The sequence below is a fragment of the Pinus tabuliformis genome, chromosome 7, assembly GCF_031772625.1.
Source record: "Pinus tabuliformis cultivar Carrire ecotype Pingquan chromosome 7, CPIR1, whole genome shotgun sequence".
NCBI classification, from domain to species: Eukaryota; Viridiplantae; Streptophyta; class Pinopsida; order Pinales; family Pinaceae; genus Pinus; species Pinus tabuliformis.
Genome location: NC_142293.1, coordinates 825772971 through 825917149, shown reverse-complemented (window position 1 = coordinate 825917149; position 144179 = coordinate 825772971). Strand labels below are relative to the sequence as shown.

At 40.1% G+C, this 144179-nt stretch overlaps 1 protein-coding gene across 4 annotated transcripts; it reads right to left on the bottom strand.

The window, feature by feature from the left end:
- Positions 1 to 47994: 47994 nt before the first annotated feature.
- On the bottom strand, positions 47995 to 142370 carry LOC149250163 (protein THYLAKOID ASSEMBLY 8-like, chloroplastic). 4 transcript variants are annotated; one of them, XM_089458926.1, is made up of 5 exons: positions 142093 to 142370; positions 141683 to 141744; positions 49535 to 49584; positions 48995 to 49351; positions 47995 to 48505 (listed from the first exon to the last, which is right to left on the bottom strand). In XM_089458926.1, the coding sequence occupies exons 4-5, from the start codon at positions 49337 to 49339 to the stop codon at positions 48104 to 48106; spliced, it is 747 nt and encodes a 248-aa protein (XP_089315052.1). In that variant the 5' UTR covers positions 49340 to 49351; positions 49535 to 49584; positions 141683 to 141744; positions 142093 to 142370; the 3' UTR covers positions 47995 to 48103. The 4 variants fall into 4 exon arrangements, with proteins under 4 accessions (XP_089315052.1, XP_089315050.1, XP_089315051.1 ...); XM_089458924.1 differs by having other exon boundaries at positions 49452 to 49584; positions 142093 to 142369; XM_089458925.1 differs by having other exon boundaries at positions 48995 to 49387; positions 142093 to 142369.
- Between the last annotated feature and the right edge of the window lie 1809 nt (positions 142371 to 144179).

Here is a 144179-nt window from a genome sequence, read left to right as displayed (position 1 = left end):
TAAGTGTAAAAGAGAGTATAGTGAAGAAGTAGACAAGAGAAAGAGTCTAAGTGACTAAGTGTGTCTTTGGGTCATAGAGTAGGAGAAGGCTCTGCAGCTGAGTGCGTAGAGGCCAAGTAGTTTGTAGATGAGTGCGTGGACCCCTACATCTAAGTGCGCAGGTGGATTCGAGTCTGTAACCGAGAAAGGAATTAATAAAGAGAAGTTTGATATCATATTTGTGTATCTGTTCTTGGGTTAATGCATGTTTTACAAATATACTGGTTATTCATTTTTCGCACCTATATGAATGGTTTATATTGTTAAGTGTAACTTAAAGCATGCAAGTAGGCTAAGTTAATCAACTAACATTGGAATACTAGTGAAGACTTGGGTAATAATAGTGTTCGGCCCCCGCGTAGGGCTGGATGAAGGCAGCATCTCAAGCTGTGAGGTACAAGGAAGTGTGTGTAGAGGCGTGCACGCAGGGTCGAACCGCGGACCACTTGAACTCATCAGACATCTCCAGGGTGCGGAAACCTAGTTCTACCACCCTCCCATACTACTTCGGGTGAGACCTCAGTCCGCGCTCCACAGACTATTGCCGAAAGGGTCGGTAGTACCAGGATTTGTTTTGCTAAATCAACTCTGAACTTAGGTCAGGCCCCAACAAGCCAACAAGAACCTCAAAAGTACTCCAAGTCTTCCTTCTCCGAACCCTCCAGCAGAATTGCATAGCTATCGACATCTAGAGGGAATTTATCTCCCATCTTCTTGCAAAACTCCAAGGCCTTAGTTGCCTTCTTGTAACTACATGATGCAGTAGCATGAGGCTTGAAGACAAAAGGATTCATTTTTATTCCAAAAATCCAAAAAAAGCTTACAAGCAAAGGAGTGGGATCCTTTAGCTGTCAATTTACAAAGTTTTCTAGATAAGATTTGAGTTAGAATATAGGTATTTGAATGATTTTGTAATTACTCCAAGTAGTTCAGACTTAGTTGAGATTCTCGAGGATAATATCAAGCAGTTTAGGTATTTATCCAGGATTAGATAGATTCGATCCATTCATTGAGGATCGGATTGTTGGATGTAAAGTATTTATGTAAGTTTTGAACTATTGTAAGAGGATTTGGCTCGATTTGGCTATGGAGAGTTATATTGTAAAAGAATTGAAATACCTCTACATCTATGTGTATTCTATACATGAAAGGTTAAATCCCGGAGGTTGAATTCCTTCGAAATATCTTTGTGTATTGTTGAATTCCAATTTGGCCTGTAAAATTAGAGTTCTATATGATCTGGTGTTATCGCATTTAATTCCTCATTCACTGTGTATTAAGTTAAATCGAATGTGTTTCAAACCACAGAGCTTTAGTTAGCTAAGCTTCAAATTCCATAGAGAAGAGCTAAACCTGGTGGAAGCGCTAAAATCATAGCGGAAGGAGAAAAGTCTGATAAATTCGCGAGGGAACTCGAAGAAGCCTAGAACCATCTGATCGACAGAACCGTTAGATCTACGATAGTCACGTGCAAACAAGCGTTGAAGTTAAACAGAGGAGTAAAGCGGTCTTCATAGGTGAAATTTGTTTTCGCGCGGGCTCAAGGAGGTAAGTAGTATTTTGGGATAGTCACGCGATTCCATTTAGCAGCCGACACGTAGCACGAAGAAACTACTTTTCTTGTGTGCTCTCGGCTTGATAAAAATCGGCAAGAATTCCACATGATATTAAGCGTTGGCCGTTGGATCAAGCAGCTTGATCAACGGCGGAGGATCACCCATCTAGTTTGCGAGTGGAGAAAGCACCAACCGTCGGATTGAAGAAAGAGGATCGATGGTGGAGAATTAACACGATAAATGTTGGGACAAAAGCGGATGCGAGAAGTTTATGAACAGAGGTTTTGTTTTCCTTTCGGTTCCGAGGTAAGTGAAGTTCTGCTAATTTTCGGGTAATCTTAGCAATTTTTCTATTTTAGTAGAATATCTAAGTTTGGAGGCAGATGACTGAAACTAAAAAGGAAATTGAAGAAGAACTTCCTTGTTTCAGGATTTGAACGATTATCCCTTACACCTACAACCAAACCACCACTACACAGAGCACAAATAATGAAATTTAAAATGCCAACATCCTCAAAATTCATCATCTCCTTGTTCATCTTATATGTCATCGCATAACAAGTAAAAATAGTAGCAAAGGTCTGGCGAGAGAGAATCCCATCAGCCATCATGGACTTGGCTACATCCCACATCGCATCAAACATCTTATTGTTTCCAAGAACATCAAAAAACAAATTCTAGGCATAAGGGTTGTGCTTTACCCCAAGCAACTTAATAGAACAATGGAAGCACTTGAGGGCCTCTTCACTCACCTTGTACGAGTTCTTCAGCAATTCCTCCACCAGTTCAATTGTAACCTTAATGTCGAACTTATTGAGCTTAGGTCTGAGTTTCTCCACATCATAAATATACGAGAGCAATCAACAACGTACTTCCACTTTTCCCTCTAACATCTTGGACTTTTGGGGTCCTTGGGATTTGGGAGGTTGTTGAGACTTTTTATGAGTTACAAGTTTAGGCCCCGACCCTAATAGATATGTAGAATTTGAAGGAGCATAAGATGTTTCCCCTAGTCCTTCTCCACCTCCTTCTATTTTCTCGGACGATGAGGGCTTCGGGTTTTCATAAGGCGTACTATCCTTTTTTTCTTAGGGTTCTTCTCCTGGGTGGAAATCGACCCCTTTTGTTCTTTGTCACTTTTTTTACAGTTCTCCTCCTCACCTGGAATCATACCCTTATCCTACATTTTGTTTGGATGAAGACACATGCACACTTGCTTCTACCTCCCTCCTGTGGTGTGCTTATGTGTCTTGAACTATGTACCTCTGTGAATCTCCATTGAATAGATCATTTAAACTCTTTGTTGTAGAAGCATAATCCTTTCTTGCATTTTGGGAGCTTTCCAACTCCAGAGAGGGGGGCTTATTTTTCCTATTGGAAATAGAAATGGAGGTGGAACATAGCAACAAAAATCTTCTATGGAGCACATTTCAATTCTAGTGGACGACATATCCTATGAAACCCTTGGAAAAGTTCCTGGTTTTATCCAGATTGGAAGTGAAAGCACGCAGAGGAAATTGTGTCAGTTTGAAGCACAGATGATGGCATTCAATCGAGCACTCGTTAATTTTAACTGAAGACCTCTGCCGTAGTCATAGCCTCCTTCCACTTTGAATTGCACATAGTCTCACCAATGCAGTGAATCTCAATTCTTGAACTCTAGGCGAACTCGTGCACCTTCGAAATCCATTTCATTAATCCAATGTTGAAAATCTTCTTAACCTTCTAGAAAAACTGAAATGATGTGGATGAATTCTTAGTGATCAGCTTTTCCACCATGTCGAAGGCCAACACTAGCTATGGCATTGGAAGGGATGCCTCCGGGCACACATGATTGACCCTTAATGTAAGACAACAAATAGTATTGAGTGAAATTGCGGCATACTTCCCTACAAATGCAATGCACTACCATTCTCATTGGCATCATGCAAAATCATAAGAAGTATATTTTTGGCATCTTCAATGACTTTCACAATAAAATTATGTAGGGAGTTGGAATTGAAGTGGTGACTAGAAACCTTTCCTAGTAGATCTTGGATAATTGCATTGAAAGGTCCGCCCTTTGGGAAAAAAGTTGGGGAATCCTGAATCAAACCCTAGATTCCTGAGAAACAGGCCACATCCTTTGGATCTGCATGAAAAAAATCCTTCCAGTAACACCAAATAAAAAAAAAAAGAGAAAGAATCATAGAACCCCCTTGTTGTTCACCATCGCAGGATTCGAACTTGAGACATGGAAATGGTGTTGAATTTCCTTGGCATCAAGAATCTTCTTTGATTTTTAGCATTAGACCACAATCATGAGGAGGAGAGTGAAGGACATAATAAAACCCCATTTGTCGTAGAGTCGTAACTTGGCTCTGATACCACTGATCCAAATCTTAGTGACTAAGATCCAAAACCAAGAGAGAGAAGCATAGAACTCAGCGCGAGAACATTGATAAAGAATGCGTGAACTGAATACATCCCAAAAAAATAAAAAAGAGAAAAAAATACACCATAAAACTCAATTCTTTATTAAGAGCGAAAATGTTGTTACACCTACATTATGTGGATCAATCTGTCCTATTACAAAATAGGTATCCTTATTTCTAGCTTTCTTGAGTTTCGAAACCATGGGTAAATACCATGGGTGGATGCCATTTTATTTCATTTTCTTTTATTTTCTTTTTTTTAATTAATTAATTTATTTTTTCAGATCAAGGGGGGTGAATCAATATTTCATTCCCAATTAAACTTAACTTAACTTATGTTTTCATTTTACAGTTAACATGAACCAGTACTTCATGAGAAGGTTATTGTGTTATAAATGTGAGCTTATTCAATAAAACATGAACAACATCAAGAATAGAACATGTAAACCATAAAGCACATCAACACATATGGACACCAGGATTTTAGGTGGAAACCCAATATGGGAGAAAACCACCTACTGTCATATTTTTCTTTTTTCTTATTATATAAATAAATGTTTCATTACATCTTGGTCTTGTATTGGCACAAACTATTGCCATCACCTAGGATCCTACCTGCATAAGGCTACCACCTCCACACGTTCTCCAACACCCACTGGAAGGGAGCTACAACCCCCTCATCAAGTTTACTAGCTCCTACCAAAAGGAAGCTCTGACTCCCTTACTGAAGGCTACAACCCTCAGCTCCTCATGGACCGTGTTTCACAATATTTCATACTGGATCCATGTACCTCGAAAAAGCATCAAAACCTGTAGGCCACCTTTCATCATATTTTCAATTTGGACCCCTACCTTGTAATAAGCTCAAACCAATATGCCAAAACCAAACATTGATCAAATTGAATCACTGAATACCATGTTTCTAAATATTGAATCATTGAGTCACTGAAGAACCAATTGAATTACTGAAGAAATACCGAAGATAAAAACCAATATTGAATATTAATGTACCAACCGCTGAATGCCAATACTAATCACTAAAGCAAAATGAATACCAAGCCAATCATAAACCACTAGATATCAACAATATGCCAGTTAGATCAAACCAATATCAATGTGCCAATCACTGCAACCAAATCAAATAAATATGCCAATACCAAACACTAAATACATTGAATCAAACCATTCACTGAACACCAAGATGCCAAGTAGACCCTCTCAATAATATTGTCAATATTGTCTAAGCCAAATCACCATAACCATGTCTAATGAGATCATATATTTGTTAATAGCAGCAAATAGTGTCATAGATGAGTAGTGCCAATCAATAACAAATCAAATCAATACTACTGTCTTGCCAATTTGTTATATGCAAATACCAATGTTCATCCATGGATTCCCATATCGTTAAGTGTCATGCAAAAAACCAAACCATCTATACTGTCAAAATTCTGCACAAGCCATCATCATGTATCATGGAGACCAAATGCAATCTTAAAATAGATCATATCACCATAATGAATAAGAGAAAAAGAAAAAACATATGTAACATTTCTTTCACTATGGCTCATCAAGTAACAAAAACTCTTCTACTTGGTCACACAGTCTTAAGCAATATAGATATCTATCACAACAGATTACTGAAGCAAGACCTTTTTCTCAACAATATTGACTTTCAAATACCAAATCATCAACTTCATTCATCAACATTCTTAACAAGTCATTATTCTGCTCAGAATCCTACATGACAACCAAATTCAAATAGTAAACATGCAACAGTATGTGTAAATTGTTTTCAACCTTGTCATACTCACCAAACCAAACATATATCTAGGAAGACAAACTTTACTAGTTTCAACAAGAGATGACATGCAACAATTCAACTAGTATCCCATTAAAATAATTTATGTCGAAACCCTTTTTGTTCAATTCCAAGAACACATTATAGATCTCTGCATAATGATAGCCACAAAAGCACAAAACTTCTATTTTAGAGCAATAAAAGGTAGATCTACAAGTTATTACATCAGTCCATAAGCCAAAACATATTATCATGCTATTCTCTGCATAAGAATAGAACGGATCACTAAATAATATCATCTTTCAACCAATCCATCATCCCTGCGTATAAATTGATCTTTGCATAACAATATTCTTTAGAATATCAAAGTAGCATAGTCACAAGGATCTCAATCAAGGTCTGATCAAAGTAGTGTGTTCTCCATGGTATCAATTCATAGACAAACATTATTTCTCAGATCATATGTACACACAATTAATGTTAGCAAGGATAATTATATCAAGGATTGATCTTTGCCTCTCTACATAATTTCTGCATTATGTTCTTCTCAAATGAATGATTCTCTAGATCTCTGCCAATATCCAATCACTGGATAAGGCCTTGCTAGAATTCTTCTTTGCATATACACATGAAATCTTTGCAATCAAAATCAATACAAAACATTTCCATAAATATTCTAACTTCATATAGAAAACTATTCATGGACATCACACTAATATTTGTCATTTTCCATTTAAGACTATACACAATCATAGATCATACAAATATATTCATTATCTCAGCAAACCATTTCATATCTATGAGATCTGAATCCTTTCATGTGCCCTCCTTATGTTCTAGTGCAACCCTATTCAAAGACAATTCATGAAAGACTTCATTGAAACATACAAATTCTCTTCTTCACTCCTTTTATAGTATTGTGATTCTTCAATACCACAAACAATTACTAATGTGTTTTATATACCAAGGGCACAAAAACTATGGTGATTTTTTGACCAAATCAATAGAATCCTGCGTGTAAACTGTAATGAGAAAATACCCTAGTTTCATGTGCAAGTATTTGGTTTTTGCATCTACATTCCTAGCCACACCCACATGTTCTCTTCCATGCAGTTGGGAAGCTTCTAGGTGCACCCACAACCCTCATTCCATGCAACTAGAGCTAGCTGCCTACACTCATAAGCCTTCCTCTGTGCGATTGGAGAAGAGCATAAGAGAACACCTTCTTTTACCAGGACAAAACTTACCCGACTTCTTCCTGATGATATTTGACACATGTACAATGACTTCTAACCTTTGCATACCTCTGTAATATTTATAACTCAAGTATTCAATCACTTCTCCAATCCTGCACTAATTTTGCAATGACACTTCATTCCTGCACCAATCATCAATCTTGTACTAGATTCTCCAAACTCATTCAAGTCTCTGCAACTCAACCATTCATCCTGCACTTGACATTTTTTTAACCATCATTAAGTTATGATAGTTCATACATTTATTCATATCATCATGAACAACCAATCCATATGTAACTGGTAGCCACATATAACAATAAATGAACAAATAATTCTTCATGTAGACATACTAGTAGGTTATCCTCCATCAACCATACTATCCTGCTATGATCAAGCACATCAATCTATATAATCCATGAAAGCATAATCATCAAGATGGGGTAAACATCAATGTGGGTTGGCATCAAGGACAACGCTAAAGCCATAATGCCAACAATATACCTTGAAATGATAGCAAAGCGGCACTTTTTTTTAGTGCGACAGTTAAAATGTAAGATTGCAACACTTGAAATACAAGTGACGACACAAGTGTCGACTAAATTATAAAGATGTGTTATGCCATAGGAAAGCGTCCAAAACATATTCTAATGATAAGTAGCATCAATTAATGAAAGAGATTGTATTGGAGCTACCTCTAGGAGTTTTTCCATGGTGCTCTTAAGATGTGTGAAAACAAGTGAAAGCAACACATGCAAGAGTGAAAATGATACTTGCAAACACAAAGAAAACCCAAGAAACACATGCAAGAATGAAAGTTGTAGGTTTTAACCCTGTACAAAAATTACCTGCAAACGAATTCTTAAAAAAATAAAAAATATATACAATGGCGAGAAACACAAAACAAATACACAAAGATTTTCCCCTAGATCCAAAACCGGGACTACCAGATTGATTTTTCATTATGTTCCTTTCAATGTTACAATACATATATATGCATGTCAAAGCATTCATAAACCTAAATCCATTAACCCTGGATTAGAACATAACCGTAGTTCCCTTGATGCCATCTACAAAGTACCATGGGAAGAAAACCATCATGCCAAAAACCGTGTGTGAAACCCATGCAAAAAACCATAGGTAGGTCCACCCACCTAATATAGGGTACAAAAAAAAATCTCGTGGCGCTACCCCTATCCCCGTATATGGGGGGGGGGGGAGAATACCACCCCCCCCGCGCGTGCGACTAGTCGTAGAAAGAATATAACACACACCCAACATGTCGATTACTTGGGTAGATGTGGAAGGAGGGTGTTACAGAGTGGCATCAGAGCATGGTTCACCCCTCGGACTGGATGGGTGGTGTGTTGGCCATGCATTCATGTTGGTTGCATATGTGTTACTCATACGTGTGGTCTATGTGCTTATTGCATATCCATGGTGTTGATCATGGTTGTAGTGATGTCACCATGTGAAGGTTGGTGGTGTTGTTATGGAATGTGTCGTCATGATTGTATGTCGGTTATGCATTGGTTATGCATGTCAGTGCTTATATATTGTTATGCATACGTTGATATGGTTGTTGTTGTCATACATGAGGTCATTATGTGTAGTTGATATGGTCATGCATTGATGACTAGACTATGGTTAGAATGATGTCTATATGTTGTTATATCTATATGCTATATGTCTATATGTTGTTATGATTATGTTTATACAAGTATCACGCTAAATCGGGTGATTTTTCAAATGATATATCCTCTCTTAATTATGTTAAGGTACGTTGGTTTGTTTATGATTTGGTTTAGCTAACATAAGATGCCTTGCAGGAAAGAGACCAAGATGACTAGCAAGATGGTAGACTACAATTCACAGGATTCTCCCTATGAATCAGATGAGTAGTATGGTGTTGGGAATTATTCTCACTTAGTAGACACACTAAGAAGCTTGAAGGCGGAAATAAGGAGTTGTAAAGAAAACAATGACAGAATCATGCAGGCACGGGAGAAACAAGCAAAAGTCAATGCAGTAATCCTTCATAGTTTGTCACAATTGCAGAGACAGGGACCACTTCGGATCAGCCATGGGCAGGAGGACAAAATTAATGGTAGTAGGTATCCTGGTTGGTATAGGTTGGATAGAGATGACACAATCAGAGATAGCAAGTTCTTGGATACTTCGAATAGTGATGGACACAAGTACTATTCTAGTTTTGGTTACGACAGGCACTATGATCGTCATCGTTATCATCCTTACAGGAGGAGTGACAAGGGATATTTGTCAAACCAGTTTAAGAAAGAAAAGCCACCTACATTTCATGGAGAGATGAAGAAGTCATAGGATGCAGAAGCATGGTTGCTTGGAATGAATATGTTCTTCAGATTGCATGATTATTCAGAGAACATGAAGGCCAGAATAGCTACATTCGATCTCAAAGGTAAAACTGAAAATTAGAGATATTTATGAGGAGGATTTGACATGGAGTGAATTCGAGAGACTATTTAGGAAGAAGTATCTATCAGAGAGGTACTATGATGACAGGGAAAAAGAGTTTTACGAGATAAAGATGGGATCTATGACCGATGAGGAGTACACTAGCAGATTTCTAGAGTTGTTGAGGTATGTGCCTTACCTCAAGGAGGAGAAGGCCAAGATTCAGATATTCATCAGTGGGTTGCTGATAGCATTCAAAGACATGATTGAGTTTGATGAACCTAAATCATTGGAGGAGGCCATCCGGAAGCTAAAGCATTGTTATGAGACATCAAACTGCAAATCTGAGACTAAGCCGAACTAGAAAGGTAATGAAAAGAACAAAGGAAAATGGGGCAAGAAGTGAGCAAGACCTCAGGGTACAAGTAATAAAGAGAATGCAACATCATCTATGAAGTTCAATGCATTTGACAGAGGACAAGGACTTCGATCTGAGGCGCAGAATAAGTATGAAGTTTGGAAGCCTTTGCAGTGTTGGACTTGTGAAGGAGAGCATCGCAGGAGAGATTGTTCACAAAATTAGGATGGTAGACCACATATCCAATGTCCTTTGGAGGCACAAACAGTGGGAGATGTTGGACAAAATATTCCTAGGATCTATACAGTGCTGGATAACAGCAAGACGGATCACCAAGCATCTATTATCAAGATGGACGGTAAAATATGTGATCAAGTTGATTCTATTTTGATTGACCCTGGATCTAATTATATTTATGTTAATCTTGACCTAGTGTATAAGTGTGGTTTGAATAAAAAAAGTACATGCAAAATCTTGGTTACTGTAGTTGGCTACATTTACAAAGAAGAGAGTTCATTGTTGGCTAAGAGCTTGTGCATTTGACTTGAATGGTATGCCTACCTCAACACATTTGAATGTATTTCCATTGGGATCATATAGTATGTTTTTTGGTATGCACTGGTTGTATCTTCATGGGACCAAGGTGGATTGTTATGACAAGGCTATTGAGTGTTTGGATGATAATGGAGAACAAAGAGTCCTACAAGGTAAAAAAAAGAAAACAACAGTTAGGATGGTGACATTTATGCAGGAAAAGCGTAGTCGCAAAAAATGATGTATTATTTGTGATGCATATTTCTAGTGACAAAAGTAAGGAATTTGAGGATGCAAATGTTTTGAGCAGGTACCCAGTTCTACAGCAATTTCAAGATGTATTTCTTGCAGAGATTTCAAATTTTCCACCTCACAAGGAAGTGGATTTTTCTATTGAGTTGGTACTAGGGGAATCACCAGCATCTAAGGCACCTTACAGGATGAGCACACCGGAGTTGGTAGAGTTGAAGTTACAGTTGAAGGAAATGTTTGACAAGGGATACATTAGTCCAAGTGTATCACATTAGGGTGCATCAGTATTGTCTATAAAGAAGAAGGATGATACTCTCAGGTTATGCATTGATTACAGGTAGTTGAAGAAAGTGACCATCAAGAACAAGTACCCGTTGTCGATGATTTATGACTTGTTTGATCAGTTGAAGGGAGCAACAATTTTCTCAAAGATTGATCTGAGATATAGATATCATCAAGTACGCATTAAAGAGGAGGACATCTACAATACTGCTTTTCGGACCAGTTATGGGCATTATGATTTTGTTGTAGTTCCATTTGGTTTGACTAATTCTCCAACAACTTTTATGTGCTTGATGAATAGTGTGGTGCGTCCTTATTTGGACAAGTTTGTTATTATGTTCATTGATGATATATTGATATGTTCTAAAAATGAAGAAGAGAATGCCAAACACTTAGCAGCAGTATTGAAATTGTTGAGAGAGCATTAGTTGTATGCTAAGCTCAGCAAGTGCAGTTTCTTTCAAACAGGGGTACATTACTTGGGACATGTGGTTTCCAAGGAAGGCATAGCAGTAGATCCAGAGAAGATAAGGGATATCATGGAGTGGGAAACTCCTAGAAATGTGGATGAGGTAAGATCATTTATGGGTTTAGCAGGTTATTTGATGTGGGGCTAACACTTTAACCAAACAATCAAGTAAGGTTAATACTAAACCCCGATGTATAACCCAAGATAATGCTCTTTCTTGGTGATTAATCATTTAGATATTAGTGGGTTAAAAAAACCCCTCTTCAACTTAACACCCAACTCTTTCCTCTCAATTCTATAAACGAAGACTTTTCGGTCAATTTTATTTTATTAATGAAAATAACCTACAACCACAATATATCATTATCAAGCACTGTCGGCCACACTTTGAACGCATACAGCTGGAACTCAATTAAAATTAACTTGCATTAATAACATATCGGGTCTGCTCGAAAAGTTAAACCATGTGCATGTTCAAGTGCGATTATCATCCGATCCGTCAACCAACGGACTGTCCTGATGGCAGATCTCAGCGAGGTTTTAAGCTCACTGAATAAACCCTCATCGCGTCTGATTTTGGCATTAAACTCTGTTCACTTTCCGACGCGATATCTGTCTGATCATCCATTCAACGGATGACTGTGATCTAGCCAGACTTGAACTAGATTAGATAACAGTCTATAACTTTCTTGGGTCCATTTTTCAAATACTGCTTACTGTTTTTAGGCCGCACGAGAAACCATTTACCATCCACGAATATATCCTTCTCTTCTGATTAACACCCGCACTTGTTGTCACGCGATCACCGTAGGATCTCCTCCGATCGACGATCACCACACTCTCGCGATTATTGACTTGTGAAGTGTTAAATGATATAACACGCGATCTGCTTTAATCTAAGTTGTCCATCCTCCATTATCAATGATGCGACTTAATCTCCACCTTTCTTTCGCCTTTCACTATTTCTTTATAATCTTTTAGGAATTTGAGAAAAAATATGCGTTCTCCACTATATAAGATAGTTCTCAATCTTCCTCTGTCTACTGTGAAAACCAATTGCGCTTGCTTCCAACTAATCCCTCTATCCATTCAGAAGGAATCCCATTTCTACATGCCTATACACAAGGTTTATTAAAAAATTAAATATTAATCCCATAAAGGAAATTCCATCAGACATTCATGCTATTCAACGCAAAATTCCACAGTGTTTCTCCGATTCACAATCAATGCATCTTAAAAATGGCAACTAGGGCCAAACTCCATGTGGGTCATCATCTTAATGACAGCTTATATTTTTCTTGGGTCCCTCTCATCGAGAGGTGTAGGATTGATCTAAATATCATCCGATTCCGATTAGTATTCATGGAGATATGAATTTATTTGTGTTATGGGACAATTTGTCAAGGTTGGCCAGCAACCAAATAAACCCCTCTTGCGCTCAATGTTTTAGTATAAATAAAGAGGACTTCAAGTCATTTACACAATAATCTTCTTTGTGATCTCTTCCTCTCCACTTGTCTTTGGGTTTTGGTGGGAGGAGAGACCTAAAGACGATACGCTACCCTAGAGGATGCCCTATCCTATATGCTGTCATGAAGGTGCCTTCTACACAGCCCTAAAGGAGGAATCTTGGAGCTGCCCTAGCCGCAACAAGGAAGATAGGCCAGCGAGGGCTTGAAGGACATTGGAGGTTAGCTCCAAGTGCTACTAGGAGAAGCCTTCTATAGGTTGTCTAAGGGAAACCTATACGCTATCTAGAGGAGGTCTCCACTAGCCCTAGCCATAGTCCAACAAGTGCCATAAGCAATTCCCTAGATGCAGTCAAGGAGGAGTCCAAATACAAGCCCTAACCGCTAACAGAAAGATTCAAGGAATAGCTTGGAAGAGGGCTGCTACAGGAGGCCGAGTTTGGGAGTATTAAGGCTAAAACTACGGCCGAAAGGATAGGCTGCTAGGTTGAGTAGAAGATGAGTAAAACACTGCTTGTTTGGGCACATTTAGAGGAGGCCATATGCTACAGCAAGGTTGTGTGGTAGGCCACAGGCCATACCACCACAACAAAGAAATAGAATAGGTTTTTTCTGTCATATGCCCTAAGGCAGCAACCTAGTAAGGGAGAAATTCACCTTCAGCAAGTCGCAGTCTTCCAAGGTTTGTTTGGGGCAGCTTGGAGAATATTAAGGCCACAGGTATGTGCCCTAACCAGTCTGACACTAACAGTCAACAACATGCAAGGTTGGACAAGCATGCATGTTGCTGCCTATGTATGAGGGATGTTAGATCTGTCTTGATGAAGGTTGTCCCATCTTCCATCCTACATAGAAAACAGAGATCCTTAACTATGAACCAATATAGTCCATGATAAGATGTGACAACTAGGTGACCCATCAAGTTTGAATGCATACTAAGACATAGTGATAGTGCACCAAGATGCATGGGCAGCATGATAGCAGCAATGGTACTTGGTGTAGCAACTACATGGTGCTGCAAACACATTGGGACAGCAGCAAACACAATGGGACAACATGGCAAGCATGGTGCAGTAAACACATTGGGACAACAGCTAGCACGGTGTTGCAAACACAATGGGACAACATGGAAAGCATGGTGCAGTAAGCACATTGGGACAGCAGTATGTTAAGCAAGGTGCAGCAGGCACATGGTGGCAAGCATGGTGCAGCAAGCACATTGGGACAGCAAAGGTACATGATGCAGTACAGTGATGGGTACAGTCATGATTGGTAAAGCATGATGAGATGCAGCATAGTAATGATGGGTGCAGCATGGTGCAGCATGGTGAGGTGCAGCACATGGACAAGATGCAGCATGATGATAGGTGAAGGAGTCACATTGGAGAATCAGTTGAAGCAGCATGTCTTCAACTGATATCATGTAGAGATGATCTATTCTCTTATCTAGAAAGTCAAATTGTTGACTTCTGTTGTAAATGTACTATCTCTCTCTCTCTCTCTCTCTCTCTCTCTCTCTCTCTCTCTCTCTCTCTCTATTGAACTATTGAAGAACATAGAAGAAGAATTGATCAAGGGTTTCCCCACATTGGGGTTTCTCCCTGGCTAGCGCCACATCTTGTGTCCTCTTGTCTTGGCTCGTCTTCTGCGATTTATGTTTATGTTCTATATGCAGTTTACTTTAATGCTGATGTGATTTATAATCTGGAAAGGATATTGAGCTAACTGTGAAAATTGAAATAAATTTCTCTAAGCATAGAACATACCTAAAATTAGCATGGTATTAGAGATGAAGTGAAGACAATGCCCAAGCTAGAGTGAAAGAGCAATCACCGAAGACAGTTAGAATATGAGTAAAAGGATCAATTGGTTCCTCATCCTTGTTCAAATTCACCGAGGGTGAAATCGAAGCAGAGAATATTATCATAATGGTGCAGCAAAATATGGCCTACCTAAAGATCACTTCATTGGAAAGACCGAATCTCAGGGTGGAAGGAAAGGAAGATAACTAGTTCGACCATTATGCAAAGGAGTGTTTGAGTGGCAGGGACACATCACTTGATGATGGTAACAATCATTCTAGGTACATCTTCAATGATCAGAGGAATGATAGTGCAGGTCATCAAGGTAATGGTTGACCCTTCAAGAAAGCAAGGAACCCTAGGTATGAAGAATCAAATGTTGTTTCTGATAATATTTAGAAGTGTTATCGTGTATTAGCCCTCTCCTTCAGATTCTTTGGGAATCTGGCTTATTGATTGTAGTGCTTCAAGGCACTCCATCAAATAGAAGGGTGCTCTCTCTCTAATTTGGTAGAGATGGAAACATTTGTGGGATTATACTTGGAGCCGATGCCACATATCCTGGAAAGGGTGTTACGCCTCAATTGAATGAGGGTAACTCAATTCATTACAAGAATCTCTTCTATGTACCTGATTGCAAGAAGAACCTAGTGTCCATTTCGACAATGGAAGTCAAAAGGTTTCAGGGTGGCATTCATCGATGGAAAGGTACGTGTTTGAAAATAGAATTTTCTAAGATGCTTTTACTCGTGGGTTCAGGGTTGGAAATTTGTGTCAAGATGCAGGATGGTCCATTGGGGACCATATCAGTTGACACATCTGATCTATAGCACCAAAGGTCTCCTTATGGGGCCCTACCCGATATGAGTCATATGGTGACTCAGATGCCTGAATTCAAGAAGATAATGAAGGTACGTGTCTGAGATGTACCGAAGGAAAATATTACAAGGAGACCATTCCCCTCATGTAGCAGATCCATAGGTTTGGAACAACTCGAGGAGTTTGAGATTCATGATCGGGAATCTCATGTATACAGGTGGAAGAAAGCCCTCTATGGCTTGAAGTATAACACCCTGGGCATAGTATGAGAGGATTAACAGTTGTCTGATGAAGTTGAGATTCACTAATATTGAAACCAATCCAAACCATTGCTCGAAGGTTGTGGATGATAGACCTCTCATACTGGAACCTTCTGAGGATGACCTATTTCTGACAGGTGCAGACCCTCTCACTTGCAGAAGTAAGAGGGATTTGGATTCCAAATATGGAATGGTAAACTGCAAGCCCGTGACTACCTCGAGGATCCTAACTTTCAGAAGTTATATGGTGATGATGTCGGACCAGATTTGGGAAATGCCTCTGAGTTTCATAAACTCATTTGCATTGATGTTCTTGGTGAACTTTCGTCCAGACATGTGTTTTGCAGTTAGCATGGTGAGCTAATATTTGGTTGAACCTCACTGGATTGGTGCCAAGAATCCTCTAAGATATCTTCGGGCAATCTCTCATGGATTGAGATACATTATCGGAAATATGAATTTGCATGATTATTCGAATGCTGACTAGGCAGGCAGTGTGGAGGATCACTAGAGCACTTCTCAGTGTTGGTTCTCTTTGGTTTCTGCTTCGATATCATGATGAACAGGAAGCAGAAGTCAGTTGCTATAAGCAACGCTGAGACCAAATACATAGCTACGAGTATGATCTTGTATGAAGTTGTCTATTTGTGGAAGCTCTTCAGTGAGTTGTTTGTACATACGATGAATACCACCGTGATCCTTTGTGACAACCAGGGGGGATTCGATTATTAAGGAATCCTGTATTCGATGACATCAGATACTACCTTATCTGGGATATGGTAATTCGATGAGCAAGGAGGTTCCATCGCATTGAGACTGATGTACAGGTCGCAGACACTTTTTCAAAGCCCCGGGGAAAGATCAAATCTGTGATTTTCTGGAACGACTTGGAGTCGTTGAGATACCTTTGTAAAAGGATCCTGCATGTTGCATGCATTGAGCTCTGGGAGCTCCGAGGGGCTTAAGTTACTTACTGGAGCAACATACAACCACAGGGCGACTCACCCTCCCATGGTGATGTGCTATGTACAGGGTGATAGATTCAACCTTTCCCTGTGACACCTCGTGGCGACTATGGAACAGGATGATTAGTTCTCCTGTGGGCCGGGACGATTAGTTCTCCCGTTGTTGTGGGGAAAAATGCCTATGCAGGACGATCCTATCCACCTAAGGTGTGACAGTGCCTTAGCAACAAACAGATACAGCTATTCTGGTTCTTTCCTTTATGAAATATGAAAGAGGGGAGATCGATAGACTTACCGTTGTCTTATGTTTGTCCCTCGATCTAGATCCTCTCCTCTTTGGGTGTTCACAACTACTTGCCTCCTCGCTTGGTCAAGAGAACATCTACTTGATTTCCACGAGATCACAAGAGAACAGTTACCTATGACAAGAGAACAGCCACTTGCGACAAGAGAAGAACACAACACAAAGGCAAATATACATATTCATAAATGATTCAGGATTAGAAGTAAATCAAATACACTAATGCAATCATACAAATACACCAGCATATAGGAGAAAACCAAGATAGCTGTATTGATTGATAACAAGGTTCAGGAAGAGATACAACCCAGAGGGCTCCAATCCAGCATCTCCTTCCCAGTAGAATGGAATTCCTTCTTCAGCTCCCTTCAAAGCATTAAGCACCCAATGTTTCCAGTCTCAAACCAATAGCAATTCTTTACATTCACCAAATTCCAGCCTTTAGATCTCATGGAGGTGAGATCCATATATAGATGTTTGGAGAGAGGATGAGTCAGCTTGAGATCATACTAGTGTCCTCTCCCTCTGTCAGTTCTTGAGTCCACTTGGAGGTTCTTGCTTCCACTTGGAGATTTGGAACCTCTTACTCATCACCAGTCGAATTCCCTGAGGCAAGTGTCATTTTCGAAGCTTCCTGGCTTCTGACACCTTGAGGAATGAGACTGCCACATGTCCAAACTCGCTCAACGCAGGTAGCTAGTGTTGGAGTTGACATTCAACGCAGGTAGCCAGTGTAGCAGTTGACATTCAGCGCAGATGCTCAGTGGAGCAGTTGACATGATCCTGAATTGACTTGTTTTTGAGTGGTTTCAGGTGGAGAACTTCTGTGAATTGCTGTGGTTAGTTAGCCTTGTTCCTCTAGGGGTAGGAACAACATGTTTAGGGACTTTGGATCCCTTAGATTATGGACATTTCATGCCCAATGCTGTAAGGCACAAAAATGTCTATAACAGTTGCCCCCTAAAGTATGAGGCCGTTTATCGGGTGAAATGCTTTATCCAGGAGGGTCCGAAGTTCATCCATTTGCTGGGAGGAGACCTGTAATAAGATACAATACAATACATTATGATTCATACTGCTTTCATGATCTAGCTGAGTCGGGCATTCCCATGCTCAGCTTTATAAATTCATTTTTGTACATAGAACAGACGATCGTCTGATGGTAGACTGATAATTTTGGTGAAACTATCATCCTTTGAATAGGATGATCATCTGCTGCAATGATGTACATCTCAAATGTCTTTATTTTTCCTGAATATATATCGCAGCCTGGATGGATGAAACTAGATCCGGGGTCTTCAAACTCGTTCGATCTTCACTCTAAGTACAAGTCGATCCATGTGAGAATTGCGTTGAAGTCGAACATGGAAAGACATCGCTTGATTACCGGTCAATGATGTAAACCGTTAACAAGCGCGAGAGGAATCACCGATAATGATAATGACCCTCAAGGTACTGCAGTACAATTCACGTGGTGTAAATAAAGGACTTGGCGTCGAACACCACGCAAAATATTCTGGTCGAAGGTCATTGATGTATACCTGTCGCCGGAAGTGAGAAACTTGCCATTGAGGCATGCAAGCTTCAAAGTACTGAAGGGGTGGTTCCTAGATCAACTTCTTGGATAATGAGCTGATGTCGACAAGAAGCGATCCGTCAAAGGAGGGCCTTGATGAATCCCACATCAGTGACACGGAACGGAGCTAATGATTTTAATGGAGGTGAAAACGATCTGTGACATATGATTCAGGGTGGCGGTCATGAATGGATGAAGGATAATGTATGGCAGTGGATGGGACCCGGTTGACTCTTTCTGAACGACTTCTCTTGAACATATGGCGACACTGATGCGATGGATTGGTAGCATTACCCCAAATATGGATGGTATGGCGAGACCATGGTGATGTGACCGGTGAATGAGACAACCCAACCCGATTGTGGTACTGAGGAAAAGTGTCATGTTCAAGAGCGACCTGCTACCATCAAAGTTCTCTTTAGTTTTCTCCCAATTTTTCCCCAGTCATTGCTGACCAGTACCTCTTTATTTTTGTCAAGCTTGAGGAGGATAACATATGCTTGTTCTATAACCTGCCCTTCGGGCAAGCCCATCGCTATGTTTTAACGAGCCTAGCGATAGGGAAACTCGTTCTCGTCTAAAGACAAGTTTGTCGCTATTTAATGATTTTAACGAGTCTAACGACAAGGATAACTCGGTTTTTTTTATTTTTAGAGAGTCTGAAAAGATACATAAAGTCAACTCCAAAATTCCTTTTTCGTCATCTAATCCCTTAAGTCCGAAAAAGTATAAAACAATACAGAAGGGATGAGTTTTCGATAGTTTTAACGAGCCGAACAAAGCAAGCGCTCGATCTTTTTGTGCAATAATCCCTCAGGTCCAAAAAGATTAAAATCTAGAGGAGGGATAGCACTTCCGGTCCTTTAACGAGCTGGAAGGCCAAGACTCGGCAATCTTTTCATATTTTACGAGTCAGTTGAAAAGAGCTTAAAGAAGACTCGTCTTTTGAGGAACGAGTGATAAACAGGGATAGCAGCAGATTCCAGGTACAGGTTGGAATTTTCCAATCACGGCAGTGTCACAAGGATGGCTAGGTGAAATCACTCTTCGCAGCTGTTCCTCAAAATGGGTAAACAATCATATGGAGGTGAACGATCGGCCGAATGAAAAGTGGAGGTTGCAGGTGTAAACACGACCAAGGCTTTTATGGCTGATAAATTTACGATCACAGTGGTTATTTACCGGGATAGGTTCATTTTTTATTTTAAAATGAGCTTAAACACTGGAGGAAACTCTTGCTCACTGCTTATATTTATTTTTTAACGAGCATGAAGACCGCGTTAAAAACTGCTCGGATCTTGCGTTTATTTTTTAACGAGCATGAACTTTATGCTAAAATTGCTCGATGATAAGTTTGCATGCCCCCAGCATAATAACGCAAATCGAGGTGCATGCCCCCCAAGCTTCATTGCATTCAACTCGGTGGTTGGAATGAAGGTTTACCTTTGAGATTTGAAATGGGGATTTGTTTCATTTTTTAATGAGGTTGACATAGTAAAAGAACTATCCTCATGACTCCTTGTTTCATTTTTTAACGAGGTTGACACGAGATAAGAACCGTCCTCGGAGCCCACTGTATTTACAGTATTTCTATTAGGGCGATGATCCACGCTGACAAAATGTTTAGGAATCTTCCAAATCCATTAGATATAGAAGATTTCATATTGTAGGTTTCCACTGTGGCCATTTCTGCCAGATTACTTGCAGGCGGTAGGGCAAAAGTACCCATTAAGGTAGGGTCTTTTAGGAGACCTACTCCAATATTTTGAAGCGAATGATTGCTTCCATGGATCATTGGAATGCTTCCCATAACTTGTGAACTGTCGGGGAGGAAAGTTTGTTGGTCAACGACTATAATTCCTCCTTGAAAGGGAAATGCAATCTTCCTGAAGTAGGTCGACACAACTGCGGCCATGGCATATATCCAAGGCCTTCCCAGTAGGATGTTGTAATCGAGGTTTCCATCGATTACTTCAACATCAACTTCTACTGTTTTTCCCCCCAGTTCAACTTGCAAGTTACTTAAAATCCCGTATGGAGTGTATGATCGTCCATAAAATGCTTTTAACATCGTTGACGATTTCGACAAGGGTGGTGAGCCTAAATTTTTCCAGCAACTCATCGACATAAGACATGTAGATGCCCCCTCATCAATAATTGTTCAATGAACAATTTTGTTGAGGGCTTTCACTTGAATAAGGAAAGCTAGTTGAGCTGGTAACTGAGGGTCATATCCTTTATGATCAAAGGCCACAAGATTGGAATCCATCGGGCCAATCCCACCTATTACTGATAATAAAGCTTGCTCTTGGGAGGGGCAATTTTACGGTACCTCAAGTGTCGACATAGCGGACGGCGATTGGGCCAGGTCCTTTACTATATCATAATTTTGTGCTACTTTGGCACGAGGATTAAATGTCGATTTGTGTACTACTCCCTTTGGCGACTTTATCATTGGTTCAGGAATGATGGGTGGCACAACTTCGGTCAAAGTTGTCGTCGAACTACTAGGTTGTTCATTAGCCTTGTTATTCGACAGCTGTGGATTCCCGTAATATTTATTCCTTGTCAAAGCATTATTCTGCTGCTTTGAGGTAGACAACATAAGCACTTGGGATCAGGAAGCATTTTGATTAGCAACCAGTTTGGTTCCCGGGCTTGGAAACGGATCAGTCAATACTGCTGGGGTTTTTGAACCCTTAAAGAGTTTCTTAACTTCAGCTATATGTGGACAATCTCTCGTCCAATGATCCTCATCGCATATATGACACCCTGCAGGGGGTTTCCTTTTTCTCCCTTTCTTTTTCTTCTTGCCCCCTGGTTGCTTCAGTTGTTTGCCCTTGTCGGTCGATATGGCATTTATTTCCGAGGCAAGAAGTTCCTCATTTGCATTTTGACTAGAAATCTTACAGGCGTTTTTAGATGTAGCCTTTGTCGATTTCGTATATGTTTTGCCAATCACGCCATCACCGACGTGAGAGTCATTGTTTGATTTAGGAGGAGGAGGAATTGAGAATTCCGGTCTAGGGGCGTCAGGTATTTTGTCGTAGAGCGTGCCAGACTGAGTATAGACCAAGTCTAGATATTGCGCACGAGCGATAACTTGCTCTTCCGTTACGACTCCTCCCTTTGCCACATCTTCCGTTATGGCAGGAAGTAATGACTTGATAAACCATTCAGCTAATAGCTGATCGGGAACGTACGTTTTTACCATCCTATGACGACGTCGCCACTCATGTATATGATCAGATATGTGAGTGGCCGTTGTCTGTTTGAAGTTGGTTAGGAGTTCCGTTCCCGTTTCATACCTTATCGGTAATTGAAAATGGGTTAAGAAAGTCGTGGCTAAGGTACTGAAATTGTCGAACGAAGCTCTAGGCAATTCAATATACCATTTTTCCACTAGACCCGTTAACGTCCTCTGAAAAAGGCGAAGTCTTATCGAATCATCATTCAGGGTGTTTGATGAACACCACAGATGAAATGTCATCACATGATTCGACGGATCTTCACCCGGATTTCCATTAAATTTAGGAATATCTGACGGAAGTTTATGCGGAATCACTGGCCACCAAGGGGCATAAGCAATTGGATCATTCGTCAGCCGGTTTAGATCTGGTAATTCTAGAGTTGCTACAAAGGGCAACTGCTGATTCAGGTTAGGTGAAGCATATCCAGGATAAGATGGAATCGCCTGAGCAGTGGGTCTTTGCATACCAGCATAATGTATTTGATGTTGGCAACTTTGACAAGGTTGATGGGCACAACCATTATAATATGGTTGTTGATAACCGCTTTGGAAATGCGATTGCCCATTACTTACAAAGACTTGTTGCTCAGGTCCTTGATATGATTGCTGGAATGGGGGTTGTTGAGTTTGAACCAGCTCTGGTTGTTGAACCATTTGCTGTTGACCAATACTGGATGATTGACCAAGGTGAGAAGTCACAGTACTTGTTTGATCCTGAGTCGCTCCAGATAAGGAGGCACTAACCTGAGGTTGTGATTGAGTCGTTGAGACAAGAGGCTGTTGTATTGCAACCTGAGAAATTTGGGGTTGACATACAACAGGTAGCGCTTGTATTTGCGACACAGTCACCATACCAGGTATAGTGGGAATATTCGACACAGGGTGGACTGGTTGCATTGAATATGCAACCCTTGGTTGCTGAGGCAGTATTGGTACCCAACCGTCGGATGTAATTCCAATTTGACCTGAACTTTGTTGTAAACTCCCATATGGTTGTTCTCTGTTAGAGAACAATGAAAAGGCATACTGCCCTCCATATGGTGGCAATCCAGTACTTAAAGGGCAGATTGGCCTTTGAAGACACATTGGATCAATTTGTTGAGTTTCAACATAAGAAATACCAAATGATAATCCGGATGAAGAAATAGGAACTAACCATGTCGTCGAAGTAGTCTCTGATTGGACTCCAGCTTGTTGTTGACAATTTGCGGGGACAGATGGTATACTAGCGAACATCGTTGGAGTAGCGGCAGGAGGCTCTGCCGCTGCTGTGTCGGATGACACAGTCCTGGATGTCGACGGTTGTTCAGACATATTTAGTCTATCCAAAAGATTTTCTAGCGATTCTACAAGAACTTGCGATGAAAAGAGACTAACTTCGAAGACCAACGAGGGAATGGTGATGATTATTCCGTTTAAAATAAATTTTAACGACACTTAGACACAACTTGCTTTTTCAATTTTAAAGAGTCGAGAAAAAGCTAAAGATGACTCTAGTCTCCTTCGATGTTTTAACGAGCCCGAAGTGACAAATGCTCGGATGGACTTTTTCTGTTATAGAGTCTAAAAAAGGCCAAAAGAAACTGCTCTGGAGTTCTAGGCAGAGGGTGTGCCAAACTTTTCGCAAAACCGCAGAATACTTTTTAGGGTACGGGCGGTCAATCTTCGTGAATGCTGTGTTCACTGCATTGCGATCAGTAGGGCGACCGACACGGCTTCCTAAGGATAAAAGATATATGCCTATAGGGGTCTCCCAATATATACGCGACGGTACGTGGGAGCACAATCCGTACTAGCGCTATCGTCCCTCAGGAGGAATCACCCACCTTCCACGAGATCGACAGTCACTAGGCTTAACGACACCGGAACACGTCTCTAGCCTAGACCTCTATGTTGTGCGTTATGTTACAAAGCGTTGTTAGGTTCATTCAGTTTATTTTAGGTTGATCTTTTTAAAGTTTGCCTTTCAAGGTTCACCACGAGATGTATGATACAAATTCCTAAATGCAGTCTAAAGATGATAAGCAAGCTTTATAATCTTTTCAACTTTGAAAATCCTAGCTACTAAGGGAAAAGAAAGACACTATCTTTTCTCAAAGAGCAATCAGCACACTCTAATGCACTTTTCCTAAATCCAACATGCAAACTTATCAAATGCAAATGCACAATGCAGGTGTTTGTTTTCCACTTTCTTAGTATATATGCCTACAAAGAAATCTTTTTGTACAACTTTGAATTTGCTTTTAAATGATCAATACAAACAAGTTCACTTTTTCGAAATCAACAAGGGTAGAAGAGATTACAATCACTTTGCTACTTTCGAAATAAAGACTTGTTTTCACACTTAAAAGAGACAAATTCAAACCAATAAGCAAAAGTAAATCTATAATCAATCTGCAAACAGCCAATGAACTCTCTTCTAAGATCACAGTCAATCAGATCTGAATCAAAGGCTACAGGATGACTACTTTACTCATGCAAAGGAAAACTGTAAATGACGCCACAAACACATAAAAACACTTACAGTCTTTTTGTACAAAAGGAGGCAGAATCTAAGCAAAGAAAAGGAGTTATCAGACTGGTACCTATGCTGGTTAAAGGCTGCAAAAAACAGAGATCAAAACAGGGCAACAGAGGACAGAGAACCCCAGCTGCACAAGGCTAAACTAGTTCAGCACAAGTCCAACACTGTGGAGTTGACATTCAGCGCAGGTAGCCCTCACGGGACCTGCGTTGAAATGCAGACTGCCTTCACAGTATCTGCGCTGAAGGAGAAACTCTCGTTTCCCCTGGGTTCTGGGTCACAAAATGCTCAAACATCAACTCTTTCAGGCCAAATCAGAAACACAAGCAAGGTATAAACAGAGGGATGCTTTGAGAGGGTACTAAAGACTATCACAAAGGATCATCACATCATTTGTGAGTCCATTGTTAGATCATAGCCAAAATCCAGTGAAGGATTGAGGCAGCAACAGTCTACTTTGCAGAAGCAGTTCGATGTTGTTGACTCTATGAAGCAAACAATGATTCAAACACAAATGAAATGAATAAACAAGTTCTCCCCAGTGGAGTCGCCAATTTGTTGTGGGGAAAAATGCCTATGCAGGACGATCCTATCCACCTAAGGTGTGACAGTGCCTTAGCAACAAACAGATATAGCTATTCTGGTTCTTTCCTTTATGAAATATGAAAGAGGGGAGATCGATAGACTTACCGTTGTCTTCCGTTTGTCCCTCGATCTAGATCCTCTCCTCTTTGGGTGTTCACAGCTACTTGCCTCCTCGCTTGGTCAAGAGAATAGCTACTTGATTTCCACGAGATCACAAGAGAACAGCTACCTGTGACAAGAGAACAGCTACTTGCGACAAGAGAAGAACACAACACAAAGGCAAATATACATATTCATAAATGATTCAGGATTAGAAGTAAATCAAATACACTAACGCAATCATACAAATACACCAGCATATAGGAGAAAACCAAGATAGATTTATTGATTGATAACAAGGTTCAGGAAGAGATACAACCCAGAGGGCTCCAATCCAGCATCTCCTTCCCAGCAGAATGGAATTCCTTCTTCAGCTCCCTTCAAAGCATTAAGCACCCAATGTTTCCAGTCTCAAACCAACAGCAATTCTTTACATTCACCAAATTCCAGCCTTTAGATCTCATGGAGGTGAGATCCATATATAGATGTTTGGAGAGAGGATGAGTCAGCTTGAGATCTGACTAGTGTCCTCTCCCTCTGTCAGTTCTTGAGTCCACTTGGAGGTTCTTGCTTCCACTTGGAGATTTGGAACCTCTTACTCATCACCAGTCGAATTCCCTGAGGCAAGTGTCATTTTGGAAGCTTCCTGGCTTCTGACACCTTGAGGAATGAGACTGCCACATGTCCAAACTCGCTCAGCGCAGGTAGCTAGTGTTGGAGTTGACATTCAATGCAGGTAGCCAGTGTAGCAGTTGACATTCAGCGCAGATGCTCAGTGGAGCAGTTGACATGATCCTGAATTGACTTGTTTTTGAGTGGTTTCAGGTGGAGAACTTCTGTGAATTGCTGTGGTTAGTTAGCCTTGTTCCTCTAGGGGTAGGAACAACATGTTTAGGGACTTTGGATCCCTTAGATTATGGACATTTCATGCTCAATGTTGTAAGGCACAAAAATGTCTATAACACCCGTGGCAACTATGAAACATGATTATTAGTTCTCCTGTGGGTCGAGATGATTAGTTCTCTCTTGGCGACTGTGAGCTAGGATGATTAGTTCTCCTATGGGCCAGGATGATTAGTTCTCCTGTGGCTACCGATGGACAGGATGATTTGTTCTCCTGTGGACAGGATGATTTGTTCTCCTGTGGACAGGATGATTAGTTCTCCTACCCATGCAGTCTGGGACTCATGGGAAGTACCTCTCATATAATCAATGAGCAGGGAAATGGGGTTAGGGACCATAGTAGTACTATCGATGGACGCATCGTTGTATCTACCATCCTCCCTATGCTAGGATGACCTCCATTGATCTGGGATCAATGTAACTCATATGGGATCAGTATGAGTGATTTGAGACACTCTCTTGTGATATTGATCTAGGATCAATAAAACTGACTTCGGGTCAATAGAGAATCATATCAGACATTCTTGATCAATTCTTCTTCTTCATGGTTTAGTAGAGCTCAGTAGAGCAAAGCAGAGCTCAGCAGAGCATAGTAGAACAGAGTAGTGCAGGGCACTGATGGCAGAGATAGTACAATCGAACATATGGATCAGTGGATGGAGTTCTCCCTAGTTGAGAGGGAGTGTTAAAATTGGCAACTAGGGCCAAACTCCAAGTGGGTCATCTTATTAATGGCAGATGATGTTTTTCTTGGATCCCTCTCATCGAGAGGTGTAGGATTGATCTAAAGATCATCCAATTCCGATTAGTATTCATGGATATATGAATTTGTTTGTGTTATGGGACAATTCGTCAAGTTCGGCCAGCAACCAAATAAACCCCTCTTGTGCTCAACGTTTTAGTATAAATAAAGGAGGACTTCAAGTCATTTACACAATAATCTTCTTGGTGATCTCTTCCTCTCCACTTGTCTTTGGGTTTTGGTGGGAGGAGAGACCTAAAGAGGACACGCTACCCTAGAGGATGACCTATCTTATATGTTGTCATGAAGGTGCCTTCTATGAAGCCCTAAAGGAGGAATCTTGGAGCTTCCCTAGCCACAGCAAGGAAGATAGGCCAGCGAGGGTTTGAAGGACGTTCGAGGTTAGCTCCAGTGCTACTAGGAGAAGCCTTCTATAGGTTGTCTAAGGTAAACCTATACGCTGTCTAGAGAAGGTCTCCACTAGCTCTAGCCGCAGTCCAACAAGTGCCACAAGCTATACCCTAGACACAGTCAAAGAGGAGGCTAAATACAAGCCCTAACCGCTAATAGAAAGAGTCAAGGAACATCGTGGAAGAGGATTGCTACAAGAGGCCGAGTTTGGGAGTCTTAAGGCTGAAACTAGGGCCAAAAGGATAGGTTGCTAGGTTGAGTAGAAGATGAGTAAAACGCTGGCTGTTTGGGCACATTTGGAGGAGGCCATATGCTACAGCAAGGCTGTGTGGTAGGCCACAAGCCATACCACCACAACAAAGAAATAGCATTGGTGTTTTTATTGTCATATGCCCTAAGGCAGCAACCTAGTAAGGGATAAATTCACCTTCAGCAAGCCGCAATCTTACAAGGTTTGTTTGGGGTAGCTTGGAGAAGATTAAGGCCATAGGTATGGGCCCTAACCTGTCTGACACTAATAGTCAACAGCAAGCAAGGTTGGACAAGCATGGATGTCGCTGCCTATGTATGAGGGATGTTAGATCTATCTTGATGAAGTTTGTCCCATCTTCCATCCTACATAGAAAACAGAGATCCTTAACTATGAACCAATACAGTCCATGATAAGATGTGGCAGCTAGGTGACCCATGAAGTTTGAATGCATACTAAGACATAGTGATAGTGCAGCAAGATGCATGGGCAGCATGATAGCAGCAATGGTACTTGGTGTAGCAAGTGCTTGATGCTGCAAACACATTGGGACAGCAGCAAACACAATGGGACAGCATGGCAAGCATGGTGCAGTAAACACATTGGGACAGTGGCAAGCACGGTGTTACGAACACAATGGGACAGCATGGAAAGCATGGTGCAGTAAACGTTGGGACAGCAGTATGTTAAGAAAGGTGCAACAAGCACATGGTGGCAAGCATGGTGCAACAAGCACATTGTGACAACAAAGGTACATGATGCAGTACTGTGATGGGTACAGTCATGATTGGTAAAGCATGATTAGATGCAGCATAGTAATGATGTGTGCAGCATGGTGAGATGCAGCACATGGACGAGATGCAGCACAATGATAGGTGGAGTCACCTTGGAGAATCAGTTGAAGCAACATGTCTTCAACTGATCCCATATAGAGATGATCTATTCCCTTATCTAGAAAGTCAAATTGTTGACTTCTATTGTAAATGTACTATCTCTCTCTCTCTCTGAACTATTGAAGAACATAGAAGAAGAATTGATCAAGGGTTTCCCCACATTGGGGTTTGTCCCTAGCTAGTGCCACATCTTGTGTCCTCTTGTCTTGGCTTGTCTTTTGCAATTTATGTTTATGTTCTATCTGCAGTTTACTTTAATGCTGATGTGATTGCTAATATGGAAAAGATATTGAGCTAACTGTGAAAATTGAAATAAATTGCTCTAAGCATAGAACATACCTAAAATTAACATGGTATCAGAGCTGAGGTGAAGACAATGCCCAAGCTAGAGTGAAAGAGCAATCACCGAAGACAGTTAGAAGATGGGTAAATGGATCAATGGGTTCCTCATCCCTCTTCAAATTCACCGAGGGTGGAATCGCAGCAGAGAATATTATCAGAATGGCACAGCAAAATATGGCCTACCTAAAGAACACTTCATTGGGAAGACCAGATCTCAGGGTGGAAGGAAAGGCAGATAACTAGTTCGGCCATTATGTGAAGGAGTGTCTGAATGGCAGGGACACATCACTTGATGATGATAACAATCATTCCAGGTATGTCTTCAATGATCAGAGGAATGACAGCGCAGGTCATCAAGGTAACGGTTGACCCTTCAAGAAAGCAAGGAACCCCGGGTATGAAGAATCAAATGTTGTTTCTGATAAGATATAGAAGTGTTATCTTGTATTAGCCCTCTCCTTCAGATTCTTTGGGAATCTGGCTTATTGATTGTAGTGATTCAAGGCACTCCATCAAATAGAAGGGTGCTCTCTCTCTAATTTGGTAGAGATGGAAACATTTGTGGGATTATACTTGGAGTCAATGCCACCTATCCTGGAAAGGGTGTTACCCCTCAATTGAATGAGGGTAACTCAATTCATTTACAAGAATCTCTTTTATGTACTTGATTGCAAGAAGAACCTAGTATCCATTTCAGCAATGGAATTCAAAAGGTTTCAGGGTGGAATTCGTCGATGGAAAGGTACGTGTTTCAAAATAGAATTTTCTAAGATGCTTTTACTCGTTGGTTCAGGGTTGGCAATTTGTGTCGCGTAAGGGTTTCCAAATTGAAGACAGATCTGGCTTTTCTAAAACGATGTAGAGACTCTTCCCTTGGTTCCAATATAGCCGTTACTTGAAATTATGTCTCTACATTGCTCTCTATTTAAGCCTTTGCCATGGTCTACCTCTTCATCTGGTGTTGATGATGAACCACACTTGTTGGTCCGAAACGTGTCAGCCAAAAAATTCTCTCATGTGATTTCTACCGAAAGACTTTGTTTAATTCATTATGGATCACAAAAGCTTGGATACAGAAATTTGTGTCAAGTTGCAGAATGGTCCATTGGGGACCATATCAGTTGACACATCTGATCTATAGCACCAGAGGTCTACTTATGGGGCCCTGCCCGATATGAGTCAGATGGTGACTCAGATACCTGAATTCAAGAAGAGCATGAAGGTACATGTCTAAGATGTACCGAAGGAAAATCTTACAAGGGGACCATTCCCCTCATGTAGCAGGTCCATAGGTTTGTAACAACCCGAGGAGTTTGAGATTCATGATCAGGAATCTCATGTATGCAAGTGGAAGAAAGCCCTATATGGCTTGAAGTATAACACCCCGGGCATAGTATGAGAGGATTGATAGTTGTCTGATGAAGCTAAGATTCACTAGGAGTGAAACCAATCCAAACCATTGCTCGAATGTTGTGGATGATAGACCTCTCATACCCGCACCTTCTGAGGATGACCTATTTCTGACAGGTGCAGACCCTCTCACTTGCAGAAGTAAGAGGGAGTTGGATTCCAAACATGGAATGGGAAACTGCAAACCTGTGACTACCTCGAGGATCCTAACTTTCAGAAGTTATATGGTGATGATGTCGGACCAGATTTGGGAAATGCCTCTGAGTTTCATAAACTCATTTGCATTGATGTTCTTGGTGAACTTTCATCCGGACATATGTTTTGCAGTTAGCATGGTGAGCTCATATTTGATTGAACCTCACTGAATTGGTGGAAAGAATCCTCTAAGATATCTTCGGGGCACAATCTCTCATGGATTGAGATACACTGTCGGAAATATGAAGCTGCATGATTATTCGAATGCTGACTAGGCAGGCAATGTGGAGGATCACTAGAGCACTTCCCAGTGTAGGTTCTCTTTGGGTTCTGCTTTGATATCATGGACGAGCAGGAATCAAAAGTCGGTTGCTATAAGCATCGCTGAGATCGAATGCATAGCAATGAGTATGATCTCGTATGAAGTTGCCTGGTTGTGGAAGCTCTTCAGTGAGCTGTTTGTACATATGATGAATACCATCATGATCCTTTGTGACAACCAGGGTGGATTCAATTATTAAGGAATCCCGTATTCGATGATTGCTCCAGTGGATAGACATCAGATACTACCTTATCTGGGATATGGTAAGTCGATGAGAGAGGAGGTTCCATCGCATTGAGAATGATGTACAGGTTGCATACACTTTGTCAAAGCCCCAAGGAAAGATCAAATCTGTGATTATCCCGAACGACTTGGAGTCGTTGAGAGACCTTTGTAAAAGGGTCCTGCATGTTGCATGCATTGAGCTCTAGGAGCTCTGGGGGGCCTGAGGTACTTACTGGAGAACCATACGACCATAGGGCAACTCACCCTCCCCTGGTGATGCGCTATGTACAGGGCGACAGATTCAACCTTTCCCTGTGACACCTCATGGTGACTATGGAACAGGATGATTAGTTCTCCCATGGCAACTATGAAACAAGATGATTAGTTCTCTTGTGGGCCGGGATGATTAGTTCTCCCTTGGCGACTGTGAGCAACGATTATTAGTTCTCTTGTGGGCCAGGATGACTAGTTCTCTTGTGGCTACCAATGGACAGGATGATTCGTTCTCTTGTGGACAGAATGATTAGTTCTCCTGTCAAGGCATCCTACCCATGCAGTCTGGGACTAATGGGAAGTACCTCTCATTTGATTAATGAGCAGGGAAATGGGGTTAGGGAGCATAGTAATACTATCGATGGTTGCATCGTTGTATCTACCGTACTCCCTATGCTAGGATGACCTCCATTGATCTGGGATCAATGTAATTGATCTGGGATCAATGTAACTGATCTAGGATCAGTATGAGTGATTGAGACACTCTCTTGTGATATTGATCTACGATCAATAAAACTGACTTCGGGTCAGTAGAGAATGGCATGAGACATTCTCGATCAATTCTTCTTCTTCATGGTTCAACAAAGCTTAGTAGAGCAGAACAGATCAGTGCAGGGCAATGATGGCAGAGATAGTACAATCGAACATATGGATCAGTGGATGGAGTTCTCCCTAGTTGAGAGGGAGTGTTAAAATTGGCAACTAGGGCCAAACTCCAGCTGATTTTTTTCTTGGATCCCTCTCATCGAGAGGTGTAGGATTGATCTAAAGATCATCCGATTCTGATTAGTATTCATGGAGATATGAATTTATTTGTGTTATGGGACAATTCGTCAAGGTCGGCCAACAACCAAATAAACCCCTCTTGTGCTCAACGTTTTAGTATAAATAAAGGAGTACTTCAAGTCATTTACACAATAATCTTCTTTGTGATCTCTTCCTCTCCACTTGTCTTTGGGTTTTGGTGGGAGGAGAGACCTAAAGAGGATACGTTGCCCTAGAGGATGCCCTATCCTATATGTTGTCATGAAGATGCCTTCTACGCAGCCCTAAAGGAGGAATCTTGGAGATACCCTAGCCGCAGCAAGGAAGATAGGCCAGCGATGGTTTGAAGGACGTTGGAGGTCAGCTCCAAGTGCTACTAGGAGAAGTATTCTATAGGTTGTCTAAGGGAAACCTATAGGCTATCTAGAGCAAGTCTCCACTAGCCCTAGTCGTAGTCCAACAAGTGCCACAAGCTATGCCCTAGACGCAGTCAAGGAGGAGGCCAAATACAAGCCCTAACCGCTAACAGAAAGAGTCAAGGAACAGCGTGGAAGAGGGCTGCTATAGGAGGCCGAGTTTGGGAGTATTAAGGCTGAAACTAGGGCTGAAAGGATAGGCTACTAGGCTGAGTAGAAGATGAGTAAAACACTGGCTTTTTGGGCACATCTAGAGGAGGCTATATGCTACAGCAAAGCTCACCACAACAAAGAAATAGTAGGGGTTGTTTTGTTGTCATATGCCCTAAGGCAGCAACCTAGTAAGGGAGAAATTCACCTTCAGCAAGCCGCAACCTTCCAAGGTTTGTTTGGGGTAGCTTGGAGAAGATTAAGGCCACGGGTATGTGCCCTAACCAGTCTGACACTAACAGTCAACAGCATGCAAGGTTGGACAAGCATGGATGTTGCTGCCTATGTATGAGGGATGTTAGATTTGTCTTGATGAAGGTTGTCCCATATTCCATCCTACATGGAAAACAGAGATCCTTAACTATGAACCAATACAGTCCATGATAAGATGTGACAGCTAGGTGACCCATGAAGTTTGAATGCATACTAAGACATAGTGATAGTGCAGCAAGATGCATGGGCAGCATGATAGTAGTAATGGTACTTGGTGTAGCAAGTACATGGTGCTGCAAACACATTGGGACAATAGCAAGCACGGTGTTGCAAACACAATGGGACAGTGTGGCAAGCATGGTGCAGTAAACACATTGGGACAGTAGCAAGCATGGTGCTACAAACACAATGGGACAGCGTGGCAAGCATGGTGCAGTAAGCACATTGGGACAGCATTATGTTAAGCAAGGTGCAGCGAGCACATGGTGGCAAGCATGGTGCAGCAAGCACATTGGAACAGCAAAGGTACATGATGCAGTATTGTGATGGCTACAGTCATGATTGGTAAAGCATGATGAGGTGTAGCATAGTAATGATGGGTGCAGCATGGTGAGGTGCAGCACATGGACGAGATGCAGCACAATGATAGGTGAAGGAGTCACCTTGGAGAATCAAATGAAGCAGCATGTCTTCAACTGATATCATGTAGAGATGACCTATTCTCTTATCTAGAAAGTCAAATTGTTGACTTCTGTTGTAAATGTACTATCTCTCTCTCTCTCTCTCTCTCTCTACTGAACTATTGAAGAACATAGAAGAAGAATTGATCAAGGGTTTCCCCACATTGGGGTTTGTCCCTGGCTAGTGCCACATCTTGTGTCCTCTTGTCTTGGCTTGTCTTTTGCGATTTATGTTTATGTTCTATCTGCAGTTTACTTTAATGTTGATGTGATTGCTAATCTAGAAAAGATATTGAGCTAACTGTGAAAATTGAAATAGATTGCTCTAAGAATAGAACATACCTAAAATTAATAATGCACCATAAGGCTATTACAACACATACAGACACAAATTCTCACACAATATATATACAAATCTACATTGTTTTGAAATTTTTATAAAATATTTACAAGGAAAGCAGTCACATTCGACTATTTCAATTCTTCTCCATAAAATCCATCTACTGCTCTTCCTAACTCCTCACTCTTGCTCTTACTATCCTCTAGCTCTCTAACCCTTAGCTAGCCTTTAGCTAACCTCTGGCTAACCTCTAGCTAACCTCTCAAATTATTCAAAAGATCATGATTCATACAAAAATTTATTCATGAACCAATTTAGTTCATATCCAACAATCTCTCACTCTCTCCTAAAGTATCTCTTCAGCTCCACTCTTTTCTCAAATAGAAACCCAAATTAATCATTTAAATCCCTCAAATCCTCACTCTTCCTAGGATTACTTAACTGTCTCTAAGATCTCTACATTCATGACATATTCTCCATTAATCAAATTACATTCCAATCTCTTCAAAACTCAAATAAACTTAGAAAAAAAAATAAAATGATTAAGGGAACCCACTCCCTTTATTAAATGTGAAATAAGACTCATGGGTGTTATAAGATTTGAAGAATGCTCCTACATCAGACTCCCCAGGTTGAAATAATTCATGGACTCCTGTTCATGAGTCTTTCCACTTCCTCTGTTGTAAACTTCATCAGATTTCATCTTCCAACTAACTGCCTGACCTTTTTCAATTGCAGGTGCATTTACTACCTTCTCTCTTTCTCCTGGGTGCCAAACTTTGTGTTGTGAATGTTTTTTTTCTCTGCTTTCATAGGCTTCTCCATTACATAGTGTTTTGGTGCTGATATCCTGCATAAACAACTCCTCAAACAATATAAATTTCTGCTCCTCTGTCTGTTGTTGTCTTGTCATCATCTCAATAAAATTGAGCTCCAACTTTATGTATTTTCCCCTGTCTTGTACCTAACTATTTATTATGATCTCTGACTCAATCACCAACATATTCTTCTATCTATAAACCATTTCCTTTATGTTATCTTGTATATCCTTCTATCTTTCCTTGACTTGCTGACTTTGACAATTCCTCATGCTCATCACCTTTGTAGTTTTCACCATCCACCTATCCAATATCTTGAGTAGAATCCTCCCAATCTCAAAAGAAAATTGTTTCTTGTTTGATACAAGAACATATAACCTTTTAACCACATATTGTCCACCAGCTGCAAAAATTTTAGTTATTGGACCTTGTTCAATTTCCTCCATATTTCTATTAAATTTAACTGAACTGCTCATCCCAATTTTCAATTGCAAATTCAAAATAAACTCCCAGTATTCAAATCTTCTTTGAATCAAGAACAAAACCTGTTTGTGGATTGTACTTTCACATCCTCTGTAATCGTCTTTATCTTTTGCAATGACTTGTCTAAGAGTTATGCCAACTCTTCGTCCTCTATTCCAAGCTTTTGAGCCAACCAGTTGCTTACTCTCATCTTCTTGTTTCCATAAGGAAAACAGTCTTTTTGCAATTCTGGAACTTACATACTCCTTCATGTTTACTTGTGTAAACATATCTCCAAGAGCAATTTTTCCTTCATCCTCAAAACCACATTCAACAATTAATAATTCAAAATCATAAAATACATTACATTTTCCATTAATTCTACTCCATAATTTCTCTGATTTTTCATCCTCTTGACGTACATATGACATGTCAAACTTGTCATGTTGTCTTGTCTTAAAAAAATCTTCTTGATCTTCACTTTGCTCTAGGTGTTGTCAAATTTCATAATTATGTTCTCTACTCTTCTCTTTGGCCTTCCTTCCTTTCACAATTTTTTTCATTCTTCCTATTTCTTCCCTACAAGTCTGTAAGCCACTAAGTTTCCTTTTCCATTCCTCCTCCTTTTCAATCAAAATCTGCCAATCTCTGATTTTAGAACCTAAAGTTCTATTTGTTTCTATACAGGAAACAAAATCACCATATACAATAGATTTTTCATTCCACTGTAAAGTCTCTTTTACAACAGTAAAAATTACTGTCAACACCATGAATATCACATTCCACTAAACTCCTTTGCTGCTCACTGCATATGCATAGTTCACAAAAGCATCCTTTCCTTCATCCTCTGAGATTGTCTGTCTATTTTCAATTTGTTGTTTACATTCACCTTTACTCCTTTTGCAATTTGTACAAATAACATTGTCTTCAATTTTTTGTTGTGCATCAGTCTCTACCAACCTCTCTTTAAGTTCCTGGTTGTCCTCCTTCCCTCTCCTCTTCATAGCCTTTAATGGCTTAACTATACCTCCTGGGACTGAATTCTCTTTATAAATCTTTGTTCTACCATCTTCCATAGTACACTCTTTAGTAAGAGTCCTTTCCATTAATGTTCCACTATGTCCTTCCAAGACAATTTCTTGTCCATTAACTATCAATACAGGTTCATAATTTTTGAATAAAAATTGAAGAGATAATTCCATTACTTCAAGTGTTTGTACTACACATACACTCTTGCTTGCTCTTGTCATAAGGTTATCTTCATATCTCTCTTCTACTTCCCCTTTTGTAATCTGCACTTTCCTTTTGTCTTCAGACTGTCTGCCATATTTTTTCCAAGTCTTACTAGATTCATCATCCTCAGCCTTCTTAGTAGTTTTCAACATTTGTCCATGTTTAGTGTCTTTGAATACATTTTCAATCAAGAAATGTTCTATTACATCCATATCTTCTAACAATTTCATTTCTTCAGCAACCTGCATAAACATATCTTCTAAAGATTGTTCATCACTTGCATACATGCACAAATCATCAGTTTCAAAATACTAGGCTCCTCTTTCTTTGATGTCTCAATCATCACATCTCTCTATTGATCCGAACTTGTCCAACAGTTCAGAAAATCATTAATGATTCCTTCCTCAGCAAGGTAAACCTCTTGCTCAGGTCTACAATAGCTATCTTTCATTTCTAACTCAGCTGCTATGAGTTCTTCTCTTAATTTGATATACATTCTCCTCTTTATCTGTTTCTGCAACAACTTCCACTTTATCTTCTTTCTTTTCATAGTCCAAGCATACCTTTTGTCCTTTTCACATTTTTCTAGCAGCATTATTATGGCATCCACACCTGCTTTCAATTTTGCAATGTATCTGTCAAATATTTCCTGACTCATCTCCTCTCTTTTGCCATTTTCCTTGGCATCTTTCTTTCTTCTGTTGTGGCTTCTCTCTGAACCCCTGCTATGACTATCAGTAGTCATTTCCTCGTTATCTCTATGAGCTCCTCACTCACTATGAGCTGCACTAAGCCTCTGCAACAGCAAGTCTTCCGTGTTGTCATTTACCTCACCAATCCCCTCTCTGGACTTGATCTTTTGGCAAGCATTGGTTCTCTACCTTTGGAACCTCTTGAGCACTCTCTTCTGCTCTCTTTAGGCTTATATCCTCAACTCACCGTCTCTTGAGAACACTTTAATTGTCCTCCCTATCCAACTTTCAGCTGGAATATTTAGGTTCACTGCCACTAACACAACTCCTCTCTTTCTTTACACAGTGTGCCACTGTGTGTTGTTGCTATCATTCTCTTTCCCTATAAAAAATATTCAAATGAACCAACATCAAAATAAAACTCATACCCGATGATCTATCTCTTTAACCTTTCACTGGCTTGGCAATACACATACTGCTTTACTTTTCAATGTCTGCACTTTAGTTCTTCTTTCAATTGAATTTCTTTTCTTGCTAAGTACATCCATATTCACTTTATTTCCTTACAATATCTTTGCAGCAATTTCTTCACTTGCTTCTTTGTCACAACTACCTCGCTGAAACTTCATTACCTGCTACTTGCATTCACCTACATACATCATTGAAATTTTAAAACCTACAAGAGCCTTCCTGATCCTATCTTCCCCAAATCCTTTTTCCACAATCTATCTTTGATGAAATGCTGAAGTCCTCATTCTCTGCAACATCTCATAATTCTTCTCTGCATAAAATCTTGTGTTCTGATCTCTCAACACCAATTCCTTTGAGATCATATCCCTCTATATCTGAATTTATTACCAATGCAATTCTACACATTTTGAGAATAAAATTCAATCTTGCAACCAATCTCCACAGAGTATTAGTCTCTGCTCTGATACCAAATGATGCGGGGCTAACACTTTAACCCAACAATCAAGTAAGATTAATACTAAACCCCGCTATATAACCTGGGATAATTCTCTTTCTTGGTGATTAATCATTTAGATATTAGTGGGTTAAAAAAACCCCTCTTCAACTTAACACCCGACTCTTTCCTCTCAATTCTATAAGCGGAGACTTTTCGGTCAATTTTATTTTATTAACGAAAATAACCCGCAACCACAACATATCGTTGTCAAGTATCGCTGGCCCCACTTTGAACGCATACGGTCGGAACTCAATTAAAATTAACCCACATTAATAACATATCGGGTTTGCTCGAAAAGTTAAACCACGCGCATGTTCAAGCGCGATTATCGTCTGATCCATCAACCAACAGACAGTCTGATGGCGGATCTCAGCGAGATTTTAATCTCACTGAATAAACCCTCATCGCGTCCGATACTGGAATTAAACTCTGTTCACTTTCCAACATGATATCTGTCTGACCAGCCATTCAACAGATGGCTGTGATCTATCCGGACTTCAACTGTATTAGATCACAGTCTATAACTTTCTCGGTCTATTTTTCAACTCATGCTTACGGTTTTTAGGCCGCGTGAGAAACCATTTACCATCCATGAATACCGCCTTCTCTTCTGATTAACACCCGCGCTCATTGTCACGCGATCACCATAGGATCTCCTCCGATCGACGATCGCCACACTCTCGCGATTGTTGACTTGTAAAGTGTTAAACAATATAACACGCAATTTGCTTTAATCTAAGCCGTCCATCCTCCATTATCAACGATGCGAATTAATCTCCACGGTTCTTTCGTAATTCACTATTTCTTTATAATCTTTTAGGAATTTGAGAAAAAGTTTGCGTTCTCCACTATATAAGATAGTTCTCAATCTTCCTCTGTCTACTGTGAAAACCAATTGCACTTGCTTCCAGTTGATCCCTCCGTCCATTCAGAGGAAATCCCGATTTCTACATGCCTATACACAGGGTTTATTAAACAATTAAATACTAATCCCGTAAATGAAATTCCATCAGATATTCATGCTATTCAACGCAGAATTCCACAGTGTTTCTCTGATTCACAGTGAATGCACCATAAGGCTATTACAACACATACTGACACAAATTCTCACACAGGATATATACAAATCCACATTGTTTTGGTATTTTTATAAAATATTTACAAGGAAAGCAATCACATTCGACTGTTTCAGTTCTTCTCCATAAAATCCATCTACTGCTCTTCCTAACTCCTCACTATTGTTCTTACTATCCTCTAGCTCTCTAACCCTTAGCTAGCCTTTAGCTAACCTCTGGCTAACCTCTCGAATTATTCAAAAGATAACAATTTATAGAAAAATGGATTCATTAACCAATTTAGTTCAGATCCAACAATCTCTCACTCTCTCCTAAAGTATATATTTAGCTCCACTCTTTTCTCAAACAGAAACCCAAATTAATCATTTAAATCCCTCAAATCCTCACTCTTCCTAGGATTACTTAACTGTCACTAAGATCTCTACATTCACGACATATTCTCCATTAATAAAATTACATTCCAATCTCTTCAAAACTCAAATAAACTTAGAAAATTAAATAAAATGATTAAGGGAACCCACTCCCTTTAATAAATGTAAAATAAGACTCATGGGTCTTATAAGCTTTGAAGAATGCTCCTCCATCATTATTACAGGATGCTCATTAGGAACTTCTCACAAATTTCATATCTTATCACAGCGTTGCAGCGAAAATGTAAGAATTTTGAATGGATAGAGGAATGTGCAACAATTTTTGAGCAATTCTTGACACATGCTCCAATGTTAAAGATCACAGATCCAGACAAAGAGTTTGTGGTATGTACATATGCTTGCAAGAGAGGGCTTGGTGAAGTCCTTATGCAGGAAGGAAAGTTAGTGTGTTATAAGTCACAGAAACTAAATGAGCACGAGAAGAACTATCCAACACATGATCTTGAATTGGCAGCGATCATTCATGCATTGAACATGTGGAAGCACTATCTTCTTGGCGAATGATTTGTATTGATGAGTGATCATAGTGGATAGCGGTATCTATTTAACCAACCAAATCTCAACCGAAGCTTTGTGATCGAGTTGTTTCTATTCTAATTGACCCTAGATCTAATTATATTTATGTTAATCTTGACCTAGTGGATAAGTGTGGTTTGAATAAAAAAGTACATGCAGAGTCTTGGTTACTACAGTTGGCTACAGTTACAAGAAGAGAGTTCATCATTGGATAAGAGCTTGTGCATTTGACTTGAATGGTATGCCTACCTCAACACATTTGAACGTATTTCCGTTGGGATCATACAGTATGTTGTTGGGTATTTACTGGTTGTATCTTCATGGGACCAAGGTGGATTGTTATGACAAGGCTATTGAGTGTTTGCATGATAATGGAGAACAAAGAGTCTTGCAGGGTAAGAAGAAGGAAACATCAGTTAGGATGGTGACAGTTATGCAGGCAAAGGGTAGTTGCAAAAAAGGGTGTGTTATTTGCAGTGCATATTTCTAATGACAAAAGTAAGGAATTTGAGGATGAAAACATTTTGAGCAAGTACCCAGTGCTACAACATTTTCAGGATGTATTTCCCGCAGAGATTTCAAAGTTTCCACCTCGTAGGGAAGCGGAGTTTCTATTGAGTTGGTAACAGGGGCAGCACCAGCATCTAAGGCACCTTACAAATTGAGCACACCGGAGTTGGTAGAGTCGAAGCTACAGTTGAAGGAAATGTTGGACAACGGATACATTAGTCCAAGTGTATCGCCTTGGGGTGCACCGGTGTTGTTTGTAAAGAAGAAGGATGACACTCTCAGGTTATGCATTGATTACAGGGAATTGAACAAAGTGACCATCAAGAACAAATACCGTTGTCGAGGATTTATGACTTGTTCGATCAGTTGAAGGGAGCAATAGTGTTCTCAAAGATTGATATGAGATACGGATATCATCAGGTACCATTAAAGAGGACATCTACAATACTGATTTCTGGACCAGTTATGGGCATTATGATTTTGTTGTAGTTCCATCTGGTTTGACTAATGTTCCAACAACTTTTATGTGTTTGTTAAATAGTGTGGTGTGTCCTTATTTGGACAAGTTTGTTATTATGTTCTTTGATGATATATTGATATATTCTAAAAATGAAGAAGAGCATGCCAAACACTTAGCAGCAGTATTGAAATTGTTGAGAGAGCATCAATTGTATGCTAAGCTCAGCAAGTGCAGTTTCTTTCAGACAAGGGTACATTACTTGAGACATGTGGTTTCCAAGGAAGGCATAGAAGTAGATCTAGAGAAGATAAGGGCTATCATGGAGTAGGCAACTCCTAGAAATGTGGATGAAGTAAGATCATTTATTGGTTTAGCAGGTTATTACAAGAGGTTCATTAGGAACTTCTCACAGATTTCATATTCCATCACAGCATTGCAGCGAAAATGTAAGAAGTTTGAATGGATAGAGGAGTGCGCAACAAGTTTTGAGCAGTTGTTGACACATGCTCCAATGTTAAAGACCACATATCCAAAAGAAAATTGTGGTATGTACATATGCTTGCAAGAGAGGGCTTGGTGGATTCCTTATGCAGGAAGGAAAGGTAGTGTGTTATAAGTCACAGAAACTAAATGAGCACGAGCAGAACTATTCGACACATGATCTTGAATTGACAGCAATCATTCCTGCATTGAAGATGTGGAAGCACTATCTTCTTGGCAAACGACTTGTATTGATGAGTGATCACAGTGGATTGCGGTATCTATTTGACCAATCGAATCTCAATGTCAGGGAAACCAGATGGTTGGCCATGATCAGTGAGTTCAACTTTGAGATCAAGCATATTAAAGGTAAAGAGAACAGGGTTGCACATGCTCTTAGCAGGCAGATACAGGGGAACCACATAGCAACTATGAGTTCTTATGGGACATATTTACAGGCTCGGATCTTACAAGCAAGTTAGCAGGTTAACAGGTAGATAGAGCTCAAGCACAGGTTATAATAGAGTATAGGTATAGGTACAGGTGCACAAGATGTGGATTATTGTCTCACAACAAATAGATTGGTCAAATTTAGAGATAAGATATATGTGTCAGACAGCAATGAGCTCAAGAAGACGATCTTGAGGGAGTTTCATGTGAAACTATATTCAGGTCACCCAGAATATTAGAAGACACTGACAGTGGTGAAGAAGTTTTAATATTGGCCGAATTTGAAGAGAGACGTTGTAGAGTTTGTGGGTAGGTGCTTGGATTGTCAGCACATGAAGGCAGAGTGTAAGCATCCAGGTGGACTACTACATTCGATTCAGATTCCAGACTAGAAATGGGAGGTAATTTCCATCAAATTTAACATAGGTTTGCCGAGGACATCTAAGCAGAATGATTCCATCATGGTTGTAGTGGATAGGTTGACGAAAGTAGCGCACTTCATTCTAGTGAAGTCTACGTACGTAGCGAATGATGTAGCACAGGTCTTCATCAAAGATGTGAGATTGCATGGTGTTCTGCAAAAGATTGTGTCAGAGAAGGATGTGAAGTTCACTTCCAAGTTTTGGAAGGAGTTGTTTGCAGGATTAGGTATAGAATTGGCCTTCAGTATAGCTTATCATTTGCAGAAAAATGGACAAACAAAGAGGATCAACAGGATATTGGAGGACATGTTGAGGATGTATGTGATGCATTAACAATAGAATTGGGAAGAATATCTTTCACTGGTTGAGTTCGCTTACAACAATGGTTATCAAGAATATTTGAGGATGAGTCTGTTTGAGGCACTCTATGGGCAAAGTTGTAATACTCCTATTAGTTGGAGTGATCCAGTTAATAAGGTGTTGATTGGACGAGACATGTTGGCGGAAATGGAACAGGAAATGTGGGTAATCAAGAAGAATCTAAAAGCAGCATAGGATAGGCAGAAGAGCTATGTAGATCGGAACAGGTTGTTTAAGGAGTTTCAGGTTGAGGAGTAGGTGTACTTGCGCATCAAGCCGAAGAAGAGCTCCATGCGGATTGGATTGTGTCCCAAGTTGGCACCCTGGTTTTGTGGACCTTTCAGGATTCTGAAGAGGATTGGGCCAATAGCCTATCAACTTGCACTGCCTCCGACAGTGAAAGTCCATGATGTTTTCCATGTGTCATTGCTTAAGAAGTATGTTAAAGATGTTGATCATGTGATTGACTGATCTGTATTGCAGGGGGAGCCAGAAGAAAAATTTCAGGCAGAACCTTAGTGCAATTTGTGGAGAAAGATGCTCATGCTCCAGAACCGAGCAATCGAGCAGGTTATAGTGCATTGGAAACACTTTGGGCCCGATGAAGCTACATGGGAGATGGCAGATCATATGCGGGCTATGTATCATTCTCTATTCACTGGTTGAGCGAATGTTTTGGTATGTCTTTGGTAAATGTTTGGGTATATGTTTTGGTATATGTGCATAGGTATATGGATGTAAACGCTGCCACAAGTTGTTGTTATAAAGCTCCAATAAGTGGAATGGGTGTCATGTCATTATGGTTGTCATGTTATTATGTTGTCATGTTGGTTTACTTCTCAGTAGGTTGATCATTGTAAATACTGCAACGAGCTAAGTTATAAAGCTCCATGGGCAATATGTTTTGTTTACAACGGTTTTGTGGTTGTAGGTGTCATTGAACACCGAGGACGGTGTTCCCCCAAAGGGGAGGCTTTTGTAACAACCTTGGTCAAAAATCCATGTAAAAATTAATAAAGGTAAAATAAGACCTTGGCCATGGGACACATATTCCAAGCTTAATGTTGGGCAAACACATAGTGATGGGGATCACTTATGATTAATTAATGGCTAAGGAAATTGGTAAAGGCGATGGCAAAGGCTTTGGAAAGGCATGAGGCATTTATTGACATTTTATTTATGAAAATAATGGAAATAAAGATAAAAGGAAGGTGAAAGGTCACAAGTTGCATGTGAGGAGGAAAATGAAGGAAAATAATGGAAAATGAAGAAAATAGAGACCTCATTAATAAAAAGGATTCTGAGGATCAGTGCAATTTTGGAGCTCTCATTTTCCTCTCTCTCTCTCATACTCTTAGACATGTAAAGTTTTCTTGGATCACTCTTGGAGGAGTGTGGCATACTCAAGATTTGGAGCAAAGAGACAAAAGAAGAGCAGGAAAACGCAATAGGACATCATGATCAATAGCTACAGTGAATTTTGCTTGCAAGTATCAAGTTGCATGTGTGTTTTCCTCACTAGTTTTGGCATGCATGGCATATGCATGTGGTTTCTTGGTTATGATCTATTATTGGCATGGAGAATTGTCTGGATTGATAGTGGCTTTGCCTAGCCTTGTCATTTCCTAGATAGCAATGGTGTTGTGAGTTCCTTTCTTTTGTTTTCTGGTTGGTTCTCATGTTCCTTTGGCTATGGGTTGAGTTACTAGTTCTTGAAAGCCTTGGTTGGACAAACACTCTAGAAGCCCTATAACAACGTGTGTTGAGTTACTAGTCTTGGAATCCTTGGTTGGACAAACGCTCTGGAAGCCCTTGGTGAGTTAAGTTACTAGCCCTAGAATCCCTGGTTGGACAAACGCTCTTGAAGCTCAGCAACAGCTATGGGGTTGAGTTACTAGTCCTCGAAGCCCTGGTTGGAACAAACGCTCTGGACCCCTAAACAACTTGGCTAGAGGCCAATCTAGTGATGGTTAGTGGCATCTGACCGTGAGATGGAATCGTTGGTTGAGGGTTGAGGTAGTTTGGCTTTTGGAAGCCCTGGATGGTTTTGATTGATTTGTTTTATGAGATCCCACATTCATGCTTGGAATATGGCACGGGGGTGATTGAATGAAAGAAAGATTTGGTTCAGCCTAGTCTACAGTGGGGTGGTTCGTGGAAGTCCCATACATGGTCGGCTTATGAAATCATCAATAAGAGCTTTATTTCTACTTGGTATTTTATGGGAAAATATATTTGTTTATATGTGGCTTATATGGTTGTTATATCCTTAATATTTATGTTGGTTATATGTTGGTTATGAATGAGTTTTATGACGTGAAAATGTATGGCTCTCATCATGTTTTGCTTAATCACTGAATGTACAATGAACATATAGCTTAATATATGGTAATGCAGATATTGTGATGAGGCATTAATGCTTCTTAGTGATTCTCAGATAAGTATGAGACCCCTATGCTCAGATCTGTTGTTTAAACTTGTAGAATGCATATTTGTGACATGTTTGACGAAATGCTTATCATGGCTAGTAGGGGTCCAGTCAAGTCCTTGTTCAAGTAATTGCATTTGTATCATTGTTCCAATGTTATCTTTCATTTTTGGAAGTTTCATGGAGTTCTAGGCAGTGACCTGAGCCCTAGCCCTCAAAAAGTGGCACAAAATTTGGAGTCACATGCACAAAACTACCTGGGAAAGTCCCTAGCCGTAGGCATGCCCATGTTATGGGAGCGACTATAGGGTTCCAATTGCACTCATGACCACGTTATGGGAGCGACTAAGGGTTTAATGCAATAAAAGATCACTTTGTTTCAAGGGCTCTTGGGGGTTCTGCAGTATGTCTAAAATGCCTGTGTAGTGTGTTCTGTCGGTTCCACTTTCTTAACTGACACAAGGGGAGTTGAATCATATCATAGTAACTCTTCATCACATGTTTACCCAGTTGGTCGGTTACTTAGGTAGATGTGGGAGGAGGGTGTTACACTTAGCTAAGTCATAAACGACTTTGACCAGGGATATAGATGTAAGTCACCTGAGAAGCCATAAAGGATTTTGGAGGAGGGTTAATAGTCCAAGGGAAGACTCTCCTAAGAAGACAAAAGGACTTGGTTGCTAGAAGGACTTGGTAGGGTCATAAAGGACTTTGACCAGAGGAGATTGATACATTTGCCTAAGGAGCCATAAAGGATTTTGGCCAGAAGTTAAAAGCCCTAGATACTCACATTGTCCACTCTAAAATGGAGTTATCTATAAATATGCATCTACATAGCAAGCTCATGAACTTTTCTTATAGAGAAGAAACTTCAACTAAGGGAAAATTTGTTGTAGCCAAGGAGAATACCTCCCTTGCTAAGGAGTGTTGATTTTTGTGTAGCATCGAGAGGTATTCCCACATGCCAAGAGGCCTCCTAAGTTGGTCTAGAAGAATTATGTAACTTAATAAATTTTATTTTGGGCATCATGTAGGCTCAAGAAGTCGAGCTGACCCCACAATGAAAAGGTGTGTCCCTTGGTCAAATTCACCCATTCAATTTGTGTGTGTGTATATATGTGACACTTCATTTTATCACTCGTTCATTATCATCATCTCTCTTCTAAAGCAGCGACACGTGGGAGCAGATAAAAGACGAATTCACTAAAGTTTGGATTTAGATTTTGGCACAAATTTCTAGACAATTTAGAATTGTAAACCTTGTTGAAGAAAATTTCTCCTAGAAGAAGAGTTGATGGGTTTTCTCCCAAGTTTTGGTTTCCCAAGAAAAATTTTGTTGTCTCTATTGTGCATTGTTGTCTCTTTATGATATCACTATTTTCACTGCATTATTGTTGAGATTTTTTGTGTGTAATTGCTCAATGATATCAATGGCATAAAGATAAATTGTTAAAGAACATTAGGTAATAATTATCAAATTAGAAAATTGGTTTATAACGTTCATCTTGTAGAAAATTCAACAATTACTAACCCTAAGCTAACCCTAGTTTGAATTTAACTTCAACATGGGGGCTTTTAGAAGGTTTTATGTGCCTTGTTCTTATTGAAAATCATTATTGGAAGCCAACACTCAACATACTAAACAAACCCTAGGTATTGTGCTTCATTAAATAGGTCTATATCAAGAAAGTGAATTGCCTCCTATTAGAGCCTTGAGCCTAAATTGTGACTTTCTTGTAGAAGGCCTCATCTTGTCATCTTGTACCCTAACCTTAGAATACCCATTAGGTGACCTTCTCACGTACCAGAACTCCTCCCATTAGCGAAAATCCATAATGAACACCCTAACCTTAGAATACCCATTTGGTGACCTTCTCATGTACCAGGACTCCTCCCATTAGCGAAAATCCGTAAAGAGCAGCGAGTTTTGGTTGTGGTGACAGTGAGCCATCACCCCATTGTTGTTACTTGGTCTAGTGTTAACCTTGTAGGGTGCCCCTCTCCAAGGTATACTAGATTTTATGGCAACAGGTCCGATGTCATCTCATTAGGTGTAGTTAATAGCTTCTATGTCCATTAAGCTTGAAATCTCCAAGTGTTACATTTTAAAATTAACTAGAAAACAAGGCAACTTTAAGCTAAAAATTCAAGAAAATTGTTGTATTCTTACAATCATTCATAAAAAACACCAACTTAAAACTGACAAAGAAACGTATGTTGGTTAATCTTGAAAGCTCCCAATATTGAAAATTATTGTATTCTAACCAGCACTCATAAGAATCACCAACTTAAACTGATAAAGAAACACAAAGCAAGACGACTTTCTTTTTTAAATATATGGACAATGTACATGTATTAAACATTTGTATAAATACTATAAATTTAATAGCAAATAGGAATAATTAACATGAAAATATGAAGAATGGTAACAAGTCTGTGCATGGAATTAAAACTGAAATCATTCCCTTCAAACACAAATACATATATGAGGACACCGTGTTTGTGATGTTTGGCCATTTTTAGTATTATATTCATATTCTTAGTTTGGCACATTAACCAAATCTCAATTACCAAGTTTATTAAGGTAATTGTAATATGAATGCTTACAATTTGCCTATATTGTGGAAATGTTACACTAGAACCTATCCTAGAATTTAATTCAATCTTCCAGTATTTGTTGAGCATAAGTGCTGCAAGATGGAATGTATGTTAAAATATACCAATGAACATAACATCAAAGAAAAAGATCAAATGAAAGTAAATGTGAACATTTAGCAAAAAAATAAAAGTTTGCCACTGGGAAGCTTTATCGCTTGCTTGCCACCTTGCAAATAAAGTTCCAACAACCGATTATCAACCAAAAAAATCACCTCCTACCATGAAATGTAAACTTGTCTCAAAGGTGTCAAAGATATACAAATGGCTAATTATGTTTCTTCCAGTGAATCACACAATTTCATTTCTTTTTATAGAGGAAAGTGAAAACAGAACTAGCATTATAGCCAAAAGCCAATGCGATAACAGAATGGTCGCTAGACCTTTTTGAAAGCATTTGGCATTTGGTACTATCAAAAGATAGTGCAATAGAAAAATCATTTTTCCCTCCAAATCTCAAGAAAATTTAAGAGTCCATTTGAGAGTAATCAGTGATACATATTAAAAAGCCTAACATAGAGAGAAGACAATCAATGGGTAGCAACTGTGTTTGCAACTTTATTCAGAACCTTGGTAGGGTCGTCCAAATATTCAAAAGCATCCTTCCTAACAACATTAGCTAGAACCCTCTCTTCCACTCTTTCAAGACTATTCAACAAAATTGTGAATGTTAGTTCATTTGGTTTACATCCTGATTGCACCTTCATCATTTCATAAATTTCCATTGCCTTTTCAATCATGCCAGCACGTGTGTAACCACCTAATAACTCGGTGCAAACCCTGGTATCCGGATCCAAGCCCTCCTCTTTTAATAGTGAAAAAAGTTCCTCGGCCTTATCAATTAGCTTATTTCTTGCCATGAGCATTATCATATCAGCATAAAGATATATGTCTGGCTTGTACCACACTTCCTTGCGCACAAGATCAAATATCTACAAAAGGATCAGTATAAACAATATCTTACAATAGTGTATGCTAGAAGGAAATTGCAACTTTTGTAATCTATATTCTAGACAATGATAAGGATGAGATACGCAAATGGCCACACCCACGTTATAGGTGTTGGGTCCTATATAAACACTCAAAACACCCATGACTCCATCAAAATGGAACTAGTGACATCATATAATGCACCGAATCATAATTCCCACTAAATCTAGGCCCTCGTCTAATTTGAAACTGTTGTGGTGAGTTTCAGCTTAACAAAATTGTTTGTTAAGACTCAAAATTGGACTTGATGATAATTGCAACATAAATAAGACCACTGAATTTTTCCCATCACATAACAATTTGTAGTAAATTGGTTTATAGAAGAATATCAACAATACCAATACAAGTGATAATGCTACCAATAATGGCAAGAAAAGATGTGGGATGACACTGACGATACTAAATATAAAACAGAAACAAACAATAAATACCTTTATAGCTAGCTCATATTCATTCTGCCTCTGAAGCTCTGAAAGTGCAGCTAGAAGATCATCCTTGAGCAACCGAGACACTCTGGTAATGCAAACGTGGTCTACTTTGTCCTGACTGTATTTGTTAGCCCTCTTTAAGGCCTGAACAGCTTGGATTGCCTCAGTGGTCATTATCCTCCCTCTCCACAAGGGCTTCCTTGGCCTATTATTATCCCTCAAACCACACACAACATGTTTAAGAGGCATCAACCTATTCCTTGAAGCTTCTGCCCATGTTTGTTTGTGGAGCAACTGCAATGCTCCTCTACAACTAGAAACAGTGTGTACTAGTAATAGTGAAGCCATTGTTGGAAGTCACTATATCATATCAAACATGAATATGGATGAGAATATCTGAAGGCAATGAAAATCAATGGTGTAAAAATAGGTTTATATTCACAAGGGCATTAAAAACTACCATTTTTGCTCCATAGTCACAGTAGGAGGAGACCTCATTTTCCCATGATGGAAATTAGACAAGAGAATCAGAGAAGAGCCTACCCTATCTTAAAGATAGTCCTTCCAGGTCCAATCACCCTTCGAATTTTTACCTGAGGAACAGAGTGAATCAACGAATTCAGAAACTAAAACAACTGAAGCCATTATACCATAGCATTTATAAAAATTTAAGCTTTGACATCCTATCAGATGAATGTCTGAGTTATGGTTACATTCCCACCCTAGTAAGGATCAGTAGATATGATATGCCTGTATGTTAAATCTAAATACAGAAACATATCCATTTCTCAATAATATTTATGTTGTGGTAAGCACCTTAAATCTCATCACCTTTGCTCTGCACTCTGCCAAACAACTTTGTTCGGACAGAATCAAGCCAAAGTTTTAAAAACACTTTCTTTTTTTATCTTTTCCTTATAAGCCTAATTCAAACCAGTCAAGAAAAATTACAGATAAGTTAGCAATCAATTTGCAGTGCCATAAGGGTAACCATTTTACCACCAATACTTTTCAACGATAAGATAATTGGAGATAGTTTTATTAATGTCCACAAATGACCAAGGAAAGGTCAACAGCACTAAAAGTACAATCCCATAGCATAGTTGAATTGAGTCTAGGCTCTACCGTCTAAGTAGCCTTTTGACAGAAATACTCTGTTAGTAAAAGAAGTCACAAAATAATTGAGTTCAAGTAGACACGTTTCTAATATGGAAGCTGGTCATAAGTGTAAAATATTACATACAACTTTTCTCTCTTGAGATAAAATAAGTATCAGAAAAAGAAGAATCCTACTTCATCTAATTTATTGCGTTCTAATCCTCTGGATTGCTCCCCCAGCAAAAGTATTTCTTACCAACGTTTGTCTGTGGATTCATCCCCTATCACTCTTAAACTGCCAAAGAGCCTGAATTCAGGCCCCATAATAACTGCCAAAATCGTGCATTATCATCGTCCTCTTTTAGAGTTGTCATGGATCTAATACAAGGAATGGTCGTATTAGCTCTTGGGTTGTTGAGTTATAATTGAGAAAGGTTTTGAATTGCATATTTGACATCCTATCTCTCTTGGTTTATCTGGGTTATAATCAAGGACTCCCTCTCTTGGTTGATCTGGGTTATAATCAAGGGCTCTCAATAAATTAGCATCCTAGATCTAATTTTTCATTAACATGAGTGCCTCTAAGTCCAAATGAGTAACCTAAGGCCTACCAAGTTAACAATCTCATATCAATTTGCTTCTCTTTAACCTAGATTTAAAATAGGAAAAGCCAATTTGTCTATTGGCTTTAGTAAACTGTCTTGGTGTTGGAATAGGCTGAAGAGCACATTTTGTTTGATCTAAAATTTCTTCCCTTTCGTTTTTTTGGGTTATACACAAGGTGCATTTACACTGATGCATTAGCATCCTATCTATATTCAATTCCAAGTCATAACAAAGGTTACAATTAGGGTGACATATTAGTATCCTCTTTCTTAGGTTTTAAAATTAGTCAAATGTCTTAATGTTAAAACATGCCATAACATATGATATATACAGTTGATATATTAAGTTTTAACATCCTCACTTGGATATTTGGGTTGTATTATGGGCAACATTTATGTCAACAAATCAGCATCCTCTCTAGTTTTGTCTTCGATTATTGAGGTTAATTTAGTTTCTTGAATGTGACTATCAATCTGTGGATATAATAATGTTTATTTCAAGAGATGTAGAGTATCTACTTGGGTATGAAAACATCACATATATAATTCTACTTTGTCTAATAAAATGACATTAGTATTCACAGCATTCTTGGTTCCTTTTTAATATATACGTTCCATATGGTATATATCTACATAGATTTGCATCTTCAAGTGAAATATGTCTTTATATTTCACCAAGGACGTGTTCCTAGCTTATGGAGAAAAGAGTCAATGAAAACCAGGTGAAATACAAGTAATCAGAATTTGCAATCCTTATCTTTATAATAGCGATATGTTTCTATTCAAAAGATTAAATATTACAAGCGAAAGATATTTTAACACGTGGTATCCTTAATTCTAAAATTTACGCTTGAGTTTCATCTAAGATCCATTGATTTGATCAAGACATCAACGCCATTTATACAGCAGAGATTGTGATCAACCTTAAATTGTGTCATTTCAAACTGTTGGTACATGCAAGGTATACTTCCTCTCCACGACTGGTTAAGGCTCGAGCAACAAAATGGTTTCTTAGACTTCTAAACCATCCAATCAACACGATAAGACATAAAAACAATCATATAAAGTATTAAACTACAGTTTCTGTTTAGCTAAAATTTCTTTGCTTATCAGAAAAGAACTATAGAAAAAGAGGCAGATAACCACTTCTGGACAAACGACAACCTGATTATAGCTGAAATGATATAAAGGAAACACAATATAAAGATATTCAAGCTGACTCGAAGAAACCCAATGTGGCAAAATAAATACCATGTATGTGCACAAAGTCTTTATGAACAAGCTTGCTCAGAGCACATTTTGTCAAGCCTTATGTCAATAGGTGGGTTCAATAGCATCTAAACATTTTATTAAAAACTGAAAACAGTTGCAAGCTGGTGGAATGGCAGATTCAGTGATGGACTTAGTAGATCAAAGGGATTTAGACTTCTTTCTATGGTAAAAAATTATATGATGAGCATGCCTCTATAAAAGCTTATTCAAAGTACAGTTTCTTAGCCTCTTTGTCAGTTGGTGTGCTCAATAGCTTCTAATCAGATTGTTAAATCTGCAAGCAAGTTTTCAAGTTTCAAGTGTTACATTTTCACCAACTGTGAGAACATAAGGCATATTTAGGAAAAAATCAAAGAAAAATATTGTGCAATGCACCATGAATTGTTAACATGGATCTATAAAAATGGCAAACTTATATAAGTGATATGTCAAATGAATTCAATGGAAGTGTTACCCCTCATATTGTATGAGGGCTACATTTGTGATTTTTATTACAGTGGATGGGCTTTACAGCATGGTACCTATGGAGCTTTTTAAGGATTGGGGGGGTCATAACAAAATCTAGCACCCCTTTATGATGTAACATTCCAAGAATCAAGGAGCTAGTATTGTGCAACTAAAGAAGCCTATCCACTATAACCACAATAGCTCTTTCTCTTTCTTCTAGTTGGATCTTCTCCAGCTCAAGGGGGGCTTCCATAGAAAGTAGGTTTGCTAAGCCTATGGAGCGGAGGCATGAGGTGATTTAGTGGAGAGTAAGCCTAAGCAAAATGTATGGTAATAATATAATGGAAAATAAGTGGTGTGAGAAAGGAGTATGAAGGTAGAAACACCAAGACCAAATTTCAATCCATGTATGGGCTAAATGGAGTCAAAGTGGTATGAAGCCAACAGGGCGAGTGCGTGAATATGTAAAAGGTTCAATAAGGGCTGCTATGCATGCCACAAATCAGCCTTAACTCACCAAAATTTATGCAGAAAATTGACCTTGGAGAGCTAAAGTTGCTAGTTTAACACAATGTTATAAAGGTGATGTTACATTATACCAAGAACAACCTAGTTTGTTAGATGCAATTTAATATAACAGCAAAAAATATATGAGGGATCAAGTCCTCACTTTACATTTCCTATATGATATGTGGTTTATTACAAGGCTTTCATAAAAATGGTACAAGGGTCTTCTACAATAAACAACATAGGAAAAAAATTGCACATGTAAAAGGTCTCACAAGAGATAGATATTATAGCTCCAATCTTCCGTAAAGCTACCTATAGGATGTACAATGAAGCCCAAGGTGAGACTCCTCAATCCCCAAATTCCCAACCTCCTTTATAATGGAGAGAGAGATCCTCTTTATAGAGTGAGTCTCTTTCTTCATACAACAAAATATTATTGTTTGCTAAATAACCCCATGACAAGTCAAACAAATATTATAATAATGTAGTAGTTAGATCTCTCCTCAATCCATGGCTGACCAAATCAAACACATATGGACATAAGCCTCTCCAAGTCAACTCATCCCATCTAAAAATAGGGAGAGGTATGCACCAAATAGTGCTCATGAAGAGGGTGCACCACCAAAATAGGCACCATACTAAGTCAAATGCCAAGTGTCCACATGGAATGTGCCCTCCAAGAATGCATGCATGCAAGATATAATAAAATAAATCTCCACATTGGAGGATGTGCTCCAAGGTCCACCTAGGAGAACTCACTAAGTGCACCCTTCAAGATGCATGAGAGAAAAAACTATAATTATATTACTATCCTCTTAGGAGAATGCTCCATAACAAACTCCTCCTAAAATAGCAAGAGGTCTACAAGTGATATGTAAATTGTCATGGATATTCCACTAGAACAATTCGTCACAAGAGACCTTATAATATTCTGAAATCTTAATACAAAGTTTTTTCCTTGGATCCCATATTAATTAATTACTAGCTCTGCTTGAACTTATGAAATAACTGAAATGTGAAAATGAAAGAATGGGCACATGTACACACCAACCACACAAATGAACACAATATTTATCTTGGGAAACCTAATATAGGAGAAAACCTAGCTAGAAAGTGATGCCTATGCTCTTCTCTCTTTGCTTCAGCTATAAGAATGCAGATACAAAGGAATGGGAACTCAATACGGAGTTACCTTTTGACACTATGACTTAAATGGTTGTTATAGAATCCTCCCCTCTTCTATTATGCTCTCAACATACCACTTCTACATGTTTTTCTTCGCTATGGAACAAGTACAATGCTAAATAATGGAACCCCTTCTCGTCCTAGTGGCTCAATATTTAACATAACCTGATAGCCATCTAGGGTTAGGGTTTTGATTTCCTCAACCCTCAATGAGTGATAAGGTTTTGGACATTCTAGAATCTTCTTGAAATTCCACACATGGCTAGCCCCACATGTGTGAGTAATGGGGGTTGACATGGCATTCACTCATACCATGGTGGTCAACAAGGTAGGTCAACTTGTGGGAGGCATAATTTTTGCATACAAGCCTTGACTGAGGTGATTTTCACACTATTGAAAAGGTATCAATGTGTAGATTGACTTCCAGGGTGTGGGCACAACCTTTGGTTGTTACAACCCTAAAAAATGCCATTTGATGCCTCAAAATGGTTCCAAAAGGTCTTAAACCCCAATTTCCAAACTATTACTTGCTACTCAAATGGGCCCTGCAAGCTAATTCCTCCAATTTTTCTACCCATAAAGTACCAAGATAGATGACAAATTAATGATGATCCAACCTGGATCAATAAGATGCATGCAATTAATGCACTTGTGTGTATCCCAAGGCAACCAACTCCATGGATGAATGTGCAAAATGTTAAGTATATGGATTGCTCCACAAGAAACGTAGTCAAAACCCAAAAATAGCAAGTGGAACATCTCCAATAATACAAGTCCAAGGAAATAAGGGAGAATTAGGGTTTGATCATGCCATAAAATAATAAAATATATATCCCAAGAATAGCAAGAAGTGTTTCCACAAGTATGTCCTCCAAGCATATGCTTAAAAATAGTAATAGAACCAAGTAAATGTGTGCAAAATCCACATGTGTGTCCCTCCAAGTATGCCACACACCTCCCGATAAAATCTCTCCATAACCACCTCCAATAAAATAATATGTGCCAAGTCAAAGAGGTGAGGGTGTTTGTCAATGAAGGTCAAAAGATGACACATGTAGCTAAAATAACCATGCAATAAATATGAGAGAGTACCTAGTAGAGGTATGCCCTAGAAAAGAATGCCATGTAATTACCTCAACCACCCAACAAATAATAAAATACTCTCCAAAGATGAGCACCCTAGGAGAATGTGCCAAGGGTGGTTGGACCTCGCGAATGAACTAATAAAATACTCCTCCATATGCCATATGATAAAGATATCCAACCAATCCAAGAGTGTGTCCTAGAGATGTGTGCCAATACCTCCAAGAGACAATAAAATAATGTATGCCTTGAAAATCATACCCAAGAAGGAGGGGCATTCCATAAGAAAGCCTCAGCCAACTCCAACTACCCCTTCAAGTGTGAAAAGCAAACCAATGAAGTAGGACATCTGAGTTATTAACTTTAATCCTAATAAATTGATTAAAGCAACTATTGAACAATTACATCAACCTCAACATGTGTGCACAAAGTTTAGTGCTGAAATAAAACCATAGCCCCTCACCAATAGTCACCAAATGAAATCACCATGAACATGTGTGCCAATGAAGGGTGCACTCTAATAAAGTGTTGTACCATGTAAACAAAAGATGTTCTCCCTAGCAAAACCACACCATCATAACAACAAAACATAATGCCCAAACTAAGGTGCACCACCACCAAGGGCAACCCCTTCTCTAACTCAAACTTAAGAAATAACACATCAATGAGGGCAGTACTACTAATAGCATCAAACACATATCTCCCTAGCTGATGTCTACCAAATGTTACAACATTAAGTTATATCACCTACAAAAATGTAATAAACGCCACATGCATCACCCCACCATAACAACATCATAAGAGAAGGGGACATAATAAAGGGCTATCCCATCAAATCATTAAGTGTGACCCTCATCACACATCCAAAACATGAGGACCATGTAGAACATCCACTCCTAGTGACATCAACATACCAAGTTGTTAGGAAACATCAACAACATCATCAAACATCTAGGTCCTAACACCATCAATGAACCTGTTGGAGGCTAGAACCATCGTCCATAAGCAAGGTGCAATACATCCAAAATAAGTGAGTATACCAAAAACCACACCAATATGAGATAGAATGCTCCAAGATATCAACAAATATGTACCAATGCGTGATCTACAAGGTAAACACATGTGAGAAGACCACCAAACCAACAAACACAATCATCCAACCAAGAAGTGAGACTCCCCCAATCAAAGACCTCCATTAAATGATTTGATTCCATGAAGAGAAGAAGTCCCATGAAGATGAATCCCCCCAAGTCAATCCCAAAGATTAAGATAACCACAAATATCTCCATCAATGTGATAAATCACAATGTGGAACCTCATACAATATGAGGTGTAACAGGGGTATACACCTTCATGGAGTTTCTTTCTTTGCTTACACCCATATGCTTAGAGATGGTACTATCATTTGATTCAGTTGGTGTTTTGGTGGGAGGAGACTCACTTCCCTCTTGGGATTGTCATGTTTAATGACTCTTTTAATGGTGCTTTCTTCATTTTGCATGTCTTTGCTTGATGGATCACCCTCTTGGTATATATTTGATGAGATGCTTGCCTCCTCATATGATTTATCTTAGCATCATGGTGTTGGACTTGCTATACTTGTTCCAATTTGCACAATTTTAGGGAGATCTAGCACTTTAATGATGATTTTTAATGGATGAGTAATGACATGGCATTTTTCTAGTGGATGGAAATGTATGAGAGTGGAGTACCCCTCATGTATGTCCTTTTGTATAATTTCTTAGCCTCCTTAATGGCTAGCCTTTAGCTTTAGTTGATATGGCTTGAAGCCTAGTAGATGTGCACTCTAGCACTTTGGACGTTCATTCCACATGAGGGTTAAATCTTGACATGGTGGCATCTCACTCTTGGAGAGATCTTTGAAAATTAGTCCCTTTTCACATGTTTAGCCTTCAAAATGGCTTTATTTGACTTGATATGGGGTGGTTTGAGCATATTTGTGTAAACATCCTTGCATGTGGGTTGCTTTCACATTTGGATTGATTTACTATGGTGATTAACATGGTTTTAGAAAGATGATTCATCTTGTTGGAACATACGTTGAGGCATTCCACATATTCATCATTATTTTTTTGTTAGATGACACAATCATCCCCTCCTCTATGGAGCTAGGTGATTAATATATGGTTTGTTGACTCCTCCCTCCTTGCACATTTTTGTAAGGTTGTTATGCATCGGAAACTGTGCAAAGGAGGTTATTGAGGAGATATCTTAGCTTTGGTGATCGTTATTTGACATTTGAGTCATCAATTCATCTTTAATGAAGGTTATCTTGTGGATTGACCCCTTACTTTATGGAGCCACTCGTACACATGATTTGATGGATTTAGCACATTTAAGGGCTTGTTATGCTTTAGAGAGGACACGTTACTATTTTAAGCTACTTTCTCCTTAGTGAAGTGAAGCACTCCACATTTATTGCTATTTGAAGAGACATTTTACATGGTCAAGCTACATGTGCTATTTTTGGAGTTGCTACTTGGTCAACCACTTGATTGATGGGACATCTATTCATGAAGCTTTTATTGCATATATTTCTTGCTAAAAATTGACAGCTATGGGATGAATTTCCTTGAATAGAATTTCATTTATGACATTTTTAAAGTGGCTTTCTAAAAATAGAAAGTCATGTCTATCTTTGCAAACATGACTTTCCAAAATTAGTAAATCACCTTCCATCAATTCATAATCATATGCACATGATGGAAAATCACTTAACTTGTCCTTAAACAATCTCAATTGTTTAATTTTTATTTTAATCATCAATATTATTATTATTATTATCCTCTTTATGATATTATTATATTATTATTAAAAATAAATTCAAATCTCTCACTCATGAGACTCAATCATGTCATATGTAACTCCCTCAATTAATGCATATGTTACTCTCTCTCTCTCTCTTTAATGCTCTTACGCACCTCTTACACTCTTACACACTTTAATGACTCGTCATAAAAAGATTCCTCTTACACCTCTTTAATGCATAAGTTACACTTCTCTCCTAAATGCATAAGTTACACTCCTCTCCTTTATGGCATAAGTTACACTCCTATTTTGGCATATGTAACTCCTCCTCAAGGCATAGGAGTTACTCCCTCATGAATTCGACCTCCTTGCTCGCCTCTCATCCTCACTTGACACACTTACTTATGCTTGTGAAGGATAATTCGAACTTGAGAAAGAGAGAGTTGGAGAGTCTAGAGGAAGATTGAGAGAGAGAGAGAGTCTTGAAGAGCAAGAGCAGATCTTGGAGAGCCAAAGTGATTCAGTGTTTGCATCAGATCAGAGATCTTCTTCAGATTTGGGTGAACTTCTACATTCTCTCATTGTACTTTGTATCTTTGTTGAACAATTGCTTTCTAATAGAAGAAGAATTTGGTTGCGTTTTCCCCTTGTGGGTTTTTCCCTAGTCATTGACCTAACTTTTTTGTCTCATCAAGTTCTTGGTTGTCTTCCATTGTGCATATGGTTTATATAGTTTATGTTCTATCTACAATTACTTACCTTATTTTGCAGCATAAAGAAGTTCTGGATTGAAGTGATTGTAACAGCATAGAACATCAAAATTTCAACATGGTATCAGAGCTTTTGTGAAGATAAGCTCAAGAAAACAGACTCCATTTGCAGTTCTCTTTCTGCTGAAATATAGTTTGTTGTCTGCTCCATTTGCAACGCTCTTTCTGCTGAAATATAACTTGTTGTCCTCTCCATTTGAAACTCTCTTTCTGCTGAAATACAACTTGTCTGCTCCATTTGCAGCTTTCTTTCTGCTGAAATATAGTTTGTTGTCCGCTCAATTTGCAACTCTCTTTCTGCTGAAATATAGATTGTTGTCCACTGCATTTGCAACTCTCTTTTTGCTGAAATATCTGTTGTTGTTTCTTCTACTTGCCGTTCATTTTCTGCGGAAATTTCTCTTCCCTTTTGCTACTGAAATATCTCATTTACAACTGAGATATCTCATTTACAACTGAGATATCTCTTGTTGTCCCTTCCTATTTGCTGCTGAAATTTTGAGCAGATCAAAATGTCTTCCTCCTACTTTAAGAATGAAGAGAAATTGGTTGATGCTTCAAACTTCTTCCCTTGGAAGGTCAAATTGGATATTACTCTTGAGGAACATGATGTTCTAGAGTATGTTGAAGGAGAGGTAGCAAAACCAACTGAAAACTCCAATGCTATTATCAAGGCCAGATACAAGAAAGGAGAAGTCAAGGCTAAAAAGATTATCCTTGACTCTCTTGGAGACCACCTCATCACTTATGTCTCCAATTTGAAGAAAGCCAAAGAAATGTATGACAAGTTGATTGGAATGTATCAAGTGAACAACTTGAGTCAAATTCTTGCTCTGAAGAATCAACTCAAGGATGTTAAGATGAACAAAGGAGAAACCATTCAAGCATACTTCATGAGGATATCAAAAATCAAAGATCAGCTATCAACTTCTAATGAAGTTGTTTCCGATAAAGCACTGGTATTATTTATGCTTGGAGGTCTTCCTTCTTGGGAAACTTTTATTACTACCATCAATAACAATGACAAGTTTCCTACATTTGATGAGCTCCTGGGAAAGTGTAATCAAGAAGAAGCCAAAATGATTTCCAGAGGGAGAATTCCCAAGCATGAGGGAGAACCTACTGCCTTTGTTATACAAGGCAAAAAGCAGAAAGGAAGAAGAGGAATGCACTATTCGAGAAAGTCTGCTCCCAACAGCTCCTCTCAATGGACCAAAGATTTATCAAAAGTCCAATGCTACAATTGTCACAAGCATGGCCACTATGCTCGTGACTGTTCAAAAAACAAAAGAACATCAAAATCCAACTTCAACAATTGCTCCAACAAATCTGATTACAGAAGAAGAAGAGAAGCTCCTTTTGCTCATAGAGGAAACTATCGTTCCTCAAGGAACCAAAGGTATGATAATAATGCAGTTGTGACTCAATCAAAGTACTTTCTTGTTTCTGCTCTTTCTAGTTCATCTCCTACAGATTCTTGTGATCGTTTGTTGGTTGATAGTGGTGCTTCAAGGCACTTTACTAGTTACAAAGAAGTACTCTCTAATCTGGTTGAGAGGAAGACAAATTTGAAGATCGTTCTTGGAGATAACTCTACATATCCCATAAAGGGATTTGGTTCTGTTTCTTTCCATCTGGATCAAGGTAAAACTTTGACTCTTCAAGAAGTTTCATATCTACCTGATTTAAATAAGAATCTTGTATCCATATCAGCTTTAGAAGATAAAGGAATGAAAGTTGCTTACATAAATTGTAAAATTCTCACTTGGCCATCGAGATCCAACATGAGATATGCCCTCACTCTGGGATCTAGATGTAAAGGTCTATACAAAATCAATGGAAGACCTATACATGCACTAATCCATGACATCAATTATCAAAGTGAACTTTGGCACTGAAGATTCGCTCACTTGCACTACAAAACATTACCTCATTTGAGAAAGATGGTTTTTGAAATGTCAGAAATTAGATCTGATCATAATGGCGTTTTCCAAGGATGCGCAAGCAGGAAGCAAGTGAAGGGACCATTCCCTTCAAGCAAAAGTAGAACCAGTCAGGTATTGCATCTTGTACATTCTGATTTATGTGGACCAATGCCTATAACTTCTCTTGGTGGTTACTTGTATTATATTATCTTTGTGGATGATTTTTCTCGCAAAACATGGATTTATTTTCTGAAAAATAAAATCAAACTTTTAATATGTTCAAAGATTACAAAGCTCTAGTAGAAAAACAAACTGGAAAGCAGATCAAAATTTTCAGATTTGATAATGGAGGAGAGTTCACTTCCAGTGATTTCATTGACTTCTACAAAGAAGTTGGAATCAGAAAAGAGACCACTATACCATATAACCCAAAACAAAATGGTGTGGCCGAGAGAAAGAATAGAACTATCATGGAAGTGGTCAAAGCTATGTTGCATGATCAGAAATTGCCAAAGTTTCTATGGGGAGAAGCTGCAAACACAGTTGTCTATGTTCAAAATAGATCTCCTCACCGTGCCCTAAACAACAAGACTCCTGAAGAAGTCTTCACTGGTGAGAAGCCCGAAGTTGGGCACCTGAGGATCTTTGGTTGTCCTGTCTACTTCCATGTCCCAAAAGAGAAAAGGAACAAGTTGGAAGCTTCAAGTAAGAAAGGTATGTTTGTTGGTTATTGTGAGAATTCTAAAGCTTATAGAATATACATACCTAGTCAAAGAAATATAGAATTTAGCAAGGATGTAACATTTGATGAAGATGCATCTCTTGGAAAAGCAAGAGACACTCCTCTTCCTCTTGCTAATGTTGATAGTCAAGATGATTTATTTGATATACAAGAAGAAATTGAAGCTAAAAGTAATCTTGTTGATGAACCCATGGAGCCCATGGATCCTTTGGATCCTCCTCCATGTGATCCTCCTTCTAAAAGAAGACCTTTATGGATTCGTGACACTCTTCAAGATGTTGATAAACATCTTTCCCCCAAAGGAACTTTCAAAGAAAGCAAGAAACCTTACCAATTCCAAGGATGTGTTGTAGCCATGAGCAACATTATTCAAGCTAAACCATGCACTTTTGAATAAGTTGTAAAGGCCCAAGTGTGGAAAGATGAAATGGCTGAAGAATATGAATCCATCATTCATAATGATGTATGGGAAGTGGTTCCAAGACCCCAAGGTAAATTTGTTGTATCTTCTAAATGGTTGTATAAAATTAAACATGGTGTTGATGGCAGTATTGAAAAATATAAAGCTAGATTTGTGGCTAGAGGTTTCTCTCAGAAAGAGGGAATAGACTATGACGAAATTTTTGCACTTGTTGCCCATTACACCACCATCCGATCTATTGTAGCTCTAGCTGCTAGCCAAGGATGGTCTCTTCACCAAATGGATGTGAAGACTACTTTTCTGCATGGCTTCCTTAAAGAAGAAGTATTTGTGGAGCAACCACAAGGCTTTGAAGTACATGATCCAAAAAATCATGTGTGTAGGCTAAAGAAAGCCCTCTATGGTTTGAAGCAAGATCCAAGAGCTTGGTATGCTCGCATAGATAGCTTCTTGATGAAGCTTGGTTTTACCAAAAGGAATGCAAATCCAAATCTTTACTTTAAGACAGTCCAAGGTATGTCTTTGATTTTACTATTATATATTGATGATTTATTTATGACCGATGGTGAACCTCTTATTCTTCAGTGTAAGAGGGAGTTAGCTTTTGAATTTGAAATGAAAGATCTTGGTTTGATGCACTACTTTCTGGGCATGGAGGTATGGCAGAAATCTAGTGAGATATTTCTCAAGGAAAATATGTTGTCAAACTATTGGATGTTGAGAAATCTAGGGTATAGCAATTAGGTGATTTCTCTTCTTTAGATAACTGCTTGTGAATGCTTTTTACTTCTTAGATTAGGATCTCCTTTTACTTAAATTACTATAGTGTTCTTATTCATCAAACAGCTACCAATGCCTAAACCATAAAGAGACAAGAGACAGAATATAGGCTGTCAGCGAGGGCCAAAACCTCTCCCATTTGAGAGGAAAACCTAAACAAAGTCTTCTTCTTATAGAGACCTCAATTGACGAATACCAAGACCAAGACCCTTGACCTATTTGCCACTCCAAGACCAAGACACAAGATCCTTCCTTTTCTGCCTTCTTCTTGACCAAGTCAATACTATTCAAAACTTCTTCTCTCTTCTACACTTCTCGACTACCTTGAAACTCTCCAGCCTATTTCCCACAGATCTGTAATTCATATTGTTGTGATTACACACATGTGAGGAGTAGGAACAAGATTGGATGTGTTTCCTTCCTTCGCTATACTTGGAGGCTTCTCTAGATGAACTCGGCTAGCAATAGGACTGATTTGGAAACCCTTTTCTCGTCCTTTATTACAATAGATGTACCCACTGCAAAAACCCTAGTTTTTGCCACACGTGTGAAGGAGTTTACCCAAGAAACAATCCCAAATAAGCTCGATCTTCCTCTTCCCTTACTCGCTAGTTAGTAGGCTTCCTTCTTGTGAACTTCGCACTCCTTATTTCAGACCTTGACCGAAAATGCATCACTGAAATTCTGCCTTCTGAAATGAGGTTGAGCTGCCTATTTATAGTGGTTGCCCATGATAATAAGCCGACTTGACAGTGAGCTAGGCCGACATGTCTTTTGGAGAGGTTTCATCTCTTTATTTAAGGTTGACTTGCTAGGAGATGCTTGTGCTTGTCTTGGAGGGCTATTTTACATTTTCATTGACTCATATACAAGTAAAACATGCCCAAGAAGGGTCCTTCATACATGACATTAACTATATTTGACTTTTATGACTAAATGACAAAACCTAAAAGTTCACAATGGAAACCTTATCTAAAACAAAATTCCTTGATCATGAAACTCATGATTCAAATACTACAAAAACAATTTTATTTTCTTCTTTTCAACAATTTACATAAAATCACAAATTACACATCATTATGAAGACCGAATCTAGTTACATTTTCAACACTCCCTCTTAACTAGGGAGGTATTCATAATGGTACTTGGTCATTCTCAATCTGAAGAATTTCTCATAAGAATAGTCGGATTGGTAACCCATTTGTTTAGCATCATATCAACCAGCATTGTCACATAGCAAGGCCTTGACTAACAGCTCTATCTCTCCACGAGATCTTAGCACAATGTTGGCGAGACTAATGATGTATAGACACCCTCATCATTGTCTCTCTTGGAACATACCCCACCCGAGTTCTCAAGGTGTGTTCCACCAGGACTATTCTTATATTGGATTCCCAGTCCTCAAAGAATATCGGTCCTCTACGACTACTCTTATCTTAGATGCCCTAACTCATCCTCAAAGAGCATCGGATGCCAGATTTTTACCCAATCCTCCATTCTATATTCCCAAGTGAAGATAAGAATGATGTGTATCTCTCCCTCTTAATTAGGGAGGACACACCAATTCCAATAAAGGAATGTACCTAAGCTCCCTCTTGGCTTAGGAATTTTGCTTCCAAGTTTCTTCCAAGTAAGAAACTTGTTTCCAAGCTCCCTTTTAATTAGGGACCTACAGCAGCCTCTCAAGTGGAGTTGATGGAATAACCAGCGGCTTGAAGAACTCCTCCTCACAATGTCATGAACTTCTTTTCGTTATTCGAGAGTGTTCATGTTAGGGACTTCTTCATAGGGCACAGACCATCCATCACTCTCATTTATGAGTCATTGATGTCATCATCGAAAAGTGATCCTTCAGTCCATATCTGGCTTTCCTTCATGCCATGTTGCCTTCTTCATGCCATGTCTCCTCAAGGATCTTCCATCCTACTACATGGGCATCGGTGGTGGAAGATATCCATAGATCTTTCCTCAATAGCCCTGCATAAGCCCATCTAGATATTGTTGATTGTTCAAAAAGAAATGAGCATTAAAATTAAAGTTACCTTTGTGATGGTCTTTCAACATGATACCTTCTATTTTGCATCAGTATCCTGCATACATATCGACACATCTCCCATAGGTATATATATATTGTCAAGGGTCTCTTTGTTTTTCCAGACTCCATTAGAGTCTTCATATCTTTCATGGAGATATCCTAGTCAAATATTCTTGGTCTTTGGATGTTGATTGCCTTTTTCCATGGTTTCATATCGCACGATCTCTTCCTTCCTTTCTTCACACATTTCATTCCCAAGAACTTCCAATCAGAGTTCCTCAATTATAATCAACCATCTCATATTACATATGAGGACATATTATGTTGATTTCATCTAGTGAATGTGTGACCCATGCATTTCTCCATTCCTTCGAAGGACGACATCCTTTCTTTTGATCATGCTCTCAAGATAGAGCATTGATCCATGTTATCTGCAACCATATGACATGACTCTACAATATCGAATGTAAACGTAGATAACTCATTTTCTCTTATCCAGACTTCCTTCAGCAACTTCCTTGATTGGAAAGAGCTTCAATCCCTTGATCTGCTTCACCTCTTATGTCACCATACCATCATCCCATGAATTCCACAAGTTTGGAATTCTTTGATGAAACACTCACTTCCCCTCTTGATCGGTGAACCTCTCGATGAAGATTCCATCATAGAATCTTGAGGATCTAAAGTATCCCCATCAGCAGATGTTTCCTTTTGACATATGTATGATGAGCCTTGTACTAGATGACCTTTTTCTTTCTTTTCCATAAGTGCCACTTATGTTACAAATGAGGTTTCCAAGAGCTATATCCTTCCATATTTCACTGCCATGCTTCAACCATCTTTCATGCTTCTCTATGATGAAGTCATTAGCTCTTGCTTTCAATGCTTCTATGATGCCATGATGCATCCCATCATTTTCTTAGTGAATCATAATAGTCATATCTTTCAACAAAAGACTTAGGAACTTGAAAAGAACTTATGTGAGGAAGACTATCTTAGTCATAATAGAGATCTCTTACTTCCTCTTTCTTGGACTTCTTCTTTTCAGCTTCCTCTACTTCTTTGGTGATATGGGCTTCTTCTCTTCCTCTTTTTTTATTGTCCTTCTTGATCTTAGGACAATCTCTTTTGTAGTGCCCATATTCTTGACACCCATAGCATTGAATCTTAGCCATGTCCCTCTTCTTTTTCCAAGAACCAAACTTCCCAAATTTTCCCTTTCTTCTTGTCATTGTAGCATAAGCTTGATTTTGCTCACCTGCTCCCACATCAAATTTGGCCTTTAGTCTAGATTCTTCAATCTTGCACAATGACCATAGATCCTGGAATGGAGTAGCTTCTTTCTTCCCATAAATACTTGAAGTAAAGTTACCCCACTCCTCTAGTAGTGCATTTAATACAACTGTAGTCATTTCTCTATCAGACATGACTTCTCCCAGATCTTGTAGTTGATCCTGGATTTTAGATATCCTCATAAAGTATGAGGCTATTCCATCTTCCCTTGACATCTTCAGCTTGTAGAGTTCTTGCCTTAATGAGATGACTTCTCCAGCAGTGCTTACAGAATACAACTCTACCAGTTTGTCATAGATTTCTTTTAAAGTTTCGAGTTTGGATACATATGGGATGAGGGGATCCTTGATGGATTCTATGAGAATCCTTTGAGCCCTAACTTCCCCTTTCATATACTTTGCAAGAGCTTGAGCATCTTCCTTTCTTGGTTTAGTGATATATCCTTTGATATGTTACATAACCTCATTTTCAATGAGATTCAGATCTGTCATTTTCTTCCATGCAAGATAGTTTGAAACCCCAACCAATTTGTTGCTTTCCTTCCAAAAAGATATTTTGACAGATTCAGATGTGGACATAAGTACACTTACTTGATAGGATGCTCCTTCTTCTTGCTACTTCCTTGATGTTGATGATGATATAGAGAATAGAAAACTTTTCCTCGATGAAGATAGTTTTCTTCAATAATGATCCTTGATCCCACGGAGAGGGAGATCCCTTAGGATCCTTTGATGGTGGAGTCTTGTTGATGAAGATCAATGATAACTTCTTGATGATGTCTTCAATAGTAAAGATCTTGCTTCAATGAGAGAGAGATCGCCTTAGAAACTTGATGACATCGTCTTTTGATATAGCTTTCCTTGGATGAATAATTTTTCAAGATGCTTCAACTTCAAAATGATTGAGAGAGGATCCCAGGAATGCTTCTTGGATGGATGATGATATGATCTTGATCTTGAAGTGATTTTCTTGGAAGAATAAAATTCAAGCTTACCTTGATTCGTAGATGTCTTCAACTTGAGTAGATGTAGGGTTTTGGCCTTCTTTTCTAGATGATGATCCCAATACTTCTTTGTAGACTTCTTCTTTGATCTATGGTTATGATGCTTCCATTGTAGATCTTGACTTCAAGATGATCTTCACTTTGATGCCTTCCTCGATATTTGATCCTTGAGTGTCCCTTGATAAGGTACCCTTCCTTGACTTTGTTACCTTCGTTCTGATACCATGTTGAGAAATCTAGGGCATAGCATTTAAGTGATTTCTCTTCTTTAGATAGATGCTTGTGAATGTTTTTTACTTCTTAGATTAGGATCTTCTTTTACTTAGATTATTATAGTGTTCTTATTCATCAAACAACTACCAATGCATAAACCATAAAGAGACAAGAGACACAAAATATAGGCTATCAGCTAGGGCCAAAACCTCTCCCACTTGAGAGGAAAACCCGAACAAATTCTTCTTCTTATAGAGACCTCAATTGACGAATACCAAGACCAAGACCCTTGACCTATTTGCCACTCCAAGACCAAGACACAAGATCCTTCCTTCCTTTTCATCCTTCTTCTTGACCAAGTCAATACTAGTCAAAACTTCTTCTCTCTTCTGCACTTCTCGACTACCTTGAAACTTCAGCCTCTTTCCCACAGATCTGCAATTCGTATTGTTGTGATTCCACACGTGTGAGGAGTAGGAACAAGATTGGAGGTGTTTCCTTCCTTCGCTATACTTGGAGGCTTCTCTAGATGAACTCGGCTAGCAATAGGACTGATTTGGAGACCCTTTTCTCGTCCTTTATTACAGCAGATGTACCCACTGCAGAAACCCTAGTTTCTGCCACACATGTGAAGGAGTTTACCCAAGAAAAGGTCCCAAATAAGGTCGATCTTCCTCTTCTCTTACTCGTTGGTTAGTAGGTTGCCTTCTTGTGAAATTTGCACTCCTTATTTCAGACCTTGACCGAAAATGCATCACTGAAATTTTGCCTTCTAAAATGAGGTTGAGTTGCCTATTTAGTGCTTGCCCATGATCATAAGATGACTTGACAGTGAGCTAGGTTGATGTGTCTTTTGGAGAGGTTCCATCTCTTTATTTAAGGTCGACTTGCTAGGAGATGCTTGTGCTTGTCTTGGAGGGTTATTTTACATTTTCATTGACTCATATACAAGTATAACATGCCCAAGAAGGGTCCTTCATACATGACATTGACTCTCTTTGACTTTTATGACTAGATGACAAAACCTAAAGGTTCACAATGGGAACCTTATCTACAATAAAATTCCTTGATTATGAAACTCAGGATTCAAGTACTACAAAAATAATTTTATTTTCTTCTTTTCATCAATTTACATAAAATCACAAATTACACGTCATTATGAAGACCGAATCTAGTTACATTTTTCAACACTAGAAAGGTTTGGCATGACTGAGTGTAAGTCTATAAATATTCCAATGAAAATGAATTTCAAGAAGCTTTGTGCTAAAGTTGCAGGTCCTTATTTGACTAATCCTTCTGAGTACCATCAACTAATTGGGGCATTGATGTTCTTAGTGAACACTAAACCAGATATATGCTTTGCAGCCAATACATGATTAAGCCCGCTCATGCACAGTGGGTTTCTGCAAAGCATGTGTTGAGGTACCTACATGGGACCATCAATCTTGGATACTTTGATGTTGATTGGGCTGGTAACTCTACTGACAGAAAGAGCACATCAGGGTGTTGTTTTAGCTTAGGATCTACCATGATATCTTGGATGAGCAGAAAGCAAAATTATGTTTCCGCTGGCACGGCTAAAGCAGAATACGTTGTTGCTAGCAAGGCTAGCTGTGAGACAATATAGCTAAGGAAGCTCTTTGGAGAGTTGTTTGAGCAAGTATTGGATACTACAGTAATTTACTGTGACAATAAGAGTGGGATTCGACTTGCTGAAAATCTCGTGTTCCATGACAAGTCCAAACACATTGAGATCAAATATCACTATATCTAGGATATGGTGCAAAGAGGAGCAGTAAGACTTCATCATATAGCAACTAATGACCAAATCGCCGACATTCTTACCAAGCCTTTGCCAAAAGGAAAGTTATTGGTTTTCAAAGAGCAACTTGGACTAACAGATGTGACCCTTCCTAGAGAGGGTGGTCATGGATGATAAGCCTTAGATGTGTGAGATCTTTGTCATGTGTTGACAAGTGGATCCCCCCAAGCAGTGATGAGCCTTGGATGAGTGAGATCATTGTCATGTGTTGACAAGTGGATCCCCCCAAGCAGTGATGAGCCTTGGATGTGCGAGATCCTTGTCATGTGTTGACAAGTGGATCCCACCAAGTTGTGATGAGCTTGGATGAGAGAGATCCTTGCCATGTGTTGACAAGTGGATCCCCCCAAGTAGTGATGAGCCTTGGATGTGCAAGATCCTTGTCATGTGTGGACAAGTGGATCCCCCCATGTGTGTATAGGGTGATGGATGTATCTCCCCTATAATGATTCTTCTTCATTAGATTGTAACATCATTGTCCAAAGCAAAGATAGAAAATATCCTTGTATTAGAAAGAAATTCCTCCCTAGCTGAGAGGGAGTGTTGAAAATTGACAACTATGGGATGAATTTCCTTGAATAGAATTTCATTTCTGACCTTTCTAAAGTGACTTTCTAAAAATAGAAAGTCATGTCTATCTTTGCAACCATGACTTTCCAAAAATAGTAAATCACCTTCCATCAATTCGTAATCATATATACATGATGGAAAATCACTTATCTTGTCCTTAATCAATCTCAATTGTTTAATTTTTAATCATCAATATTATTATTATTATTATTATTATTAAAAAAAAAATTAAAGTCTCTCAATCATGAGACTTAGTCACATCATATGTAACTCCCCTCAAATAATGCATATGCTACTCTCTCTCTTTTAATTGATTCATTCCTCTCTCTCTTTAATGCTCTTACGCGCCTCTTACACTCTCTTACACACTTTAATGACTCGTCATAAAAAATTCCTCTTACACATCTTTAATGCATAAGTTACACTCTTCTCCTTTATGGCATAAGTTACACTCCTATTTTGGCATATTTAACTCCTCCTCAAGGAGTTGAGAAAGGAGAATTCAAACTTGAGAAAGAGAGAGTTGGAGAGTCTAGAGGAAGATTGAGAGAGAGAGAGAGAGAGAGAGAGAGTCTTGAAGAGCAAGAGCAGATCTTGGAGAGCCAAAGTGATTCAGTGTTTGCATCAACCACTGCTATCAGAGATCTTCTTCAAATTTGGGTGAACTTCTTCATTCTCTCATTGTACTTTGTATATCTGCTTAACAATTGATTTCTAATAGAAGAAGAATTTGGTTGGGCTTTCCCCTTATGGGTTTTTGTTAATTTTAGATAACAATGGTATGTTCTATGCTTTAGCACAATTTACTTCAATGTTCCTTTAGCAGCCCAATGACAATTTCCAATTATATCCAGTAGCAATCACATTAACTTAAACACATTGACAGTAAATGCAGATAGAACATAAAACATGTGCAAAAGACAAACCAAGACAAGAGGACACAAGATATGGCGGATACCAGGGACAAACCCCAATGTGGGGAAACCCTTTGATCAAATCTTCTTATTATTCTTCAATAGTTCAGCAGAGAGAGAGTACAAATATCAAATTAACTTGCCCAAAACAGTCCTGTCAAATCAACAGTCAACTGCAGCCCTAACCAGAAAGTCAACGGTGGTCAAAGCAGCTCCAAAATGTCCTCCAAGCAACTTAGTCAACAGCAGAAGAATTTGGCCTTCCAAGAGGGTCAAAGTCAGCGCAAAAACAGTTTGGTCAACCCAGTGAAATGTTGTAATTTATGTGGTCAAAGGCTGAAATCAACGCTAAAGTCAAACCAGTCAAATTGTCCCAATCACCTCGAAAATCGTGCCAATCAATGCAGCCTTCAAAAATCAAAATTATGCCCTCAAGATCGAAGTCAACACTTGGTCAAACAATCCTAGTCAACGATGGTCAATGCTGCCCTGTTTCCTGAAATTTTCGGCCAGCAGACTAACCCAAAAAATCGTCCTTCTCTCACACATGCAAAGTAGAAGAGGTTGCCTCCAAGTTGTATGAACCAATCAAGAGAGGAGAGAGAGAAATATGTGATGAGTGATGTCTAAATGAGAGAGAGGTCACTCCTATTTATACACTTCATTGAGGGTGAGGAGACACATATATTGGGCTTATGAATCTACATTTGACTGAGGCCGACCTTGACAATTTGTGCATGAGAGAGAATAAATTCAAAATTCCATTTCTGCTTGTCAGAATGAGATGATCTTTAAAATTGGACCTCTAGAAAAGAGGAATCCATCATATGAGTTGTCCTAAGGTGGAATTTGGCCCTAATTGCCAATTTTAACACTCCCTCTCCAACTAGGGATAATTCCACCTGCCAATCCAGTTGTCATCATGTCATCTTGTACCATCCCTGTCATCACAGCCCTGCTCTACTCTGCTGAACCATGAAATAATAAAGAAGAAGAAGTGATCAAGAGTGAGTCATAAGATCATACCACTCTCCACTGACAAAAGTCAGTCCTTGATCCCAGATCAAGTTGTTGAACACCATGCATCCTAGTCATAGGGAGTACGACAGTACACGATGCGTCCATCAGTAGTGCTATGGTCCCTAACCATCTTTTCCCAACTCATTGGCTAGATGAGAGGTACTTCCCATGAGTCTCGGACTCTATGGGTAGGATGTGTGTTGGGGCATCAGCAGGAGAAGGTGAACCACTCATCCTGTTCATATTCCATAAGAGAAGGTGAACCACTCATCCTATGCATATGTCAATCGTAGGGGAAGGTGAACAACTCACCCTACATGCATTTGTCCGGGTAGGGGAAGGTGAGCCACTCACCCTACACACATGTCAACCATAATGGAGTATCACAGGGGTAGGTGAACCACTCACCCTGTATCCAGCGCACCACTAGGGGAAAGTGAACCACTCACTCTATGGTCACTCATAGCTCCAAGAAGTACCCCAAGCGCCTAGGAGCTCCCACAGCTTTGTGTCCAACTCATACGAGACCCTCATAGGAGGGTTGTTCCACGACTCCAAGTCTCTCTCGGAAGGTTAAGAATTTGACCTTCCGCAAAGGATTCGTGAGAATGTCTGCGACCTACTCATTCGTCCTGATGTGTTGGAGCCTTATTACTCCTCGTTGTACCATATCCCGAATAAAGTGGTCCCTGATATCAATGTGCTTGGAGCAATCGTGGAACACAAGATTCTCTGATAAGCGAATCCCACTCTGGTTGTCACAGAAGATCACGATGGTATCTAACACGTGCTCAAATAGCTCACTAAAGAGCTTCCTCAACCAAACAGCTTCACAACAAGCCATACTCGCAGCAATGTATTCAGCCTTGGCGGTGCTTAGTGCAACCGATTTCTGCTTCCTGCTCATCCAAGATATAGAAGCAGACCCCAAAGAGAAGCAGCACCCAGACGTGCTCTTACGATCCACCACACTGCCAGCCCAGTCAGCATCTAAATATCCATGTAGTCTCAAGTTCCCAGCAGTGTATCTCAATCCATAGTGGATTGTGCCCCGGAGATATCTCAAGAGATTCTTAGCAGCAATCCAATGAATGTGATGAGGCTCGACCATAAACTGACTCAACGTGTTCACAGCGAAGCATATGTCAGGACGGGAGTTTACCAAGAACATCAGGGCCCCCACAAGTTGGCAATACTCAGAAGGGTTCGCTAATCCAGGCCCAGCAACACTTCCACATAACTTCTTAAGTTGAGTTCCATTGGAGTAGTCACGGACTTGCAATCCACCATCCCACATCTCTCAAGTAACTTCACAATGTATTTTCCTTGAGAAAGGAAAATCTCACCTGGATTTTTCCAAACCTCCAACCCTAGGAAATAATGCATCAGTCCTAAGTCCTTCATCTCGAACTTGGAAGCCAACTCCCTCTTGCATTGATGAATGAGAGGGTCATCACCTGTCAAAAAGAGATCATCTACATAAAGGACCAAAATGAGAGGCTTGTCCTTTTCAACCTTGAAGTATAGGTTTGGGTCAACATCGCTCCTTGTAAATCCCAACTTCATAAGATAGTTATCGATCCTCTCATACCAAGCCCTAGGGGCTTGCTTCAACCCATAGAGGGCTTTCTTCAACCTACATACATGTGTCTCACGATCTTGAACCTCGAACCCCTCGGGTTGTTCCACATAGACTTCCTCCTTAAGCGAACCATGCAAGAAGGCAGTTTTGACATCCATCTGGTGTAGGCTCCATCCTTGCGAAGCGGCAAGGGCTATGATCAAACGAATAGTGGTATATAGGGCAACTAGTGCAAATATCTCATCATAGTCTATACCTTCCTTTTGAGAGAAACCTCGAGCAACAAATCTGACCTTGAACTTCTCAGCACTCCCATCAACTCCATGTTTGATTTTGTTGAGCCAGTTTGAAGTGACCACTAACTTATCCTTGGGTCTAGGAACCACATCCCAGTCATCATTCTTCATGATTGACTCATACTCCTCGTTCATCGCATCCTTCCAAACTTGTTACTTCACGACTTCTTCGAATGTGCAAGGCTCAGATTGTACAATGGTACTCATAGCAGCTAAGTACCCTTGGTACCTATTCGGCTTCTTGCTTTCATGAAATGTTACCCTCAGTGCAATATGTTTCTCAGCATCTTCAAGAGTATCCTTGAGCCACAAAGGTCTTTTTCTTGAAGTAAAGGGCTCACTAGGAGGTGGATGAATGGGATCCATCGGACATTCAACACTGGGCATCGGTTCATCAGACGAAGGTTTATCTTGCTTTTCTGCATCAACATCATCGTTGTTCTTCCTAGGGATAGGAAGCTCTTGGATCTTTCTAAGAGCATAATCTTCATCAAAATTGACATCATGACTTAATTCCACTTCCATTTGACCAGGCACATAGATTCTATATGCCTTCTAAGTTTCACTGTAGCCCACAAACATTCCTTTCTTCCCAAATGCATCTAGTTTATTTCTTTTCTCTTTCGGCACATGAAAATATACAGGACAACCAAAAATTCTAAAATAAGAAACATCAAGTTTCTTACCAATGAAAACTTCTTCAGGTGTCTTGAAGTCCAACGCTTGACGTGGGCATCTGTTTTGAACATATACAGCGGTGTTGGCAGCTTCTCCCCATAAGAACTTTGAAAGACCTTGATCATGAAGCATAGCACGGGTGGCCTCTATGATAGTACAATTCTTCCTTTCAGCAACACCATTTTGTTCAGGAGTATAAGTAGTAGTGGTCTCCCTCTTAATGCCAACTTCTCTACAATAGTCTTTGAATTCATTTGACTCATATTCGATTCCATTATTGGTCCTCAATATTTTGATCTTCTTCCCTAATAGATCGGAATGGACCAATTGAAGAATATTGGTGGTTTGAGTTTCACTTGAGGGGAATGGTCCCCTTGTATGTTTTCCAACTTCACATCTCTAACAAACACCTTCGTGATTTAAATTGAATTTGGGCATACATGTAACCATCTTCCTTACATCAGGTAAGAATTTGAAATGAAGGTGAGCAAATCTCCAGTGCCATAACTCAGATTGAAGAGATGTACCATAAGTCATTTCTCCCAACGGACTTCCTCCAACCTGATAGAGACCTTCAACCCTGAATCCAAGAGCGAATGCATCTCTCAGGTTCCTTTGCCAAAAACGAACTTTCCCATCAATGAATGTCACCTTGAAACCTTTGTCTTCCATCGCAAAAATAGAGACCAAGTTCTTTTTCAAATCAGGTACATAGAGTACTTCTTGTAAGTGGAGGGTTTTACCTTAATTTAAGTGAAGAGTAACAATCCCAATTCCTTTCATGGGATAAGTGGCATTATCCCCATGTATAATTTGTCTTCTTTTTAACCAAGTTTGAGAGGGACTCCTTTTACCTAGTGAAGTGCCTTGAGACACCACTATCAATCAACCAATGATCTAATGTATCCGGAGGAGAGGCGGTGGTGAGGGCAGAAATAAGATAAAATTATTTTTGCTTTACAACATTAACTTCTTCATACCTGGAGTTTCTCGACTTCTTGGGAGGACGACCATTTCCATTTCGAGCAGCAAGAGCATTCCTCTTTCCTTTGTTGTTGAACCTATTGTTCCTTTGATTGCCATTGCCTTTGAAGTTGTTGTTATTGTTGTCATCATCTCTTGGAGTATCCTTCTTGTGAGGACACTCTCTAGCGAAGTGGCCAAACTTATTACAATTGAAGCATCTTCCTTTTCTTCCTTCTTTGAATCCCGGCTTGAACCCTTGACCTTGATTCCTTGGACCAGCATTGTTCCTCCTCTTAGAATGAGTGGAGAAGGTGGTAGGATTGTTTCCATTTGAGGGCTTGTCTCTTTCCATCATCCTTATTTCTTCTTGAGTGCATCTAGCCAATAATTCATCAAATCCCGAAATCCTGTCATTGTTGAGGATGGTAGTGTTGAACACATCCCATTCTCTTGTAAGGCCTCCAAGAGCAATAAGAGTGAGCTCCCTATCACCAATGACGTCTCCAATAGATAGGAGATCATTCTTGATCTTGGTAACCCTCATGAACTAGGATTGGATGGATTCTCCTCTATCCATCTTGATGTCTTTCAACTTGTTCTTGAGAAAGAGAACTTGATTTGCATATTTACTTTGAACATCCAAACCAGCTTGCCATACATCTCCTTAGATGTTTCCAAATCAAAAATATAGGCAACCAAAGGCTTGTGAATAGAATCAACAATAATTTTCTTAGCTTTAACCTCACATTTCTTGTACTTTGTTTGTGCAGTTGTGGATGCATTTGAAGGAGGCTCCGTTATCTTCCTTTGACATAGTCCATAGTATCATTTTCTTTCAATGTCAAATCTAGAGTCATCTTCCATGCATGATAGTCGAATTTGTCCTTGAGCTTGTTCTCGGATTTGAAGAAAGATGTAATCGTCATTGGGACTAATTCCAAGTCCTTGTCCAACAGCTTCCCTTAGTGATTGCTTTTCCTCACTTTTGCTTGGGCTTTGTCTTCACTTGAGCTCTGATACCATGTTAATTTTAGATAACAATGGTATGTTCTATGCTTCAGCACAATTTACTTCAATGTTCCTTTAGCAGCGCAATAACAATTTACAATTATATCCAGTAGCAATCACATTAACTTAAACACATTGACAGTAAATGCAGATAGAACATAAAACATGTGCAAAAGACAAGCCAAGACAAGAGGACACAAGATATGGCAGATGCCAGGGACAAACCCCAATGTGGGGAAACCCTTTGATCAAATCTTCTTATTATTCTTCAATAGTTCAACAAAGAGAGAGAGTACAAATATCAAATTAACTTGCCCAAAATAGTCTTGTCAAATCAGCAATCAACTGCAGCCCTAACCAGAAAGTCAATGGTGGTCAAAGCAGCTCCAAAATGTCCTCCAAGCAGCTCGGTCAACAACAGAAGAATTCGGCCTTCCAAGAGGGTCAAAGTCAACGCAAAAACAAATTTGGTCAACCCATTCAAATGTTGTTGTAATTTCTGCGGTCAAAGGTTGAAGTCAATGTTGAAGTCAAACCAGTGAAACTATCCCAATCACCTCAAAAATCATGCCAATCAATGCGGCCTTCAAAAATCGGAATTCTGCCCTCTTGATCGAAGTCAACGCTTGGTCAAACAGTGCTAGTCAACATTGGTCAATGTTGACCTATTTCCTAAAATTTTCGGCCAACAGACTAACCCAAAAAATCGTCGTTCTCTCACACGTGCGAAATAGGAAGAGGTTGCCTCCAAGTTGTACGAATCAATCAAGAGAGGAGAGAGAGAGATATGTGATGAGACGAGTGATGTCCAAATGAGAGAGAGGTCACTCCTATTTATACACTTCATTGAGGGTGAGGAGACACATCTATTGGGCTTATGAGCCTACATTTGAGTAAGGCCGACCTTGACAATTTGTGCGTGAGAGAATAAATTCAAAATTCCATTCCTGCTTGTCAGAATGAGATGATCTTTATATCAAAATTGGAACTCTCGAAAAGAGGAATCTAATGCAATAATCATCTCCCTCATATGAGTTGTCCTAAGGTGGAATTTGGCCCTAGTTGCCAATCTTAACAGTTTTCCCTTGTTCATTGACCTAACTTTTCTGTGTCTCAATGAGTTCTAGGTTGCCTTCCATTGTGCATATGGTTTATATGGTTTATGTTCTATCTACAATTTCTTAACTTATTTTGCAACATAAAGAAGTTTTGGATTTAAGTGATTGTAACAACATAGAACATCAAAATTTCAATATTTCTCGCACTTGATTTTTTGATGGTACATACACTTTGGAGGAGATCTAGGAGGTTTCAAACCTTGGATCTAGGAGCTCACATGATATTTTGGGGAGGTTTTACATGGTCAACCTTATTGTGGGACCATACATGTTATTTTGAAATAGTTGTTGCACATCTATTGAAGATAATTAGTGAAGTGACCTCTCTTGGATAGGATTGAGTATATGTTGGAGCTTGTTGACATGTTCGACAACTTTGCTTAAGACAAATGGCATAACCACTCTCATTGTTTTATTATTGTTTGAATTGTCTCATGGAGTTGGTTATGAGAGAGCATTATTGTAATTCTCTTCCCTGGAGGAAAGCATGGATCTAGAAAACAAATCATTGTTTATTGAAAAGAGATGGAGCTCAAATCTATTTAAAGAATATATATCTCTACTCGTGACTTATTGTGGAATTGTGAGGAGATCACTTGGACCTTTGTCATAGATCTTCTTGAAGGCTTAATGGAAAGTTAAAGGGTTATTTCTTACTTCTAGGACTCAAATTAGCTATAAAAATGGGCATAAGGGTCTTGAAAGTCATCGGGGACTTTGATCTCATAGTGTTGTAAGTCAAGGATTACAATGCAACAAAGAAAGAAAGTTAGGAACTACAGACAAGCAATATCGCATACCATAGACTCATTTGACGCCTTTTCAATTGAGATTGTCCTAAGGGAGTCAAATGTTCAAGTAGATGCTTTAGCTATAGCTGCCATCTCTACCCAATCATACTTTGGGGGAAGCTAAAATGGACATCGTATATCAACCTCCTATCACATATAACCTTGACCACTAGTAAGTGTTCAACAATGATTCATAGTGATGATATAACCTAAAAGAATTTGATGATTGTAAGGTGGATTGGAGTCGAGACGAAACAAATGATGTGTTTGACGTAATTGAGTTGCATGAGAGCAACAAATTTCCAAGGGGTCTAGTCCCAATAGAAAGGATTTTTGACAAACATGACATGCACAAATAGAAGGTAGAGACCAACAAGCCCAAAGATCATATAGAAGTTACTATTGGCTTAAAACCAACAGCAACATGATCCAAATTAATAAGGGTGCTTCAATAAAAGAAAGGAATAATGATTTGAAGGCATACAAAGTAATATCATTCAACATACCATCCCACTAAAGGAAGATGCGAGATCCTTTATGCAAAAGTTGAACAGATCAATCCCAAACTCCTTCTCCCTATCAAGAAAGAACTCGAGAAGATGTTTGTTGCAAAGATCATTGCTCCTACCTAACATTCATCATGGGTTTCCCAGCTAGTAGTGATGAGGAAGAAGACTAGTGAGATCAGATTGTGTGTTGACTCTAGGAATCTCAACAAGTTGTCCTTTAAAGACAGCCATCCTTTGCCAAACATGAAAAATATGCTATAAAGAGTTAAGGAGCAAGCATGTTGTCCATGCTTGATGGGTTTTCAGGGTACAATTTGTTGAAAAGTGTAACTAGGTTCGGTCTTCATAATGACGTGTAATTGTGATTTTATGTAATTGATGTAAAGAAGAAAAATAAAATTATTTTTGTAATGCTTGTCTCATGGGTTTCATGAGCAAGGAATTTTATTTTTAGTAATGGCTCCCATTGAGAGTCCTTAGGATCAGTCATAAAGTCAAAGAGAGTCAATGTCATGTATGAAGGACCCTTCTTGGGCATGTTACATTTTTGTATGAGTCATTAAATGTATAAGAAGGCCCTCCAAGACCAAGCAAAAGCTCCTCCTACAAGTCGGCTGCAAGATGGAATAAATAATATTCTCAAAAGGACATGTCGGCTCACCCTCTCTCAAGTCGGCTTATTATGGAGGCCCCAACAACTATAAATAGGCAACTCAGCCTCATTTCAGAGAACAAATTTCAGTCAAGGTTTGAAGCTAGTAAGAAGTGCGAAGGTCATCAAGTAGAAGCCTTATAACCAGCAAGGAGAAGGGAAGGAGCAGCAAGGTCTTTTAACTTTTGTTTTGGGACTGTTTTTGGGCCAAATAACCTCCACACATGCGAGATTGCAGACCTGAATATTGCAGGAAGAAGACCGAAAATATTGCAGACCTCTAAGGCAACCGAATTCAAGAAGAAGTCAGGCCAACAGGTAGCCGAGTTGAAAGAAGAAAGTCTCCTTCTAGAGTGAGGAAGATAAAGGGTCAAAGTTGGTGAAACACATGTGCTAGGGTTTCTGAAATAGAGACAAGGAGCACAATGCTGAACCAAGGAACGAATATCTGAAGTATAGCCAAAGTACAAAGAAGGCAAGCAATTGGATCAAGTGTTGTCTTGGGCGTGAAAGAGAAGCAGTGAATGGGAACTTGTGTCTACGTCTTGGAGTGGTAAATAGGTCAATGGTCTTGGTCTTGATATTCGTCAATTGAAGTCTCTATAAGAAGAAGAATTTGTTCGGGTTTTCCTCTCAAGTGGGAGAGGTTTTGGCCCTAGCTGATAGCCTATATTCTGTGTCTCTTGTCTCTTTATGGTTTATGCATTGGTAGTTGTTTGATGAAGAATAACACTATACTAACATAAGTAAAAGAAGATCCTAATCTAAGAAGTAAAAAGCATTCACAAGCAGTTATCAATAGAAGAGAAATCACTTAATCTTGATGCCCTAGATTTCTCAACATGGTATCAGAGCTAAGGTAACAAAGTCAAGGAAGGGCATCTTATCAAGGGACACTCAAGGATCAAATCTCAAAGAAGTTATCAAAGCAAAGATCATCTTGAAGTCAAGATCTACAAAGGAAGCATCTTAACCCTAGATCAAAGAAGTCTACAAAGAAATTTTGGAACCCTCAAGCCATCTCAAGAGACCTCAAAGACCCTAATCAAGTTAAAGGACTTTTACATCAAGCAAAACCAAGAACGTTGTCATCAAGATTCTAAGGCAATCTCTCTCTCATTGAAGTAAGGTCCTTACCGTTGAAGACATCATCAAGAAGTCATCATTGATCTTCATCAACAAAGACTCCACCATTAAAGGATCCAAAGGGATCTCCCTCTTTGTGGGATCAAGGATCATTATTGGAGAAAATTATCTTCATCAAGGAGAAGTTTTATATTATCTATATCATCATCAACATCAAGGAAGCAACAAGGAGAAGGAGCATCCTATCAAGTAAGTATATTTATGTCCACATCTGAATTTGTCAAAGTGTCTTTTTGCAAGGAAAGTAACAAATTTGTTGGGGCTTCAAACTATCTTGCATGAAAGAAAAGGACAGATCTGAATCTCATTGAAAATAAGGTTATGGAACATGTCAAAGGATCTATCACTAAACCAGGAAAGGAAGATGCTCAAGCTCTTGCAAAATATATGAAAGGGGAAGTTAGGGCTCAAAGGATTCTCATAGAATCCATCAAGGATCCCCTCATCCCATATGTATCAAAACTCGAAACTTCAAAAGAAATCTATGACAAACTGGTAGAGTTGTATTCTGTAAGCACTGTTGGAGAAGTCATCTCATTAAGAAAAGAACTCTACAAGATGAAGATGTTAAGGGAAGATGGAATAGCCTCAAATTTTATGAGGATATCTGAGATCCGGGATCAACTTCAAGATCTGGGAGAAGTCATGTCCAACAGAGAAATGACTACAGTTGTACTAAATGCACTACCGGAGGAGTGGGGTAACTTTACTTCAAGTATGTATGGGAAGAAAGAAACTACTCCATTGCAGGATCTATGGTCACTGTGCAAGATTGAAGAATCTAAACTAAAAGCCAAATCTGATGTGGGCGCAGGTGAGCAAAATCAATCTTATGCTACAATGACAAGAAGGGAAAATTTGGAAAGTCGGGTGCTGGGAAAAAGAAAAGGGGCATGGCTAAGATTCAATGTTATGGGTGTCAAGAATATGAGCACTACAAAAGAGATTGTCTGAAGATCAAGAAGGACAATAACAAAAGAGGAAGAGAAGAAGCCAATATCATCGAACAAGAGGAGGAAGTTGAAAAGAATAAGTCCAAGAAAGAGGAAGTAAGAGATATCTACTATCACTGAGATAGTCCTCCTCACCTAAGTTCTTCTCAAGTTCCTAAGTCTTCTATTGTAAGATATGGTGTTAAGATTAGGTATGTTCTATGCTAGAGCAATTTATTTAAATTTTCACAGTTAGTAATCACATCAGCATTATGATAAACTGCAGATAGAACATAAATATAAAACGCAGAAGACAAGCCAAGGCAAGAGGACACAAGATATGGCGCGAGCCAGGGACAAACCCCACAGTGTGTGGGGAAACCCTTTGATCAAATCTTCTTTTATCTTCAAAGTTCAGCAGAGAGAGAGAGAGAGATTACATTTACAACAGAAGTCAACACTTTGACTTATCTGGATCTAGCATAGATCATTTCGAATGATGAGATCAGTTGAAGACATTCTGCTTCAACTGATTCTCAAGGTGACTCCTTCACCTATCATCGTGCTGCATCTCGTCCATTTGCTGCACCTTACTGTATAGCACCATCATGCTACACATGATCATCATGCTGCTCATGCTCTCATACATTACTGTGCTGCCTATGATCTTCATCATGTTGCCCATACATCATGCTGCCCATGATTACTTCGCCCACAGTGTCACATTTTTCATCATCATTCATCACTGCTTCATAGAGATCTTGACCTTGCTATGAATGTAATTATGCCCAGACTTCCAGCGCTGAGACTGAGGTTGTCCTCATTGCTGCACCATTATTACATCATCATGAAGACCCTCACTGTTGCTTCTTTATCATATCCATGAAGTCTACCTGAAGGTTAGATCTCCATGTGTGTCTAAACTGTAATTGCAACCGTGGAACTTTATCTCGAATACCCATCAAATTACAGTTCACACTGAGGTATGCAGGTTAATATAAATTATATGCTGAGATCCTTGATCATAGGACAGATCCTTCAGCTTCATCTGTTTGATGAAAACATTTGCAGGTTGACAAGATGTTGTTCATATATATTCCTAGATTTATACATCCGCAGATATTTCCTTTAATCACAGGTATACCTAGGTCTTCAATAAGCAGTGTAGTTCCATATACTTTGACTGCGTTATAAGTACGCTGCCAGATCCGAGAATATTACAGCCTCATCTGCTGCGTGGATATGCCTACGTGGATCATCCTTTCGTTGCGTATATGTCTCCTCATGCTGATAGCGTTGAGACTTCTTCCATTGACTGCATTATGTGATTCCATGATCTACGTGATAGACTTCATGACTGCGTGGATATGGTCACCATCTGTCGTGTGGATAGATGTCCATTCGAGTGAAGTCAAGAAAGGGTTGAACCTCCGGCTCAAGCGTGGACGTGAAGCTCCGATGGAGGTCCTGGATGATTCGCAAACAAACCAAGCCATTTTCTTCGTTGTCCGTCCTCAAAACGTGCGTGGCGACCCTCAGCAAGTGCTGCACGTAAGGCCGAAGCACTTGGTTGTGAGGCAACTTACTCAGAATCTCTATAATAAGATGCCGCAGCTTATGTTGGTCGTTGTTCTCCATCACATGGGGCTCGATTTGGTATAGCAGCATATTAGACAACACCCAGAAGTGACTTTTCAGAAATCTGAGATACTCCGAGCCGTATACAAACTCAAAATTATCCTTCACTTGTTTGGCCAACTCATACCTCATCTGTATAGACAATCTTGGCTCTGATAACTTGCGGGCATGTTGTTCCATGGTAAGATCACCCATTTTCTTCTGCTATTGTTTGTCACCCGCTTGGTACGAATGAATCCAAACCGAAATACTGCAGAGAGTATAATGACGAGATCACTCTCTGCACGCTCTGACAAAATCAGACATGTATTGCGCGGAGGAGTTCTTGAGAAGCCTGTCAAATCAAGAACAGAATCAGGCTGTGTATATGGCATCATGTTTATGGTGTATTGCTATGCGTTAGAACTAGGGCATCATAAGCCAACGTTCATTCTCATGGTGTCTCTCTCCTGTTCCAAAAACCCAAGACGTGGAGAGGAGGAGATCACCTCAAGAATGAGTGTGTTTAAATGACATCAAATCCTCTTATATTTATACTAAAGTGAGGATGATGAATAGACACGTCGGTTGGGCTTCTAGAGCCTACATAAGAGCTGGTCGGCTTGATAATAATTACATAAACAAAATAAATTCATATCTCCATAAATACTTATCGGAATCGGATGATCTTTGGATCAATCCTACACCTCTCGACGAGAGGGATCCAATAAAAATATCAGCTGCCAGAAATAAGCTAACCCACATGGAGTTTGGCCCTAGTTTCCAATTTAACACTCCCTCTCAACTAGGGAGAACTCCATCCGCTGATCTATATGTACGACTGTAGTATCTCTGCCATTAGTGCCTTGCACTATTCTGTCTAGCTCTGTTGGCTCTGCTCAGCTCTGCTGGCTCGGCTCTGCTCTGCTCAGCGCTGCTGGCTCTGCTAGCTCTGCTCTGCTCAGCTCTACTGGCTCTGCTCTGCTCAGCTCTGCTCTGCTAGCTTTGCTCTGCTGGCTCTGCTCTGCTCTGCTCATCTCCGCTGAACTATGAAGAAGAAGAATTGATCGAGAATGAGTCATATCATTCTCCACTGACCTGAAGTCAGTCTCAGAGTGCATACCACTAGTCCTAGACCAGTCTCAACTGACCCGAAGTCAGCTTCATAGTAAGTACCACTCCTACCGCTGGTCCCAGACCAGTATCGCAGTCTCAGAGAGTGTACCACTGGTCCCAGACCAGTCTCAACCGACCCGAAGTCAGCGTCATAGTATGTACCACTCTCACTGGTCCCAAACCAGTACTGCACTAACACGAAGTCAGTCTCGGAGTATGTACCACTGGTCCCAGACCAGTCTCAACCGACCCGAAGTCAGCGTCATAGCATGTACAACTCCTACCATTGGTCCCAGACCAGTATCATTGATCCCAGATCAATCGAGGACATCCTAGCGTAGGGAGTACGGTAGATACAACAATGCGTCCATCGGTACTACCATGGTCCCTAACTTCATTTCCCTGCTCATTGATCAGATGAGAGGTACTTCCCATGAGTCCCAGACTGCATGGGTAGGATGCCTCGACAGGAGAACTTAATCAATCCTGTCCTCAGAGGAGAACACATCAATCCTGCTACAATCGCCATGGAGAACACATCAATCCAGGCTGCCATGGAGAACACATCAATCCAGGCTGCCATGGAGAACACATCAATCCAGGCCTCACAGGAGAACACATCAATCCTGCTACAATCGCCATGGAGAACACATCAATCCAGGCCTCACAGGAGAACTAATCATCCTGCTACACAAGAGAGCGAATCATCTTGTCCCACAAGAGAGCGAATCATCTTGTCCCACAAGAGAGCGAATCATCTTGTTTCAGTGCGCACCACCAGGGGAGGGTGAGTCACCCTGTGGTCGCATGTTGCTCCAATAGAACTGCAAGCCCCCCAAAGCTCCTAGAGCTCAATGTATGCAGCATGCAGGACCCTTTTACAAAGGTCTCTCGACGACTCCAAGTTGTTCGGGAAAATCACAAATTTGATCTTTCCTCAGGGCTCTGTCCTGTACATCATCTCAGTGTGATGGAGCCTCCTTGATCATCGACTTACCATATCCCAGATAAGGCAGTAATTGATGTCTATCTGCTGGAGCAATTGTCAAATACGGGATTCCTCAATAATCGAATCCCATCTCTGGTTGTCACAGAGATTCACAGTGATATTCATCATGTGTACAAACAGCTCACTGAAGAGCTTCAACAACCAGACTGCCTCACAGAAGGCCATACTATCAGCAATGTATTCTGCCTTGGTGATGCTCAGAGTCACCGACTTTTGCTTCCTGCTCATCCAGGATATCAAGGCAGATTCCAAACAGCACTGAGAAGTGCTCTAGTGATCCTCCATACTTCCTGCCCACTCATCATTCGAATAATCATGTGGTTTCATATTTCCGGCAGTGTATCTCAATTCATGAGAGATTGTGCCCTGAAGATATCTTAGAAGATTCTTGGCACCAATCTAGTGAGGCTCAACCAAATATGAGCTCACCATGCTAACTGCAACACAGATGTCCGGACGGAGGTTCTCCAAGAACATCAACGCGAATGAGTTTATGAAACTCAGAGGCATTTCCCAAATCTGGTCCAACATCATTACCATATAACTTCTGAAAGTTAAGATCCTCGAGGCAGTCACAAGCTTGCAGCTTATCTTCTCACATTCAGAATCCAACTCCCTTTGTCTTCTATAAATGAGAGGGTCTGCACCTGTCAGACATAGGTGCCGGTACGAGAGGTTTATCATCCACAACCTTCGAGTAATGGTTTGGATCGGTTTCACTCCTAGTGAATCTCAGCTGCATTAGACAGCTATCAATCCTCTCATACTATGCCCGAGGTGTTTTCCTTCAAGCCATAGAGGGCTTTCTTCCACCTGTATACATGAGATTCCTTGATCATGATTCTCAAACTCCTCGGGTTGTTCCAAACCTGTGAACCTGCTGCATGAGGGGAATGGTCCCCTTATAATATTTTCCTTCGGTACTTTTCAGATATGTACCTTCATGCTTCTTTTTGAATTCAGGCATCCAAGTCACCATCTGACTCATAGACCTCCGGTGCTGAGTCAATGGACATGGTCCCCAGTGGACTTCCTGCAACTTGATACAACCCTGAACTCAAAAACATCTTTAAAAGATCTATGTTCAAACACGTACCTTTCCATCGATAAGTGCCACCCTGTAACCTTTGACTCCCATTTCCGAGATGGACATCAAGTTCGATCAGGTACATAAAAGAGATTTTGGGGTTCCTTGCTTTCGTGGAAGAGTCAACCATTTCCTTGATGACCTGCATTACCAGTCATTCTTTTGATCATTGAAGATGTCCCAGGAATGATTGTTATCTTCATCAAGAGATGTGTCTCTGCCATTCGGACACTCCTTTGCATAACGGCCGAACTTATTTCAACAAGGCATCCGCCTTTCCTTCCACCCTTAGATCCGAACTTCCCAATGAAGTGATTCTAAGATGGACCATCAGAATCTTCCGCTGCGCCATTCTCTTCTTTGACTTCACCCTAGGTGAATTATGAGGAACCCATTGATCCTTCTGTCTTGTCCCAACTGTCTTCGGTGATTGCTCTTTCACTCCTGCTTGGGCATTGTCTTCACCTCAGCTCTGATACCATGTTAAGATTAGGTATGTTCTATGCTAGAGCAATTTATTTAAATTTTCACAGTTAGTAATCACATCAGCATTATGATAAACTGCAGATAGAACATAAATATAAAACGCTGAAGACAAGCCAAGGCAAGAGGACACAAGATATGGTGCGAGCCAGGGACAAACCCCACAGTGTGTGGGGAAACCCTTTGATCAAATCTTCTTTTATCTTCAAAGTTCAGCAGAGAGAGAGAGAGAGATTACATTTACAACAGAAGTCAACACTTTGACTTATCTAGATCTAGCATAGATCATTTCGAATGATGAGATCAGTTGAAGACATTCTGCTTCAACTGATTCTCAAGGTGACTCCTTCACCTATCATCGTGCTGCATCTCGTCCATTTGCTGCACCTTACTGTATAGCACCATCATGCTACACATGATCATCATGCTGTTCATGCTCTCATACATTACTGTGCTGCCTATGATCTTCATCATGTTGCCCATACATCATGCTGCCCATGATTACTTCGCCCACAGTGTCACATTTTTCATCATCATTCATCACTGCTTCATAGAGATCTTGACCTTGCTATGAATGTAATTATGCCCAGACTTCCAGCGCTGAGACTGAGGTTGTCCTCATTGCTGCACCATTATTACATCATCATGAAGACCCTCACTGTTGCTTCTTTATCATATCCATGAAGTCTACCTGAAGGTTAGATCTCCATGTGTGTCTAAACTGTAATTGCAACCGTGGAACTTTATCTCGAATACCCATCAAATTACAGTTCACACTGAGGTATGCAGGTTAATATAAATTATATGCTGAGATCCTTGATCATAGGACAGATCCTTCAGCTTCATCTGTTTGATGAAAACACTTGCAGGTTGACAAGATGTTGTTCATATATATTCCTAGATTTATACATCCGCAGATATTTCCTTTAATCACAGGTATACCTAGGTCTTCAATAAGCAGCGTAGTTCCATATACTTTGACTGCGTTATAAGTACGCTGCCAGATCCGAGAATATTACAGCCTCATCTGCTGCGTGGATATGCCTACGTGGATCATCCTTTCGCTGCGTATATGTCTCCTCATGCTGACAGCGTTGAGACTTCTTCCATTGACTGCGTTATGTGATTCCATGATCTGCGTGATAGGACTTCATGACTGCGTGGATATGGTCACCATCTGTCGTGTGGATAGATGTCCGTTCGAGTGAAGTCAAGAAAGGGTTGAACCTCCGGCTCAAGCGTGGACGTGAAGCTCCGGTGGAGGTCCTGGATGATTCGCAAACAAACCAGGCCATTTTCTTCGTTGTCCGTCCTCAAAACGTGCGTGGCGACCCTCAGCAAGTGCTGCACGTAAGGCCGAAGCACTTGGTTGTGAGGCAACTTACTCAGAATCTCTATAATAAGATGCCGCAGCTTATGTTGGTCGCTGTTCTCCATCACATGGGGCTCGATTTGGTATAGCAGCATATTAGACAACACCCAGAAGTGACTTTTCAGAAATCTGAGGTACTCCGAGCCGTATACAAACTCAAAATTATCCTTTACTTGTTTGGCCAGCTCATACCTCATCTGTATAGACAATCTTGGCTCTGATAACTTGCGGGCATGTTGTTCCATGGTAAGATCACCCATTTTCTTCTGCTATTGTTTGTCACCCGCTTGGTACGAATGAATCCAAACCGAAATACTGCAGAGAGTATAATGACGAGATCACTCTGTGCACGCTCTGACAAAATCAGACATGTATTGCGCGGAGGAGTTCTTGAGAAGCCTGTCAAATCAAGAACAGAGTCAGGCTGCGTATATGGCATCATGTTTATGGTGTATTGCTATGCGTTAGAACTAGGGCATCATAAGCCAACGTTCATTCTCATGGTGTCTCTCTCCTGTTCCAAAAACCCAAGACGTGGAGAGGAGGAGATCACCTCAAGAATGAGTGTGTTTAAATGACATCAAATCCTCTTATATTTATACTAAAGTGAGGATGATGAATAGACACGTCGGTTGGGCTTCTAGAGCCTACATAAGAGCTAGTCGGCTTGATAATAATTACATAAACAGAATAAATTCATATCTCCATAAATACTTATCGGAATCGGATGATCTTTGGATCAATCCTACACCTCTCGACGAGAGGGATCCAATAAAAATATCAGCTGCCAGAAATAAGCTAACCCACATGGAGTTTGGCCCTAGTTGCCAATTTAACATATGGCTATCATGATTCACTAGGAAAAATAATGGGATGCATCATGGCATCATAGAAGCATTGAAAGCAAGAGCTCGGGACATCATTATAGAGAAGCATGAAAGATGGTTGAAATTGAAATTTATAGCAATCAACTATGAAGGATATAGCTCTTGGGAACCTCATTGGAAACATAAGTGGCACTTATGGAAAGGAAAAAGTTATCCAGGTCAAAGATCATCATACATCAGTCAGAAGGAAACATCTGCTAGATGGAGATGCTCCAGATCCTCAAGATTCTCTGATGGAATCTTCATTGAAAGGTTCATTGATCAAGAGTGGAAGCAAGTGTTTCATCAAGAATTCCAAACTTGTGGAATTCATGGGATGATGGTATGATGACATTAAAGGTGAAGCAGATCAAGGGATTGAAGCTCTTTCAATCAAGGAAGTTGTTGAAGGAAGTCTAAATGACACAAAGAAAAAACATGAGGTATGTATGCTTGTATTCAATATTGTAAAGTCATGTCATATCGTTGCAGGTAACATGGATCTATGCTCTATCTTGAGATCATAATCAAAATAATGGGATCTCCTCCTTCGAAAGGATGCAAGAAGGCATGAGTCACACATTGTCTAGATGAAATCAACATAATATGTCCTCATATGTAATATGAGGTGGTTGACCACAACTGGAGGAATTCTGATTGGAAATTCCTGGGAATGAAATATGTGAAGAAAGGAAGGAAGAGATCGTGGGATATTCAACCATGGAAAAAGGCAATCAACATCCAAAGACCAAGAAGATTTGACTAGGTTATCTCCATGAAAGATATGAAGACTCTAATGGAGTCTGAAAAAGAAAGAGACCGATGTGTCGATATGTATGCAAGATGCTGATACAAATTAGAAGATGTCATGATGAAAGACCATCACAAAGGTAATTTTGATTTAATGTTCATTCCTTTATTTTTGAACAATATCTTAATTGACTTATGCAGGGTTGCTGAGGAAAGATCTATGGATATCTTCCACCATCAATGCCCATGTAGTAGGATGAAAGATCCTTAAGGAAACATGGCATGAAAGAAGGCAACATGGCATGAAGGAAGGCTAGATATGGATTGATGGATCACTTTCCGATGATGATATGACTAACTCATGGATGAAAGCAATGGATGGTCTGTGCCCTACGAAGAAGTCCCAAAACACGAAGACTCTTGATTAACGAAAAGAAGTTCATGACATCGTGAAGAGGAGTTCTTCAAGCAGTTAGTTGTCCCATCATCTCCACCTGAGGAGCTGTTGTAGGTCCCTAATTAAGAGGAAGCCTAGAAACAAGTTTCTTACTTGGAAGAAAGGAAGCAAAATTCCTAAGCCAAGAAGGAGCCTAGGTACATTCCTTCTGTAGGAATGAGTACATTCCTTCACTGGAATAGATATGTCCTCCCTAATTAAAAGGGAGAGATAGACACATCATTATTGTTTTCACTCAGGAAGACAAAATGGAGGATTGGGTAAACATCTCGCATCCGATGCTCTTTGTGTTGGAAATAATACTGAGAGGAGGGGTGAATCAGTATTATTAAGTCAATTATTCCCTTTTTTCAAATCCAGATCATATACACTACTTAAGTTAGTTAAAACCGCGTATATACGCAACTACGTATAAGGAAACCCGCGTATACCATGCAAACTTATAATTTACTTTATCTTACAGATGTTGATTATTAATCTGTGTATCTGAATCAAATAAACAGTAACCAAAAACAATGAAATAGAGCTGAAGACAATCACACACAAGAACACAAGATATAAGGTGGAAACCCAATGTGGGTGAAAACCACCTACTGCAATTCGTCTCTATCTTCCTTTTAATTAGAAACTTCTTTTTACAATGATTTTGTACTGGTGCAATCTTTTACCAGTACACAGGCTTCTACCTGCAGAGGGCTACAACCCTCTCTCGTTCTCCAGCTTCTCCTGGAAGGGAGCTACAACCCCCTTAGCTCTTGCACTAGCCAAGATACTAGTACGTAGGTGCTGGCCTACAGAAGGCCACAACCTTCACTTTCTTCTAGGGACGACGTTTCATAAATTTTCAGACTGGATCCATGAACATCAATCAATCATCAACAATCAAACAATCTCCTTTTCACCAATTAGAACTAAATCAAGTAGACACTTCTCTGACAGTTGTACCCAGAGCACAGTAACAGTAACCACACACCAAATTCTAAATCCAGAACACTGCAGCAATAAACAGAAGCAGCTAGAACACAACTCAAGAGATGTACGCTGCTTCAATAACCAGAAACCTGCGTGCATACGCTTCTGTGTTTGGATCAACCTGTGTATACGTTGTTTTTACTCACAGAACCAGCGTGTATACGCGTCTTCGCTTCACTGAACTTGCGTACAGATCTATAAAGGATAATTTCAAATATTCAGACCTTAATTAACCCAGATTACCAGATTTATAGATCAAGCATGCGCCACATATAACGGATCAAAATGATACAAAGATACTATTATTCAAGCCTTAAGATTATGACCCATCAATAGAACTTATCCTTCTCTTTGCGCTAAGGTTCCTCCTCCATTCAGATCCAGATCTGCACCATAACCCAACCAATATTTCAGATCTAGCACTTTATCAGATATTCAATAATTCAGATCATGCTTTGCCAAATGATCTCCTTCCTCTTTTATAGTCTTAGGCCTTCCACAATACCACGGTCCAAAACCATAACAAAACAATACCATGGACCCAATACTTGGGATCAACACTCTTGACGAGATACCATGGCCCAAAACCATAGGTTCAATTACCAAGGACTAAATACCACGGACCAAAAGTAAGTTCTCCAACATGTACGCGCTTTTCCTTGCGTGAAAGTGCGTGTATACGCATATGCGCCTTTGTAACGTCTAACCCGCGTGTATACGCGCCTTCGTCTAGGTGAACCTGCGTATATATCTTTTCCTTCATTCTGAGAGCCTGAACTGAGATCTGTCACCAAAGTGAGTTGCCATCAAGGACAACACCTGTGCCATAGCTCCAAACCTGTGCCATAATGCCAACAATCTCCCCCTTTGGACTTGATGGCAACCCCAAGATCCTCAAAGTCATTCTCCCCCTTTGTCATCAAGGGCAAAGGGTGGTGCTCCCCCTGAGTACATGCTGAAATCTCTGCTCTGCTGTGCTAACCATGCTCCCCCTGACTATAGGCAAAATCTGCAAAAAGATGTTCTTCAAGAAGAATCATGACTTATACATCATAAAAGACCTTCCTATCACCAAAAGACTCTATACATACATACATCACCCAACCAAGTGGGGATACATCAGAAATTTACATATGACAACCAAGTACATTACATCATTCATCCCAGGCATAGTGGGGAAACCAAAATAGGCCATTACATGACCTTGACACCATAAAAGAGATACATGACATAGAGACGAAATATCTAGAGCAAGACTTATGAAAGTCACCAATAACTGATATCAGCAGCATCTGTCAATCACTATTCAGATCAGCAACCATGTTTTCCTTCTGTTCTCCTTCTGCATTTGTTCCACCTGAGATCAACAGTTGTAAACCTGAACCAAAAGCTTCTGAGATAATGCCAACAATGCATTATTAGAAGATTATCTGCTCCCCCTGAACCTGTGCCAGATGGTCTCTGTCAGACCCATATCAGACTCTCTTCAACCAGAGTCTGTCCCCACTGATTTCTTTCAAACTACCATATACGCAACTGTCTCTGCATAAACCGGCATATGTACGTGGATCCTTCTCAGGCAACACGCATACACCCACTTTTCTCTGAAACCGACAAGTTTCAACAGCAAGATGATGCATCAACTACTCCCTGCTTCTGTCTAAGGTATTCAAAAGTTTCTCTGGGCAGTGGTTTGGTGAGAATATCAGCGACTTGTTCCTTAGAGGGAACATACTCCAATTTGACCTTTTGTTCCAACACTTGTTCCGGAGAAAGTGATACTTGATCGGTATGTGTTTAGTCTTTGAGTGCATGACAGGATTCTTTGAGATACTGATAGCACTTGTATTATCACAAAATATGGAGATAGGTGGAGTACAAGTGATTTGAAAATCCTGCAAAGTTTGCATCATCCAAAGGAGTTGTGTGCAACAAGATGCGGCAACCACATATTCTGCTTCAGCTGTAGATAAAGCAATCGAACTCTGTTTCTTGCTGAACCAAGATACTAATCTGGAACCCATAAAGAATGCACCACCACTAGTGCTTTTCCTGTCATCCATGCTTCCAGCCCAATCTGCATCTGTATAAGCATGAAGAGTGAGATTTGTATCTCTAGGATACCATAGGCCATAGTTTTGAGTTCCTTGAAGATACTTGAAAATTCTCTTTACTGCCTGAAGATGAGTTTCCTTAGGATTTGCCTGAAATCTTCCAACCATTCCCACTACATGCATGATGTCTGGTCGGGTACCTGTTAAATAGAGCAGACTTCCAATCATGGATCTATAAGTTGGTTGATGCACTGCTGCTGATTCATCATTTGCACTGAGGCTGCATCCTGTAACCATAGGGGTACATACTGGTTTTGAATCTTCCATGCCATACTTCTTCAAAATCTGCTTGAGGTACTTGGTTTGAGATAAAAAGATACCGCCTTCATTTTGTTGGATTTGTAATCCAAGAAAATATGTCAGTTCTCCAAGCAAGGACATTTCGAATTCTTTCTGCATCACCAAGGCAAAGTTTTGACTCATAGCTTCTTCATTGCTGCCAAAGATGATATCATCAACATACACAACAAGTATTAGCAATTTGTTATTTTCAATTTTTATATAAAGATTGCTATCTGTTGATCCTTTTGAGAAACCTTGTTGATGAAGATATTTGTCCAGACGATAATACCAAGCCCTTGGAGCTTGTTTAAGACCATAGAGAGCCTTCTTAAGTCTGCATACAAGTTTTGGATCATTTCCAAGGATGAATCCATCTAGTTGTTCAATATACACTTCTTCTAAGTCTCCATTCAGAAAAGCTGATTTTACGTCCATTTGAAATACTTTGAACTTCTGAAAGCTTGAGAGAGCAAGGAACATTCGAATGGCCTCAAGTCTAGCAACGGGAGCAAAAGTTTCTTCGAAGTCTATTCCTTCTTGTTGAGCATACCCTTTGCATGCCTCTTTTACATTTTGTGGTTCAGTGGAGGAGAGCAATGCCAAATAGCTTGAAGCTTCTGCAATTGTTCTTCTTGTTTGTATACCTGCCTCTTTCTGCCCCAAAATTTGAGATTCTGGATGATTCTTCTAAACATACCTGGATGGAGTCTTATCTTCTATCCTTATCTGTTCTTCTGGTGCCTCTTGAGCTTCTTCTTCATCATAAGTCTGATTTGATGTTGAAGGATAGTCTTCATCATCTTCGAAATCTTCGGAATTCACTTGCCTAGGAATGTTTCCTTCTTCATCAACCACTACATCAATGCTTTCAACAATTTTTCCAAGCCTTTTATTGTAACACTTGTAAGCTTTGCTGTGGGGAGAGTAACCAAGGAGAATGCCTTCATCTGCTCTAGGTTCAAACTTGCCAAGATTTTCATCAGTATTTTTGATATAGCATTTGCTTCCAAAAATTTTGAAATATTTTACCGAAGGAGTCTCACCATACCAGAGCTCATGAGGAGTTTGAGTGTTGTTCACCCGGACATTTGTCTTGTTGAGAATAACAACTGCAGCAAATGCGGCTTCACCCCAGAAGGTTGCGAGAGTTCCAGACTCATCAAGCATAGCACGAGCCATTTGTTGAACCGTTCTGTTCATCCTTTCCACTACTCCATTTTGCTGAGGAGTCCTAGCTGTAGAGAATTCCCTTCTTATTCCATGTTCTTCACAAAAATCGAAAAATTCGTTCGAGGTAAATTCTCCTCCTCGATCAGACCTGAGGCATTTGATTCTGTGATCTGATTCGTTCTCCACCAAGGCTTTGAATGATTTGAATTTTTCAAAGGCTTCGTCTTTGTGCTTCATAAGTCCTATCCAACACATCCTGGAAAAATCATCAATGAATAATATAAAGTATTCTTCTCCTCGGGGTGACCTTTTCCTAGATGGACCACATACATCAGTATGGACAAGTTCAAGTGGCCTACTAGCTGATCCTTCCTTCTCAGGGAAGTTAGTTCTGGTTTTCTTACCAAACTGACACGATTTGCATATTGTATTGTCTGGAATTTTGATGTCTGGAAGACCACGAACTGCCTGGTATTTGCATGCTTTCCTTATCTGTGAGAAACTAAGATGCCCCAATCTTCTGTGCCATAGCCAGTGTTCATCATTCTTGCTTAGATAGCATTGATGTTGTCCTTCTTTGAATATGTATAAATTATTTGGAGTTCTTACGCCTTTGATCACTGTTTTTCCTATATCAAGATCACGAACACTACATCCATTTGATCGAAATATAACCTCAGTTCCTTGATCACACATCTGACTGACACTCAGTAGATTATGCTTTAAGCCATCAACATACATAACATTTCCAGCTTTGACCCTTTCTTTCAACTGAACAGAACCTTTACCTTTTATGAACGCAGGGGTGTCATTTCCAAATGATACCTTCTTCTCCTTCTCTAAGGCACAATATGACTGAAGTTTTTCTTTATCACCCGTCATATGTTTTGAACATCCACTGTCGATGTACCATTGATTTTCCTGCCCTTCCGCATATAAAGCTATACCACATCTCTCTGGTTGTGGTTCCTTCATTCTCCATGTTTTGGCACTTGAGGCTTGCTCCTTCTGAGTTGTCTGCCGAAACCTGCTCCTGCATTCAGAATATTCATGACCGAAATTGTTACAAATAGAACATTCTATCTCATTTTCAAGAGCAGAAAAGTTATTGTAGGTTCTTTTCATGATCCCAGTCATACTCCTCTGTTTTTGAGCTTCTCTAGTCATGATTGTCTTATAGGCAACACATTGAGCTGCTTTGTGACCAAAGTTATGACAAGAGAAACATTGGCCATTGAAGAAACTCCTGTGATTATCAAATCTACCAGCCAAATGATTGTAGTTTCTATTGACATCCATTCTTGAGGCAAATTGAGAAGGTTTTACCTGTGGCTGGTTGTAGCTTCTGTTTGTCCTTAAATTAGATTGGCCCCGATTTACCTGGTAGTCTTTGTTCATTCTTGAGGTAGATTGTCCCTGATTTACCTGGTGATTTCCATTGGGTCTTTGTTCACTTCTCCTTGCTGCATCAAGATAACTTTTGGAGGTAGATGGTTTCTGTGCTTGAGTTGTTTCTTCATTATATCCTAGACCTGTCTTGATTAGTGGAGAACGCTGCACTTTGATAATCTCATCTAAAGTGTCAGATCCTTTAACAAATCTAAGATTAAGAGCTTTTGTTTTCTCCATCTCTTTTCTAAGTCCCACTATTTCACATTCTAACTTTTCATGATGTTTTTCCTTTTCAGCAAGTTGGAATTGAAGAGTATCTATGATCACATTTTTCTCTTCTAAACAAATTTTGAGTCTAGAAATCTCTTCATAAAGACCTTCTTCATCTATAGCATCCACAAAATCATCATCTTCAAAAGCCATTAAAAGTTTATAATTACAACCTTGTTCATCTTCATCACTATTTGAAAGTCCATCACTATCTTCATGAGTGTAATAGCTTTTCTTATTTACATTCTGTTTCTTGTTCCATCTAACAGGTTCCTTACCCTTGTCAAGCTTATCTTTATGAGGACATTTGGCAGCATAGTGACCGACTCTTCCACAAGCAAAGCATTTGAAAGGTAACTTACCTCTGAATCTTCCAGCACCTCGTTGAAGGTTCTTGACAAAATTTGATTCTTCCTCTTCTTCTGACTCATAGTAATCTCCTTTGCCTGAAGCCTTGAAAGCAGCTTCTCTCCTGTCTGATGGTCCTCCCTTCCTCATTTCGTAAGCAGTCAGAATTCCGTGCAGTTGTGACATGGTAAGGTTCCGTAGATTCTCCTTTTCTTCTATTGCAGAAACTTTAGATTCAAACTTAGAGGACAAAGATCTTAGAACCTTTTCAACTATAACAGCCTCTTTTATTTCTTCACCCAAGTTTTTCATACAATTAACAATCTCATCTACACGAAGGAAATAGTTAGCCACACTTTCATCATTGTGCATTCTGAGATTTTCATACTGAATTCTGAGGGTTTGAAGTTTTGCTCATTTTACCTGTTCATCTCCTTCATAGCTCAGAACAATCTTGTCCCATATTTCTTTTGCGGATTTATACTGCATAACCTTGACGAATTCTGATTGGGATAGACATCCTAAAAATGTATTCACAGTGTTTGCATTTGTTTCATATTGCTTCTTACCAGTCGAATCTGTAGGAGTTGTGGATGGACAAGTGTACCCTGTATCTATGATATCCCATACTTCTGTACCAAGAGATTGAAGATAGGCTGTAACTCTTACCTTCCAATAGACGAAGTTGGTCCCATCAAAAATTGGTGGCCTGATAGATGCTTCTCTCTCGTAGTTGCTCATGATGATGGATCTTCCTTCAAGCAATCAAGCTTCTTCAGAAGGACCTGCTCTGATACCAATTGTTGGAAATAATACTGAGAGGGGGGTGAATCAGTATTATTAAGTCAATTATTCCCTTTTCAAATCCAGATCATATACGCTACTTCAGTTAGTTAAAACCGCATATATACGCAACTACGTATAAGGAAACCCGCGTATACCATGCAAACTTATAATTTACTTTATCTTACAGATGTTGATTATTAATCTGTGTATCTGAATCAAATAAACAGTAACCAGAAACAGTGAAACAGAGCAGAAGACAATCACACACAAGAACACAAGATATAAGGTGGAAACCCAATGTGGGTGAAAACCACTTGCTGCAATTCGTCTCTATCTTCCTTTTAATTAGAAACTTCTTTTTACAATGATTCTGTACTGGTGCAGTCTTTTACCAGTACACAGGCTTCTACCTGCAGAGGGCTACAACCCTTTCTCGTTCTCCAGCTTCTCCTGGAAGGGAGCTACAACCCCCTTAGCTCTTGCACTAGCCAAGATACTAGTACGTAGGTGCTGGCTTACAGAAGGCTACAACCTTCACTTTCTTCCAGGGACCACGTTTCATAAATTTTCAGAGGATCCATGAACATTAATCAATCATCAACAATCAAACAATCTCCTTTTCACCAATTAGAACTGAATCAAGTAGACACTTCTCTGACAGTTGTACCCAGAGCACAGTAACAGTAACCACACACCAAATTCTGAACCCAGAACACTGCAGCAATAAACAGAAGCAGCTAGAACACAACTCAAGAGATGTACGCTACTTCAGTAACCAGAAACCTGCGTGCATACGCTTCTGTGTTTGGACCAACCTGCGTATACGCTGTTTTTACTCACAGAACCAGTGTGTATACGCGCCTTCGCTTCACTGAACCTGCGTACAGATCTATAAAGGATAATTTCAAATATTCAGACCTTAATTAACCCAGATTACCAGATTTATAGATCAAGCATGCGCCACATATAACGGATCAAAATCATACAAAGATATTATTATTCAAGCCTTAAGATTATGACCCATCAATAGAACTTATCCTTCTCTTTGCGCTAAGGTTCCTCCTTCATTCAGATCCAGATCTGCACCATAACCCAATCAATATTTCAGATCTAGCACTTTATCAGATATTCAATAATTCAGATCATGCTTTGCCAAATGATCTCCTTCCTCTTTTATAGTCTTAGGCCTTCCACAATACCACGATCCAAAACCATAACAAAACAATACCATGGACCCAATACTTGGGATCAACACTCTTGACGAGATACCATGGCCCAAAACCATAGGTTCAATTACCAAGGACTAAATACCACGGACCAAAAGTAAGTTCTCCAACATGTACGCGCTTTTCCTTGCGTGAAAGTGCGTGTATACGCATACGCGCCTTTGTAACGTCTAACCCGCGTGTATACGCGCCTTCGCCTAAGTGAACCCGCGTATATATCTTTTCCTTCATTCTGAGAGCCTGAACTGAGATCTGTCACCAAAGTGAGTTGCCATCAAGGACAACACCTGTGCCATAGCTCCAAACCTGTGCCATAATGCCAACACTTTGAGGATGAGTTAGGGAATCCAAGATAAGAGTAGTCGTAGAGAACCAATATTCTCTGAGGTCTGGGAATCCAAGATAAGAATAGTCCTGGTGGAACACACCCTGAGAACCCGGGGGGGGTATGTTCCAAGAGAGACAATGATGAGGGTGTCTATACATCATTGATCTCGTCAGCATTGAGCTCAGATCTCATGGAGAGATAGAGTTGTTAGTCAAGGCCTTGCTATGTTACAATGTTGGTTGATATGATGCTAAACAAATGGGTTACTAATCCGACTCTTCTTCTGAGAAATTCTTCAGATTAAAAATGACCAAGTACCATCATGAATACCTCCCTAGTTAAGAGGGAGTGTTGAAAAGTGTAACTAGGTTCAGTCTTCATAATTACATGTGTAATTGTGATTTTATGTAATTGATGTAAAGAAGAAAAATAAAATTATTTTTGTAATGCTTGTCTCATGGGTTTCATGAGCAAGGAATTTTATTTTTTAGTAATGGCTCCCACTGAGAGCCCTTAGGATCAGTCATAAAATCAAAGAGATTCAATGTCATGTATGAAGGACCCTTCTTGGGCATGTTACATTTTTTGTATGAGTCATTAAATGTATAAGAAGGCCCTCCAAGACCAAGCAAAAGCTCCTCCTACAAGTCGGTTACAAGAAGTAATAAATAATCTTCTCAAAAGGACACATCGGCTCACCCTCTCTCAAGTCGGCTTATTATGGAGGCTCCAACAACTATAAATAGGCAACTCAGCCTCAATTCAGAGAACGAATTTCAATCAAGGCCTGAAGCTAGTAAGGAGTGAGAAGGTCATCAAGTAGAAGCCTTATAACCAGCGAGGAGAAAGGAAGGAGCAGCAAGGTCTTTTAACTTTGTTTTGGAACTGTTTTTGGGCCAAATAACCTCCACCCGTGCGAGATTACAGACTTGAAGATTGCGGGAAGAAGACCGAAAATATTGCAAACCTCTAAGGAAACTGAATTCAAGAAGAAGTCAAGCCAACAAGTAGCCGAGTTGAAAGAAGAAAGTCTCCTTCTAGAGCGAGGAAGATAAAGGATCAAAGTTGGTCAAACACATGTGCTAGGGTTTCTGAAATAGAGACAAGGAGTGCAGTGTTGAACCAAGGAACGAAAATCTGAAGTATAGCCGAAGTAAAAAGAAGGAAGCAGTTGGATCAAGTGTTGTATTGGGCATGAAAGAGAAGCAGTGAAAGGGAACTTGTGTCTTCGTCTTGGAGTGGCAAATAGGTCAAGGGTCTTGGTCTTGATATTCGTCAATTGAAGTCTCTATAAGAAGAAGAATTTGTTCGGGTTTTCCTCTCAAGTGGGACAGGTTTTGGCCGTGGCTGATAGCATATATTCTGTGTCTCTAGTCTCTTTATGGTTTATGCACTGGTAGTTGTTTGATGAAGAATAACACTATGCTAACATAAGTAAAGAAGATCCTAATCTAAGAAGTAAAAAGCATTCACAAGCAGTTATCAATAGAAGAGAAATCACTTAAACTTGATGCCCTATATTTCTCAACACAATTAAATTTTTGTAAAGGAGAAGATATACATAAGATGTTGCTCACAAACAGATAGGAAACTTATGAATATCTTAGGATGCCATATGTATTGATGAACATAGGGTCAACTTTCTAGAGGGCCATGAACTTTGCTTTGCAGTAGTCTAACGAGGTGACCTTTTGGCCCTTTTCGAGCATATTTTCTAGTCAATTTTGTTCGAAATTCGACTAGATATTGAAAAAATCATAATTTTAATTTGTTGATTCTGCACAATCAGACTACTCGATAGGTCTTTTAGGGCATTGAATCCATTCTCATTCAAAAATGCAATTTAAACAACATAACATTATGATCTCACCAAGAATTGTGTCATTGTGATTGGATTACAGTAAAAAAGCCAAAAGGTCACCACATTAGACCACACCCTTTGCTTTTAGGGACCTAGTTGGAAATATCGTACAAATCTATCAGGATGATCTGATTGTGTTTTTCAAGGAAAAAGGAGATCATGTAATGTAACTAGATCACAAAAACAGAAGAAAAGATAGTTCAACGACTTGAAAATAAGCCTCTTCAAGGGGTTAACCTCCTTCTACATTGATCTGGATTTAAAAAGGAACGCAACAAATTACAAATATAACCATAAATACAGAGATGCAACAGAAATAACACTTCCTTTAATTAATATCAAATAATGAAATATGCTTACAAATAGTATGGAAATGATACTAGCTCGGCAATAGTAGCTTATCTCTGAGAAGAGATGTGGTGGCTACATGCCTCTGAACTGCGTTACAATGAGGTTCAAGGGCCTTTTTATTATTGAACAATAAGAGCAAACCCTAAACAACCAAAACCCTAACCCGAGGAGATGTAACACCAAGAGTTTATGGGCCCCATTGGGGTTAGTTGGGCAGCCAAATTCCCGGGATCGTGACTTGGTCATATTATCTCCGTTTAACGCACATGATACCCCGTTGGAAAGATCTCTCCGAGGACTACGACAAAAAAAATGGCTTATCAAAAGTCGTTGCCGGTAGATTGCCAAAAAAATGTCGATTACGGCCTCAAAACGGCTCCGGAAGTTTAGGACCCAAAAGACTGCTAAAAATAGTAAGTTGTGCTACAATTAAGGAAATTGAAAAACTAAAAAAACAATGGTGGGTGTCCACGTGGAATCGGCGGGTGGCCACCAATATCCACTTGGATCATTCCTCCCCCCTTAGGAAGCAATGGTCCCCATTGCATTGAGTTCCTCCATGAGATGAGGAAACTTCTGCTGAACTTGGTCCCTGGTGAGCCACTTACCCTGGTGAAGGAGTTGGCCTGCTTTGACAACTCGATACAGTTGGATCTTCTGCTGGCGAGTGTTCTTGATCTGCGTGTCCATGATCCGATCAGTTGCAACTTGTTCCATGCAATCTAGATTAACTCTATTGGTGTGAGTTGTTCTGCAATGTCGAATGTGTTTAGTAATGGTGGAAAGTATGGCCAAAGCAATGTTTTACAACTCGGACTCGGATTCGGACTCGGCCGAGGATCGACTCGGACTCGGACTCGGATTCGGACTCGGCCGAGGATCGACTCGGACTCGGACTCGGACTCGGTAATGACTCGGCCAGCTCGATTTCAATGACTCGGTCGTTGTAAAAAATACATTAAATATTTATTTTTTTTATAAAAAAACATAATTTTAAATATTTTAAACATAATTTTAAAGATTTTCATTCAAGTTTCCAAACACACAACATTATAATATACATGGAAGACAACATATGATCAAAGTAGGCTCATGAACCAATCCATTATATCAAAATGGTACGGTGGTACCCAATGGCAATAGTAAATACATAGTCAACTGTAGTCTGTCATACATGATCAAAGACTCAAGAGTCAAAACAAAATACAAATAACCAAGGAGGCTAGTAGCTACTGCCAGAGGAGCCAAGATCATCTCGACCAATCTCTGGATCATCATCATCAGAGTCAGACAAGGGGCCCCATGGCTCCTCCTCATCATCATCGTCTCCAACTGCAACTGTAGAAGTGGTGTCAGTACCACTAGGCTGTGCAGCAGATGCAAGCTGAGATAGAGTACAAATGCGGCTGCGCTTCTGTCGTGGCTGAGCAGAGGAAGGCGAAGCACCTACAACTGGAGTCCTACTAGCTGGCTGTGAGACTGAGGCTGGTGGATTGGGATCTGCATTCAACTGAACATGCTGCAGTGGATCTCCAACATCAAGTTCATCAAGATCCTCATCAGGATCAAACTCTGGTAGACGACTCTCCACTACCCAATCTGATGTTGGATCAATGTCTTCCAACACAATGGGATCTGAATCAGGTCTTTTGTTCAGCAATTGGTTCCGTCTGAGCCGAAGGTTGTATTGGACAAAAACTAGATCATTCAACCGTTTTTGCTCCAAACGGTTTCTCTTCTTTGTGTGAATCCTCTCAAAGACAGACCAATTGCGCTCACACCCAGATGCACTGCAAGTTTGACTCAAAATACGAATTGCAAACCTTTGCAATTCAGGGCACTGGCCACCAAAGGCCTCCCACCATTGTGCTGCAAAAAACATAGGAGTGTAATGAATTATGAGTTAGATGAAGGCTGAAGCTCAACAAAATTACAAATTATATCTAACTTTCAAATTATAAATGATTTAACAAACTTTAATAAAAAAAGTAAAACCATTAAGAAATTGAAAATTGAAATTTTTGTTTACCTGGCTCATCTGCTTCTCTTGCAATCTTTGCTAGGTTCTTCCCAAAGGTACCTGTTGCATTGCTGAAGGATGTGACCTGCTGATGTATCAGCAGCTGATCAGACTCCGATGGGACCATGCGCTCAATGCAATCAACCAGTCCATCTCTGACCTCCCCCCTCAAAGCTCCTGACTCCTTAGCTTTATAATGATACCGTGGGTTCAAAAAATACCCAGCTGCATGTATAGGGCGATGGAGTTGATTGTTCCATCTTTCATCAATGATTGCCCAAATGGGCCCATACTTTGCCACTCTATCCTTGTATGCTGTCTTTATTTGCTCCTTTGCTTGATCCATAGCCTCATAAATGAAGCCCATAGCCAACCTTTCCCCATCCACCAACCGCAACACCTTAACTAGTGGCTCAGCAAGCTTCACAATCTCTGCTGCCTTTCTCCAAAAAGTTTCATCATGGACTTTCCTTTTCAATTCTCTGCCTTCTGGTTTGTTAGACCAACTGCTTTGATTCCAATCATCACTGGAAAACATCTTTTGCAAGTTTCTATGTTGGGAAAGCATAGATTGCAATGTCAAAAAATGTGTAGCAAATCTAGTGATGGCAGGCCTAATAATATCCTTGCCTCCAGTGTGTTTCCTCATGAGACTCAAAACCAGTGTATGATTGTAGATAAATTTTGTTATGCTTTTGGCATTATCTACAGTGTTTCTGACCCAATCTAATTTTCCAATATCCTCAAGCATGAGGTCTATGCAATGTGCAGCGCATGGGGTCCAAAAGATGGTCTTGTGTTTTTCCTCTAACAGTCTACCAGCAAGAACATAGTTAGAGGCATTGTCTGTGATGATTTGAACAACATTAGCCACCCCCACATCCTGAATAACCTCATCCAATAGCTGAAACAACAAGTGGCCATCTTTTACCTTATCAGATGCATCAACTGATTTTAAAAACATGGTTCCCTGTGGGCAGAAGACAAGAAAGTTTATGATGGTACGGTTTCTTTGATCAGTCCATCCATCTGACATGATGGTACACCCTGTTCTTGCCCATGATTCCTTGAAATCATGCAAATACTCATTAATTGATTTAATTTCTTTCTGCAAACGAAACCCCCTTAGCTCTTGCATAGTAGGGCCTTTGAAGCCTTTTCCAGCAGCATGTATGGCCTCAAACATAGGCTCATAATATGGTGAACGAGCAGCATTAAAGGGGATATCAGCATCATACCACCATCTAGCTATGTAGTCACAAGCAGTCTCCCTCAATTCTTTCTTCCAATGGTCATCTAAAGTGGGCTGAGCAAGACCTTTACTAACTTCAGGACCATGTGCATCTGATGGAGAGGAGCCTGAGTGAGTGAAAAAACTTTTGATAGTCCCATCACCCTTCATTCTACCCTTTCCCTTATCTTGAACAGAAGCAAAAGAGGGAGGAACATAACGGAAAGGGTTTGATGCATCAGTTTGAGGGATAGAGGAAGAACCCTCAAACTCATAGTGGGGGTTGGCAGCCATCATTCTTTGTATCTCCCTCTTCCTCCCAATTTCAGCCTGTATCTCTTTTTGCCTAGTCTTTTCTGCATTAAATTTTTCAAAGCTTTCCAACAAATTCTTTCTAATCTCCCCAATTTCCTCAGATTTACATGCAGTAATATTGCCTTTAATCCCTGCCAAGTGTTGTTTCAGCCTATTAATCCCCCCAGGACCTGACTTAATTTTCCTATGGCAAAACTTGCAACACATCTCATCATCAACCATTTCAACATATGCCCAAGCAGGATCCTTTGCTCTAGGTGCCATTTTTTGACTAGGAAAACAATCTGAAAATGAAAAAAATAAAATAAAATTGATTCAATGTTCATTTATTTGACTAAAAACACTCTCTAAGCTATCTTGATATGCACCTAAAATTTACTAAGTAAAAACAGATTTATAGAGGTGGAAAAAAATACCTCCAGGCACAAACTGCCTCCTCAAGCTTGCTCCAAAAATCAGCTCCTCAATGCTGCTCCAAATGGCTGCCCAAGAAGCTCCTCACTCCAGCTACAATGCTCCTCCAAGACTCCTCACTGCTGCTCCAAAACAAGCTCAAGAACTGCTCACTAACTCTCAAAGAAGACTCTCACTCAAATGCATAAGACTGCTGTGAGTGAAATGAGAGCATTTGGCTGTCTTAAATAGAGTTTGGGAGGGGAAATGGACCCCAAAAGCATTAAACAAATCACAATAACCCTTTCAGCTCCACAAACCCTAACTAACTTTATTAAAAAACAGCAAAAAAGTCATTTTTTTTGGGTAAATACGCTGCCACAGCCGGTTTTTATTGGTACGGCCGAGTCATGACGGGACCCGGCCGGGTTGACCGGGTCAGCTATGACTCGGCCGAGTCATTGGCTGACTCGGCCGAGTCATAGCTGACTCGGCCAGCCGGACCGGGTCAGCCACCGGGTCAAGGTTTTTTGCAACGAAACGGAACGAAACAGCCGTTTCCGTACCGGTACGGCCGTTTCGTAAAACACTGGGCCAAAGGCGATCCACATTAAACACTAGGTGCAGGCCAAGGAATGGGGGAATGTTGAGCTCAAAAGCATTATCTCCCATAGCCTTGGTGATGGTGTATGGCCCATATCGAAGCGGGCGAATCTTGCGATGGGGCCCAGCAAGGCGCTCCTTCTGCAAATGTAGCCAAACTTTGTCGCCCACCTAGAACTTGTGTGGCACCCGATGTTGATCATGTCGCTGCTTGTACTTGGCATTGGTTTTGTCCAATATGTCATGGACCTGTTGGCGGATGTGTTGAATATGATCAATGAAGCTATTTGCCTTGTCGGCTTCGGACTGGACATGAGCTGAATCTCCCTGAGTCGCTGCAACTGGTATGGCCACATCAATGGGACATAGTGGCTAGAATCCCAAGCCCACCTGAAAAGGGCTATGGCCAGTCAAGCTGTGGAGAACACGATTGTAGCTATGTTGGACATAGGGGAGGCCCTCATCCCATGTGTGTGGATGCTTTGAGTTGTACATGCGCAGAATGTGCACGATCATCCTGTTGACGACCTGTGTCTGGCCATCAGTTTGGGAATGGAAAGTTGTGGACTTAGTGAGCTTGGTGTCCAGCATCGACCAGAGACTGGACCAAAATGTACTGAGGAACCTGCTGTCCCGATCTAAGATGATAGACTGTGGGACCCCAAAGTGTACCCACACTCGTTCAAAGAAGATTTTAGCAGTGGCTTCTGCTGTGATACTCTTCTTGCAGGCCGCCATAATGGCCATCTTCAAGAATTGGTCGACAACCACAAAAACACAGTCGTTGCCATGCTTAGTAGAAGGAAGGCCTGACATGTAATCCATGGATATGGATTCCCAAGGTCGACTAGGGGTAGGTAGCGAAGTATAGAGACCTTACTTCTTGATGGTCAGTTTGGCGATGGCGCAGGCAGTGCAGGATCTGATGTACTTCCCGAAATCCTGTCGAAGATTCGGCCAATAGAAATACTTCTGCAGTATTGCCACGGTTTTCTCGACCCCAAAATGCCCAGCGGCCCGACTGTAGTGCGCTTCCCAAATCATCTTCGCACACTCACTTGAAGGAACACAAAGGTGTCCCATATGGCATAACAGAGCATCCTAGAGGTGAAAACCTGGAACTTGCTAACCCTCCAAGAGGGTCACTTTTGTAGAGAAGTGGCCAATCAGAAGTCTCGTGCCCACAAGAGTTGAGCACGGTAGTTAACACCATGATCGGTGGTCGGCTGAGGCAGTCTGCAACATTATTTGTGTTGCCCTTCTTGTACTTGATATTCAAATGGAACTGTTGCAGGTATGTGGACCACTTCTGATGGCAATCATTCTGCAACTTCCCTTGTGTTTGTATGAATTGCAGGGGTCGGTGGTCTATGTGGATGACCCCATGTTGCTTGGGAGCAGGAGCGGGAGTGGGGAGTGGGAGCGAAAACGGGAGCGGGAGTGACCATTTTCAGAAGCTCCCAGTTTGGGAGCGAATCCGGGAGCGATTTTTTTAAAAAAAAAAATATATATATATATATATTATATTTTTTAATTTTTGATACATATATGTCAACAAAAACATGTAGAATGATGAATTAGACATAAAAAACATAAAAAAAACATAGATTGATCATTGAACCATGTCACATCAATCATCTAGAAATTATAATCGTCATCAACCATGTCCACAAGTTAGTAAAATACATATTACAACTGCAACATATTGAGTCTCATGAATCATGATTCGTCAAATTCAATCTTAAAGATATTGTTCTGTTATGAACAATATCTTTTATTTCCCCCAACATGGTATCCATCTGCTCATACACCTCGCCAATCACTGGTTTGTCTGTATCTGCAAACCAAATCATGTGATAAATGGGCTTGGTGAAATCCAATACTTGCCTCACACTTGTCCAAAACTGACCATCAAGAGCGGCCTCCTCCACCATTTCAAAACCTCCCCTGTCAGCTGCATTTGTAGCCCTTTCCTTTAATACCTACCAATGTGGACTTGATACCATGCTAGCCAATGCCTCTCTTACCTTCAAAAGGTGCCTGAAGGTGAGGTAATATCTACCAAATCTGGTCTTCGCAATCTTCAACAACTCCAACCTCGAGTGACTGCGGAAAAGGCCATGGGTATTGCTATGATTTGTAATAAATTTTATCATTTGTTTGCCTTTCTTGTACAAATCACCAATCCATTGGTATTGTTCATTTTTGTTCTTGACAATATCATGCAATAGAAGGTTCAATATGTGAACCAAACATCCAGACCAAAATATGTTGGGGTATTTATCCTCAATAATTGCTCCCGCTGCCTTACAATTAGGAGCATTATCAGTGATGACTTGGATGACATTGTATGGCCCAATACGCTCAATTGTTTCAAGTAATGCTTCTGCAATGTTGATGGCGGTCTTGAACTTGTCTGAGTAATCATGTGCAGTTAGAAAGATGGGACCACTAACAGACACAGCAAGAACACTTATCAATGGCTTGCCATTTACATTTGTCCATCCATCAGATACAATGGACACCCCATGGTCAGTCCAAGAACTTGTCATTCTATTCAAAGAATGTGATATTTTTGCTTTTTCATGATCAAGGCCAATGGTTCTTGCCTTGTCATACCCAGGGTTCTTGTATCCTTTAGGGGCATCATTTATGGCAGAAACCATTTCGTGCCAATAAGGTGAGCGAAGAACATTGAATGGTATCCCACATGCATAGAGAAACCTGTAAACCTTTAAATCCACATCATTCCTACACCCCTCATCAAGGAAATCTGATATGGTTCTACGCCTTAAAGATGATGACCCTGTGCCTCCATATCCACTGGCTTGGGAGGATGCTGAAGGAGTTCTTTGTGATTGTGAGCTTGGTTCAAAGAAACCCCTTGATTTTTTTGATTTGTATTGGGCTTCCTCCTCTTCCTTATGTATTTGGCTCTATCCGCTGCTGACACCGCTGTACAAGTTTTGATTCCTATTTGTTTGTCTCCATCCCATGGCGTTTTCCCGCAGAGGTGTCTTCTAGCACGGGTGTATGAACCTATGTAATCAGTGTTGCAATGGGGGCAATGAAATTTAGTGGTTCCACCCCCTCTCCCTGTTTCAGCCCTGTTAACATATTTCCACAATGGGGTTTGGTCTTGTTTAGTTTTTTGAGGGTCATGTTCACCCTCCTCCAGCTCCTCCTCACCGGGGTTTTCACCAATTTGACTTTCTCCAGCTTCTTCATCCCCCTCTTCAGTTTGGCCCCTCCGTTTCCTACTCTCCAGCACCATAATAACCATAAAAGGGACCAGGAAGAGGAAAATGCCAAGAAATATAGCCAAGTCCATGGTGTTTGATGTTTGTAGGGTTTTGATTCTTGAATCTGCAAATTAATTTAATTTATTGGGATTAATTAATTTAATTTAAATTCATGATTTTTAAACTCAATAAACTAAATTAAATTAACTAAATTACTATTTAACTAAATTAAACTAACTAAATTACTAAGTTACTTACCTCTGCAGGCTTGCTCCTCGCTCCTTGGCACTTGCTCCTCGCTCCTCAGCACTTGCTCCTCGCTTCTCCTTGCTCCTTTGCTCTTGCTCTCCAACAAACTCAACTCAATGAAGTGATAATGAAATTTTTTTAGGCCCATTGGGCTTTTAAAACAAAACAAAAAATTTAAAATTTAATTTTTTTTCAAGTCCGCGGAATTTTTTTCCGCCGAATCGCTCCCGACGCCGCTCGAAACGCTCCCGGAGCGATTTTTTAATGCCCAGGAGCGATCGCTCCCAGGCTTAAAAAATCGCTCCAGGAGCGACGGAGCGACCGCTCCCTACAGCGCTCTCGAAAATGGTAGGGAGCGCAATTTTTTTTTTGAGAGCGCGCTCCGGAGCCGCACCCGCCCGGAGCGCGATTCGAGAGCGGGTTCGGGGGGGGGGGGGGGCGCTCCCCCGCAACTATGGGATGACCGTTTCCTTCCCCAAAATGTAAATGCTTCCATTGTCGGCAGGCCTGCACAATGAAATACATCTCTTTATCATAAGTGGGATACTTCTAGACCGTGTCTGAAAGTGTCTCACTGTGATATGCCACTGGATGCCCCTGTTGAGTAAGGACTACCCCAATAGCATAGTCAGAGGCATCTGTCTCAATCTCAAATGGTTATTGCAAGTCTGGTAATGTGAGCACTGGTGCAGAGCAGAGGCGATGTTTCAATTCTACGAATGCCTTCTATTGAGATTCAAACCAAAAGAATTTTGCTTTCGCTCCTCCTTTGGTGACTTGACTCAAGGGCCAAATGATATGAGAGAACCCCAACACAAACCTGCGGTAGAAATTGGCAAGACCCAGAAAGTTGCGGGGCTATGTCAAAGTGGTTGAGGCTAGCCAATCCCAAATGACTTGGATCTTGGTTGGATCCACATGCACCCCCGTTCATCAATAATGTAACCCAAATACTAAACCTGGGTCATGCCAAAAGTACATTTCTCCAAATTGGCACACAGCTTGTGTTGCCGCAGTGTTTCGAGAACCGGTCGGATGTGGTGGAAGTTCTCTTCCCAACTCTGGCTGGAGCTCAGGATTTCATCCAAGTATACCACAACAAAAGAGTTGGTGAATGCCTGTAAGATGTCATCCATGAGCCTCATGAAGGTTGCAAGAGAATTCGTCAACCCAAAAGGCATAACCAACCATTCGAAAAGGCCCTCCTTGGCTTTGAAGGCAGTCTTCCACACATCGGAGGGTTCGATTGGTACCTGGTGATATCCGGACTTCAAGTCGATCTTGCTGAAATATTTTGCTCCCTTGAGTTGGTCCAGAAGGTCATCAATCCATGGGATCGGGTACCTATTCCAGACAGTGATCTTGTTCAGCACCTGATAGTCAATACAAAGTCTCCAAGTCCCATCCTTCTTTTGTACCAACACGATCGGGCTCCCACAAGGCGATGAACTCGGCCGAATGTGACCTTTCTGCAGCAGCTCCTAAATTTGCCTCTTGATTTCATCGTTCTCCAGAACGGAGCATCGATAGATTGGTCCATTGGGTAATGACGCACCTGGGGTCAGATCAATGGAGTGCTTGACCTGACAGTGCAAAGGCACCCCTATGGGGGAGGTGAAGATGTCCTCGTACTCCTCCATGACCTTGTCCATTTGTTGTTGTCGTGTGGGGGGGCCTTGTATGGAGGTCGTGGCCACTGTCTTCTTCTTTCCTTGAGGGCGTATCATCAGGAAAACAAATTTCCCAGTTTTTGAAATTAGCTTACTTCATTGTTTTGCAATAACCAGAGAGATGGCGGTAGGCGGGACTACTTCCGGTATCCTGTACAACTTATTTCCTAACGTAACAATAACAGCGCGAGGCCTTGACTCATACACAGCATGTCACTTCCACATGTATGGTTGGCTTGATAATACATCACAAACATCAAGGGGAGCAACGTCACATAATACCTCATTCGTGAAGGGCTTGATGTTGTATGGAAGGCGGCATTGTTGTCTCGCGCAGATCCCGTCCTTGGTGAAGCCACCCAATGGTGTACGTTTGTGGGTGTGTTGTAGTCAGTAAACCCAGCCACTTCACGACCTCTGTTGCAATGAGGTTCTTTTGGCTCCCGCTGTCGACAATGAATTGTAGCGGGAAACCCTTCACCCACATCTGGGAGTGGAAGAGACGCTCCTCCTCCTCTCGATCTTGGGTTCCTCCTTCTGGATCTTTGTGGTGGCTACGGTGGCGTTGGGCTCCGCATTAATAATCTACTTCCGTTTGTCATTCCCCTTGTCAGGTTCTGACTCAGAGTCGAAACATGCATCTGATCCTGAAGCCTTCAACTCGGCCACCAATGATTGCTTGGCCCGACACTCGCTTGTGTTGTGGGTGGAGCTCTTATGGAACTCACACCACTTTCCCGTGTCCTTCTTCGGCTTTGCAGTGTTGTCCTTTGCTTGTGGCCTTAGCGGGTTGTCCTGGGTCACCTCGCCTTGGCTTTGTCCTTTGTTTTGCGGTTTGGGGGGCACCTTTCCCTTGCTTCGAATTCACAGATCCAAAGTCTCACTTCTTCTATTTAAACTTCTACTCGATCTTGACAGCGTATCGGTACGTCGTGCCGAGCAAGGAGATGTCCAGGAACTCCATCTCATCCTGGATGTATCTATGTAGGCAGTCGCAGTACTTGAGTACCAAATGTTTCTCAGAATCCTTGATGCCCAACTTCGTGCGCAGGGTATGAAAAACATTGGTAAACTTCGGCACATCTTGGTCCCTTCCCTACCGCAGCGTGGTCCACTTTATGTATTTGTCCTCATAGCTCCCGACAGGGTAGTACTGCTCCTTGATGGCGTCCCGGAATGAATTCCAAGTGGGAGCGGCTGAAAACAATGAGTTCATACTTTCATCCTTCTGCTCACAATAGGTTTCCCACCAGTCCTTGACGTGGGGGGCGGCTTTGAGAAGAGCAAAAGTAATCTTTTCTCGGCTGGAAAAATCATGAACAGAAAAATATCCTTCTAACAGATTCAACCATTTATCTACGGCGTCTGCATCTATTTGGCCCTCAAATATGGGAATGTCAAAGTTTACTTGTACCTTAAAAGGTGTGGAGCCTCCAAAGTGGCTATTGGATGTGGATGCGCCGCCGGTGGGCAACCGTTGAAGGATCTGGGCAAAGTTATCCATCATCGCGTTCCTTTGTTTCTCGAGGGCCTCCTTGAGCAATATTTTGATAGGATCTCCTGCTCCCTCATCTTTCTTTTCTTCCTCCATGGGAGGTCGTCAAGATTTACGAGGCTAGTCTTGCAAAGGTTTGACCAGTTCGAGCCCTAACTCCTTATATCCCGACCTCGTTGGGGACATGCAAAAAAAACAAAGAAAGAGCAGACCCCTCTGATACCACTAATCTGGATTTAAATAGGAACGCAACAAATTACAAATATAACCATAAATACAGAGATGCAACAGAAATAACACATCCTTTGATTAATATCAAATAATGAAATATGCTTACAAACAGTATGGAAATGATACTAGCTCGGAGATGGTAGCTTATCTCTGAAAAGAGATGTGGTGGCTACATGCCTTTGAACTGTGTTATAATGAGGCTCAAGGGCCTTTTTATTATTGAACAATAAGAGCAAACCCTAAACAACCAAAACCCTAACCTGAGAAGATGTAACACCAAGAGTTTATGGGCCCCGTTGGGGTTAGTTGGGCAACCAACTGCCCGGGGTTGTGACTTGGTCATATTATCTCTGTTTGACGCGCATGATACCCCGTTGGAAAGATGTCGTGCGTAAGCACGCTCGACTGTTAAGAAGAGGGGCTTGACTGCCAAGGAGAGGGTGAGCCTGTCGAACTCTCGACCTGCCCATTGAGTTCAAAAGGTGTGAAAGAATGGATGATTTTTTACCTAATTCCACCTTCTGATCATGGAGATAAATTGCATGATACACCTCGACGTCCCAACGCTCCCTAGATACCGGGCCTTCCCACTGTGAATCGGATGGTGGTTCTGCCCATTGTGACTCAGATGGCGGGATTTCCCAGTATTATCCAGCTGTCTTTCCCATTGTTCCCCCGATTGATTGATCGAGCAATGGATCGAGTTATGGATTGATTGAGGGCTGGCGGGGATAAAGCTGCTGGTGGGTACTTGGAATGTTTATAGAGAGGAGTTAAGGGGGTGCTACCTATCATGGACTACGACGGAAAAAACGACTTATCAAAAGTCGCTGGCGATAGATTTCCAAAAAAATGTCATTTACGGCCTCAAAACGGCTCCGGAAGTTTAGGACCCGAAAGACTGCTAAAAATAGTAAATTGTGCTACAATTAAGGAAACTGAAAAACTAAAAGAACAATGGTGGGGATCCACGTGGAATTGGCGGGTGGCCACCAATATCCACCTGGATCATACATCACATAAATGAACAATTCTTGGATGATTCAAATGACAAGACCTCCTTGGTATATATAGGAGTCTAAGGGGTCAAAATATAATTAGGGCCTACATAACAATAATAATGTAAGGGCACAACAATAACAATAGTGGGCTTCTATGGGGCACAACAATAACAATATGGGGGCTACACTAGTATTATAGGGACCTAACATGCCCCTCTCCTTCAAAAAAGTGTTGTCCTCAATGCTTGAGTAGTTCTAGATGCTTCTGAATAAAATACTCATCCTCCCATGTGGAGTCTTCAACAAGTAAGTTCTTCCACTTAATGAGATACTCTGAAATTGATTTGTTCCATAGTTGTTGAATTCTTGTTTTTGTGATTGCTTCAGGATCCAATATGATTTTTCCTTCCTTGTGAAGTTCTGGCAATATAGTTTTAACTGGAAGCTTGTCACCTATAACCTTCTTTAAGCATGAAACATGGAAAACTGGGTGTACTCGCGAAGATACAGGTAGCTTCAATTTGTATGCCATAGTACCAATCTTTTGCAACACCTTGTAAGGGCCATAGTACTTGGGTGATAATTTATTATCCTTCTTAGCTTGCTTGAGGGACATTTGTTTGTATGGCTATAGTCGTAAAAATACCCAATCGCCCACATCAAAAAAAATTTCACTACGATGTTGATCTTTTTGTTATTTCATTCGCTTCTACGCCAGAGTCAGGTTATCCTTTAAGAGTTGGAGAACTTCTTGTTGAAGCTCGATGTGATCTTCCACTACTTGAACCTTAGAATTGTCTCTTAAAGACGATGTGATGGACGGTGGATGATATACATAAAGCACCATAAATGGGGTCATTTTTATGTAATATGGAAAGAAGTGTTATACCACTGTTCTGCTAGGGGAAAAAACTTGATCCATTGTGTTTGCTTACCAGATACAAAGCAACAAAGATATCCTTCCAAACATTTGTTCACTATCTCAGTTTTCCCATCAGATTGAGGATGATAAGATGAGCTATGAACTCATTGAGTACCAGGACAAGAAAATAATTTTGTCCAAAAATTTCCAGTGAAAATGGGATCTCTATCACTTACAATAATCTTTGGGTTTCCATGTAGCTTTTGAATTGTTTTCACAAATGCAATAGTAATTGTACTGGCTTTAAAAGGATGAGATAGTGCACAAAAATGTGCATACTTGATAGGTCTATCAACTACCACCATGATGATGCTCTTTCCTTTAGACATGGGTAAACCTGTGATAAAATCCATTGAGACCTTATCCCAACATTGACTTGGAATGGCTAATGGTTGTAAAAGACCTAGGCTCTTAATTGTCTCAACTTTATTTTGTTGGCAAACCAAACATTCTGCCACAAACTTCTGAATATCAGATTTAAGTCCATCCCAAAAAAATTACTTTTTGACCCTATGGTACGTTTTTTAAAATCCTGAGTGCCCTCCTATACGAGAGTTGTGCAATTCCAAAATAGCCTTTTGTTTAAGTTGGGAGTTTTTACATAAACATAAGCGATCTTTGTACCATAGTGAATCATTTTTCCAAATAAATGAATTAGATGCACTGGGATCTTGCTGCAACTTTTGAATGAGTGTCCATACCTCTTCATCATTCTTTCATTCATCCCTTGCTTCAGTTATCCAATCAGGTTAGATAATATAAATGGCACAGAGCAATGCTTCCACATCCTCATCCCTTCTTGAGAGTGCATCTGCAACAACATTTTGCTTCCCTTTTTTGAAGATGATTTCAAAGTCATAACCCAACATCTTTGTGACCCATTTTTGTTGCTCTTCGAAGATAATCTTTGTTCCAAGAAGTACTTAAGACTATCGCGATTTGTTTTTACCTTGAAGTGTTTTCCCATCAAGTAAGGGCGACATTGCTTCAGCGCATGTAGTATTGCCAACATCTCATTCTCATAAATAGGTTTTTGTAAATACTTTCCCTTAAGTGGATGACTTTCAAAAGCAATGGGTCTTTCTTTTTGCATTAGACCAACACTATTGCCATTTGCTAAGGCATCGCATTCCACAATAAATGTTTTTGTAGAGTCTGGTGTAGCTAATATCGTAGCTCGGCACATTACCTCTTTAAGATGTTCAAAGGCCTTAGTTGCTTATGGATTCCAAAAAAATGCATCTTTCTTCAGTAATGTTGTTAGAGGTGTCATTATCTTCCCATAATTCTTATCAAATTTGCAATAATACTTTGTCAACTTGAGAAATCCTCAAAGATGCCTTAAGGTTGTGGGCATTTTCCATTCCTTGATGGCTTTAATTTTGTTAGGGTCTGCCTTAACACCGTCGTGGGATACAATATGACCCAAATATTCCACTTCCTATAGTCCAAAGAAACATTTGGAGAATTTTGCATACAATTGTTTCTCCTCCAATAGTTTGAACACCCTGTCAACATGTTGAACATGATCTTTCCAAGACTTGCTATAGATTAGTATATCATCAAAAAATACTAACATGACTTTTCTAAGGAAGGGTTTAAAAGTGGAATTCATCAAACCTTGAAATGTGGAAGGTGTATTAGTAAGGCCAAAAGGCATGACCAAAAATTCATAATGACCTTCATGAGTTCTAAATGTTGTTTCAATAATGTTTTCTATCTTCATTCTAATTTGATGATATCCTGAACGAAGATCCAGCTTCGTGAAGTAAATTTATCCATGTAGTTCATCCAACAATTCATCAGTGACAGGAATGGGAAACTTAGCTTTAATAGTGAGCTTGTTGAGCCCTCTATAATCCAGACACATACACCATGATCCATCTTTCTTGTGCACCAATACTACTAGAGAATAGAAAGAACTTTGGCTAGGTTGAATTATACCTGCCTCTAGCATTTCTGCAACCATTCGTTCAATTTCAATATTTTGGGAATAAGGATATTTGCAAGGTCTAATGTTTCGAGGAACACTTCCTAGAATCAAGTGAAGAGCATGGTCATGATCGTGAATAGATGGGAGACCTTTGGGAATCTCAGATACCTTGGAATGATTGTCAAGGGTTGTTTGGAGATCTAGACAAATGGATGACTTGGATGTTTGAACATCTAGTGAACATAATTGTGCAATTACCCCCCATTGATCCTTCTTCAAAAGCTTGGTCATGCCATTAGAGCTAATTATCTTCCCAGGTTTCCCTGTGATACCCCTTAATTCAATTTCATTTCCTTCTAAGAAAAACTTCAAGGAAAGTTCTTGAAAATTAAAAGTTATCGTCCCCAAAGATTGTAACCATTGGACTTCTAATACAACAGCACCACCCATTCGAATGGCAAGCATTGGACTGTTCAATACATATTCGCCTATGATTAGATAAATATTATGGCACTTCCCTAAGCAATTTATAGTTCCTCCATTTGCAACCATCAGTTGACACTATAGTGTTGGGTATAGAAAGCAATTCAAATCCTTGGCTTTCTTACAATGAATAAAATTATGAGTACTATCTTAATCAATTAGCACTATAACCTTTTTTTCTTGATATATCCTTCTATCTTGAGAGTTTGAGGAGTGATAATTCCCGCCAATGCATTACAAGATATGGTTGGATTCATTTCTTCTTTTTCATCCCCTGAAGTTGGTTCTTGGTGTATATCTTCTTCTTTTGATGTTTCTTGTTCTTTTTCTTCCTCCTCTTCACAATCTATGTAAAATAATTTCTTCTCAACACACTTATGACCTTTAGTGTATTTTTTATCACAACTGTAACAAAGCCCTTTTACTCTTTTTTCCTCCAATTGTTGTGGTGTCAACCTTGTAGGTTATGGGAAGCTAGGAGTGACAACACTTCCATCTTTATAGTTGTGAGTGGTAGACCTCCTTGTTGCCATAATTTTTCTTTCAACTTTTCTTGCCACCCTGAATGCATTCTCCAATGACTTAGGTTCCCAAAGGCGAACCTCATGTTGGATGTTATCCTTTAAAGTCCCTATGAAGACATTAATCAGATGCTCCTCTGGAATATCAGTTACCTTGATATTCAATCTTTGGAAGTCCTCAATGTGCTCCCCAACTGAACCCTTTTGTTTGAGATTTATCATTTGGCTAAAGAAGGTATTGCTCTTTGTATCCTCATAATGTGTTATCAATTCCTCCATAAAAATTGTCCAAGTGACTAGTGCTTTACGAGAACAAATCCATCGATACCATACAAATTGATTGGGTTCTAAATATAAAGATGCAATGTGTACCTTTTGTGTGTGTTGCACATCGTGTAGATCAAAGAATTGCTCCATCTATATTATCCATCTCAGTGTTGCATGAAACACCCCCCCCCCCAAGGATCCAAACCAGGAATCGCATCTCGTATAGTTCCGTGAGGGATCTACCATCAGATTCGCGGTTCGGAATTTCGAAATTGCAGATCGTGCCGACAAAGACAATTCTTGGAAATTAGGAATCGTGTCAGCCTGATCCGCAGATCCGTGGTGGATTGGGCACGGATTCGAAGGGAGACGGGTGGTTCCATAGGGTTCTAAATATTTTTTTTTTTTACTTAAGTTGGGTTGGGGCTTCTCGAACGCTCCAAAGGTGCTCCCTTGATGCTCCTTAGATGCTTCCTAGATGCTTTCTCGTGGTATTGTTAAATTCTTAAAGTAAAAGTGACCTTTTCTCTTAAATTTTTAACATTACCATGAAATGACTCAGGATCTTTGAGAGTGGTTCCAGCGTCATCGGACTTCATATGGAGAAAATAGAATTTCATATCCTATTCAAAATTTAGCAGACTTAACAGTTTCAAGAATTCAGGATCAATGGGATTGTGGCATTTCATTAGATTATATCATGTATGAGGGTATGTGATTAGCATATAATCAAGACCACCAAACCCTATCCTTTGTCATGCCCTTAGCAAAAAATTACCTTTCAATCAAGTCAAAATCATTGATCAAGCATGTTAAGCTTTTTCTACCATATTTTAAGGCTTGGATTAGGTAGTTTGATCAAAATTGGGAAATGTTGACTAATATCCCTAGACAATTGAGGTAGAGGCAAAGGCTAGACAAAAAGAGAAGAATCTAGATTCTAAAGGGTTGATGCTCGAATAATTAATCATTAATGTACAATGGATGCCATATCTATCTTGATTTATGTACAAATATGCATGCTTCCATATCTTCTACAATTAATTTGGTATTTTGGATTTTTTTTTAAATAATATAAATATATATATAGTAGACGCTTCGCTTCCTAGATTTTTGGGAAATGACGCTTTTGCGTCCCCGCTTCGTGCAACATTGATCCATGTTACCAAATCCTTGACATCAAACTTCCTCATATCAATCTTTAGAATGTGGTTAGTCTTCAACCCACTGTTGGAGTCTCTAAAATCATAATTCATATTCCTTTTGTCCTCATCCTTATTTTCATGGAATACCTTGTCACCACTAGGAAGCCTTTCTTGCAACAACTTTGTCAAACCTTCCTTCAACCCTTCCATCTTGACATTCATCATCGCTTCCATGTCTACTTTTAAACCATCCTTCAAAACTCCCATGTCCCCTTTTATTGTTGCTTTTAAACCATCTAATTCATTTTTGGTTGCTCTTTGTGAGAGTGAAATTTGTTGCACTTGGTCCCGTAATTTTGATATATCATGTTGCATTTTTTCCTCTTCTTCAGGCATCATAGTAGAGCTTTTTGTTGGCTTGTTGGGTGTATCCATTTTTTTGTTGCGAGACATACTGGAACCAAATATTAATATCTATGCTTCACTATGCCCTTTTGATCACTTCAAATTGATTTTTCAAACAAAAATTAAGAAAATTTTAAAAAATACACACCTTTTTTCTTGCTTTTTGTAGCTTGATCTTGAAATTGTTGTATCTCTGTGATTTCAACCTCCCAAGGTTTGAAACTTCGTCTTGGGGTAGCATTTTGTGTCTTCTTTCCAACCCCACAAGTTACACTGAAATTGGATTCTTCAAGAGAAAGTTATACCAAATCTCCCACGATGCCCTGATTATGGACTGGTTCAATATAGCGAACTTGTAAGGACTGCCCCATGTCACTATTTCACCTTTCAGCGCTGAAATTTGTCTCCAAGAAACTACATTCCATACAATTTCAGCAACTTTTTACAGAATTCAAATCCGATGCTCGAAGAGAAAGTTATGACGATTTTCCCTAGGTCACCTATTTGAGACTGAATTCTGGAGCATGCAAAAACCCTAAATTCCTTGGACCATATCTACAAAAATATAGCGAACCAATATCTGAAATTTTTACATGAAGTTCACCAAGATTTCAACTCTACATGGTAGAATTTTCAGCTTATGAAGCCTAGCAGAAACAAAATTATACTAAAAATTCCATGATGACCTGTTTGAAGCAGAAAAACCCTAGGATCCAAAGCTCTTATTCCAAATGTTATGTAACCAGATCACAAAAACAGAAGAAAATATAATTCAACGACTTGAAAATAAGCCTCTTCGAGGGGGTAACCTCCTTTTACATCACATAAATGAACAATTCTTGGATTATTCAAATGACAAGACCTCCTTGGTATATATAGGAGTCTAAGGGGTCAAAATATAATTAGGGCCTACATAACAATAATAATGTAAAGGAACAAAAATAACAATAGTGGCCTTCTATGGGGTACAACAATAACAATATGGGGCATACATTATTATTGTAGGGGCCTAACAGATCATGTGCGCCATTTAAACAAATATTCAAGAGTTGTAGAAAGTACAATATCCCTACAACCAAAGAAGACAGTTTTCAAAGTATAAGAAGGAAAATTGCTTGGACAAATTATTTCTAAAGGGTGGAGTAAGATATATCCATCAAGAATTGGATACATCCAACAGATTATCTTAGCCCCAAATAAGAAGGTAGTGCAATCTTTATTTGAAAAAAAAAATTTATCAAAAGATTCATCACAAACTTTGTTAAGATTACCATGCCTATCTCTAACCTACTAAAGAAATATTAGGATTTCAAGTGGGATGATAACAGTAGGGAAGCCTTTAGGACAATTAAAAATGCTATAGCTATGGCACTGATCTTGGTGAGTCCAAACCACTTGAGGGAATTTCAAATCTTTTCTTTCACCTCGAAAGAAATGATAGCTGATGTACTATTATAGAAGAATGCTCAATATATGGAACACTCTATAGAACTCATGAACAAAGGGATTAGGGGCTTAGAGTTAAAGTACATCACGATGGAAAAACAAGCTTATGCTCTTATGCAAAATTTAAAATACTTCAACCCTTATGTGGGATATTCAAATATTATTTAATATGTCCCTCATGCCACAATGAGTGATATACTGACTTAGAAAAAATCCCTGTGCATTTGTGGCAAATGGTATGTAGAATTCAAGAGTATGATATCAAATTTAAGCCTACAGAGTTGGTAAAAGGGCAAGGAATTCTAAGATACTTGCTAAGGAGAATGAGAAAGCATTGAATATGGATAAAGAAGAAACCCTTGAAATGGTAGATGTACTTCTAGACGAGTTGGAGAGACATGAGTGGTATGCATGGATCTTTTACTACTTGAAGAACTTAACATTTATGAACCACCTTGTTGACTATAAGAGAAGGGCCTTGAGGTTAAAGGCATCGAAATATTGTATGATCCAAGGCAACCTTGGTTGGAAGAATCCAGATGGACTAGTTCTAAAAAAGTGCGGATAATGCAAAAGCCTATAGATTAATGGAAGAATTACATACAAGACTTTGTGGTGCACATCATGCTACTTGAACCACAACGCATAAATTTTAAGGGCGAGATATTATTGGTTGACCATATTTGTTGATGTCTGCAAATTTGTCTGAGCATGCCAGAAATGCCAATTACTCATGGGGAAACAACATCTCGCAGCCTTACCTTTATATCTAGTTGTAGTGGATGCACCCATCCAACAATGAAGCCTATATTTCACTAGAGAATTCAAAGAAAACTCAAGTAATGGATTCAAATGGAACCTCATAGCCACTGATTACTTCACCATGTGGGTTGAAGCTATACCCACGAAAAGGACAATATATAGTGTAGTGAAAAAGTCCCTTGAAGAAAGAATTATTATTAGGCTTGGTGTCCCATCCAAGATCACAATTAACAATGCCAAGGACATGAATTCAATAGAGTTATTGTCATTTTGTTTTAATTATGGCATTGTGTTGTCTCATTCATCTAACAATTACCCACAAGGAAATGGCCAAGCAGAGTCAAACAACAAAATTTTAATGGCTATCATTAAAAAGATAGTAGGATATAAGAAAAGAAGCTAAGATAAAATTAAGTATGCTTTATGGGCAGATTGAATCACAAAGAACAATCTACAAGAAGAAGCATGTTTGAGTTGGTCTATGGGATGGAGCTCACATTGCCAGACCATCTAAATATCTTTGTATACTATTTATTGCAACATTTCACCACTGATAGGTGGGCAATCCAAGCAAGGTTGACTTAGCGCGTGGAATTAAATGAAAATCCACGAACAACATTAGATCATCTCATTCAGAACCAAAGAAAAATTAAGAAAATATTTGATAAATGTTAGGATATTCCGACACATAGGATATAGTTAAGTTCAACTTGGTCTAGTGTAGAGTTAGGTATAGAGTTAGGTAAAGTGTGTTTCTTTACCATTGTACATTTTGTAACTTACAATCCGACGGTCACGATATGTAGTGATCTGACGGTTCATTCTCTCCTCGGTATTACCGACACTTGATCCGTGGCTTGACACCTGATTGGTCCATGAGTTCTATTTAAAGCGCATGGAGGGTCATTGTTCGGGTAATCCGTGCATGAGAGAAGCTTATGTAAATTTTCATTCTTTGATTAATAAATTGCCTGTAGTACCCACGTTGGGACAGGCCGTGGACTGTTTCCCTCTTTGAGGGTTTTAACCACGTCAAAAATACTGGTGTATTGATCTGTGATCTGGTTGTGAACGGTGTCCTTTTGGTATTCTTTCTGAGGAACTTACCCTGTAAATTCCTACATGGTATAAAGCTCGTCTCGTTGCTAAGGGCTTTTCACAGGTTGAAGGCATTGACTACACTGAAACCTTCTCCCCTGTTGCCAAAATGAACTCTATCCGCCTTGTTCTTTCCCTTGCTGCCTCTTTAAAATGGGAAGTCCATCAGATGGATGTTAAATCTGCCTTCTTGCATGGGGACTTGCAGGAAGAAATCTATATGGAACAACCCATTGGCTTCATACAAACAGACTCCAGCCTTGTTTGTCGACTTAAGAAATCCCTTTATGGCCTCAAGCAAGCTCCTCAGGCTTGGTATGCCAAAATGGATAGCTTTCTTTTAGAATCTGGCTTTTCTAGGTGTCATTCTGACAATACTGTCTACACCAAGAAAGTGGGCAACTCTCTTATCATCCTTGTTCTTTATGTTGATGATCTTATTCTTACTGGTAGTGATCCCAACCTTATAAACCATGTGAAGTCCAGCCTTAAAAAGAAATTTGAAATGACAGACTTAGGACACTTACACTATTTTCTCGGTCTTCAAGTCTTGCAATCCAAAGAGGGTATTTTCCTTTCCCAGTCCAAGTATGCTTGTGATATTCTTCGTCATTTTCACATGGAAGACTGTAAGCCAGCCCCTTCTCCCTTTCAGTCTGGAGTCAAACTTTCAGTCTCTTGTACTTCTCTTGAAGTTGATGCTACCTTATACCGTCAACTTGTAGGAAAACTCTTGTATTTAACCCATACTCGTCCTGATCTTTCCTTTGTTGTTGGCCTTGTTGCTCGTTTTATGCAAAACCCCCGTGAAAGTCATTGGAAAGCAGCTAAAAGAATACTTCGTTATGTTCGAGGTACAGTACAGTTTGGGATTCATTACAGTGCCAAAGCAGCTCCTCTGTTAGTTGGTTTCACTGATTCTGATTGGGCTGGTGACCCTGATGATCGGAAGTCTACTGCCGGTTATGTCTTCACTCTTGGTTCAGGACCTATTACATGGGCTTGTAAGAAACAGGCCGCCATTTCTCTTTCGTCAACAGAAGCAGAGTATCGTGGTGCCGTGGAAGCTAGTAAGGAAGCCTTGTGGCTTCGTCAGATCCTATCAGAGTTTGGCTTTGAGCAGCAGCATCCAACCACACTTTGGTGTGATAATCAAAGTGCCATTCAGCTATGCAAAGATCCAGTCCAGCATCAGCGCAGCCAACACATTGAACTACACATGCACTTCATCAGAAAGCTCATTCATGACCATGTTCTTGAAGTGCAATATTGTTCAACAGATGATCAGGTTGCAGACATCTTCACAAAGGCTCTCACAGAGGCGAAGTTCACTAAACTTCGATATATGCTTGGAGTTCAGGAAGTTGTCACTAAGGGGGGATAGGCTCTAGTGCCTCCTTCCTTCTCCTATTGTGTCATATTTGTAAATCCTTCAATCCTATCCCAAGTTGTTCTTAAGGGGGGATGTTAGGATATTCCGACACATAGGATATAGTTAAGTTCAACTTGGTCTAGTGTAGAGTTAGGTATAGAGTTAGGTAAAGTGTGTTTCTTTACCGTTGTACATTTTGTAACTTACAATCCGACGGTCACGATATGTAGTGATCCGACGGTTCATTCTCTCCTCGGTATTACCGACACTTGATCCGTGGCTTGACACCCGATTGGTCCATGAGTTCTATTTAAAGCGCATGGAGGGTCATTGTTCGGGTAATCCGTGCATGAGAGAAGCTTATGTAAATTTTCATTCTTTGATTAATAAATTGCCTGTAGTACCCACGTTGGGACAGGTCGTGGACTGTTTCCCTCTTTGAGGGTTTTAACCACGTCAAAAATACTGGTGTATTGATCTGTGATCTGGTTGTGAGCGGTGTCCTTTTGGTATGCTTTCTGAGGAACTTACCCTGTAAATTCCTACAATAAAAGGGTTACTCGAAGGAATTTCTAGAAACGAGACTTGGTTTTGATGTGGAATAAGAAGAATCAAAATCCTGGAAAGCACTGAAATTCGATTCATTATGACGTGGACCTTATAGGATTGAAGATGTAGCATGCACAAATTCTTTCCACCTTAGTCACTTGGATGGAGTAATGCCGCTACTACTCGTGAAGGGGTAGATTTTGAAGTACTCCTATATTGGTGGCAATTAGTGCCATAGTAATTTCGTAGGACTATGAATAAATAAGCTCATTCAAGCAATAGTTTAGAGTAGTTGCTGATTTTCATGCATTGGTTTGATCAAGTTGTGTTTAGAGTAGTTTGATTTTGTGTAGTTGCTTTCATGTACTTACATTCGCTTTGACTATATTTATGGTGGACAACGGTGATATCTGACCTTGTTTTTGTGGATAAATATTTGTAACGCTGAGTAATAGCAAGCTTTCATGATGGATACAAACTGCAGGTTTGATTGAGACTTTGGAGTTTTTATGTACTCTTCTTCAAAAAGCACATGCCCCTATTGAATTTCCACGCTCTTGGGTCTAGGTTAGATTCTTAAAATCTCTGGCGCTACCAAACCAAGAATCTCAACCAGAACTACTTTGCACAACAGAAAATATAAAGCAGTAAATCACATATGCACAAGTATACACAATTTTTAACAAATATTGTACAATAATGTACAAACCAATCTTCGTTATATTAAACCAAATCTGAATAATACAACAGTCTATGGTATACAAGATACAATGACAAACATCGTTACAGCTTCTATGTCGTATCTTGTCTTGTCGGTCCTTCGCTTTTGTACTGCTCACTAGCTACCCCTTAGTCCTTCAAAGGACAACACATCGAGACTCCAAGAGGGATGCCACCTAACACTGTTGCACGTCACTTCTATAGCATGTACACGAGCTAATCCAATCTACTCTCTGGGTAGGCCTAATCCCGAGCTCCAATCTGCTAGGCTAGTAGTCACCTTTGTCCATCAAGGTGCTGCACTTCGACACCAGACTTCACCCAACCTTCAGCCCCTCTTCGTCACTTCAAGATAGCTTGTCTAGGGCTACTTTGGGTAGTCAACACACTGCCCTCCACCAAATCAATGGCACCAAATACTACACTGCTCCAAATTGGCTCCCACAGGCTGCTCCAAATCTAATCCAATTCTAGTCAACTTCTTTGACCCAACGCTCCTCCAAAAGACTGCTCCAAATCAGTTTGCGCATTGCTATTCGTGAATGTTTTGGTCAGGGCAATTGTTGCAGCCCTAAACTCCTCCAACAGTGCACAAACAGCCACCTAAATAGTTGCGGCACACCCTTGAAGGACAGCTCCTTAGCTATGTTGTTGCCTACGATGGATATCAACCCTTGAACTGCCCCTATGCAAGCCTTGCTATGGTGTTATGGCCTGCAGCCTAGCACACAGCAATCCTGTAGCCTTCAGCTCCCCAAAACAGTGCCCAAACAAGTGTCCAAACCAGCAGCGTTTAGACCTCAAGGGCTCGGCCTAACAGCCAACAACCTCGCCCTTAATGACAACAACTTAGACCCTTGTTTTAGCCCTGAAACAGTCCCTTGTCACCTCGTTGTTTCTGCCTCCTTATGTTGTGGCTAGGGCAAGAGATGTCCTTCTCCTCAATGAGTCCTTTCCTAGAGATTCTGTTGCACAAGATGGATGAGAAAATGACATCAACTCACCCTCTATTTATACACAAATGAGGGGCTCCACGAATTGATGAAGAGACATGTCTCTTGGACAAATTCACTTCAAGCCTACATGACTTGATTGTCCATAATTATTTGTCAACTTCAAAAATTCATAATTTCATTTCTAGAGCTTGTTGATTTCTAGTAGCATCAGATGAGCTCTAGCCTCAAGATTTTGCAGGGAGGCTAGGACACATGCATTCCACGATACCCATAAATCATTTTGGGAAATTCCACCCGGAAGAGGTTTCATTAAAATTATTAATTATTTTTAATGGATGCCCAAGTCTAAAATTAGGAAATTAAAATAATGAAAGTATATTAATTAAGCTGGGTGTGAATCTTCTAGAAGAAGACGAGGATCAAGCCAAGATGATTTGAGCCATTGATTAGAATCTAATTTGGGTCGTTGATTGATCAACGAGAAGATTATAAGAAGAGGCTTGATGGGCATTTGGAAGACACATCGAGTGAGATCAAGAGAGCAGTGCAGCAATTGCAAGAGAAGTCATCGAGGAGATTTCTTGCAATGAGGGGTAGGGATAGTTTTCCGGTTGGAGAGTTTCCTGATCCAGGGATACATTTCAGAGGAGGCAGAGAGAGATCCAGAAGAGGCAGCGTAGAGCCACGCTGAGGCAGCGCAGAGGCCTTGAGGAGATTCGCAAATTTGTTGAGGAGCAGATCAGATCCAGTGCCAGGAACCGGGGTGTGAGACCGAAGGGCCAGAGGATAAAGCATCCAGCCAGCAGATCGATCAGCGAGAGGGAGTGACGCAGTCCCTATCAGTTGTCACGCAAAGCAGCGCAGTGACAGGCAATAGATCTACCAATTCTCTCGATAATAAAAAAACATATGACCTCGGAAAATGCAAATCAGGCCTTAATCAAAATTTGGGCATGGAGTGCACAAATCAGACCTTAAAAAATAAAAATACTGAAAATGAGATGAAACGACACATATCATAATTTTATATATTTTATATCGTTGCAAGTTGATGCCCCTATAGTTTCATCAGGTACGGTGTCCCACTGATCCGAATTTAAATAGGAACGCAACAAATTACAGATATAACCATACATATAGAGATGCAACAAAAATAATACTTCATTTCATTACTGTAAAACACCGAAATATGCTTACAAACAGAAATGGAAATAAACTAGCTAGGGCAATGGTAGCTTATCTCTGAGAAGAGATGCGGCGGCTACATTCCTCTGAACTGTGTTACAATGAGGCTCGAAGGCCTATTTATTGTTGAGAAACAATGGAAAACCCTAAACATCCAAAAACCTAACCCTAGAAGATGAAACGCAAAACTGTGGGCCCCGTTTGGGTAAATTGGTACATCAACTTCCCGGGGTCGTAACTTTGGCATACAATCTCCATTTGACGCGCACAATATCTCATTAGAAAGATCTATCTAAGAACTACAACTTTGGGAAGAGCCGATGTTGCTCCCAGTTTTCCCAAAAAACGTCATTCAGGGCCTCAAAACGGCTCCGGAAGTTCAAGACCCGAAAAACTGCTAAAAATAGTAAATTGTGCTACAATTAAGGAAACTGTAAAGCTAAAAGAAACAATGGTGGGGGTCCAAGTGGACTTGGCAGATGACCACCAATATCCACCTGGATCATTCCCCCCCCCCCTAGGAAGCAATGGTCCCCATTGCATTGAGTTCCTCCATGAGATGAGGAAGCTTCTACTGAACTTGGCCCCTGGTGAGCCACTTGCCCTGGTGAAGGAGTTCGCCTGCTTTGACAATTCGATACAGTTGGATAGCGAGTGTGCTTGATCTGTGTGTCCATGATCCGATCAGTTGTAGCTTGTTCCATGCAATCTGGATTTAACTCTGTGGGTGTGAGTTGTTCTGCAATTTCGGGTGTGTCTAGTAATGGTGGAAAGTATGGCCGAAGGCGGTCCACATTGAACACTGGGTGTAGGCCAAGGAATGGAGGAATGTTGAGCTCAAATGCATTGTCTCCCACAGCCTTGGGAATGGTGTAAGGACCATATCGGAGTGGTCTGAGTTTCCGATAGGCGCCGGTAAGGCATTCCTTTTGCAAATGCAACTAGACTTTGTCGCCCACCTGAAACTTGTGTGGTACCCAATGTTGATCATGTCGCCGCTTGTACTTGGCATTTGATTTCTCCAGAATGTCGTGGACCTGTTGGTGATGTTGGATGTGCTCAATGGAGTTGGTTGCCTTATCTATTTCGGACTAGACATGAGCCGAATCTGCGTGAGTAGCTACAAATGGCATGGCCACATCAATGGGACATAGTGGTTGGAATCCCAAGTCCACCTGAAAAGGTCTGTGGCCAGTGGAGTTGTGGAGAGCTCGGTTGTAGCTGTGTTGAACATAGGGGAGGCTCTCATCCCATGTGCGTGGATGCTTTGAGTTGTACATGCGCAGAATGTGTACGATCATCCTGTTCACAAACTTTGTCTGGCCATTAGTTTGAGGATGGAAGGCGGTGGACTTAGTGAGTTTGGTGTCCAACATCGACTAGACACTAGACCAAAATGTACTGAGGAACCTGCTGTCCCGATCTGAAATGATAGACTGTGGAATCCCAAAGTGTACCCGCACTCGTTCAAAGAATAGTTTAGCAGTGGCTTCTGCTGTGATATTCTTCTTGCAGGACGCCATAATGGCCATCTTCGAGAACCTGTCGATGACCACAAAAACACATTCGTTTCCATGCTTAGTAGAAGGAAGGCCCGACATGTAATCCATGGAGATGGATTCCCAAGGTCGACTAGGGGTAGGCAGTGAAGTATAGAGGCCTTGCTTCTTGAAGGTCGGTTTGGCAATGGCGCAGGCAGTTCATGATCTAATGTACTTCCTGACATCCTATCGAAGATTCGGCCAATAGAAATACTTCTGCAGTACTGCCACCGTTTTCTCAACCCCGAAATGCCCAGCAACCCGACTGTAGTGTGCTTCCCAAATCATCTTGGCACGCTTGCTTGAAGGAACACAAAGGTGACCCAGGTGGCATAACAGGGCATCCTAGAGGTGGAAATCTAGAACATGCTGACCCTCCAAGAGTGTCTGGTATGTGTGGCCAAATTTTGGGTTGCTTTTGTAGATAAGTGGCCAATCAAAAGTCTCGTGCCCACAAGAATTGAGCACGATGTTTAACGCCATGATCGGTGGTCGACTATGGCAATCTGCAACATTATTGGTGCTGCCCTTCTTATACTTGATATTCAAATGGAACTGTTGCAGGTATGTGGACCACTTCTGATGGCGATCATTCTGCAATTTCCCTTGGGCCTGTGTGGATGACCGTTTCCTTCCCCAAAATGTAATGCTTCTATTGTTGGCAGGCCTGCACAATGGAATACATCTCTTTGTCATAAGTGGGATACTTCCGGACTGTGTCTAAAAGTGTCTCACTGTGATATGCCATTGGATGCCCGTGTTGAGTAAGGACTGCCCCAATAGCATAGTCAGAGGCATTTGTCTTGACCTCAAATGGTTGTTGCAAGTCTGGTAATGCAAGCACTAGTGCTGAAAAGAGGTGATCTTTCAACTCTGTGAATGCCTTCTGTTGAGATTCAAACCAAAAGAATTTTGCTTTCGCTCCTCCCTTGGTGACTTGACTCAAGGGCCAAGTGATATGAGAAAATCCGAACACGAACCTGCGGTAGAAGTTGGCAAGACCTAGAAAGTTGCGAAGCTCTATCAGAGTGGTTGGAGATGGCCAATCCCGAATGACTTGGATCTTGGCTGGCTCCACATGCACCCCCCATTCATCAATAATGTATCCCAGATACTGAACCTGGGTCATGCCAAGAGTGCATTTCTCCAAATTGGCACATAACTTGTGTTGCCACAGTGTTTGGAGAACCTATCGAATGTGGTGGAGGTGCTCTTCCCAACTCTGGCTAAAGATCAGGATGTCATCCAAGTATACCACTACAAATGAGTTGGTGAATGACCACAAGATGCCATCCATTAGCCTCATGAAAGTTGCAGGAGCATTCATCAATCCAAAAGGCATAACCAACCATTCGAAAAGGCCCTCCTTGGCTTTGAAGGCAGTTTTCCACACATCAGAGGGTTCAATTGGTACCTGGTGATATCCTAACTTCAAATCAATCTTGCTGAAATATTTTGCCCCCTTCAGTTGATCCAAGAGGTCATCAATTCGTGGGATCAGGTACCTATTATGCATAGTGATCTTGTTCAGCGCCCGATAGTCAATACAGAGTCTCCAAGTCCCATCCTTCTTCTATACCAACATGATAGGGCTCCCACAAGGCGATGAACTCGGACAGATGTGACCTTTCTGCAACAGCTCCTAAAGGCTAAATCTGCCTCTTGATTTCATCGTTCTCCAGAACGCAGCGACGATAGATTGGTCCATTGGGCAGCGACGCACCTGGGGTCAGATCGATGGAGTGCTTGACCTGACAGTGCAGAGGAACCCCTGCGGGGGAGGTGAAGATGTTCTCATACTCCTCCACGACCTTGTCCATCTGTAGTTGTCGTGCGGAGGGGCTCTGTCTAGAGGTCGTGGCCACCGTCTTCTTCTTTCCTTGAGGGCATATCATCAGAAAAACAAATTTCCTGGTTTTGGAAATGAGCTTACTGCATTGTTTTGCAGTAACCAAAGAGATGGCGATAGGTAATGCTACCTCCGGTATCCTGTACAACTTATTTCCCACAGTAACAATAACAGCACGGGGCCTTCATTCATACACAGCATTTCGCTTCCACAAGTATGGTTGTCCTAATAATACATCACAAATATCAAGGGGAGCAACGTCACACAATACCTCATCCGTGAAGAGCTTGATGTTGTATGGAAGGCGACACTGTTAGTTTACACGAAGATCTTGTCCTTGGTGAAGCCACTCGATGGTGTACGGTTGTGGATGTGCTGTGGTCGATAAGCCCAGCCGCTTCACGACCTCTGCCGAAATGAGGTTCTTTTGGCTCCCGCTGTCGATAATGAACTGTGGCGGGGAGCCCTTTACCCACATCTGGGAGCGGAAGAGACGCTCCTCCTCCTCTGGATCTTCGAGTTCCTCCTTCTGGATCTTTGTGGTGGCAACAGTGGCATTGGGCTCCGCATCGATAATCTGCTTCCCTTTGTCATTCCCCTTGTCGAGTTCTGACTCAAAGTCAGAACATGCATCCGATTCTGAAACCCTTAGCTCAACCACCAGTGACTGCTTGACCCGACACTCACTTGTGTTGTGAGTAGAGCTCTTATGGAACTCACACCACTCTCCTGTGTCCTTTTTCGGCTTCACAGCGTTGTTCTTTGCTTGCAGCTTTGGCGGGTTGTCTTGGGCCGCCCCGCTTTGGCTTTGTCCTTTATTCTATGGTTTGGGGGCACCTTTCCCTTGCTTCGGATTCGCAGATTCAAAGTCTTGCTTCTTCTGTTTAAACTTTTGCTCAACCTTGACGGCATATCAATATGTCGTGCCGAGCAAGGAGATGTTCAGGAATTCTATTTCTTCCTAAATGTACTTGTGCAGGCAGCCGCGGTATTTGAGTACCAAATGCTGCTCCGAATGCTTGATACCCAACTTTGTGCGAAGGGTATGGAAAATATTAGTAAACTCTGGCATGTCTTGGTCCCTTCCCTGCCGCAGCGTGGTCCACTTTATGTATCGATCCTCATAGCTTCCGACAGGGTAGTACTGCTCCTTGATGGCAGTCCGGAATGAATTCCAAGTGGGTGCAGCTGAAAACAGTGAGGTCGTACTTTCATCCTTCTGCTTGCAGGAGATTTCCCACCAGTCCTTGACGTGGGGGACGGCTTTGAGAAGAGCGAAAGTAATCTTTTCCCGGTCAGAAAAATCATGAACAGAAAAATACTCTTCTAGCAGATTTAACCATTTATCTACGGTGTCTGCATCTATCTGACCCTCAAATATGGGAATGTCAAAGTTAACTTGTACCTTAAAGGGTGTGGCACTTCCAAAGTCGTTGCTGGAAGTAGATGTGTCGCCCCTGGGTAGCCGCTGAAGGATCTGGGCAAAGTTGTCCATCATCGCATTCCTTTGTTGCTCAAGGGCCTCTTCAAGCAAGATTTTGATAGAATCTCCTGCCCCCTCGTCTTTCTTTTCATCCGCCATGGGAGGCCGTCAAGATTTGCGAGGCTAGTTTTGCAAAGTTTCGACCAGTTCAAGCCCTAACTCCTTATATCCCGACCTCGTTGGGGACATGCAAAGAAAAACAGAGAAAAAACAGACCGCTCTGATACCACTGATCCGAATTTAAACAGGAACGCAACAAATTACAGATATAACAATACATATAAAGATGCAACAGAAATAATACTTCATTTCATTACTGTAAAATACTGAAATATGCTTACAAACAGAAATGGAAATAAACTAGCTAGGGCGATGGTAGTTTATCTCTAAGAAGAGATGTGGTGGCTACATGCCTCTAAACTATGTTACAATGAGGCTCGAAAGCCTATTTATTGTTGAGAAACAATGAAAAACCCTAAACATCCAAAAACCTAACCCTAGAAGATGAAACGCCAAATTGTGGGCCCCGTTTGGGTAAATTGGTACATCAACTTCCCGGGGTCGTAACTTTGGCATACAATCTCCGTTTGACGCGCACAATATCTCGTTAGAAAGATCTATCCAAGAACTACAACTTTGGGAAGAGCAACATCGGTCCATGGACCCATGTTGCTCCCAATTTTCCCAAAAAACGTTGTTTAGGGCCTCAAAACGGCTCCAGAAGTTCAAGACGCGAAAACTGCTAAAAATAGTAAATTGTGCTACAATTAAGGAAACTGAAAAGCTAAAAGAAACAATGGTGGGGGTCCAAGTGGACTTGGCAGGTGGCCACCAATATCCACCTGGATCACCCACACCCAAGACGTCGCATGCGTCTGCCCAAACAAAAAGAACCATCCGTGAAGATAGGGGGACGTGTCCATGGGACAGGTGTTTTCTTCCTTCACATGCCTCAGTGAGAGGGGGAGCTCCCGCTCCCCTCAGTGACATTGCCAGGGGCTTGTGAAGGGCTCATCTCCTCGCAGCTAGACTAACTTCTTGTTTTTAAGACCCTCATAGCTTTCGAACCCGAATTCCCAAAATTCAAAATCCAAATGTATAAAGTGGACTTTGCAAATTAAAGAATTCTAAAATCCGGAAAACACACATACATAATTATCCATGAGCAGAAACCCAACAAAAACATGCATCTCAACTACAACTGCAATATAAAATCATCTACTGAGAAAACAGTAGACAACAAAAAATATTTGCAGGCCAGCTACAATTTTTGCATTGTACTGAGAATAAGCCCACATAAACAAGCACGCATAAAAAATACAAATATAAACCAGATAAATAATTACCATTAGACGTGTTATATAATGAGGTAAACATTGGTTTAATTTGATGAGCATGGTAAACATTGGTTTAATTTGATAATGAATCATAAAGCTCTCAATTCTTGTCTTTTTCTTTATTATACCATGGTAGGTCATATTTTTCCTTCCAATAAGTTGTCACTTTTTGAGTCAAGTTGTACTATGAGAGACCTCGGTAAGCGTAGTATGTCATCTTTCTTAACCATCTTTCACACCATGTCATCTTCCCATTATTTCCACGCACATTTATCATGTTCCCTTCCATGGTTGACTTATCATATGTCATGTAGCCAAGCCCAAAATAAAGAAAAGAAATTCCCATCTATGAAAATCCTAAACAAAGTCAAAAGAGTTAAAATGATCAAGGTCAATGGAGCCAAAAGCGAAAGTCAAATTCTAAAGCTTGAGCTATGACACCTTGCAAAAAAACCAATTTCCCAAGTCTTGTAGTCAAAAAGGAAAATCTAAAGAAAATGACCAAGTAAATAAAAGAAAAAGGCAATAAAGGGTTGTAAGAAAAAGAGGCTCAAGGAATGGTAACTCAATGCTAAGTGTTGCCTCTCTAAAGACACGTGGAATGAAATCATAGCCCCTAGCTCTTGAAAGCTAGAAAAAGGGAGAAGACCTATACACTCATCCTATGTGGCTATTATAGTCAACTCGTGAAAATACCCTTTTCCCTAACATCTCATCCATCACATCGCATACTCCTAACTTAGAGTCCTAGAAAATGCTTCTTGTCTTAGGGCTTGTCACATGTAATAGTGGTTAATAACATTCCCACCATGGGTAAACTTATAAAAGGATAAAAATTAACTGAGTTAGTAAGAAGTTAAAGGATGTCACTACTTGTTTCACCACCTAATGGCACATATTTTGAGGCATGACTCAACAATTTGAAGTGGCACCACTCCACTGGACGTTGTGTGGCTACCTAGAGTGTTGCATCATTCTAACTAGGGTGTTGTGACTATGCATTGGGAGTTGCGATGGATGCCTTCCACGTCATCTTGAGCCACACATGCCATCCTTTCCTCATTTGGAAGGGTTGGCTTGCTTCTTGGGCCATGGAAACATGCATTGGAGCCACATGTCTCCCTATTTCACTCGCATCTTTGGAGGGGACATTGGAGTACTTTGAGGGAGCAGCCCTCATTCCATGGCATCTATCCACACGTGTGAGTTTGTTGAGGCTACCTTGGAGCATTTTGAAGGGGTGGCCCTCTCTCTATGACTTGGAACCATATGTGTGGGGTCTATTTGAGCTATTTGAGGCATATTGTTACATCTTGACTGGGTTGACCTCCTTAATGAGGGAATTAGTTATGCTTTGACCACATCTATTGTATTATTTTGAGAAGGGAATCCACCTCGTTGGGCTATCTATACTATTGAAGTTGTACCTGTGGCATTAGTCTACCATAAAATATTTTGGTTAACATTGTCCTCTCAAGTTAGTTGGAGTATATTACCTTTTTGAGCTTAGATCTAGGGTTAGTTATGGATCTATTGTTGTTTTATTGATGTAGTTGTACTTGTAAGCCATAGATCTATAAGAAAAACGCTCCTCTATATTGTAATTATTGTCGGAAAGCCTTGGAATAAAATTGTCCATTCTCTTGTTCAAGTTTTATGGAAACGGTTGTCTTTTTTGAGGTGAATCTTGTTCTTGGAGCAATATTGGAAGCTAACATTACAGATTTGTGGATGACAAAGTCAACTTAAGGGCCATTAAGGAGAAAAATTGTTACATTGGTAAAGATTAGGAGCGATAGACTTTTCTATATTCCTTATTTCTTTTTGTGTTGCTTGCTTTAAAGAGGAAAATAGTATGCTTTAACATCACTTGGTTTATTGCATTGTAGACAATCTTTAGGCAAGGGCTAACCTAGTGTTGTCTTGAAAGTGGATCTTTCATAGACCCTTTCCCCATCAAATCTGTGGTTTTTAGTGACCAAATTAGAGATCTGATGTTATGCGCATCACTTGGTGGCCTATAACACCTGATCTTCATCAAGAACAACCCTCTTAAGAGACCAACTTGACCCCATTAACCCAAACAGAATTAGGCACTACTCTTAGCTCCAAACCAACCAAAAAAAAATTAATATTTCCATTTTAATTTTTTGTTTCAAGTAATATGAAAATCACAGCAGTAAATAACTTTAAAACAGGTTGCATTTAGGAGTCATTTGCATCTAAATTTTACATCTTATGTTTGACTCATAAATTCGAAAGCAAATTGTTGATTTTTAGCCCTAAAATCCTAAGTGATTTGTTAATTCTAGCCAATGTTACTTGGGAGCAGGAGCGAAAGTGGGGAGCAGGAGCGAAAACGGGAGCGGGAGCAACATTTTCAGAAGCTCCCGGTTTGGGAGCGAATCCCGGAGCGATTTTTTAAAAATATATATATTTTTTATATTTTTTAATTTTTGATACATATATCTCAACAGAAACATGTAGAATGATGAATTAGATATAAAAAACATAAAAAAAAAACATAGATTGATCATTGAACCATATCACATCAATCATCTAGAAGTTATAATCTTCATCAACCATGTCCGCAAGTTAGTAACATACATATTACAACTGCAACATATTAAGTCTCGTGAATCATAATTCATCAAATTCAATCTTAAAGTTTCATCTTCAAGCTCTCAAAATTGAAAATTCAATATATAACATTTATCATCATTGATCACCAAAGTTATACTTGTAAGCTAAGTTTAACCATTACAAGAAATAATATCTTAGATATTTCTAAGTTCTAACTTCTAACTATTAACATGAAATGAAATGTTATAAAATGAAACACGAATAATGAAATGAAATGAAACAACTTTAGTCTTTCACGAAGCATCATATTCATAATTCACAATCATTACCAATGAGTTATAATTGCCAACTTCAAACTTCAAATTTTCATTGTCATAGTCATATATTGTTTACAAAAAATATCATTATGATATGAAAGAGTCAAGAGTCAAGGACTCAAGACTCAACAGTTATGAAAACTAATAGAAACTAGAAAAGACAAGTAAACTATAAATCTACATGTGGCCCTTGCCACGAGAGTCTCCAGGAGTATAAGCAGGTCGTGGTGGTCTTCTAGGAGTCTCCCGCACAGACGGACGACCAGAACTAGAAGGCACATGCCCTCCACGTGAGGTGTAGATGGACGGGCGACAGCAAAGGAACAAGACTCGGAACTCGAGCACTGCTACTGGATGGTGGAGGTGGCATGGCTGCTGCAATTGCTTCATCTTCATCCCTTATAAGTTCCTCTTCCAGTTCTTCAAGATGTATAGTGCCATCCTCCAAATTGTCTTCCTCTGGGTGGTTGTCCCAAATTTTATATGTGGGATCCTCATAACCCCGATCACAGTAATGACTCAATAACCTCAAGTTGTAGTGCACATAAACCAAGCTTTCTGCCCAGTTTTCATTGAGTCTATTTCTTTTCACATTATGTATGAAGCTGTAGGTGCTCCAACACCTCTCTGTAGAAGAAGTATTTACAACCTGTGATAGAACTTTTTTGCCAATTTTGGCAAAGGTCCATGGCCGCCATATGTTTCCCACCATGTGAGAGCATCAAATCTGTCTCTGTCTTCCATTGCATGGAAGGTACCAAACAAACCAGTGCCACTGAAGTATTTGCCTATTTCAAGGCGCACAGCTGCACATTCCTCCCTGTCATGTATCAAATTTTCCAATGCTTGCAAATATCCAATAGTTACCTCTGCATCTAAATGGGGTTTGGTCCTAATCCCACCCCCTGGTGCAGGTTGGCCCAACCAAGATGTAGAGTAGTATTTTGGCATAAGGATATACGCCAAGCAATGTAGTGGAAGATTAAGTTTACTCCACCGTACACACACAAAATCGTGAATCATTTTGTACAAGTCGGGATCTCTGTTATGAACAATATACTTTATTTGCCCCAACATGGTATCCATCTGCTCATACACCTCGCCAATCACTGGTTTATCTGTATCTGCAAACCGAATCATGTGATAAATGGGCTTGGTGAAATCCAATACTTGCCTCACACTTGACCAAAACTGACCATCAAGAGCGGCCTCCTCCACCATTTCAAAACCTCGCCTATCAGCTGCATTTGTAGCCCTTTCCTTTAATACCTACCAATGTGGACTTGATACCATGCTAGCCAATGACTCTCTTACCTTCAAAAGGCGCCTGAAGGTGAGGTAATAGCTACCAAATCTGGTCTTCGCAATCTTCAACAACTCCAATCTCGAGTGACTGCGGAAAAGGCCATGAGTATTGCTATGATTTGTAATAAATTTTACCATTTGTTTGCCTTTCTTGTACAAATCACCAATCCATTTGTATTGTGCATTTTTGTTCTTGACAACATCATGCATCAGAAGGTTCAATGTGTGAACCAAACATCCAGACCAAAATATGTTGGGGTATTTATCCTCAATAATTGCTCCCGCTGCCTTACAATTAGGAGCATTATCAATGATGACTTGGATGACATTGTATGGCCTAATACGCTCAATTGTTTCAAGTAATGCTTCTGCAATGTTGATGGCAGTCTTGAACTTGTCTGAGTAATCATATGCAGTTAGAAAGATGGCACCACTAACAGACACAGCAAGAACACTTATCAATGGTTTGCCTTTTACATTTGTCCATCCATCAGATACAATGGACACCCCATGGTCAGTCCAAGAACTTGTCATTCTATTCAAAGAATGTGATATTTTTGCTTTTTCATGATCAAGTCCAACGGTTCTTGCCTTGTCATACCCAGGGCTCTTGTATCCTTTAGGGGCATCATTTATGGCAGAAACCATTTCGTGCCAATAAGGTGAGCGAAGAACATTGAATGGTATCCCACATGCATAGAGAAACCTGTAAACCTTTGAATCCACATCATTCCTACACCCCTCATCAAGGAAATCTGATATGGTTCTACGCCTTAAAGCTAGTGACCCTGTGCCTCCATATCCACTGCCTTGGGAGGATGCTGAAGGAGTTCTTTGTGCTTGTGATTGTGAGCTTGGTTCAAAGAAACCCCTTGATTTTTTAGATTTGTATTGGGCTTCCTCCTCTTCCCTTATGTATTTGGCTCTATCTGCTGCTGACACAACTGCACAAGTTTTGATTCCTATTTGTTTATCTCCATCCCATGGCCTTTTCCCGCAGAGGTGTTTTCTAGCATGGGTGTACGAACCTGTGTAATTATTGTTGCAATGGGGGCAATGAAATTTAGTGGTTCCACCCCCTTTCCCTGCTTCAGGCCTGTTAACATATTTCCACAAGGGGGTTTGGTCTTGTTTAGTTTTTTGAGAGTCATGTTCACCCTCCTCCAGCTCCTCCTCACCGGGGTTTTCATCAAATCCATTTTCTCCAGCTTCTTCATCCCCCTCTTCATTTTGGCCCCTCCATTTCCTACTCTCCAGCACCATAATAACCAGAAAAGGGACCAAGAAGAGGAAAATGCCAAGAAATATAGCCAGGTCCATGATGTTTGATATTTGTAAGCTTTTGAATCTGCAAAATTTAATGGGAATGGGAATGGGGATATGAATGAGAAAATTAATTTAATTTACTTAGATTAATTAATTTAATTTATTAATTTTATTTAGATTCAAGATTTTTTTACTAAATAAATTAAACTAAACTAAATTAAACTAACTAAACTATACTAAATTACTACCTAACTAAGGTTTAAAATACTAAATTACTAACGTAACTAACCTCTTTGCAGGCTTGCTCCTTGCTCCTCGCTTCTCCTCGCTCCTTTTCTCTTGCTCTCGAGCTTCTCCTCAACTCATTCAAGTGACAATGAATTTTTTTTTGCCCCCAAGTCATTTTAAAACATAATTTTTTTTTTTAATTAATTTTTTTCGCGTCCACTTTTTTTTTTCCGCCCAGATCGCTCCCGGCGTCGCTCGAATCGCTCCCAGAGCGAAAATTAAACACTCGGGAGCGATCGCTCCCGAGCTGTAATTTTCGCTCCGGGAGCGATGGGAGCGACACTCCCGATATCGCTCCCGATTTTGGCAGGGAGCGCAAATTTTTTTATCGGGAGCGCGGATTGGGAGCGGGTTCAGGTGGGGGGAGCACTCCCCGCAACTCTGATTATAGCCTTAGTTTAATGCTGATTTATAAATCTGGAAATGGTTTATTGAAATCTGATTTAAATCTGGAAATCAAATTGTTAATCATAAACGCTAGATCAGAAACAAAACTGAGTTCATTTTCCCTTCAACTCTACAATGGCTTGAACTTAGTTTTCCACAGGGATTCCACCCTTGACTAGTAGAACGCTTCTAGCCTAAAGAGAGAAAGGCATGACTACAGAGGTGATGGTGGGTAGTTTGCCTAAGTTTCCCCTGGGGTTCCATGACTTGTGCTTAGGGGCTTTTTGCACCAAGAGAAAACCTGAGAGGTAACAAGTTGGACTAGCACATATTTCCATAGGTCTAACTCTTATCAAGGAAGCAAAAGGTGGACATTGGAACTTCGGTGGTTGTTCCTCACATGCTTGGAGCCTTGGCGGGTTCATCCCACTTTCTTGGGTTCAAATAGATGGAGATTTGTACATGTGGCATGGCCAGTCTATTTTATCATTTATTTGGCTTGTTCATGGAGCTACCTAGATTTATATTACTTGTTTATGCATTCCTAGAATAGATCTAGGGTTTTGGCATGACTTTTATTGTTTCATTGTGAATCAAAAGAAGAAGCGAAAGACAACGTAAAACCTGTGAAAAACAAACTCTCCACTCTGCAATTTATATGGCTCTGCCAAAATTTCAGAGGAAAGGTACAACTACAAAGTTGTGCCAAAATTTCATAGGAAAGGTACAAGTTACAACTACAAAGTTGTGACAAAATTTCATAGGAAAGGTACAAGTTACAACTACAAAGTTGTGGAAAATATAAATCTTGAGGAAAGTTAGTAGGTGTACTTACTACATAGTCAATATTTTGACACAGACATAATGGTTGGATCTCTGTAACAGGTTGCCAGGCAACAGAAAACACACATCCAAAATTTGTACAACTAAACATAAAATATATAGATTAAGCCTCCATATCATCTATAGTTGGGCATGAACTATGTAGGTCAGATTCTTACATATCAACTAACATATCAATTAAGTCCAGCCCATCAGGCTAGGCCGAATGGTGGTCGTCCCACACTGGAATGCGTTTGCCAACCAATATTGGGGCCCTGCCCAGGTTTGAAACTGTGTTAGGTTCAGGAGTATAGTGGCAGTCCCATCGACTCAATCCCAGACCTCCTTGGTGACATGTGGCAGGTCTACTGATTCTCCTGATTAAAAAAGACATATCACTTCAGCCCATCAGGCTAAGCTGAATGGTGGACCTAAGCTGAATGGTGGACGTCCCATATCAAAAACTGTTTGTCGACCAATATGGGGGCCCTTGTGGGGTGGTTGCATTAGGCTCAGGAGTATAGGGGCAGTCCTTCGTACTCGACCTCGGGCCTCCTTAGTAACAGGCAATAGGTCTACCAATTCTACTGATAATAAAAAAAGTTAAAACATATCACCTCAGAAAATGCAAATCAGGCCTTAATCAAAATTTGGGCATGGAGTGCACAAATCAGACCTTGAAAAATAAAAATACTGAAAATGAGATGAAACGGCCATTATCAGAATTTTATATATTTTATATCGTTGCAAGTTGATGTCCCTCTAGTTTCATCAGGGATGGTGTCCCACACCCAGGACCTGGCATGCGTCTGCCCAGACAAAGAGAACCATCCGTGAAGATAGGGGGACGTGTCCATGGGACAGGTGTTTTCTTCCTTCTCATGCCTTAGTGAGACGAGGAGCTCCAGCTCCCCTCTGTGTCTCATGACATTCCCAGGGGCTTGTGAAGGGCTCAGCTCCTCGCAGCTGGACTAACTTCTTGTTTTCAAGACCCTGATAGCTTTAGAACCCGAATTCCCAAAATTCAAAATCCAAATGTATAAAGCGGACTTTGCAAATTAAAGAATTCTAAAACCCGGAAAACACACACACATAATTGTCCGTGAGCAGAAACCCAACAAAAACATGCATCTCAACTACAACTGCAATATAAAATCATCTACTGAGAAAACAGTAAACAGCAAAAAATATTTGCAGGCCAGCTGCAATTTTCGCATTGTACTGAGAATAAGCCCACACAAACAAGCACACATAAAAAATACAAATATAAACCAGATAAATAATTACCATTAGATGTGTTATATAATCCAGTTCCCTGTGGCCAGTCAGCAGGTGGAATCCATGCAAACCTGAACAAGGAATCATTGTGTCGTAAAACGACTCCATTAATCTACTTCTCCACAATTACAGTACAAGAAATCCTCAGTGGTCATTACCAGCAACTGCCAAACTAACGATTTCATGAAACTATACAGAATTTACAAAGGAAGCTGTTTATAAAAATGAAAAATAACGAATGGATGCTAAAGGCCGCGGGAGTAGAAACCGTGAGGGGATGTGAAAGCGTGTAACGACAGTTGTAGTCATGTAAGATCAGTTTTCACCCAAAATTCTGTCTAGAGTCAAGTCTAGTGAAGACGAAATGCGCCCATTTTTTTGTACAAAATACAAGTTAAAAAGGAAAATTGAATACCGACCTGGAAACAATCGTTCGCATCCCTTTTTTGTGTGTGGCTCTCGCACCCCTGTGGAAGGCGCAGTAAGGTGTGATTCGATTGTGCTGAATGGAACTTATCTACAATCTTTCAGAGTTTTGACAAAGGATTTAAGATATTGATGCAACTTTCAATTTTACAATCCCAAATGCTGAGTTACAATGGCAACGACTTATTGCAGAAATTGCAAAATGATAAGGATAGTTTTGGACCGTGTATGTGACACATGGGACTTTGAGGGAAGGATATCTTATGGTTTTTTGAAGTGCAGGTACAAAGAGCTAATTTAATATAAGATTTTGGAAGTATATGGCAAAGAATTTTGGTATGAGGTTGGATTTAAGAAAGTATTTATTAGCGGTTGTAGATTGCTTGGTTTGTTTGTGGATTAGTTCTTTGTTATAAGTTTAAATTTCATTTGTGAGTTTAAATCTCATTGGTGAGGATCTAAGTCACTGTGGGAGAATTAAATTTCTTAAGGGGCGTCCAATATGGAGCGAGTTTTACACAATCTCATTATGGGTGGATCTGTCACTCCTAGTGATAACCATCCTATTGTGGGTGGATCAGTCTTCTTCCATCCAATAAACGAGCACCATCTCATTATGGGTGGATCTGTCACTCTTAGTGATAACCATCCTATTGTGGGTGGATCAGTCTTCTTCCATCCAATAAATGAGCACCATCCCATTATGGGTGGATCTGTCGCTCCTAGTGATAACCATCCCATTGTGGGTGGATCGGTCTTCTTCCATCAAATAAATAGGCATCATCCCATTGCGGGTGGATCTATCTTCTTCCATCATATAAATGTGCTAGACAATGCATGATAATCTTAGTAGACAATGCAATCCATGTAAATATATATGGGAAAAATACATTATTTGATAAATCATAATGACTACTTACTTCCATTCTAACTATATCAAGATGTGTGCTAGTAGATTATATAAAACACACAGTGTTAAATTGAACACTTAGGAATAGACTTAAAAACACATACAATATAATTAAAATAGATGTGTGCTAGTAGATTATATAAAGCACGCAATGTTAAATTGAACTCTTAGGAATAGACTAAAAAACACATACAATATAATTAAAACATGGATTAACGATAGAATCTCCATGAAAAATAGTAATATTAATTATAATATTACATACTAAAGGAAATGATGTTATGCCTATGTATTAAAGTTCACTTTTGCAATACGAAAACAAATTGAATTTATTTATTTATAGACACTTGAGGAAGCAATAAAACTATCCTTGAATCTTTGAACTAAAAAGACATAAAATACTTGAATTGGATCACAAATTGAATAGAAGTAATGACTAAGGCATAACTAAAAGTTTCGTGGAAAAAGAAATGATGAAAAATTATGAAAATACTCAAAAGGTTGAAAGGAAGACAAAATTTTTGGTACACAAACTTTGAATCATATGGACATTTTAGAGAAGAAGGAAGAATCCTATAATTTTCTAGCAACGTAAAAAAAAAATAGTATACAAATGATTGTTTGTTTAACATAAAGAACAAGAACTTAGCAAAAGTAAAGGAGGATCATGTAATGCACCCAACCCCTGAGTTACCTTAAGGAGGCAAGGTTATAAGTTTTCAATTTCTTTTACTCACTTCATATCCCATTTCTAAGGCCTCCATTGTCTTTGCTCATTGAGAGCTTTCCAACAATGTAAGGTTTGCCCCATTTTGAATTCGAGACACCAATTTATGGCCCTAAAAGGCTTCTTATACCAACACCACATCAGCGTATCCATACATTTGACACATGGAAGATGATTGGAAACTAGTGTCACATGTCACCTTAAGGGTGTGACTTGCTGACACCAAGGCCTCCTAACCATGCCACTCCATTTCTCCAATCCCCACATAAATTAGTTTTATAGTTACGAGGAGCATGGTTTGTTCTCCTCTCCACACAAGTTCAATTCCTACTAAGGGACATGTTAACCCATTGTGATAAGACTAGAAGGATAAATGCCCACATTGGAGTGGGACCCCCCTCATAGATGTGTCTCTAAACGTCTTGGCCCTTGCTAAGTCATAA

Bases quoted from the DNA above. Each gene is read 5' to 3' on its own strand.
- LOC149250163 (XM_089458926.1), bottom strand. From the start codon at position 49,339: ATGGCTTCACTATTACTAGTACACACTGTTTCTAGTTGTAGAGGAGCA. The intron at 48,506-48,994 runs GTATTTATTGTT...ATCCTTTTGTAG, and splicing joins AATATGAGCTAGCTATAAAG to ATATTTGATCTTGTGCGCAA.